The sequence below is a fragment of the Salvelinus alpinus genome, chromosome 32 (assembly GCF_045679555.1).
Source record: "Salvelinus alpinus chromosome 32, SLU_Salpinus.1, whole genome shotgun sequence".
NCBI classification, from domain to species: Eukaryota; Metazoa; Chordata; class Actinopteri; order Salmoniformes; family Salmonidae; genus Salvelinus; species Salvelinus alpinus.
The window spans coordinates 351,140-495,318 of record NC_092117.1 but is presented as its reverse complement, the minus strand read 5'-3'; the positions used below and the strand labels follow the sequence as shown (position 1 = coordinate 495,318).

The 144,179-nt window shown below is 41.7% G+C and overlaps 2 protein-coding genes across 11 annotated transcripts in view; both read left to right on the top strand.

The window, feature by feature from the left end:
* The window catches only part of LOC139562713 (NLR family CARD domain-containing protein 3-like), a 287,993-nt gene extending 281,594 nt beyond the window's left edge, over nt 1-6,399 (top strand). For all 8 annotated transcript variants that reach the window (XM_071380663.1, XM_071380666.1, XM_071380665.1 and 5 more), the window contains 5 exons: nt 45-218; nt 1,663-1,836; nt 3,326-3,499; nt 4,190-4,236; nt 4,973-6,399. In XM_071380663.1, coding sequence (XP_071236764.1) covers nt 45-218; nt 1,663-1,836; nt 3,326-3,499; nt 4,190-4,236; nt 4,973-5,502 — 1,099 coding nt within the window. In that variant the 3' untranslated portion in view covers nt 5,503-6,399. The remainder of the gene's footprint in view (nt 1-44; nt 219-1,662; nt 1,837-3,325; nt 3,500-4,189; nt 4,237-4,972) is intronic.
* A 29,806-nt stretch (nt 6,400-36,205) lies between these two features.
* smoc2 (SPARC related modular calcium binding 2) lies at nt 36,206-112,197 on the top strand. Of its 3 annotated transcripts, none has more exons than XM_071379718.1 (14): nt 36,207-36,889; nt 57,558-57,720; nt 62,510-62,616; nt 67,330-67,429; nt 68,399-68,443; nt 72,386-72,469; nt 73,068-73,142; nt 78,098-78,284; nt 78,431-78,487; nt 79,282-79,364; nt 109,218-109,317; nt 109,553-109,800; nt 110,021-110,058; nt 111,426-112,197. In XM_071379718.1, the coding sequence occupies exons 1-14, from the start codon at nt 36,815-36,817 to the stop codon at nt 111,447-111,449; spliced, it is 1,386 nt and encodes a 461-aa protein (XP_071235819.1). In that variant the 5' UTR covers nt 36,207-36,814; the 3' UTR covers nt 111,450-112,197. The 3 variants fall into 3 exon arrangements, with proteins under 3 accessions (XP_071235821.1, XP_071235819.1, XP_071235820.1); XM_071379719.1 differs by having other exon boundaries at nt 36,209-36,889; nt 72,419-72,469; XM_071379720.1 differs by lacking the exon at nt 78,431-78,487 and having other exon boundaries at nt 36,206-36,889.
* The last annotated feature ends 31,982 nt before the right edge of the window (nt 112,198-144,179 follow it).

Below are 144,179 nucleotides of genomic sequence, written 5' to 3'. Positions count from 1 at the left end.
CAAAGAATAGCAGTGTGATTTTATAATGATTTGACTCTTTGCAGGCTGTCAGGCTGTCGAGTCACAGAGGAAGTCTGTGCTTCTCTGGTCTCAGCTCTGAAGTCAAACCCCTCACTCCTGAGAGAGCTGGACCTGAGTAACAATGACCTGAAGGATTCAGGAGTGAAGCTGCTCTCTGCTGGACTGGAGAATCCCCACTGTAAACTGAAGACTATGAGGTCAGTATTCCTGTAGGTGGTCAACAAGTCATAACTGTTCACCAGATCCACATGTGTTTACCAGGAAAAAATAATCCACACCATATGGGTTTGTATTGTGAAGCTTACAGTTTTACATTTGGTGCTATGCTCCAGCATTTTGGATTTGAGATATAATGTTTCATATTAGGCAACAGTACAGAATGTCACCTTTTATTTGAGGGTATTTTCATACATAGCTGTATTACTGTTAAGAAAGGGAAGCACTTTATGTATGTAGTTCTCACATTTGAAAAAGTTGTAATTAATCGGACATATTCACTTATATCGCATTAAAATATTAATAAGTTTAGTATTTGGTCCCATATTCCATCCCTGCAGTGATTACATCAAGCTTGTGATTCTACTAACTTGTTGAATATATTTGCAGTTTGTCTTGGTTGTGTTTTGGATGTTTTTCCTTATAGAAACTGAATGGTGAATAATGTCCTGTCATTTTGGAGTCACTTCACTTGTATTGTCAGTAAGAATAGAAGATGTTTCTGAACACTTCTACATTACTGTCTATGCTACCATGATTATGAGTAATAATGAATGAATCGTGAATAATGATGATAAATGAGAAAGTTACAGAGGCACAAAGACCATACCTCCTCTGTTATTGGTAATTTGTGAGAGGTTAGCATGTTTTGTTGAGGACTCTGTAACTTTCTCATCATTAATATTCATGATTCATTCATAATTTTTCCTAATTATGGCATCATCAGGATTAATTTATTATTGTTTAGAAACATGTTATCTACTCTCTTAGACAGAAAATTACTCCAGTCATCATCCACCATTTTATTATTGGGCAAAACACAACTCAAAACACAACCAAAACAAACTGCAAATGCAACCAACGGGTTTACGGCCAAATACTAAACTTTTGACTACTTTAATACACTATGAATTAATTGGTCAGAATACTTATGACTTCTTGAAAAGTGGAGACTGGGAACATGAAGTGTTTACATTTTTAATCGTGAAACAGATATCTATTAAAATATCCTCAAATAAAAGGTAACACTATGTGCTGTCACCTCATATGACACATTTGATCTCAAATCAAAAATGTTGGCATGTAGAGCCACATTTAAAATGTTAGCTTCACTGTCAAAATAGATAAGGTGTGGACTGTATACTCAATACAATCTAAATCTGATACCTCACTGTCTGTCTTCTGACTGGTACTGCTTTATAAACTGGTCTGGTCAGTCTACTCAAATATTAGTTCAATACATGTTTCTATCTGCAGGCAATACATTGATCATTTGTCATTTTTTATGATGTTACATTAATTTATGAATAGATATGGAAGGTTTCAGAACACTGATATATCTGAATATGTTGAAAAAATATACTGCCACTATTTTCAACACCAAAGAATAGCAGTGCGATTTTATAATGATTTGACTCTTTGCAGGCTGTCAGGCTGTCTAGTCACAGAGGAAGGCTGTGATTCTCTGGTCTCAGCTCTGAAGTCAAATCCCTCACACCTGAGAGAGCTGGATCTGAGTTACAATGACCTGAAGGATTCAGGATTGAAGCTGCTCTCTGCTGGACTGGGGAATACCCACTGTAAACTGGAGACTCTGAGGTCAGTATTCCTGTAGTTGGTCAACAAGTCATAACTGTTCACCAGATCCACATGTGTTTACCAGAGACACATAGTCCACACCGTATGTGTTTGGACAGTGAAGCTTAAAGTTTTACTTATGGTGTTATGCTCCAGCATTTTGGATTTGAGATATAATGTTTCATATTAGGCAACAGTACAGAATGTCACCTTTCATTTGAGGGTATTTTCATACATATATTTGTTACTGTTAAGAAAGGAAAGCACTTTATGTATATAGTTCTCCCATTTGAAAAAGTTGTAATTAATCGGACATATTCACTTATAGAGTATTAAAATACTCATAAGTTTAGTATTTGGTCCCATATTCCATGCCTGCAGTGATTACATGAAGCTTGTGATTCTACTAACTTGTTGAATGCATTTGCAGTTTGTCTTGGTTGTGTTTAAGATGTTTTTCCTAATAGAAACTGAATGGTGAATAATATCCTGTCATTTTTGAGTCACTTCACTTGCATTGTCAGTAAGAATAGAAGATGTTTCTGGACGCTTCTACATTCATGTGGATGTTACCATGATTATGAATAATCATGAATGAATCGTGAATGATGATAAATGAGAAAGTTAGAGAGGCACAAATATCATACCCCCTCTGTTATTGGTAATTTGTGAGAGGTTAGCATGTTTTGTTGTAGCCTCTGTTATTGGTAATGGTGAAAGGTTAGCATGTTTTGTTGTGGCCTCTGTAACTTTCTCACTCATTATAATTCATGATTCATTCATGATTTTTCTTAATTAATCATGGCATAATCAGGATAAATTTAGTAATATTTAGAAACATGTTATCTACTTCCTTCGACATAATTATTCCAGTCATCATCCACCATTTTATTTTTGGGCAAAACACAACCCAAAACACAACCAAAGCAAACTGCAAATGCAACCAACGCGTTTACGACCTAATACTAAACTTTTGACTACTTTAATACACTATGAGTGAATTGGTCAGAATACTTATAACTTCTTCAAATAGGGGGACTAAATACATAAAGTGCTTTTTTTTCAAAAATTTGAAACAGATTTGTATGAAAATACCCTCAAATAAAAGGTGACATTATATACTGTCACCTCATATGAAGCATTTGATCTGAAATCCAAAATGTTGGAGTATAGAGCCACATTTAAAATGTTAGCTTCACTGTCAAAATAGATATGGTGTGGACTTTATACTCAATACAATCTAAATCTGATACCTCACTGTCTGTCTTTTGACTGATACTGCTTTTTAAACTGGTATGGTCAGTCTACTCAAATATTTGTGGAATACATGTTTCTATCTGCAGCAATACATTGATAATTTATAATTTGTTATGATGATACATTCATTTACGAAGAGATATGGATGGTTTCAGGACACTGATATCTCTGAATATGTTGAAAAAATACACTGCCACTATTTTCACCTCCAAAGAATAGCAGTGTGATTTAATAATGATTTGACTCTTTGCAGGCTGTCAGGCTGTCGAGTCACAGAGGAAGGCTATGCTTCTCTGGTCTCAGCTCTGAGGTCAAACCCCTCACTCCTGAGAGAGCTGGATCTGAGTAACAATGACCTGAAGGATTCAGGAGTGAAGCTGCTCTCTGCTGGACTGGAGGATCCACACTGCAGACTGGAGAAACTCAGGTATGTAGAGGGTTTGTGTCTATGTTCATATCAGACATGTTTGACTTATCAGGCTAGTGAATTCAAACATTCTTACCACCACTTGGACAAATGTTACTGTGTCTGTGTGTGTGTGTGTTCAGTGTGGGTGTCTGTCCAGTGTGTGTGTGTGTGTCCAGTGTGTGTATGTGTGTGTCCAGTGTGTGTGGACATAGACACACACACACACGCTGGACACACAAACACACACCGGAAAAACTGGACACACACACTCACACTGGACACACACACACTGGACACACACTGGACATACACACTGGACACACATACACTGGACACACAATGGACACACACACACAATGCACACACACACAATGCACACACACACACACACACACACACACACACACACACACACACACACACACACACACACACACACACACACACACACACACACACACACACACACACACACACACACACACACACACACACACACACACACACAATGAACACACACTGTACACACACACACTGGAGACACAGTTTCCAGTGTATGTGTGTAGAGTTCAGGTGTATCACTCCACCACCTGGACAAAGTTATATGCTGACTGTGTGTGTGTCCAGTGTGTGTGCGTGTGTGTGTGTGTGTGTGTGAGTTCCCGTGTATCACTCAATGACTGTCTGTTCTTCTGCTTACCGCTACAGTGTGGAACATGGTGGAGAGAACACAATGAAACCTGGGCTTAGAAAATGTGAGTGTTGACTGCTGTGAAGAATATGACTAAGATTAAGTCTTAACTCAAGTTAAGTCAAAGTCAAAGACCACCATCATTACTTACTTTGTCATATTAAATAGCAGCTGTAGTTCTACAGAAGCAGAAATCAGGGACACCAAAGTTTACAAAGAGTTGCTTTGACAATGTGTGTGTCTGTGTGTGTGTGTCTGTGTGTGTGTGTGGCGTGTTCGTGTTACATAAGAAATGTGTGTTTGTGTTCATGTATACAGGTGTGTGTGTGTGTGTCCAGTGTGTGTGTGTGTGTGTGTGTGTGTGTGTGTGTGTGTGTGTGGATGTATGTGTGTGTTTGTCCATGCTTGCGTACAGGTGAGTGTGTGTTTGTGTGTGTGTGCTACTTTAGAAGTGTTTGTTTGTGTTCATGATGTATACAGGTGTGTGTGTGTGTGTGTGTGTGTGTGTGTGTGTGTGTGTGTGTGTGTGTGTGTGTGTGTGTGTGTGTGTGTGTGTGTGTGTGTGTGTGTGTGTGTGTGTGTGTGTGTGTGTTTGTGTGTGTGTGTGTAATTAATGGGAATAAGTGTGTTTTATATTACCATACAGTATAACATATGATCATTCAACAAGTCTCAAGTTACCTTAACTTCTCCTTTTGATACCTAGAAACATCTACATTAAATTAATTAGTGAAAAGTGAGTTAACATTCTAATGTGAATGATGATGATTTCTAATATTGTGTCTGGTTTCATCCATCAGATGTCTGTGATCTGACAATGGACCTAAACACAGTAAACAGACTCCTCTCTCTGTCTGAGGAGAACAGAAAGGTGACATGTAGGAGAGAGGAGCAGCCATATCCTGACCACCCAGAGAGATTTGAGGGCTGTGAACAGGTGCTGTGTAGAGAGGGTCTGACTGGGCGCTGTTACTGGGAGGTAGAGTGGAGTGGGGGAGGGGCTGATATAGGAGTGACATATAAAGGAATCAACAGGAGAGGAGGGGGTAAGGACTGTTGTCTTGGATACAATGACAAGTCCTGGAGTCTGTTCTGCTCTGACAACTGTTACTCTGCCCGGCACAATAATAATCTCACTACCATAGACGTCCCCTCCTCCAGCTCCCACAGAGTAGGAGTGTATCTGGACTGGCCAGCCGGAACTCTGTCCTTCTATAGAGCCTCCTCTGACAAACTGACCCACCTGAACACATTCACCTCCACATTCACTGAGCCCCTCTATCCAGGGTTTAGGGTTTATGATGTTGACTCCTCAGTGTCCCTGAAATAATAACCTGACACACACACACACACACACACACACACTGGACTCACACACATTGACACAAACACTCACGAACACACTGACACACACACATTGGACTCACACACATTGACACAATCACGCACACACACACACACACACACTAGACACACACACACACTGGACACACATACACACTGGACTCACACACTGGACACACAAACACTGGACTCACACACATTGACACATACAGACACACACACACACACACACACACAGGACACACACTGGATACACACTGGATACACACACACACACACTGGACACACACACACACACACTGGACACACACACACACACACACTGGACACACACACACACTGGACTCACAAACACTGGACTCACACACATTGACACATACAGACACACACACACACACACACACACACACACACACACACACACCACACATATGCGTCTTCCTATAATAGTGAGGACCATCATTTCTGATTGGGAACAAACAGACACCTCATTCCAGCACTAAGTGGTCCCACAAACACAGAGGTGAAAATATTACAGGAATATTCTGCAAACGTTGATGAAGACGTCACTCAATACACCCAAAACAACATGCAGTCTTTCCACAAGACTCCCATGAAGGTATAGTGTGACGTTATGAGTTGACGTTAAAGTAACATTCTCAGAACATATTGCACTTGTTTTATATTGTTTTAGATGTATCCTCTGTTTAAACATTTAAACTCTTACAATAACACTGTTAAAATACCAATGTGATCATTTGTTTTATGTCTTTTAAATGGAAAACAAATTGTACAATTATATATGGACATATGCTCCATAGTTGTACAAGTGTACAAGGATGTATTGTAAATTCATAATAAAACATACTTGAAACAAGAAAAAGCATGTTAATTGTGAAAACAGTTTCATTATTGATTTTACATTGCCTCTGTCAGGTCTAACTTCCGTTCGCAGGTTGGCGTTTGTCATGAATCTTGCCCTGGAGGCAGAACTGCGCGATTTCCTCTAGATATGCCTGCTGCAATGTCAAAATTGGCTACATCATAAACTAATTTTGTTTTATGGTCTAAATTTTTAAATGTAAAATGTAAATTTTATGTTTATTTATTAACTAGACAAGTCAGTTAAGAACAAATTCTTATTTACAATGACGGCCTACCCTGGCCAAACCCAGACAACGCTTACAACGCTGGGCCAATTGTGCACCGCCCTATGGGACTTCCAATCACAGCCGGATGTGATACAGCCTGGATTCGATCCAGGGACTGTAGTGACACCTCTTGCACTGAGATGCAGTGTCTTAGACCACTAGCGCCACTTAAGGAAAGGATTAGCAGTGTGGTTGGGGTTAAGGTTTGAATTAAAATGGGATTTTATTACTTTGTGCCTGTGCCAGCTAGTGACCACTTTCCTGAACTGCCACCAGGGCAAGATTCATGACATTAAACGCCAACCTCAACCACATCAAATAAGCATCCAAGTCAAACTGAAATCTTATCAGAAACATGTTGGTCCTGTTACAACAAAGATTGGCCACTAGATTATTGCCAGTTTATATTCATAAATTAAACTTCACCTCATTTTAACATTCTGTCATAAAGAACACATTCAAAATGTTAACTAAAAGAAATACAAATATTTTCTTATCTCAAAAGGTTAAGTTAAAAAATAACCATATTAAATTCCAAATAAAGTAACGATTGACCGTAACAGGGATTCATATTAAATCATGCATAAATCCCTTGTGACAGGGGAAATGGAAGCTTGATGTGTGAAACAGGAAGTGGCAATTGAATTCAGGCTTCACCAAAACATTTAGTTGCTGAAACAGTTCTAGTCTTTTATCTCTGGGTAACAGGGTTCACATGTTATGCTGGAAACACTCAGTTTTCCACAAAAAAACTAAACAATTCAAAAACAGAGCAGAACCAGCTCACAAGCTCAACTAGGACCTGCATTTTGGAGCTAGGACCTGCATGTTGGAGCTAAGACCTGCATGTTGGAGCTAGGACCTGCATGTTGGAGCTAAGACCTGCATGTTGGAGCTATGTCCTGCATGTTGGAGCTATGTCCTGCATGTTGGAGCCAAGACCTGCATGTTGGAGCTCGTACTTGTGTTTTAGAGTTAGGACCTGCATGTTGGAGCTCGGACCTGCATGTTGGAGGTAGGACCTGCATTGTGGAGCTAGGACCTGCATGTTGGAGCTATGTCCTGCATGTTGGAGGTAGGACCTGCATGTTGGAGCTAGGACCTGCATGTTGGAGCTAGGACCTGCATGTTGGAGCTAGGACCTGCATTTTGGAGCTAGGACCTGCAGGTTGGAGCTAGGACCTGCATTTTGGAGCTAGGACCTGCATGTTGGAGCTCGTACCTGCATTTTAGAGCTAGAACCTGCATTTTGGAGCTAGGACCTGCATGTTGGAGCTATGTCCTGCATGTTGGAGCTAGGACCTGCATGTTGGAGCTAGGACCTGCTTTTTGGAGCTAGGACCTGCATGTTGGAGCTATGTCCTGCATGTTGGAGCTAGGACCTGCATGTTGGAGTTATGAACTGCATTTTGGAGCTAGGACCTTCATGTTGGAGCTAGGACCTGCATGTTGGAGCTAGGATCTGAATTTTGGAGCTAAGATCTGCATTGTGGAGCTAGGACCTGCATTCTGGAGCTAGGCCCTGCATGTTGAAGCTTTGTCCTGCATGATGGAGCGAGGACCTGCATGTTGGAGCTATGACCTGCATTTTGGAGCTAGGATCTGCATTTTGGAGCTAGGATCTGCATTGTGGAGCTCGGACCTGCATGTTGGAGCTAGGACCTGCATGTTGGAGCTAGGACCTTCATGTTGGAGCTAGGACCTGCATGTTGGAGCGAGGATCTGCATTGTGGAGCTAGGATCTGCATTGTGGAGCTAGGACCTGCATTCTGGAGCTAGGACCTGCATGTTGGAGCTATGTCCTGCATGTTGGAGCTAGGACCTGCATTTTGTAGCTAGGACCTGCATTGTGGAGCTAGGACCTGCATGTTGGAGCTAGGACCTGCATGTTGGAGCTAGGACCTTCATTTTGGAGCTAGGACCTGCATTTTGGAGCTAGGACCTGCATTTTGGAGCTTGAACCTGCATGTTGGAGCTAGGACCTGCATGTTGGAGCTATGATCTGCATGTTGGAGCTAGGACCTGCATGTTGGAGCTTTGATCTGCATGTTGGAGCTATGACCTGCATTTTGGCACTAGGACCTGCATGTTGGAGCTAGGACATGCATGTTGGAGCTAGGATCTGCATTTTGGAGCTAGGATCTGCATTGTGGAGCTAGGACCTGTAAGTTGGAGCTAGGATCTGCATTTTGGAGCTAAGATCTGCATTTTGGAGCTAGGACCTGCATTTTGGAACTAGGACCTGCTTTTTGGAGCTAGGACCTGCATGTTGTAGCTAGGACCTGCATTTTGGAGCTAGGACCTGCATGTTGGAGCTATGTCCTGCATGTTGGAGCTAGGACCTGCATGTTGGAGCTAGGACCGGCATTTTGGAGCTAGGACCTGCATGTTGGAGCTATGTCCTGCATGTTGGAGCTAGGACCTGCATGTTGGAGCTATGTCCTGCATGTTGGAGTTAGGACCTGCATGTTGGAGCTAGGATCTGCATGTTGGAGCTAGGACATGCATATTGGAGCTAGGACCTGCATGTTGGAGCTAGGATCTGCATTTTGGAGCTAGGATTTGCATTTTGGAGCTAGGACCAGCATTTTGGAACTAGGACCTGCATTTTGGAACTAGGACCTATCCATATTCCTGTAATACTTGGTCCATTTGGTGATCTTGTAAATTCATCATCTGGCAGAGCATTGCTATCTGTTTTCTAAGTTTAGTTGACCTGGGGTGAGGATATTCCACTCTGCAGACAGAGGCAAAGTGCCGTAGGGAGTCAGATCCCCTGATGGATGTGTAGGACCACAGTGCTGTAGACAGTCAGATACCCTGATGGGTGTGTTGGACCACAGTGCTGTAGACAGTCAGATACCCTGATGGGTGTGTTGGACCACAGTGCTGTATACAGTCAGATCCCCTGATGGGTGTGTTGGACCACAGTGCCGTAGACATTCAGATACCCTGATGGGTGTGTTGGACCACAGTGCTGTAGACAGTCAGATCCCTTGATGGGTGTGTTGGACCACAGTGCTGTAGACAGTCAGATACCCTGATGGGTGTGTTGGACCACAGTGCCGTAGACAGTCAGATAACCTGATGGGTGTGTTGGACCACAGTGCTGTAGACAGTCAGATCCCCTGATGGGTGTGTTGGACCACAGTGCCGTAGACATTCAGATACCCTGATGGGTGTGTTGGACCACAGTGCTGTAGACAGTCAGATCCCCTGATGGGTGTGTTGGACCACAGTGCTGTAGACAGTCAGATCCTGTGATGTTGGACCACAGTCTTGCAAAGACATAAGGGTTTTCTTTGGGAACTCCCACCTGACTCCTGTGTAGTATGAGGATGTAAATAGATGATACCATACAGTCTGTGAGAAGTACAGGAACTTTGTCCTCCTGTTTGCCTGGGATGTCCAGCGAGGTGAAGCTTTGGCTTAAGGACTGCTCTAGTTTAGACAGGCTAGTGTAGACGTCTGGGCTCTAGTTTAGACAGGCTAGCGTAGACGTCTGGGTGCACTGCTCTAGTTTAGACAGTCTAGCAAAGATGTCTGGACTCTAGTTTAGACAGGATAGCATAGACGTCTGGGTGCACTGCTCTAGTTTAGACAGGCTAGCGTAGATGTCTGGGTGTACTGCTCTAGTTTAGACAGGCTAGCGGCTGAGTGTGTGGGAGCTCTGTTGCCTTGATGCTTCTCCCTCCCTCCTCCCATTGAACAGCATAATGTCTGTGACCAGGCTATGATTCAGCCTTATCCAGCTTTAGGATTGTTTTGTTTATAGTTGTTGTATTGCATCATCTTCCACACCCCTGATATGAGTATGACGTGTCTTTACATCTTCTGTAAGGGGAATGAAGTCATGTTTGTTCCACGTAGTTCGTTTAAGAGTATTACGTGTTCCAGCTTGGTATAGAGTACAGTATATACATATGAGATGGGTAATGTAGGGTATGTAAACAATATAGCTGGTTTAACTTCTTATGGCTGCAGGGGCAGTATTGAGTAGCTTGGATGAAAGGTGCACAGAGGTGCCCAGAGTAAACGGCCTGCTCCTATGTCATAGTTGCTAATACATGCATATTATTAGTAGTATTGGATAGAAAACACTCTGAAGTTTCTAAAACTGTTTGAATTATGTCTGTGAGTATAACAGAACTCATATGGCAGGCAAAAACCTGAGAAGTTCCACTTCCTGTTTGGAATTTTTCTGGGGGTGCCAGATTTTCAACCAAGCTCTCATTGAAATTACAGCGAGATATTGATGAGTTTTCACTTCCTACGGCTTCCACTAGATGTCAACAGTCAATAGAACTTTGTCTGATGACTAATGTGAAGGGGGGCCGAAGGAGACAGGATTTAGTCACCACTGCCACGAGGTGATCATGCATTGAAGAGGCGCGTTCACGTGAGATAATGCTCCGTTCCATCGGTCAACTGAAGTCAATGTAATTCTCCGGTTGGAACGTTATTCAAGATGTATGTTAACAACATTCTAAAGATTGATTCAGTAATTCGTTTGACATGTTTCTACTGACTGTAACGGAACTTTTGGACATTTCGTCACGTTATAGTGGTCGCGCTTTGTGACTTTGGTTAGGGCTTTGGTAAACAATTCCAAAGTAGCTAATTGGACAGAAATAACGGACATTATCGAACAAATCAAGCATTTATTGTGGACCTGAGATTCCTAGGACTGCATTCTGATGAAGTTCATCAAAGGTAAGGAAACATTTATCATGTATTTTCTGGTTTCTGTTGAGTCCAACATGGCGGTGTCACGTTCCTGACCTGTTTTCCTTTATTTTGTCTTTGTTTAGTATGGTCAGGGCGTGAGTTGGGGTGGGCATTCTATGTTATGTGTTTCTATGTTTAGCTTCAATGTATTAGCCTGATATGGTTCTCAATTAGGCGCAGGTGTTTTACGTTTCCTCTGATTGAGAACCATATTAACCTTTCACGAGCCTCTACCCCGGGTCGGGATCACCCCCCACCCCCCCCACACACTGATTAGCATAGCTAGCATAGCTTCACAAGTAGATAGTAGCATCTAAATATCATTAAATCACAAGTCCAAGACACCAGATGAAAGATACAGATCTTGTGAATAAAGCCACCATTTCAGATTTTTAAAATGTTTTACAGGGAAGACACAATATGTAAATCTATTAGCTAAACACGTTAGCAAAATACACCACTTTTCTAACTCCATCAGTTTCTTACTCCTTCAGGTGCTATCACCAATTCGGCTAAACTAAGATATTGATAGCCAATAACCTATAAAAAACCTCTTCAGATGACAGTCTGATAACATATTTATGGTATAGGATAGGTGTTGTTAGAAAAAAGTGCATATTTCAGGTAGAAATCACAGTTTACAATTGCACCGACCATCACAAATCGACTAGAATTACTAGATAGAGCAACGTGTATGACCAATTTACTCATCATAAAACATTTCATAAAAATAGACAAAGCATAGCAATGGAAAGACCCAGTTCTTGTGATTTCAGACCATATTTCAGATTTTCTAAGCGTTTTTCAGCGAAAACACAATAAATCGATAAGTTAGCATACCACATGTGCAAACGTTACCAGAGCATCGATTCCAGCCAAAGAGCGCTATAACGTAATCACCGCCAAAATATATTAATTTTTTCACTAACCTTCTCAGAATTCTTCAGATGACACTCCTGTAACATCATTTTACAACATACATATACAGTTTGTTCGAAAAGGTGCATATTTAGCCATACAAAACCGTGGTTACACAATAAAAATACTAGGAAATCAAGCCTCAATATGTCTGACGTCATCTATCAGAGTGATCTAGTTTAATTGAAAGCTAATCATATACTTGACTAAAAAATACAGGGTTGACAGGAATCGAAAGACAAATTAGTTCTTAATGCAACCGCTGACTTACATTTTTAAAATTATCCTTACTTTTCAATACAGGGTTCGCCAAGTGACGCGATAACAAACAAAATGGCGAAATATGCGTTTAAAATATTTCGACAGAACAACGATTTATCATATTAAATATTGGTTACTTTGAGCTGTTCTTCCATCAGATTCTTGGGCAATGTATCCTTTCTATGTTATAAACGTCTTTTGGTCGATAGATGTCCTCTGTCCTTCGAAATGTCCACCACCAACGACCGACACCCCGAAACGTTTCCAAAGCTAAAAAGGGCACGACAAAGAAATTCCTCAAAATCGCACTAAACGGATATAAATTGCTATAAAACGGTTCAAATTAACTACATTATGATGTTTTTAACAACTATAACGACTGAAAACATGACCGGAGAAATCTAACTAGTTAAACAACGATTTGGAATGAGGCAGGTCCGATGCCCATCTTGCTTGTGGCGCGCGGAGAGAGAGAAAGGTAGTCCCACGTTTTGTGGTTTTATATGGGCTGGGATTGTGCAATAGACTCCATTCAAAACGTGATGACGTACAGACACCCAGAGGAAGACGTAGGCAGTGTCGGTTTCTTCATAGCATTCACTGTCGCCTTAAAAACAGACTCCAGATCAGGGGTAAAAAATTCTGAAATCTGACCCCTGTCATGAAAAGTGCTGTAGATATTGTTCTGTACCACTCAGAGACAAAATTCCAACTTCTATAGAAACTAGAAGGTGTTTTCTATCCAATAATAACAATAATATGCATATTGTACGATCAAGAATTTAGCACGAGGCAGTTTAATTTGGAGACCCAAATATGCTAATGCGGAACAGCACCCCCTATAGTTGCAAGAAGTTAAGGTAGGCTGTTCACACCGTTTGTTTGTGGGTGATTGTTCCTGTGTTAGTGTTTATGCCACACGGGACTGTTTCGTTTGTGAGTTTGTTCCTGTTCATGCGTTCTTCGTTGTCTGTAAGTTCTCATGTTCAGGTCTGTTTACGTCGTTTGTTGTTTTGTAGTTTATTAAGTGTTTTTCGTCTTCGTTATTATTATTTAAATAAATAAATCATTATGTCTTCATACCTCGCTGCATATTGGTCCGATCCTTCTCGCCTCTCCTCGTCTGAGGAGGACGACATAGACAAGCGTTACAGGCGGCTAATTTGGCTATTGTTCTGAGCTTCGTCTCAGACTATTGCATGGTTTATTTTTCCGTAAAGTTTTTTTTTAAATCTGACACAGCGGTTGCATTAAAGAAGAAGTTACAGGTCTGTGAGAGCCAGAAATCTTGCTTGTTTGTAGGTGACCAAATACTTATTTTCCACCATAATTTGCAAATAAATTCATTACAAATCCTACAATGTGATTTTCTGGAGAGAAAAAAATTCTCATTTTGTCTGTCATAGTTGAAGTGTACCTATGATGAAAATTACAGGCCTCTCTCATCTTTTTAAACTTGCACAATTGGTGGCTGACTAAATACTTTTTTGCCCCACTGTAGGTTTTGAGTTGGTATCTTTAATGGATAATTTGACAAAGATGAGGTTTTAAGCACTATTAAACTGTCTACAAAATCTGGGAAATTGAGCTTTAGAAACTGATTCAAGTGTGTCCACTTTTGGTTCTTACCCTAACGATGGAACTATAAAACGCTTATTGGATTATCTCCGTCTGGGTACAACATTTGAAATAAAACTGGTTAACTTTTAGTTGGTCTAAAATCCCGGATCCGGGAGCACCCCCCACAGTAAAAAAGCTGACTAGCATAGCCTAGCATAGCGTCACAAGTAAATACAAGCATCTAAATATCATTAAATCACAAGTCCAAGACACCAGATGAAAGATACAGATCTTGTGAATCCAGCCATCATTTCTGATTTTTAAAATGTTTTACAGGGAAGACACAATGTGTAAATCTATTAGCTAACCACGTTAGCAAAAGACACCACTTTTTTTACTCCACCAGTTTTTTACTCCATCAGTAGCTATCACTAATTCGACTAAATAAAGATATATATAGCCACTAACCAAGAAACAACTTCATAAGATGACAGTCTGATAACATATTTATGGTATAGGATATGTTTTTTTAGAAAAATGTGCATTTTTCAGGTATAAATCACAGTTCTACATTGCAGCTGCAATCTGAAATAGCGTTGGAAGCAGCCGGAATAATTACAGAGACCGACGTCAATTACCAAAATACTCATCCTAAAACATTTCTGAAAAATACACAGCCTACAGCAATTGAAAGACAAAGATCTTGTGAATCCAGACAATATTTCAGATTTTCTAAGTGTTTTACAGGGAAGACACAATGTGTAAATCTATTAGCTAACCACGTTAGCAAAAGACACCACTTTTTTTACTCCACCAGTTTTTACTCCATCAGTAGCTATCACTAATTCGACTAAATAAAGATATATATAGCCACTAACCAAGAAACAACTTCATAAGATGACAGTCTGATAACATATTTATGGTATAGGATATGTTTTTTTAGAAAAATGTGCATTTTTCAGGTATAAATCACAGTTCTACATTGCAGCTGCAATCTGAAATAGCGTTGGAAGCAGCCGGAATAATTACAGAGACCGACGTCAATTACCAAAATACTCATCCTAAAACATTTCTGAAAAATACACAGCCTACAGCAATCGAAAGACACAGATCTTGTGAATCCAGACAATATTTCAGATTTTCTAAGTGTTTTACAGCGAAAACACAATATATCGTTATATTAGCATACCACATGAGCTAACATCACACCAGCATTGAATCAAGGCAAAAGGGGCGTAACGTTATCGCCACCAAAATATATTACTTTTTTCACTAACCTTCTCAGAATTCTTCAGATGACAGTCCTGTAACATCATATTACACAATACATATAGAGTTTGTTCGAAAATGTGCATATTTAGCATCACAAATCGTGGTTATGCAATGTAATCTGTCAAAACATGGCATGCATTCTGGCCGGCGCCATCTTGGAAAGGCACCTAAGTTTACGATTATTTATCGATTAGATTGACTAAAAAAATACAGGTTGGACAGCTAATGAAAGATGCATTGGTTATTAATGCAACCGCTGATTTAGATTTTTAAAATTTACGTTACTAGACATACTTTGTGAGTTACAGCCAGACTAGTGCCGCAAAAAATGGCTGACAACTGCGTTTACATTTTTCCACATAAATACGGAATAAAATCATAAATAACTCTTACTTTTGGACGAGCTTCCATCAGTATCTTGGGCAATGTGTCCTTTGTCCAAAAGAATCGTTGCTTTGTTGTAAAACGACCTCCTCAACTTCGGAACTAGCAGCTAACGATAGCTACACGGCACACACATGCCCAAATCCTCAAACGCAATACTAAGGAAATTCCGAAAAATAGCAATATACTCGCATAAACTGATATAAATCGGTTTCAAATAACTTCGTTATGATGTTTCTAACACCTATATCAAATTAAATCACAGACGGATATATCTTTGATCAATAACGAGAGCTTTTGAGCATGCCTGTCACGTTCCTGACCTGTTTTCTGTTAGTTTTGTATGTGTTAGTTGGTCAGGACGTGAGTTTGGGTGGGCAGTCTATGTTTTCTGTTTCTATGTTGGTGAATGGGTACCTAATATGGTTCTCAATTAGAGGCAGGTGGTTTTCATCTCCTCTGATTGAGAATCATATTAACCTCTTGAGAATACAGGGGGTGCTATTTTCGCATTAGCATAATTTGCTCTACAGATTAAACTGCCTCTTATTCAATTATTGCTCTTACTATATGCATATGAATCATACCATTGGAAAGAAAACAATCCCTAGTTTCTAAATCCGTTTCAATTTTGTCTCTGAGTGATACAGAAGTCATTCAACAGCACTTTCCATGACCAAGAACATAAAATCAAGATGTTTATGCTGGCTTCAAAGCTCTGCCTATATATGGTCGTGCCTCCTATGACCCGAAACACAACTCACTGGCCTTCCTCTGGGTGTCTAGAGGACGTCAGAGGAAAAATTTCTTGTCTATCTGGGACTGACGTGAAATGAGAGCAAAATCTTTGGCATGACCGACAACTTCCGGTTCTCTGTTGCATGGAAATTGGAGCTACGTTTGTCTTCTGTTGTGCGGCCATTATTATCTCCGTGTCGAAGTTTGTTTGATACATGTGACCAGATCATCGTAATGTATGTTTTTTCAATATAGTTTAATCAGATTATTTGAATTTTTTAGGGAGTTTTTCGGTGTTCCGTTGTTAGATTTTAGTATCGTTTGAGAAACCCGTGCCACTCGACCGGTACCTGTGCTAAATGGAGTGGGAAAGGAACGACTCTGAACGGAACCAACAACTCATCTTGACAAAGGACACTTTGATCAACATTCTGATGAAAGATCAGCCATAGTAAGACCCAATTTACGATGTTATATCATATCTGTTGTGCATGTGATCTTGCCGTGGGCGCCCAGCCGAATCTGCCTGGTATAGCTATGCTAATTCAGCGCTACATTTTGTTTTCGTTATAAAACATTTAAGAAATCTGAAATATTGTTTGGATTCACCAGATGTTGGGCTTTCAATATCTGTACGCTGTGTATTTTTCTGAAATGTTTTAAAATGAGTAATTAGTTATATGACGTTGGTCTCTGTAATTGTTCTGGCTTGGTCGGCACCTTTTCAGATTGCAGCTGCAATGTAGAACTGTGATTTATACCTGAAAAATGCACATTTAAAAAAAAAAACTATGCTATACCATAAATATGTTATCAGACTGTCATCTTATGAATTTGTTTCTTGGTTAGTGGCTATATATATTTTTATTTAGTCGAATTAGTGATAGCTACTGACGCAGGGAAAAACTGTTGGGAGTGAAAAAATCCTCTCCTTTGCTAACGTGGTTAGCTAATAGATTTACATATTGTGTCTTCCCTGTAAAACATTTTAAAAATCTGAAATGGTGGCTTTATTCACAAGACCTGTATCTTTCATCTGGTGTCTTGGACTTGTGATTTAATGATATTTAGATGCTACAAGTTACTTGTGACGCTATGCTAGCTATGCTAATCAGTGGGGGGTGGGGGGGGGGTGCTACCGGATCAGGGTTGGTGACTCGTGAGAAGTTTAAAGGTAGGTAGTTTCACAGTGTTTGTTTGTGGGTGGTTGTCTCCTGTGTCTGTGTCTATGTTTGCACCATACGGGACTGTTTCGTTCGTTCGTCGTTTTGTTTGTAGTAAGTACTTGTTCGTTCGTTCTTCGTGTTTCATGTAAGTTCGTGGTCCAAGTCTGTCTACATTCGGTTTGTTATTTTGTTTAGTTGTCAAGTATAGTTCGTTTTGTCTTGTTCAATAAATTCATTATGTCTTATTCCAACGCTGCATTTTGGTTCAATCTATGCTCCTCCTCTTCGGATGAAGAGGAGGAGGAACGCCGTTACAGAACCACCCACCAATCCAGAACCAAGCAGCGCAAGTTTGAGCAGCGGCCAAGAAATCAGGACTCATGGACTTGGGAGGAAGTATTGGAGGGAAAAGGACACTGGGCTCACATTGGGGAATATCGCCGCGCTCGTGAGGAGATGGCGGCAGCGAGAGCCCAAGAGCGGTGGTATGAGGAGGCAGCAAGGAGACGTGGATGGAAGCCCGAGAAGAGACCCCAAAAATTTCTTGGGGGGGGCGGCTAAGAGGTAGTGGGCCAAGGGCAGGTAGGAGACCTGCGCCCACTTCCCAGGCTTACCGTGGAGAGCGGGAGTACGGGCAGACACCGTGTTACGCAGTAGAGCGCACGGTGTCTCCTGTACGTGTGCATAGCCCGGTGCGGGTTATTCCACCTCCTCGCACTGGTAGGGCTAGATTGGGCATTGAGCCAGGTGTCATGAGGCCGGCTCAACGCGTCTGGTCTCCAGTGCGTCTCCTCGGGCCGGCTTACATGGCACCAGCCTTACGCATGGTGTCCCCGGTTCGCCTACATAGCCCGGTGCGGGTTATTCCACCTCCCCGCACTGGGCGGGCGACGGGGAGCATTCAACCAGGTAAGGTTGGGCAGGCTCAATGCTCAAGGGAGCCAGTACGCTTGCACGGTCCGGTATTTCCGGCGCTACCTCCCCGCCCAAGCCCAGTACCACCAGTGCCTACACTACGCACCAGGTTTCCAGTGCGTCTCCAGAGCCCTGTTCCTCCTCCAAGCACTCTCCCTATGGTGCGTGTCTCCAGTCCAGTGCCTCCAGTTCCGGCACCACGCACTAAGCCACCTGTGCGTCTCCAGAGCCCTGTACACACTGTTCCTTCTCCCCGTACTCGTCCTGATGTGCGTGCACTCAGCCCGGTGCCACCAGTGCCGGTACCACGCACCAGGCCTATAGTGCGCTTCGAGAGGTCAGTGTGCCCTGTCCCTGCTCCCCGCACTAGGCTTGAAGTGCGTGTCTCCAGTCCGGTGCCTCCAGTTCCGGCACCACGTACCAGGCCTACAGTGCGTCTCAGCCGGCCAGAGTCTGCCGTCTGCCCAACGGCGCCTGAACTGTCCGTCTGCCAAGCGCCGCATGAACTGCCCGTCTGTATTGAGCCTTCAAAGCCGCCCGTCTGCCATGAGCCTGCAAAGCCGCCCGTCTGCCATGAGCCTACAGAGCCTTCCGCCAGACAGGAGCCGCTAGAGCCTTCCGCCAGACAGGAGCCGCTAGAGCTTTCCGCCAGACAGGAGCAGCCAAAGCCTTCCGCTAGACAGGATCAGTCTGAGCCATCCGTCTCCGCAGCGCCATCTGAGCCATCCGTCTCCTCTGAGCCATCCGTCTCCCCAGCGCCGTCAGAGCCATCCGTCTCCCCAGCGCCATCTGAGCCATCCGTCTCCATAGCGCCATCTGAGCCATCCGTCTCCCCAGCGCCATCTGAGCCATCCGTCTCCCCAGCGCCATCTGAGCCATCCGTCTCCCCAGCGCCATCTGAGCCATCCGTCTGCCCAGTGCCGTCTGAGCCATCCGTCTGTCCCGAGCCATTAGAGCCGCCCGTCTGTCCCGAGCCGTCAGAGCCGTTCGTCAGTCAGGAGCCGCTAGAGCCGTTCGTCAGTCAGGATCTGCCAGAGCCGCCAACCAGACAGGATCTGCCAGAGCCGCCAACCAGACAGGATCTGCCAGAGCCGCCAACCAGACAGGATCTGCCAGAGCCGCCAACCAGACAGGATCTGCCAGAGCCGCCAACCAGACAGGATCTGCCAGAGCCGCCAACCAGACAGGATCTGCCAGAGCCGCCAACCAGACAGGATCTGCCAGAGCCGCCAGCCAGACAGGATCTGCCAGAGCCGCCAGTGAGCCATGAGCGTCCAGAGCCGTTAGTGAGCCATGAGCAGCCAGAGCCGTCAGCGAGCCATGAGCAGCCAGAGCCGTCAGCGAGCCATGAGCGTCTAGAGCCGTCAGCCTGCCATGAGCGTCCAGAGCCGTCAGCCTGCCATGAGCGTCCAGAGCCGTCAGCCTGCCATGAGCGTCCAGAGCCGTCAGCCTGCCATGAGCGTCCGGAGCCGTCATTCATCCAGAACTGCCTCTCAGTCCAGAGCTGTCTCTCTGTCCGGAGCTGCCCTTCAGTCCGGAGTTGCCCCTCTATCCTGAGCTACCTCTCTATCCTGAGCTACCTCTCTATCCTGAGCTATCCCTCTGTCCTGAGCTACCTCTCTGTCCTGAGCTACCTTGTCCCGGAGCTGTCCTTTATCTTGGTGTTGCCCCTTAAATTGGGTGGGGGAAATAAGAGGGTGGTCATTCTAAGGGGGAGACGGAAGCTGGGATTGACTATGGTGGGGTGGGGACCTCGCCCAGAGCCTGAGCCACCACCGTGGTCAGATGCCCACCCAGACCCTCCCCTAGACTTTTGGTGGTGCGTTCGGAGTACGCACCTTGAGGGGGGGGTTATGTCACGTTCCTGACCTGTTTTCTGTTAGTTTTGTATGTGTTAGTTGGTCAGGACGTGAGTTTGGGTGGGCAGTCTATGTTTTCTGTTTCTATGTTGGTGAATGGGTACCTAATATGGTTCTCAATTAGAGGCAGGTGGTTTTCATCTCCTCTGATTGAGAATCATATTAAGGTAGGTAGTTTCACAGTGTTTGTTTGTGGGTGGTTGTCTCCTGTGTCTGTGTCTATGTTTGCACCATACGGGACTGTTTCGTTCGTTCGTCGTTTTGTTTGTAGTAAGTACTTGTTCGTTCGTTCTTCGTGTTTCATGTAAGTTCGTGGTCCAAGTCTGTCTACATTCGGTTTGTTATTTTGTTTAGTTGTCAAGTATAGTTTGTTTTGTCTTGTTCAATAAATTCATTATGTCTTATTCCAACGCTGCATTTTGGTTCAATCCATGCTCCTCCTCTTCGGATGAAGAGGAGGAGGAACGCCGTTACAATGCCATTCTGATGTCCTCCCTTGCGTCCTGGCGAGCGTCGAAAAGAAGGGACATCTCACTCCATTCCCTTTTATAAACTCTGAGAAACACGTAGAGACACCATTCCACTTCTCATTGGTTACTGACATCCAGGGGAAGGCGGGTGCAGTTCATATCAAGCCATAGGGCACACACAGAGTTTTAAACTGATCCGAGATCAGAGACTATTTTTCAGAGCTTCGCATGTCCTGTCATGAGTTTCGCTGTAGAAAGAGTTCTGGTTCACCCACAGACATAATTCAAACGGTTTTAGAAACTAGAGATTGTTTTCTATCCAATAGTAATAATAATATGCATATTGTACGAGCAAGAATTGAGTACGAGGCAGTTTAATTTGGAAATTTAAAAAAAAAAATAGTGCTAACAGCTCCCCCTATTGACAAAAGGTCTGAAAATGTTTTATTTTTTCTTCCCAGTATGAGAGGAGTTGCGGGATTTATTGAATAAACCGTTTTCCATAAATTAGAGCGAATTAAAATGGAATCTCAACGTAATTTATAATGTCGTACAAAGCCTAAGGTTTCCATCAAACTAATTATCATTGCGTGATTAATGTGATGTAGTAAAGTAATTGAAATACGTTGCATGAGTAAACATAATCTACTTTTATTAAAAGGTGCAAGATCTGTTTCCTAGTCTATAAATGTCGATTTTATTCTGCTGGGTCAGTCATGGCCAACAGGGGGCAGGCAAAAGGACAGGTCAAGGGCAGGCAGAGGTCAGAAAACCAGCTCAGATTCCATAAGGTACAGAATGGCAGGCAGTCTCAGGGTCAGGGCAGGCAGAGGTCAATAATCCATGTGACAAGGTACAGAACGGCAGGCAGGCTCAGGGTCAGGGCAGAATGGTTAAAACCGGGAAAACTAGAAACAGACAGGAGCAAGGTTGAAAACCGCTGGTAGGCTTAACAAACAAAACTAACTGCCAACAGACAAACAAAACACAGGCATTAATACATTGGGGATAATGCTGAAGATGGGCGACACCTGGAGGGGGGTGGAGACAAGCACAAAGACAGGTGAAACAGATCAGGGTGTGACAAAACTGCTCTGGTGACAAACTTTTCGGCCCTGTTTCCAATTGTTTCCAATATAAAAACAACGGTATAATTAGCTAACTAGCTGCAGTGCAAGCTAACTCATGAGCTGCTAACATAGCAAGATAGCTATCTAGCCAACTATACATACTGTATAGCTAGCTAACTAAGTGAATTAAATATCACCAGCTACCTAACTTTATATTAGCTAGCTATCTTGGCTAACAGCCATGGAGGTAGGTGAAAGGATAGCGGCCCCCAACTGTCAAAGTGAGAGAGTCTATCATCAGATATATAGGTCCCAATGAAGAGCAGTGGTTCTCAGTCCTGGTCCTGGGGACTTAAAAGGGTGCACATTTTGTTTTTTGCCTTAGTACACAGCTAATTCAAATGATCAACTCATCACCAAGTTTCAAGTGGTATTTATGTATTAATTTGGGATGCTATCCTAGATATGATCCTGCTGTTGTCACATGCTACACATGCACATGTGTGTGCACATGCATCTACTTATCCAATGTTATCATGATTTGTTATAAGATATATTATACTTCAGTAATCCACAATGACCTGATGAAATAAAAGTCTAATAATGACATTATCTTCCAAATTCCTACAGATACTTTGCATCTGGAGATTCCTTCAAAACGATTTCCTACAGTTACTGTGTCGGGCACTGCAAGGTTGGGTGACCAAGACCATCTGGGACTGCCTCCTGTGGTTATTCAGGTGTGTGAAGGCTACCTGTGTCCTACATAACTTCATCAGGATGGACACGAGGACCAGGAGGGAATCTGCAGCTCGCCGAGGTGTGCCAGAGGAGAGATCTGCTGCTCTGCAGGATATTTCAAGGATGGGGGCCAACAACGCTGCACGGGAGGTAATCCATGTGGGGGAGATCTTCAACTCCTACTTCTTCGAAGAGGGTGCTGTTCCCTGGCAACACCATGGACTACACTATGCACAACCAAAGGCTCTTTTAAGAGCCATCCACATTGCAATTAAGAGTATTCTTCCATTTACTTAGATATGTCAACTGCGGTTATTTAATTCCCAGTTTCTCTCCCTTCGATTTCTACTTCTCAGGTGAGGTGCTGTTAAGGTAAGGGTGATGTCTGTACAAAAACAAAACAGGCTCCTTTTAGTGTCACCCCATATTAAACACTCTATAACCCACACACTTGTGTATCAATCTGATTGATGGATTGTGTTGGGCAGTAAGCAGGCTCAGGTGTATTACTGTGGCTCCTTCCACCTTCAAAGAATAGGCAAGAGGACCAACCATGGAGAATAGTAAAACTCTTCATTATTTCTATAACTATGCTATATTGTTTGTCCTCGTGTGTCTGTACATGTTTTTCAGTATAAAGTACTCTGCAGCCACTTATTGTGCACACCAAGTGAATCTACACACACAGATTCCTGTTGAACACCGTCTCTTTAACTACCTTATTTTCTGATAAACAGTCTCCTTCACTTCTTCCCTCTCCCCCCTTCTCCCTAAATCCTCTAGGTTATATCAGCTGTGTTGGTGAACCCGTCCCGCATCAGAGTATTTACATGATAGATAGGAAGAGTAGTGTACTGTTGTTTTGTATTGAGTTTCTGTATATATTAATTACAAATCAGCCTTTAATCAAATCAAATCAAGGTTTATTTGTCACGTGTGCCGAATACAACAGGTAACACCTTACAGTGAAATGCTTACTTACAGGCTCTAACCAATAGTGGAAAAAAAGGTATTAGGTGAACAATAGGCAAGTGAAGAAATAAAACAACAGTAAAAAGACAGGCTATATACAGTAGTGAGGCTACATACAGACACCGGTTAGTCAGGCTGATTGAGGTAGTATGTACATGTAGATATGGCTAAAGTGACTATTCATATATGATGAACAGAGAGTAGCAGTAGCGTAAAAGAGGGGTTGGCGGGTGGTGGGTGGCGGATGGCGGGAAACAATGCAGATAGCCCGGTTAGCCAATGTGCGGGAGCACTGGTTGGTCGGCCCAATTGAGGTAGTATGTACATGAATGTATAGTTAAAATGACTATCATATATGAAAAAGAGAGTAGCAGCGGCTAGTTAGCTAGTTAAACCATGTTTCTTGTCTATTGCATAGTTACAATGTGTAACCATTGCTGTCCCAGGACCAGGATTGGTAAACACTGTGGGGTGTATAAATGCAATACATACTTGCTGACACAGCATCATTCAAAGTCTGGAGTTTGATACTCCTGGTATTGGATATGACTGAAAAAGAATGTCTCACTGACATTCATTCCTGAACCCCACCATTATTTGCCAAAGTAGAGTACATGATCAGTGAATATTTTCAATGTTCAGGCTACAATGTAGGGATCGCATGCCTGGTAATAACTACATGTATATACTACTTGCATCCTTTGCACAATAAAGTTATATTATATTCTACTTATTCCATAGGTTTCATTAATGCCATTCAGACTGTTTTGAAATCGATACAACAGGCTATGATAGCCTTTTATTGCTAGGGGTTCCGTTAGCGGAACGTTTCGACAACATCCGGTGAAATGGCAGAGCGCGAAATTCAAAAATATTATTACAAATATTTAACTTTCATACATTCACAAGTGCAATACACCAAATTAAAGCTGAACTTCTTGTTAATCTAGCCACCGTGTCAGATTTCAAAAAGGCTTTACGGCGAAAGCAAACCATGCTATTATCTGAGGACAGCACCCCATCAAACAAACACAGTCAATCATATTTCATCCCGCCAGGCGCGATACAAAACATAGAAATAAAGATTTAATTCATGCCTTACCTTTGAAGATCTTCATCTGTTGGCACTCCAATATGTCCCATAAACATCGTAAATGGTCCTTTTGTTCGATAAATTCTGTCGTTAACTTCTTGCAACTATAGGGGGTGCTGTTCTGCATTAGCATATTTGGGTCTCCAAATTAAACTGCCTCGTGCTAAATTCTTGATCGTACAATATGCATATTATTGTTATTATTGGATAGAAAACACCTTCTAGTTTCTATAGAAGTTGGAATTTTGTCTCTGAGTGGTACAGAACAATATCTACAGCACTTTTTATGACAGGGGTCAGTTTTCAGAAATTTTTACCCCTGATCTGGAGTCTGTTTTTAAGGCGACAGTGAATGCTATGAAGAAACCGACACTGCCTACGTCTTCCTCTGGGTGTCTGTACGTCATCACGTTTTGAATGGAGTCTATTGCACAATCCCAGCCCATATAAAACCACAAAACGTGGGAGCACCTCCCTCTCTTCTCAGCGCGCCACAAGCAAGATAGGCATCGGACCTGCCTCATTCCAAATCGTTGTTTAACTAGTTAGATTTCTCCGGTCATGTTTTCAGTCGTTATAGTTGTTAAAAACATCATAATGTAGTTAATTTGAACCGTTTTATAGCAATTTATATCCGTTTAGTGCGATTTTGAGGAATTTCTTTGTCGTGCCCTTTTTAGCTTTGGAAACGTTTCGGGGTGTCGGTCGTTGGTGGTGGACATTTCGAAGGACAGAGGACATCTATCGACCAAAAGACGTTTATAACATAGAAAGGATACATTGCCCAAGAATATGATGGAAGAACAGCTCAAAGTAAGCCATATTTAATATGATAAATTGTTGTTCTGTCGAAATATTTTAAACGCATATTTCGCCATTTTGTTTGTTATCGCGTCACTTGGCGAACCCTGTATTGAAAAGTAAGGATAATTTTAAAAATGTAAATCAGCGGTTGCATTAAGAACTAATTTGTCTTTCGATTCCTGTCAACCCTGTATTTTTTAGTCAAGTATATGATTAGCTTTCAATTAAACTAGATCACTCTGATAGATGACGTCAGACATATTGAGGCTTGATTTCCTAGTATTTTTATTGTGTAACCACGGTTTTGTATGGCTAAATATGCACCTTTTCGAACAAACTGTATATGTATGTTGTAAAATGATGTTACAGGAGTGTCATCTGAAGAATTCTGAGAAGGTTAGTGAAAAAATTAATATATTTTGGCGGTGATTACGTTATAGCGCTCTTTGGCTGGAATCGATGCTCTGGTAACGTTTGCACATGTGGTATGCTAACTTATCGATTTATTGTGTTTTCGCTGAAAAACGCTTAGAAAATCTGAAATATGGTCTGAAATCACAAGAACTGGGTCTTTCCATTGCTATGCTTTGTCTATTTTTATGAAATGTTTTATGATGAGTAAATTGGTCATACACGTTGCTCTATCTAGTAATTCTAGTCGATTTGTGATGGTCGGTGCAATTGTAAACTGTGATTTCTACCTGAAATATGCACTTTTTTCTAACAACACCTATCCTATACCATAAATATGTTATCAGACTGTCATCTGAAGAGGTTTTTTATAGGTTATTGGCTATCAATATCTTAGTTTAGCCGAATTGGTGATAGCACCTGAAGGAGTAAGAAACTGATGGAGTTAGAAAAGTGGTGTATTTTGCTAACGTGTTTAGCTAATAGATTTACATATTGTGTCTTCCCTGTAAAACATTTTAAAAATCTGAAATGGTGGCTTTATTCACAAGATCTGTATCTTTCATCTGGTGTCTTGGACTTGTGATTTAATGATATTTAGATGCTACTATCTACTTGTGAAGCTATGCTAGCTATGCTAATCAGTGTGTGGGGGGGGTGGGGGGTGATCCCGGACCCGGGGTAGAGGCTCGTGAAAGGTTAAATGTCCATTTATTTGGCGCGTTTGACTCAGAAAAACACCGGTTCCAACTCGCGCAACATGACTACAAAATATCTAATAAGTTACCTGTAATCTTGATCCAAACATTTCAAACAACTTTCCTAATACAACTTTAGGTATTTTTTTACATAAATAATCGATAAAATGTAAGACGGGATAAACTGTGTTCAATACAGGATGAAAACAACGTGGAGCGAGCTTTCAGATTGGGCGCCTCATCCACAACAGTACAGTACTCTCGTTCTGAACTGCTTTACTTATTCATTACTCAAAAGAAAAACAGCAACCAATTTCTGAAGACTGTTGACATCCAGTGGAAGCAATAGGAACTGCAAGCAAGTGCCTTATAAATCTAGATATACATAGAAAACACATTGAAAACAGTGTCACCTCAAAACAAAGATATCCTCATATGTGTATATGTGTGCCCTCTGTTTCGCATTGTCCTTGTTGATTATTGTTCCATGTCCATTGGTCTTGTGAGTACCTGTCCTCTGTTGTATCGCCTTGGGTGTTACCGTGTGTTATGGGATTTTTATGAATAATGACTAAATTATGTATACATTTAACTTAGAACTATAACTAAACAGAATACTACTATGTTACTGTATGGATGTATGAATCTTATTATAATCATAATACTGAATACAATGTGTGTAGTTTTAGTCAAGAATTAGAACAAGGACTTTCTGTTCCTTGTTAGAAACGAATGGAGCTATCGTCAGACCGGCTGGAATGCTGTGTTCCTTACAGGACATTCTGTCTCTACCCAGGGAGGGGAGAGACCTTGGGCTAGTAGTAGATTGGTGGCAGACAATGTGGGAAGGCTTGTGAACTATATTGCCATTGTATCCGAGAGGAGGAAGGACATTTTAAAACCTATGCATCATTTTTATTATATAACCTGATGTAAATTGTACTATGATCAGTACTCTCGAGACTAAACGCTATTGATGGATTGATTTTGAGACTGGTTTCTGTCCATTTTATGCAAATAAGTATCTTACAAATTCTTATGAATGGGCAGAATGTTAGGAGTGTCAGTTAGGATCACCACTTTATTTTAAGAATGGGAAATGTCACAATAATAGTAGAGAGAATGATTTATTTCAGTTTTTATCACATTCCCAGTGGGTCAGAAGTTTACAGGCACTCAATTAGTATTTGGAAGCATTGCCTTTAAATTGTTTAACTTGGGTAAAATGTTTCGGGTAGCCTTTCACAAGCTTCCCACAATAAGTTGGGTGAATTTTGGCCCATTCCTCCTGACAGAGCTGGTGTAACTGAGTCAGGTTTGTAGGCCTCCTTGCTCGCACACGCTTTTCAGTTCTGCCTACAAATGTTCTATAGGATTGAGGTCACGGCTTTGTGATGGCCACTCCAAAACGTTGACTTTGTTGTCCTTAAGCCATTTTGCCACAACTTTGGAAGTATGCTTGGGGTCATTGTCCAGTTGGAAGACCCATTTGCGACCAAGCTTTTACTTCCTGACTGACTTCCTTGCTTCAATATATCCACATAATTTTCCTCCCTCATGATGCCATCTACTTTGTGATGTGCACCAGTCCCTCCTGCAGCAAAGCACCCCCACAACATGATGCTGCCACCCCCGTGCTTCACGGTTGGGATGGTGATCTTCAGCTTGCAAGCCTCCCCCTTTTCCTCCAAACATAACGATGGTCATTATGTCCAAACAGTTCTATTTTTGTTTCATCAGACCAGAGGACATGTGCAGTTGCAAACCGTAGTCTGGCTTTTTTATGGTGGTTTTGGAGCAGTGGCTTCTTCCTTGCTGAGCGACCTTTCAGGTTATGTCGATATAGGACTCGTTTTACTGTGGATATAGATACTTTTGTACCTGTTTCCTCCAGCATCTTCACAAGGTCCTTTGCTGTTGTTCTGGGATTGATTTGCAATTTTCACACCAAAGTACAGTCATCTCTAGGAGACAGAACGTGTCTCCTTCCTGAGCGTTATGACGGCTGCGGCTTTTGGAAATTGCTCCCTAAGATGAACCAGACTTGTGAAGGTCTACATTTTTTTTGAGGTCTTGGCTGATTTCTTTTGATTTTCCCAAAGAGGCACTGAGTTTGAACGTAGGCCTTAAAATAGATCCACAGGTACACCTCCAAATGACTCAAATGATGTCAATTAACCTATAAGAAGCTTCTAAAGCCATGACATAATTTTCTGGAATTTTCCAAGCTGTTTAAAGGCACAGTCAACTTAGTGTATGTAAACTTTTGACCCACTGGAATTGTGATACAGTGAATTTTATAAGTGAAATAATCTGTCTGTAAACAATTCTTGGAAAAAGTTATTGTGTCATGCACAAAGTAGAAGTCCTAACTGACTTGCCAAAACTTTAGTTTGTTACAAGAAATTTGTGGAGTGGTTGAAAAACTAGTTTTAATGACTCCAACCTAAGTGTATGTAAATTTCTGACTTCAACTGTAAATAAGGAAGTGTCTTACTATTCTCAATGGTTGGTCCTCTTGCCTGTTCTTTGAAGGTGGAAGAAGCCACAGTTATACACCTGAGAATGTTTACTGCACAACGCAATCCATCAATCAATTTGATACACAAGTGTAGGTGTACGTTATAGGTTGACTAATTGTTTTTTTTTCATTATGGGTGACCCTTAAAAGTGCCTGTTTTGTTTTTGTACAGACATCACCTTTACCTAAACAACACCTCACCTGAGAAGTAGAAATGAAAGGCAAAGAAACTAAGAATTGAATAACTGCAGTTGACATAGCTAAGGAAATGGAAGAATACTTTCATGTGGATGGCTCTTAAAAGAGCCTTTGGTTGTGCATAGTGTAGTCTATGGTGTTGCCATAGAAGTGGTAGGTGAAGATCTCCTGCACAAAAAATTGCCTCCCGTGCTGCTTTGTTGGCCCCTATCCTTGAAACATCCTGCAGAGCAGCAGACCTCTCCTCTAGCATCCCGCGGCGAGCTGCAGATCCCCTCCTGGTCCTCGTTTCCATCCTGATGAAGTTATGCAGGACACAGGTAGCCTTCACACACCTGAATTCCCCCAGGAGGCAGTCCCAGATGGCCCTGGTCACCCAACCTTGCAGTGCCCTACACAGTAACTGTAGGCAATATAATTTCTCTTATAACAAATCATGATAACATTGGATAAATATATGCATGTGTAGCATGTAACAGCAACAGGATCACATCAAGGATAGCGTCCCAAATGAATACATATATACCATTTGAAGCTTGATGATGAGTTGATCATTTGAATCAGCTGTGCAGTACTAAGGCGAAAGCAAAAATGTTCACCCCTTTAAGTCTCGAGGAACAGGAATGAGAACCACCGCTTTTAATTGGGAACTATTCATCTGCAGAGCGACTTTCACAGCTCTCTTTATTTGACAACAGAAAACATCACAACAAACAGACTTCATTATACTCAAATTAAACAGCATTGAATATTATGTTACTATTTTGTCTGTCCTCACTTCTAGGGACTGGAACTACACAAAAGTGCCTGCCCTATCCAGAATAGCCTACTCTCTGACTTTGACATTTGGGGCTGCTATCCTTTCACCATCCTCAATGGCTGTTAGTTGGCTACCTACAAATGCATTTTGTTTTTTACAGTGATATACATCAAGATAGCTAGATAATATGAAGTTAGGTAGCTGGTGATATTTAATTAACTTAGTTTGCTAGCTATGCAGTATGTAAAGTTGGCTAGATAGCTAGCTAACTACGTTAGCAGCTCATTTGAGTTAGCCTGCTCTGTAGCTAGTTCGCTAATAATACACTATTTTTTGTAAATTTTTGTTAAATGTATTTACTTACTTGAAAGGTTCTCTCAACCATGTGGATGATTGGAAACAGATAAGCAAGGTTTATTTGTCACCAGAGCAGTTTAGAGCATATTACTATTTACATGTGAATAAATTAATGAAATGGAGAATGGATGAACTATTTACCCATTTAATAACCAGACCTTCATACAAACTTGCTATGCTGAATTCTTGACGCACAATTGAACCGCGCTGCTATATGCTGCCAGCACACCCACAAGCAAGCCACTTCTGGTGGCCGGAGCGGCACGTTGCAATTTACCACATACTAATGTACACGTACAGTAAGGATTTCAGGTCCCCTGCACCTCAGTAGTGCTGAGGCTGCGGCTGCCCCCCTTAAATAGCTACCCCCGCACTACTTCCACCCTGTGTCCTTTTTCGAGGTGCCGTAGATCACCGACAAAGACGATTGGAGTGATCCAATAGCTCACATAACCGTGGTTACATACGTAACCTTCATTATGTAGCACTATATTGGATCACTCCAATATGGTATCACAATACCAGATGAATTGGTGAACTAGGTAAGGGCCAGACAGAGAGTAAAGTCCCGTAGGACTGCGTTTAGGGCAGTCATAGTTGCTGTGTTCCTCCGTCCCGACTCAGGGAGGCGAAGGTAACACCCAGCACAGCCATCCTGACCTCATCGGCAGGGTCCCCATTTACTTGATAGTACCTAGAAAAGGTGCTAGACGATGCCCAACTGGCTGAGGCACACATTTCATTGAGGGGAATTCCCAGGGCCCATGATGTAGCAACTCCTCTAGTAGAATGCCTCACTACAGCAGACGGCAGAGGCCAATGTGAGAGTCTTTATATCGATAGGCTTGTCCTAGAACTCTCTCACCATAGCAAACGAATAGCTGATCAGACTGTCGTATTGCCTGTGTCTGTGTAATGTAAGTGTCCAAGGCCCTCATCAGGCACAGCACACTTGGGGAAAAACACCCAGCTCACCCTCATCCGCGGGAGGGGCATATACAGACAAATGTAAGGCCCGGTTCACATGTTTGTCAGACAGAACCATCGGCAAGAATTAGGGGTTAAGATGGAGGGTGACACTCCTCTTGTCTGGACCCATTGTGAAAAACATTGAGTGCTCACTGAAAAAGCATGAAGTTCACTCACACTCGTATTGGAGGTAATAGCCAACAGGAATGCCCAGCTTCATGGATAAGTGCTCCAAAGACATCAACTCTAGGGGCTTGAGAGCGGCTTAGCAAGAGCTGACAGCACCACGTCAAGGTTCCAACTTGGCACCGAGCGAGCCTTTGCTGGACACAGACATTGAACTCCCTTCATAAATTTGGAGAGCAATGGGTAGCCACCCATGGGTCCGTCTTGGCTGTTGTCATGGCATGCTGAGATAGCGTCTAAACTGTGAAAATGTAAAACTGTTTGCATATGTGACTCCAGTGGAGGCTGCTGAGGGGAGAACGGGTCATAATAATGGCTGGAACGAAACAAATGGATGTATTGATACCATTCCATTGATTCCATTCCAGTCATTACCACGAGCCCATTCTCCCCAATTAAGATGCCACCGACCTCCTGTGTATGACTCTCACACCAGGTACAGAATATGCCCCATCACATTTGATATGATGCATTGGTTGAAGATGCCATGGCGCTCCACAACGTGTTCACCACATTGTCCTGAAGGTCTAGATTGGTCCACTAGAGGCCAAGCCCGTAGCTGGAGGCGGTGCGGGTTCGGATGGCACAGTGTCCCCCAAGCATGAAAGAGCAGGTTGGGCCTCAGGGGCAGCTCCCATGGGGTCCCCGAGAGGAGGGACAACAGGACGCTGAACCATGGTGGTCTCAGCCAGCATGGAGCTATCATGAACAGCTGGTGGCCCATCAAGACAACCCTGTCTAGCGTAGCTGTGATCAGGGATATGGTGGGATCACGTAAAGTGTTGTTGCCGGCCAATCGTGAGCAAGGGAGTCCAGACCCAGAGGGCCTGTAGGGTCCAACATCGAGAACCATCTGGGGCAATGAGTGTTCTCCTGAGAGGCAAACAGATCCACCTGGGCTCTCCCGAACCTGTCCCAAAGCTGTAGCACCAAAGATCTATTCCCCCTCCGGTGGGCCGTCTCTCAAAAGCATGTCTACTGCATTGTTCAGGACCTCGGGGATATGTGCTGCTCGCAGCGATGCTAAGCTGTTCTAGGCCCACAGCAAGAGCTCCCGAAGCATTGGACCAGGAACTGTCCTACCAGGTAGGACTGGAACTGTTGGAGAGCTAGGCAAACCCCCGAGCTCCTGCACATTGACGTGTTGACCATTCCATGGGGGGCTCCAGCGGGCGCTGGCCGTCTGCCTCTTAACACGGCACCCCAACCCAGAGGCATCAGCTCACACAAGTTATCTGAGGTGGACTCTGATCAGGCTCACCCCCTTTAACAGGAAGGAGCTGGATAGCCATTTCGATAGGGTCTTCAAACATGCACTCATCACCAACAGTTGATGGTGTCTGTGTTGGTTTGGGTGCCGGCAGTGGGATTTGAACCATCGCTGGAGTGGCCTGATGGAGAATGCCCAGCGGAACCAACAGTGAAGCCACCATCAGTAGGCCGAAAAACTGTTGGCACTCTAACACCTACATGGCTCGTCCGAGCCGGAAACGGTTGAGCTAGGATATTATTTTGTTACTCTCACCTGAGGGAGACGTGCCCTCATGAGTGCCGAGTCTATGGACATCCCGAGGTAGATCAACTGCTGTGAGGAGGTCAGGTGACTCTTCTCCTTGTTTAGGGTGAGGCCCAGAACTCAAATGTGTTTCAAGAGGGTCTTCATGTCTGTTTTGGCCAGTTCCCTGAGGCCAAAATGTTGTCCCCTGAGGCCAGTGCTGGCAGCAAGTACTTCAGGATGACTGCCGAGTGCCACCTTTCATAGACACAGTCCGCTGCCTGTGGGCAGGGACACCTTGCATTTCTCATCGTGAAACGTCATACTGGAAATGGTTGTTTCTCTCTGTGGGAAGAAGAGAAGTGTAACAGCAAAATTTGGCAACACCGTAAGACCAGCAGTGTAATCTAGTTGTTATGTGAAAAAAAAACATTGAGCACCAACCCAGCTACGCACTGTTTGAAAAAAAGCAGTGCAATGCAGCTGTATTGTGAGTTTACAATGGAAACTAGTATAGTTAACGGCTGTACTGCAAAGTAGTGCAACATAACTATAGTAAACACAGATTCACACTGAATAGAGCTGAAACCCTCACTACAATGTGAGTTTCCAGGGGAAACTAGGATAGTTACGGTCTTAACTGTAAATACAACGGAAAACTAGTAACCCCAGCTACACACTGTGCAAGACCGTAGTGTAATAGCGGAAAGGTGATTTTCCAAGGGAAAACTAGGATAGTCACTGAAATCTGGTATGTAGCCTACCGTAGTAGTGCAACAGAAGAACTATAGTAAACCCAGCTACACACTGTGCAAAAACAAGGTAGTGTAATAGTGCTGTTAGTTTCCAATTAAGGGATAGTTAATGTCTGTACCTTAAAGTAGTGCAACATAAGATGAGATGAGATGTGAGTTTCCATGGGAAACTATGATAGTTACTGTCTGTACTGTAAAATTGTTTAACAGAAAACTGTCACAAACCAGCAACTGTGTGAAAAAACGACATTGTAATCTCACTATGGTGAACATGAACTCATTAAGAACTCATTAACAAAACATTAAGAACACCTGCTCTTTCAATGACAGACTGACCAGGTGAATCCAGATGAGAGCTAGGATCCCTTATTGATGTCACTTATTAAATCCACTTCAATCAGTGTAGATGAAGGGGAGGAGACAGGTTAAAGAGGGATTTTTAAGCCTTCAGACAATTGAGACATGGATTGTGTGTGTGCCATTCAGACGGTGAATGGGCAATGGGCGTATTCATCGTCTCTTCTCTGCCCAGATACTAGTTCAAGTGCACTACATTTGTATAGGCATTGATAGTATACATTCGTATTATTAGATATTATTTTTAAAATATATATGTACATTTGAACTCATGTTGCAATGGTCTGGAAGTCCTCTTTAAAATCAGGTTGTACAGTCAATTTAATTACTTAACTTGCCACCAGGTGGCATGATTGCTTTGGGTAACATTGGGGTAACATTGTTGACATTGTTGCACGGTGACTAGTAACCCTATATCTATGCAGACACATTACCTCTTTAGCCATAACCTCTTTTTTGTTATTATTTATTGTGAGTGGTGTAAATGTTTTAACTTGAATTTTGATTTGCATGACTCTTTCCTGTACTCTGACAGGCCTGTCCACCAGTGGAGGCTGGTGCGAGAAGCAATAGGAGGACGGGCTCATTGTAACGGCTGGAATGGAATAAATGGAACAGAGTGAAATGTGGTTTCCATATGTTTCATGTGTTTGATACCGTTCCTTTTATTCCATTCCAGCCATTACAATGGGCCCGTCCTCCTATAGCTCCTCCCACCAGCCTCCACTGCTGTCCACACAATTTAGGTGTAGGCCTATTTCTGGAGCGCTCCTGAGCCTCGGTCCTTTAATGGCATTAAATAAAAACAAACCCACAGTTTCATATTTTATGGACAATGTTTTATGTTTTTTTGTATTAGGCTATTAAATTACATTTTTGTTTAGCATAATTTTTAAAAGTTTGCCTCAAATGTCACGTAGGCCTGTTAGGCCGAGCCTATTGGCCGTAATCTTCCTTTCGAAATGATCGGTGTGCACTGTGCACTGAGTGTTAAAACTTCGCAAATGTGTCTTTTGCCGAATGCCAACACTATAGGTATGGGCCTACTCGACAGTACATTTTTTGACCACCATATGACATTTTTCTGCACGCCCTCGGACACTGGCCTTCTAAGTCCAGCTAGTGAGATTCCACACCCAATTTCGCAGCCCACTGGACCTTTTGCGGTTTGGGTATAATGTGAGTGAGCTTCCATCCATGGAATCTGGCATGATACTTCAATATTCCTCATACACGGCAGCCCAGCTTGGTCTCATAGACTAGACGTAACATAGTAAATGTAAACCCGAGACACTCAAATTATTAGCTAACCCTAACCCTTTAACCTAACTCCTAATCTAAACCATAACCTTCATACCCTAACCCCTAGCCTAGCTAACATTAGCTAGTATTCGTAACATATCATACGTTTTGCGAATTTGCAACATATTGTATACTTTGCAAATTCGTAACATTAACACAAATTGTAATTCGTAACATATACTAAATGGGTGTCTCGGATTTACATACAGAATAATAGAATTGCTCTGAGACCAGTCTGAGCAGCCTGACCATCTTTTATTTGAGGTGTCAGAGGGCTCATGATGCGGATGACCACGGAGCATTCAAAGGGGTTATGCATCCCTTTCGACATGTGGACCTATCCATATCCCTATCTTTTGCGTGTGCTTGAGCGAGAGAGGTAGAGAGAGAGAGAGAGAGAGAGAAGAGAGAGAGAGAGAGAGAGAGAGAGAGAGAGAGAGAGAGAGAGAGAGAGAGAGAGAGAGAGAGAGAGAGAGAGAGACTGTACACCAGCTCACTATTCGTTTCGGTCTTCTTTCATTACCTTACATACGCATGCGCTAGTCGCTACTCCCTACTCACTACGCCTTTACGCAGTCTGGTCCTCTCTTTACTGAGAGAGGCTCAGAACACAGCAGACGACAAAACAGAAAAGGATTCCCTGTTGTGGTTTAGGAAAAAAAAAAAAAAAAAAAAGAGGGGGAAAGAAAGAAAATAAAACGTTGTTTGCCTTAGCTACCAGCAGCAGAAAGATAACTTCAAAACGTATAGGCTACCTACCTACCGTCAAGGAACTGCCTGCATCCGATAAGGGATCTAGTCCACATACAAGGAGAGGGAGGGGGTGTGGAGAATAGTCGAGAGAGAGACAGAGTGTGTGTGTGTGTGAGAGAGAGAGAGAGCACTGAGGGAGGGAAAAAGGTCAGGACACAGGGGGCATTTCGCACTGTGAGAAATAAGGATAGTATCAGAAGGTTGCAGAAGTAACGGAATTGGCAGAGATAAAAACGTGTGATAAAATAAACGTCTGCCTCACAACTTCTTCACAAAGTCAATTGAAAGGAGTACCTTGTGAATTGAATTGGGCGCATTTTCCCAAGAAAATTATTTGGATACTTAGGACACTGTTGGTTTTGCTGAAGCAGAGACAGTAGGCTGGAGGCTTCACTTTGGATCGTGCGTAATTTTCATTGAGAGCCACCATCAGGATGCGCGTCTGCCTGCTTTTGGTCCTTCTCTGCCTCCTTTGCGCCGGGCACGCTCAGAAGTTCTCCGCTCTCACGGTAGGATACTATAGTATACATATTGCCAGAATACTCAGACTTTTTGCAGTCGAGCATTTGTCATGCTTTTCTATTGGTTTATTTTGGATATAGCCTTCTTACGCGAAGAATGCACGCTTGGAGCAATGGCTTTATGTGATGGCAATTAAGAAAATAAAGGTTTTTCACCAGTTTACGAGCCGCGAGGGATAACATATGGTTCGGATTCTCCACTTGCATCTTTTTGAACCCATAAACATAGCCTATTGATTGATTTAAGTGTTGATTTATCTGGGACAATATATTTTTTTCATTTTTGTATTTCTTTATTTAGGCCTGTTAATCTATCTATTTATTTATATTTAATATTTTTTTATATTTCTATTTCTTTCCTATTCATTTTTATTTTTTTTACTTAAAACTTAAATGATAGCACCATTCATGTAAGGTCCCTCTTTGATGTAAGGTCCCTCTTCATTACCGTGCCAAATCATGTCCAAATCATCCTAAAGTATGACAAAAATGATAGTGTAACTCAATGAAGTAACTTGTAGATGACTTGGACATTTTTTGGAAAATCTACTTTAGGTACTATTGACTTGCATTGGATTGATGAAATCAATCAACTTACCTTGTTTCGTTAGAGTCAGTTAGATAATGTAGAGGAGACAGATAACATGTTTAGTTGAGCAAGGGAGGAACAAACTACATTGTAAAAATTGTTATTTTTGATACGAAAGAAGATTAGCTGTGTGTCTGAATACGCTAAATACCGGAACATTGCATATTGTATATTAATTAAAACATAGTGTGGTGGCGGTTTTGATTATTATTTAATTTTTTACCAGAGCAGTGTTCTCAAGCGTTATGAATGTTAGGAGGTACACCATATATTGACTTGTCCACATGAGTCCATCATTCTAAAATCCGTTTTAGTGAAAAATATCTGGTTATGAGAGTCCATTGTGAAAGCTGGATGTACTGCTAACACCTATAGCTAATTTAATGTTATGACTTTCAAAGGTCTGAAATAATTTAGAGAATTATTCAGTTGAGCCTTATTGGATCTTTGGGGGAATTTTGTCTGTAACAATGGCATTTTTCGAAGCATTTTTTTGTGCAAACGCTGCTGCTTCGTGGAACTCCCTGTCAGCGAAGTCTTTCGTCCTTGCGCGCCTGTGCGCTCTCATTGCGAGTGTAAACACATTGGCTAGGGAATAGCTGGCTGGTTGCTTGGCGGGGAAACTCGTTTAAACCTGTTTGAAGGATGATATAAAGTATGTAGGCTAAAAACAGCATCATAGTCTTGTAGCCTTATTATAGTGATATTTCGCATGTGCTGCATTCGTTGCTTTCTAGCAAACTAATGAATAAAACAGGGTTGGGCAAATAAGTTGAAAAATGTCATCCATAAGCCTACTAATACATTCATTAATAAATAATTTAAAAAACATGCACATATTCAATATAAGAAACAGACAAACTGAAAGAAAAGTTATTTTAACCTTGTATTAATTCATTTTCTTTCAATATGCTCTATAGAATCTAATTATCAATATAATAAAACTAGGCCTATGATATTTTCTTGAAAATGAGGCCTCAAACATAATTGGCTTTATGGCGCTGTGCAAGGCGCTGTGCAGATTCATTCACATCCAGCACATTATGATTCGTTTTTTAGGACATTATGATTCGTTTTTTAGGATAGGCTAATTATTAGAGATTTTGTACCGCTTTTTATCAACAGCACACCAAATCTTTACATCTATTTGAGGAATATTAGGCTATAGTGATGTCACCAATAGCCTATGTAAAGTCTGTATCATTAGGCTACCAGTTGCATTTTTGAGATTTGAAAAGGAGACAGAAATGTGACTGACCTACACTGTACAGGTAGGAAAGTGTCCAGACAATTGTGAGCTGATTGACCATTAGGCTAGGTGTGAATGTTCTGAAGCTTAATTCTAATCCATCATGAATACAACAGAAACCCATCGATCCCTTATGAGCCATCAGCGGGACAAAAGTATTGCTCAGTCTACGAGATGGTTCGCTAAAAATGGCAGCACCATTTTATCAAATGTTCATGTTGAGATTTTACAGTTTTCATGAGCATACAAATCCAAAATGATGTATGCGATTGCAAAATCGAATGCTTCTAACCGAGAGTCACCAACTTGCGTGGTACTTCAATATGCACAATATGACTACTTGTTGGATGCTCATTTGGTATCCATGTGTTTAGTTAAGCCTAGTGATATTGTCAACCATCATCAGCTGATCCAGATTTTTTCTTCTTCTGAATGACAGTCAAGTGACAAACAGCTGTTGGGATATAGCACGGGGTGCAAAAACAGCCAAAGTGTGGCAAAACAGTGTTCGGAAGAATGTCCAGAATACTTAGGTGTCTAGTTCGCCGCGCCAATGAAGACTGTTGCGATCAAAGTTGGATCCAATCCAATACCCCTACATTTATGTTGATTATCTGCTATTGTCAGATTGATTTACAGCGGGGTCTAGAAGATTTAACAGAGAAAGCATCAAGGTCTAGGCTACACCCAATTGCGTAGGATGATCATAGAGGCTATTGTTACTTTGTGTCTCTAAAATCACAATGTTTCCATTTCTATTTTCATGTGACAAAGAGTCTTCTTTAAATTGAAACGACCTTAGCCCTGCCTTTTACCTGATCAAATATGAACTGTTTATTGTCATACATTTGGTGCCTATGCTACAAAATATAATATTCTGCCCATATGAACAAATGTATTTTTGGCCATAGCCTAAGGAATGAATAGTAACATGATTGAATGAATAGTAGCAAACAGACACAACATTGTTTCAAATTCTTTAATAAAAGACACATAAACAGCTTGCGTCACAGCTTGCTTCACAGTTTCCTCGCCACATAGGCCTACAAGGAAACTCAATGTATCTCGACGAGTTCCTGGGGGTCTGTACGCAGCATAGTACCTTCCACCAAAAGTTTTGCTCCCCAAAAAGACACGTAAGAGGAATTTCTGCGTGCATGTATTCCGTCTGGCTAAGTGGCTTGACAGAATCTCTGGGTGCATTCTGTCTGGCCTAGAAGTGGCATCTGGGCGCATGTACTCTGTCTGACCTGATATAATCTCTAGGTGCCATCTCCCTGGGTTTGTAGGGTCTGACAGCTCCAGATGGCAGGAGTGGAGTGATTATCTCTGCTAGCATGTCTCTGTGATGCTGATGTGCCTGTTAGCAGCCTGCTCATTGCTCCAGTGCCTGGTCTGCCCAGTGATCCTCTCCAGTTTTGTTGTGCTAGTCACCCAGACTAGCCAACCATGACTCTATCCAACATCCAACAGCACTGATGACAATGCACTCTTTGGGGATGGGCTCTATGCCTCTCTGCTTTGACTGCCTTACCAGCGCATTTACATTCACACAGCACTTGTCATTGTTACCACAGGCGAAGCACAGGCCAGTGTCATTTCATCCCCCTCTAGATCTGAGTAATGGTCTGAAGCACCATGCACACAAGGCTTCTGGTGAACTCTAAAAAAAACTTACTTACATGTTCATTGCATCATAACCCAGCAGGGTAAACCCAACAACACTTCTGTGCCCATTCCATATTACCCATCAGCCCTTGCATGCTTATGAGGAGAAGAGAGGCAAGAGCAAATTTTTGTGTGGATGGAGTTTCTTTTTACGACAGTAATCAAGTGTGCGCACAGTGCTCACTTCTGCTCAGGTAGGAATAATAGAAAGTTGTAGAGACTGGAGGCCGAAGTGGCTGCCGAGGAATGCGCAGTGTCAGAGCCTTGCCTCTGTGATTTAGAGGTTGATGTGGCAGCCGCCGCCCTTAGCGCCACTATTTATGGGCTGTGCGAGGATGCCTAAATATCCAATGGGAAACAAATGGCTATGGGTTGTTAACCTGGAGGTGAGGGGTCAGAGAAGCTCTCTCCTCTGCCTGCACATGGCATTTTGGAATGTGGGAGGAAGCATTGCATTGTGCAGATGCACCTCTCGCTCTGCATTCTCACACACACTGTGATATACAGTTGAAATCAGAAGTTTACATACACTTAGGTTGGAGTCATTAAAACGCGTTTTTCAACCACTCCACAAATTTCTTGTTAACAAACTATAGCTTTGGCAAGTTGGTTAGGATATATACTTTCTGCATGACACAAGTCATTTTTTCAACAATTGTTTACAGACAGATTATTTCACTTATAATTCACTGTATCACAATTCCAGTGGGTCAGAGGTTTACATACACTAAGATGGCTGTGTCTTTAAACAGCTTGGAAAATTCCAGAAAATGTTGTCATAGTTTAGAAGCTTCTGATAGGCTAATTGACATCATTTGAGTCATTTGGAGGTGTACCTGTGGATGTATTTCAAGGCCTACCTTCAAACTCCGTACCTCTTTGCTTGACATCATGGGAAAATCAAAGGAAATCAGCCAAGACCTACGAAAAAAATGGTGGACCTCCACAAGTTTAGTTAACCATTGGTAGCAATTTCCAAATACCTGAAGGTAATACAAAATTCAAAAGGCACTCGCACATCTGAGCAATCTTTTTTTGCAGGTGCATGTCAACAGTTGAACAAAATGAAGGAAAAAGGAAACCGTACACTGCTCTTGATAGTATCACTGATATTTAATAAGCTTACTTATCGGCCTCACGGCCTTCGTCAGAGCTTTTGTGAATTTAAAAAAAATGTGCACCCTTATGTAGACCTAGCCCCACCCACATCCGTTCCACACATCGAAAGGGGTTGGAGGCAAAGGAAAAACAAATAAGTGCTACCAAATATAAAAGCCTGAAGGTACCATGTTCATCTGGACAAACAATAGTACGCAAGTATAAACACCATGGGAGAACGCAGCCGTCATACTGCTCGGGAAAGAGACGTGTTTTGTCTCCTAGAGATGAACGTACTTTGGTGCGAAAAGTGCAAATCAATCCCAGAACAACAGTAAAGGACCTTGTGAAAATGCTGCAGGAAACAGGTACAAAGGTATCTATATAAACAGTAAAAGGAGTCCTATATTGACATAGCCTGAAAGGCCGCTCAGCAAGGAAGAAGCCACTGCTCCAAAATCGCCATAAAAAAAGCCAGACTACGGTTTGCAACTGCACATGGGGACAAAGATCGTACTTTTTGGAGAAATGTCCTCTGGTCTGATGAAACAAAAATAGAACTGTTTGGCCATAATGACCATTATGTTTGGAAGAAAAAGGGGGATGCTTGCAAGCCGAAGAACACCATCCCAACCGTGAAGCACGGGGGTGGCAGCATCATGTTGTGGGGGTGCTTTGCTGCAGGAGGGACTGGTGCACTTCACAAAACAGATGGAATCATGAGGTTGGAAAATTATCTGGATATATTGAAGCAACATCTCAAGACATCAATCAGGAAGTAAAAGCTTGGTCGCAAATGGGTCTTCCAAATGGACAATGACCCCAAGCATACTTCCAAAGTTTTGGCAAAATGGCTTAAGGACAACAAAGTCAAGGTATTGGTGTGGCCATCACAAAGCCCTGACCTCAATCCAATAGAAAATTTGTGGGCAGAACTGAAAAAGCGTGTGCGAGCAAGGAGGCCTACAAACCTGACTCAGTTACACCAGCTCTGTCAGGAGGGATATGCCAAAATTCACCCAACTTATTGGGGAAAGCTTGTGGAAGGCTACCCGAAACATTTGACCCAAGTTAAACATTTTAAAGGCAATTCTACCAAATACTAATTGAGTGTATGTAAACTTCTGTTCCACTGGGAATGTGATGAAAGAAATAATAGCTGAAATAAATCATTATGTCTCCTATTATTCTGACATTTCACATTCCTAAAACAAAGTGGTGATCCTAACTGACCTAATACAGGGAATTTTTACTAGGATTAAATGTCAGGAATTGTGAAAAACTGAGTTTAAATATATTTGGCTAAGGTGCATATAAACTTCCGACTTCAACTGTTCGCATAGACTAGCCGCGCACAAACACATACATTGATTAGTTACTTTCAGAGATCATATCTTATTATTTAACATTGTTTTAGGTTTTTGATTATTAGGCATTTTATCCCACTTTGACAGCCATTGTTGTGCACTGTGCTCAATCCACTAACAGTAGCCTAAGTGGAGGTAGAGCTGCAAGCATTGTAGGATGCTGCATTTGCCTTTGTCATTAAGGGTTGTGTGCATGACTTTGGCGATGGTGGGAATGAGTTGTCTCATCTTTGAACATCAATTTGCACAACAGTTTTGATAAACCAGATACCTGCTTTTTTGTGAGAATCATAGCTTCTTTTGGGTAATACTACTAAGCCTCTGAATATTTTTTTTTACAGTGTGTTAATTTAAGTCGCAATTTGCCACACTCGTAGTGTTAGGGACCCGACACTCTTGGGGTGTTCGTTTTTCAACACTTTGAAAAGTATTATTTTAAAAACCTTTCTGTCAGTTACATATACACACTAAGAAAGTGTTACAATTAACACTGTGGTTGTTAAAATTCTGATCTCAAATTTGCTGTGTGGGCACGGTGCAGGGGCATGCTCGGGATATGACTATAACAATGAGACAACTTCTACTATGTAGTAAACTATTGCAACACAAAACATTCCCTGGTATGCATATATAATCTACTGGACTCAAGTTGATGGCTGAGTCTCAGAATTACATTTTATTGGTGAACCGTCATAATAGGCCCCTTAGAAAACATAACTGATATTGTATTTAGGCTATATTTGGTCACACAAACAATAACTCATTCATTAAATTAAGCCTTCATAAACCCTTTATAAGGCCTACATAGATGCTTCACATGGTTAATACATGTAAGGAACTTTGTGAGACAAAAGATATAACATGGAATGTTGTGGTGTTAGTTTGTGGTCTGGTGAGACAGAGTGGCTTTAATGTTTTGCCTCAGGAGAAATTGATTAACCTGAAGACTTTTGGAGTTCATTTTAAGTTAGTCAACTTCGGTAAAATACTATGGGAGTCGCACACTCGCGACTTCAGTTGAAGTATCTACAATCACGCCCGACAAGAAGAAGGAAATCTGCACCTTGCTGGGAGCCCCGCCTTCCACAGCTGATAAGCTTGAGGCTCGGATTCATTCCTTCAATTATTCTGTTCTTCACCTCGGTGTGAAACAGAACGATTCACGCTACTAAACAAACAATTGTAACACAAAACTGTCTTACATTGTGTCAACTTAACTGTCCCTTAGTGGTAGAGCATGCCACTCCCTGGACTTTGTGTGCTGAATTTGGTATGGTTCTCATAAGTTTCCTAATCACAAACAATTAGTTATTCTTTGAATAGTTTGGCCTGGCTATAGCAGTAAGTAAGATGGCCTCCGGCGCCGAAAAGAGATGGCTGCCTCGCTTCGTGTTCCTTGGGAAATATGCAGTATTTTGTTTTTTTACGTGTTATTTCTTACATCGGTACCCCGGGTAATCTTAGGTTTCATTACATACAGTCGGGAGGAACTACTGAACATACGATTAACGTCAACTCATCATCGTTCCTACCAGGAATATGACTTTCCCGAAACGGATCCAGTGTTTTGCCTTCCACACAATACAATGGATCTGATCCCAGCCGGCGACCCTGTGCGACGCCGAAAAAGGGGAAAACGTGGCGGTCTCGTGGTCAGGCTTCGGAGACGGGCACATCGCGCTCCACTCCCTAGCATACTACTCGCCAATGTCCAGTCTCTTGACAATAAGGTTGATGAAATCCGAGCACGGGTAGCATTCCAGAGAGACATCAGGGATTGCAACGTGCTCTGCTTCACGGAAACATGGCTAACTCAAGGGACGCTAACGGAGTCGGTGCAGCCAGCTGGTTTCTTCATGCATCGCGCCGACAGAAACAAACATCTTTCCGGTAAGAAGAGGGGCGGGGGGGTATGCCTTATGATTAACGAGAAGTGGTGTGATCATCATAACAACACACAAGAACTCAAGTCGTTCTGTTCACCTGATCTAGAACTCCTCACAATCAAATGTCGACCGCATTATCTACCAAGGGAATTCTCGTCAATCATAATCACAGCCGTATACATTCCCCCCCAAGCAGACACATCGATGGCCCTGAACGAACTTTATCTGACTCTTTGTAAACTGGAAACCACACACCCTGAGGCTGCATTCATCGTAGCTGGGGATTTTAACAAGGCTAATCTAAAAACAAAACTCCCTAAATTCTATCAGCATATCGATTGTGCTACCAGGGCTGGAAAAACACTAGACCATTGTTATACTAATTTCCGCGACGCTTATAAGGCCCTCCCCCGCCCCCCTTTCGGAAAAGCTGACCACGACTCCATTTTGTTGATTCCAGCCTACAAACAAAAACTCAAACAACAAGCTCCCGCGCTCAGGTCTGTTCAACGCTGGTCCGACCAATCTGAATCCACGCTTCAAGACTGCTTCGATCACGCGGATTGGAATATGTTCCGCATCGCGTCCAACAACAATATTGACGAATATGCTGATTCGGTGAGCGAGTTCATTAGGAAGTGCATTGACAATGTCGTACCCACAGCAACGATAAAAACATTCCCAAACCAGAAACCGTGGATTGACGGCAGCATTCGCGTGAAACTGAAAGCGCGAACCACTGCTTTTAACCAGGGCAAGGTGACCGGAAGCATGACCGAATACAAACAGTGTAGCTATTCTCTCCGCAAGGCAATCAAACAGGCTAAGTCTCAGTACAGAGACAAAATCGAGTCGAAATTCAACAGCTCAGACACAAGAGGTATGTGGCAGGGTCTACAGTCAATCACGGATTTCAAAAAGAAAACCAGCCCCGTCGAGGACCAGGATGTCTTGCTCCCAGACAGGCTAAACAACTTTTTTGCCCGCTTTGAGGACAATACAGTGCCACTGACACGGCCCCCTACCAAAACCTGCGGGCTCTCCTTCACTGCAGCCGAGGTGAGTAAAACATTTAAACGTGTTAACCCTCGCAAGGCTGCAGGCCCAGACGGCATTCCCAGCCGCGTCCTCAGAGCATGCGCAGACCAGCTGGCTGGTGTGTTTACGGACATATTCAATCAATCCTTATCCCAGTCTGCTGTTCCCACATGCTTCAAGAGGGCCACCATTGTTCCTGTTCCCAAGAAAGCTAAGGTAACTGAGCTAAACGACTACCGCCCCGTAGCACTCACTTCCGTCATCATGAAGTGCTTTGAGAGACTAGTCAAGGACCATATCACCTCCACCCTACCGGACACCCTAGACCCACTCCAATTTGCTTACCGACCCAATAGGTCCACAGACGACGCAATCGCAACCACACTGCACACTGCCCTAACCCATCTGGACAAGAGGAATACCCATGTGAGAATGCTGTTCATCGATTACAGCTCAGCATTTAACACCATAGTACCCTCCAAACTCGTCATCAAGCTCGAGACCCTGGGTCTCGACCCCGCCCTGTGCAACTGGGTCCTGGACTTCCTGACGGGCCGCCCCCAGGTGGTGAGGGTAGGTAACAACATCTCCACCCCGCTGATCCTCAACACTGGGGCCCCACAAGGGTGCGTTCTGAGCCCTCTCCTGTACTCCCTGTTCACCCACGACTGCGTGGCCATCTTTATGTCCCTCCAACTCAATCATCAAGTTTGCGGATGACACTACAGTGGTAGGCTTGATCACCAACAACGACGAGACGGCCTACAGGGAGGAGGTGAGGGCCCTCGGAGTGTGGTGTCAGGAAAATAACCTCATACTCAACGTCAACAAAACAAAGGAGATGATTGTGGACTTCAGGAAACAGCAGAGGGAGCACCCCCCTATCCACATCGACGGGTCAGTAGTGGAGAAGGTGGAAAGTTTTAAGTTCCTCGGTGTACACATCACGGACAAACTGAACTGGTCCACCCACACAGACAGCGTTGTGAAGAAGGCGCAGCAGCGCCTCTTCAACCTCAGGAGGCTGAAGAAATTCGGCTTGTCACCAAAAGCACTCACAAACTTCTACAGATGCACAATCGAGAGCATCCTGTCGGGCTGTATCACCGCCTGGTACGGCAACTGCTCCGCCCACAACCGTAAGGCTCTCCAGAGGGTAGTGAGGTCTGCAGAACGCATCACCAGGGGCAAACTACCTGCCCTCCAGGACACCTACACCACCCGATGTCACAGGAAGGCCATAAAGATCATCAAGGACAACAACCACCCAAGCCACTGCCTGTTCACCCCGCTATCATCCAGAAGGCGAGGTCAGTACAGGTGCATCAAAGCAGGGACCGAGAGACTGAAAAACAGCTTCTATCTCAAGGCCATCAGACTGTTAAACAGCCACCACTAACATTTAGCGGCCGCTGCCAACATACTGACCCAACTCCAGCCACTTTAAAAATGGGAATTGATGGAAATTATGTAAAAATGTACCACTAGCCACTTTAAGCAATGCCACTTAATACAATGTTTACATACCCTACATTACCCATCTCATATGTATATATACTGTACTCTATATCATCTACTGCATCTTGCCATCTTTATGCAATACATGTACCACTAGCCACTTTAAACTATGCCACTTATGTTTACATACCCTACAGTACTCATCTCATATGTATATACCGTACTCTATACCATCTACTGCATCTGCCATGCCGTTCTGTACCACCACTCATTCATATATCTTTATGTACATATTCTTTATCCCTTTACACTTGTGTGTGTGTGTAAGGTAGTAGTGTGGAATTGTTAGGTTAGATTACTGTTGGTTATTACTGCATTGTCGGAACTAGAAGCACAAGCATTTCGCTACACTCGCATTAACATCTGCTAACCATGTGTATGTGACTAATAAAATTTGATTTGATTTGATTTGATTTTAACGCGTCCAAAACAACTAAGGCTAACAAGCCGGTTCGGGTTCGTGACCATGCACAAATTAATTAAAAGATAATCACGTTTGTTGTCTTGTATGTCTTGTCTCGATGCATGCTCAGGCTGCCCTCGCTCGAATCAGTTTGTACATGAGACTAGGGGACGGCTGGCACTGTTCCCCTACTTGTCCACAGCGCAGGTTCTCTTGACAATCGTGTGACATTATTTAGGGGGCTTTGGTGTTTCCGATAGCGACTTTTCCTTGGTCGGGTCGAATGTCTCCCGGCTCGCCGGTTATGGGAGGCTACTTGAAGAGAGAGGGCGACCAAGTTCTGCTGCTTGTGTCTGCCTTGGTTAAGAACCGCTTGCCTCTCTTCCTAGAAGGCTCAAGGTCCCACCTCAGTGATTCGGTCCTATGTAGATTTTTGAGATCAGGCTAGCTAACAATCGCTGCAAAGCAAGCTAGCCAGGTTAGCTAACTTGCAGAGGCGAGCTAGCTACTGTCAGCTATTCCGGCTTCCTAACGGTGGAATTGCTTGGGTAGCTCTCTTATTTAGTATACGTAGCTAGCGTTAAGTTTCTTGGTTATTCTAAACGGATTGTGCTGCGGTCCAAGAGGCTAGCTAAACTAGAAGCCTCATCATGGTTAAAGTCGGTTAGCATGCTAAACTTCTGTCAAATTAAGCTTACTAGCTTTCCCTCAGCATTTAGGCAATCACATTCCTATTTACAATTTTCCTGGAGTTGGAGGGAGTGGAGGAAGTGGGGCTTGCGGGCACCTCCGATGAGAAAGCAGCCTCCGAGCACTTGGCTCGGGTAACCCTCGGAGCAAGGGACCTTAGCACAGGTCTGAGTGACTGGTGAGCCCCCGCACAAAAACATTACTGTGACATCAGTGCCTCCACGTATGGTTACGGCCAAACAGGGTGCTACGTCAACCATTGCCGGAGCCCCTGTGTCCATAAGGGGCCGGGCTTCATCCAGGCTATACAGTCTCATGGAAACACAACTTAGTTTGGAAGCTTGTCCGTGTTTAAAGCCCCCTGATACTCCCCGTTCCATGGTGTTCACCTGGTTCAAAGGGTATATCAATCTCCCAGGGTGAGAGTAATAAATTGGGAGATTCGCTCTCTGTCCACAAGGGGGCACTCCTCCCCATAGGTGGCTCATTACTGAGATTAATAGCTGATTCGTGCCTGTAGCTCACTAGTCCCTATTAGGTGCTTAGTGATACAAGTAATGGGTTGTATAGGCGATTGGTTTCATTCCTGGGAATTAGAAAGAGGACAGACAGCTTTTTCAGAGCTGTATGTCCCTTTTCCAGCTGTGTTACAAGGTGATGTGACACTGGTACCTATGACTGGTGGGTATGATAACCTTCCTTTGACTGGTGGGTATGATAACCTTCAGCGCTGGGTGCCAGCCGGTTACCGGGACGCATCTTACCGCCTAAACCGAGGGGCACTGCCAGTCGGGGTACGTCACTGATTGCTGGTGCCCCAAAACCCAGAGTGGACTGGGCTTCAGGAAAACCTTAGTGCATAACACAGTTGTCAACCTAAAGTTCCACAGTGTTCACGGGTGACAAAAGTGTTGCAGCTGCAAGTCTCTTAGGGTATGTCTCTATAAGCTTGCCACATCGAGCCACTGGAATTTTTTGACATTCTTCAAGGTAAAACTGCTCCAGCTCCTTCAAGTTGGATGGGTTCTACTGGTGTACAGCAATCTTTAAGTCATACCACAGATTCTCAATTGGATTGAGGTCTGGGCTTTGACTAGGCCATTCCAAGACAATTAAATGTTTCCCCTTACACCACTCGAGTGTTGCTTTAGCAGTATGCTTAGGGTCATTGTCCTGCTGGAAGGTGAACCTCTGTCTCAGTCTCAAATCTCTGGAAGACTGAAACAGGTTTCCCTCAAGAATTTCCATGTATTTAGCACCATCCATCATTCCTTCAATTCTGACCGATGTCCCAGTCCCTGCCGATGAAAAACATCCTCACAGCATGATGCTGCCACCACCATGCTTCACTGTGGGGATGGTATTCTCGGGGTGATGGGGGGTGTTGGGTTTGCGCCAGACATAGCATTTTCCTTTATGGCCAAAAAGCTACATTTTAGTGTCATCTGACCAGAATACCTTCTTCCATATGTTTGGGGTGTCTCCAACATGCCTTTTGGCGAACACCAAATGTGTTTGCTTATTTTTTTCTTTAAGAATGACTTTTTGTTCTGGCCACTCTTCCGTAAAGGCCAGCTCTGTGGAGTGTACGGCTTAAAGTGGTCCTATGGACAGATACTCCAATCTCTGCTGTGGAGCTTTGCAGCTCCTTCAGGGTTATCTTTAGTCTCTTTGTTGCCTCTCTGATTAATGCCCTCCTTGCCTGGTCCGTGAGTTTTGGTGGGCGGCCCTCTCTTGGCAGGTTTGTTGTGGTGCCATATTCTTTCAATTTGTTATTAATGGATTGAATGGTGCTCTGTGAGATGTTCAAGTTTCAGATATGTTTATATACCTCAACCCTGATCTGTACTTCTCCAAAACTTTGTCCCTGGACTGTTTGGAGAGCTCCTTTGTCTTCATGGTGCCACTTGCTTGGTGGTGCCCCTTGCATAGTGGTGTTGCAGACTATGGGGCCATTCAGGACAGGTGTATATATACTGAGATCATGTGACACTTAAATAAAGTCCACCTGTGTGCAATCTAACTAATTATGTGACTTTTGAAGGTAATTGGATGCACCATGCACCATAGCAAAGGGGTGAATACATATGCAATCACCACTTTTCCATTTTGAATTTTGAATAATTTTTTGAAACAAGTTTTTTTTTTCATTTCACTTCACCAATTTGAACTATTTTGTGTATGTCCATTACATTAAATCCAAATAAAAAATCTAGTTAAATGACAGGTTGTAATGCAACAAAATAGGAAAAACACCAAGGGGGATGAATACTTTTGCATGGCACTGTATGCATCTAAGAAGTAGAAAACAAGAAACAAATGTCAGTTACATAAATCATGTTTCATAATTGGGTTATCAAATGTGTCAAAGCAATGAAGTGGGTTACCTTCTGTATTTGTACAAATGATGAGCCTTTGAAAGCTGTTGCCGCTGACAGGTGAAGGTTACTGGCTGGATACTTGCCAACATGTGGCTGACTGACATTTACTCCTGAGGTGCTGTCCTGTTGCACCCTCTACAACCACTGTGATTATTGTTATCTGACCATGCTGGTCATCTATGAACGTTTGAACATTTTGGCCATGTTCTGTTATAATCTCCACCCGGCACAGCCAGAAGAGGACTGACCACCCCTCAAAACATGGTTTCTCTCTAGGTTTCTTCCTAGGTTCTGGCCTTTCTAGGGAGATTTTCCTAGCCACCGTGCTTCTACATCTGCATTGCTGCTTGCTGTTTGGGGTTTTAGGCTGGTTTTCTGTACAGCACTTTGTGACATCGGCTGATGTAAAAAGGGCTTTATAAATACATTTGATTGATTGATTGACTGTTCAATTTATAGGAATTCTCACAGCGAGGGCATGTCTGCATGATGCTGATGAGGGCTCCCTTGCTGGTCTTTTCTATGCTGCATGTTTGGTTGCTAACTGGACATCTCTCGATCAACTGCAGCAGGCAATCTTATGAGGTGTTGTTGACTGTGACATGGTGATATATTAAACAGCCAAGTGGTAAATTGCATTTTGTTATAAAGAAAGGACAAAGCTTTTTGCTAATATACTTCAGAACCAAAATTACTGTACTAGTTGTATCTGCTTGGCTGGGTAATTGGCCTACTATTTTATCAAGCCGGTTATTTTTTAATACAACTTTTTATATAACACACCTATGCAATCACCACTTTTCCATTTTCAATTTTTTATAATTTTTTGAAACAAGTTCTTTTTTTCTTTTCACTTCACCAATTTGAACTATTTTGTGTATGTCCATTACATTAAATCCAAATAAAAATCTAGTTAAATGACATTTATATCATTATAAAAAATTAAAAATGGAAAATGTCATTGTTGATGAAGTCGCCTGTGTCATCAGGGTAGTAACTCAGCTCACTGTCAGAGGCCTCATGATGGCGTGTCCTTTTCATAGGAGTCAAGGGAGACTCTGGCAACAATGACAATCACATTGCCGGACATGCTATGATACCCACCTTTGCTCCTTCTGGTAGGTCCCGGCATCTATTCATGACCAGGGGATCCATCTGACACCCAACTGTGCACTTTGTCTAACAGGAAAACAGGGTCAACAATTGTCATCATCCCTCAGTTATAAACATAGCTTGAGAAATAACGTAATCTCATTTGGAAGCTAAATCTATGCTTTACAGATTAAGACTGACTGGCTCCAGATTGTATTAGATAAACACGTTACATTATGCAACCAACTGTGACATGTTTTGCTATGGCCCTGGGTTGGCTTGAGTTTGTTGCTGCTAGTTAGTACACTGTTATAGTCAGACATGAGTTAGCTAGTACTACCATAGCTGCATCCAATATTTATTTGTGCCCTAGAGACAAGGGTTGCACCTCGGATGCTAATGTGACTTTTTGTCTGAATTACACTAACTTAGAGTGCCATGGAAATACGATGACATTGCTAAAGTCGGCAAATAATTAGTAGGAAACCACTTTGCCAAATTGTGTTGTCGTCAAATTTACTTTAGAGAGATAGCAATGTTGCCATTTCTGTTACGAGAAAAGTTTGTCAAACATTGCAAGCAATGGTAATGTTAGCTAGCTAAAATACGGCGGTCCCCTCAATCTTAGTTAGCTTGCTAAAGTTATACTGCATCTAAAGTCAATCTGGCGACATCACAATCATGACAAAAGGTGTTCCTACTAATTATTTCCCTTCTTTTGAAATGTTATCATGTTTCCAAGCCGAATCCAAGTTGTTTTGAGGTAGGCTAACATTAGCTAGCAGCTAGCTAGCTGGCTAGCTAGAAAGTAATAGTTGAGAAAAAAGCAACTAAAAAGAGACGTGTTTTATTATCTTCTGATTAATTTGTTTCTCCTGTGCATGTAAAATGTCTATTTTGCGATCTACCAAGATAAATGTGATTTCTTTGAGGAGATGTTTAGTCAGTGAATCAGGCCGTACCCATGGTATCCAGACATATTTTCTGCTGGGCATGCCTTCAAACTACTGTAAAAATACTTAAGTATGCCACTTACCATAGGAAAATGTTTGAGGGGCTCTATGCAACACCCTTAAACAATTCCCTTAGGTAAGGTCAAATTATTCCTTAAGGGAAACCCTTAACCCTTATGTTTTATGCAACCGGGCCCAGGTCCTTACCTTTGGGCTATTTCCCATCTCGCCACCTCCTTTTGCTTCTGAAGAGCAACAGAGGTCACATGCCCATTGTTTAAAGGATTGACTGTAGGAGATATTTGTGCTGCGGCGAGTTGGGTATCACCACACATTTTTGTGAGGTTTTATTGCTTGGATGTCACTGCTCCCAGTGTAGCACACAGTGTCCTTAAGGCTTTGACAGGGGAAAGTCAATAAGCAGCGCACCTTGTGTGCAATAGCCAGACTGACGCATCTGGCTGGGTCAGGTCTGGGTGGTCTGCCAAGGGACGTTTCATTTATAGTATTCATTGGGGTCGGCCTGGGGCATGATTATATTTCCCCATAGTATGTTGTACCGAGTTGACTGACTGAAAGGGAACATAATGTTATGACTATAACTACTGTTACTTGAAGGAGGGAAACGAGGTACAACACCTGTTTGGCCCGGCGTCGCCCGTTCCTGGGCTCCTTGAAGAGCGGTATAAAACATTTAAAGAATGAATCCAAGCCTCACGCTTATCACCTGTGGAAGGTAGGGCCTCCAGTAAGGCACGGATATCATTGGCCTTGTCAGGCGTGATTGTAGATCCTTCAATCAAAGTCGCGAGAGTATGACACCTCATAGTATATTGTACCTCGTTTCCCTCCTTCAGGGAACACTAGTTATAGTCATAACGTTATGTTCTCTGCCTAAAACATTTGTCGATGCCCTCTTGATGTTATTAGGGAGCTGAACAATGTGTCACTTATGTTATTCTTGGGTAGGTTATGTTTTTGTCATTGTACTGTGAAAGGTGTTGGACCTGTCTAGAATTGTGTTTAAATCGGATAAGAACGTGTAGAACAATGCCTGCCTCTGGCACAAACCTATAAAAAGAAAAATAATGCTTTAACTTAACACATGGCCTCTATTGCCCCCTTGTCATTCATGAAACTTAGCACCTGCACACATTTCTTTACTTAAAAAAAAATAATCTCACAATAAAAACTACCAGCGGCCTTTCACAGATTTCTCTTTTCTTTTTTCCCCCCCTTCTTATTTTTTACATCTTTCACAGCAATTAAACGCCTTTGCCTTTGATTGAGTTAATAGCCTGGTTAAAAAGCTGTCACTTTCTTCCCTGTCCACCATTCTGGAAACTAATGATTTCCTTTGCATCCAAGCGGTGGTGCAGGAAACTCCCGCCAAGGCGATTTAACACGTTTGTGACGGCTCTCAGCTGGGGCCCCCATTGACTGTACGGGGCCGTGGTGTGAGGGGCCTCTCGGAGTAGTGGAAGAGGGGGCACCCCAGCCCAGAAGGCCCTCATTGGGCTACAATGTGCTCTCTGCTGGAGCTTTGCCTCTAGACCACTCCATTCAATCCCAAAAAGCTGCAGAGCCAGGGGAGGTAATAGGATTTGATTTGTATGCTGGTTGGTCTAGAAAAGAAAAATCCTCTCTCTCACACCCACTCCCTTTCTCAATCCCCCCTCTTTTTCTTCAAACCTCTTATTGCATTATTTTAGCAGATGCAAAAAGCATCTTCCAACAGAGATTAAGAAAATAGCATTAAAAAGGACACAGAGACTAGAAAGATAGAGAGAAATGGGCACATCAAAAGGGTACATGAAAAGGACTCAAGCCACAACAAGTGGTCTGTCTTGCATGAATTCTCTTCTTCTCCTTCTATGAAGAAGTCGTAAGTCACAGTAGAGCGGAGGGCAGAGACATGCACTTAGCTGTAGCAGACCCACTGGGCACACACTGGTTGAATCAACATTGTTCCCACATAATAAAAAAAATGTTAAACAACGTGGAATAGACATTGAATTGACATTTGTTCACAGTGGGGATGCAGTGGACAATCCATCACATTGTGGCCCAGGCCCTGTTATGGTGTGTGATGGTTGCCATGAGGTTGGAGTGAGATGTCAGGGGAGTGTCAGGCCCACTGGCTGTGGTTGATAATGATGGTCTGGTCTGGTTCTCTAGGTGGGCAGCAGTAGCACTCTGGGCTGTGGTGGGTCTCTGGGGCTGCTAGCCTGCTGTGGTGGGCTGGGTCTGGGTTGAAGTCTGGAGGACACACAGACTGATCATTGTCAGAGCTGATCCTGACCCGCTACGGCTGTGGTCTTGGAGAAAGCCATTTTCTGCCCAGTCTTTCTTGCCTCCTGCCCTTAATGTGACGGGGAGCTGTGAAAGAGAGCGGCCGGGTGCATGGAGGTCACAGCTGCAGGGGAAAGCCCTAATGGGAGATGTTGTTTCTGTACGATGGGAAGGGAAGACAGCGAGGGAGGAGGGGGGGAAGGAAGGAGGGAGGGGTGAGAGAGTTCTCTGACCCAAGACTGTGGGAGACTGTCAGTCAGAAGCAGTGGTGCAGACGATCCAAGAAACTGAGAGATGAGAGACATGGAGGAAGAGAAGGGGGGGTTAGGGATAGACCCCCAACACACAAAAAAATGGGCAACAAGCCCTCCTCTTTTCTTCTCGAGATGATATTCATAAATTGGATGAACATTCAGATGGATGTTTTGCATAGATCAGTCAAAGGAAACCAAGACAGAGGAAGTGGGCTTAAAAGATTCACTGACAATCGTTTATCTCCCAATCCAGAAGATAATATTCCAAGTGGGTGAGAGAGGGGAGAAGGAGGAGGGAAGAAAGGACGGCTGCAGAGACTCTGTAGTCGTGACTCAGACACAGGGTGTGTTTGTGAAAACAGACGTGGGGCCCCTGTAGCACGTGCAAACATTTTATTCCACCGTCTCATCTCCTCTACTCCCTTTAGCTTTCCAGATCAATGTTTTTTTGAAGAATGACAACACATCAGTTTAAAGGCAGCCGGGGAAGCAAGACAGACAGGGGCTTGTAAAAATATGTTTTATTTTTATTTAATCCAAGTCTTCCCTCGTGGCTCCTCTCGCTTTCTCAATGTGTTTCAACTGGCCTCTCTCTTCTGATTCCTCCCTGGGAGATTTATGATCAGAGATGACAGAGGGGGTTGTCTCCCCCGGCCATGGGCGATGCCGTGATCCAGGCTAGCGCTCTTCCAGGTGCAGTGCAGCCCCTCCAGCTTTCCTCTTCTGAGCACTGTTAGAGGCCCATCTGCTAACAACCCTAAACCCTCGGCACGTCAAGTCTCTCTTCATTTGTTACATGTCAGACAAAGCTAATTTATTTTATTAGTGATCATCCCGTCCACCTATATGGATGATGTTTCCTTTTTTCATCTCTCTAGGCCCGCTGCCCTGTCATTTGATCGCTAACAATGGATTTATATGGTGTGGGAAACTTGTAGATGTAGGTGTGTGTGTGTGTGTGGGTGTTGGAGGTTACGGCTGTTCAGGAGTGTGTATACTGCATGTGTATGTGTGCGTACCTACAATGACAACAAACAAAAAACTGTTCATGCTTTTTTTGAGTGGTCCAATATTTACATGACTTAAGATACAATAGAATTCAAGTGTCAGGAGAGGACAGTTAAGTCCACAGACAGGCATTTACTATTGGATTTAAATGAATGAAAACAACACCTGCGTGTGTTCTGGAGACAGCACAAAACAGTTTGTTTTCACCGTTCAATCCACCTGAATATCATACAGAACATGCAAGAATCAAGCCAACACCATGAATACCCACACATTTGTACTTTAAGTCACACAAAACCCTCAAGACTTCTAGTTTATTTAACCACTTTCTCATTCAGTGTCTTCCCATTCATTATAGCAGTCACAGCCTGTTGCCTGCTCCTTTGTGTGGACCAGCGAGGGGGTTTCAGCTTGCGGTGGGCAGACACAATGGTGGCATTGACACAGGTGATCCGATGCGTTCAGTCAGGAGGCTGCATCCTTGTTGCTCTCTTTTCACGCCTCAGTCAAACATCCATCGGGAATCAGGAGGGATTTCAGGTGAATTCCTGCGCAGGTGTTGGCACGAAAAAAAGGCAAGCAGGAAGCGTCACTCAAGTCTGATCCAGCTCCCCTCCCCCTCCACCCCCTCACCCCCGGGACAAGACAAGGCATGGCTACTCCTTGTGACTGACAGCTTCTCCTCAGTCCTGTGATAGAGACGGTTTCACCAGGGTGTCTGTGGGGTTGTATATCAATGAGAGGATGTTATGCTTGTTTTCTTTTTACCACCAATAACGACTAGAACAGACTGCTAAAAAGGAACTTTCAATTACTATATTTGGTTTAGGCAATGAATGGACAGCTGTACCTTGTTGGCATAAGAGTCTCACAATATGGTTCTGCAAGGCATATGCCCCTACACAGGCCCCAATCACACCCTGTATTTAGGCTACATACTATAAATCCCTTTGAAATCACACCTGCTGCTTGAGAAGATTAAACTGTTTTGGCAGAGAGGTCAATGAAATTATTCAGTGTAATGATTCTTCAGCATGTTTAACACTTCTCTCTTATTTCTGTCCCTTTCTCCACTCTATCTTGCTCTCTGTCTTTCTGTCTCCTTTCATCTTCCTTTCTGTCCATCTCTCCCTCTTGCCTCTCCCTCCCTCTCTTTCCTTTCTCTCTCAGTTTCTGCGGGTGGAGCAGGATAAGGAGTGTAACATGGAGTGTACTGGTGGTCCCAGGAAGCCCCTGTGCGCGTCGGACGGCAGGACCTTCTCATCGCGCTGCGAGTTCCTCCGTGCCAAGTGCCGAGACCCCCAGCTGGAGGTCATCCGAGGGCCATGCAAAGGTCAGGCCATGAGTCACCCTTCAGCCCCGCGGAGCCTCGCAAATGAGCCCCGGGTCACAGCAGAAACTTCATTTCAGCATAATTGATTCTTTGAGCACTGGGATGACAACTGGAGTTGACACAGGCAGGCCTATAGAGAGTATAATGTAAAGTGAAATCTGCTGGTTTGTTCTTATAGGTTTGTGTTGTAGCTACTAGTCATGCATTATACAGGACAAGTTCCCAACTCCCCATCAATGTTTTAAAAGTGTTATGTTCTTTGTGGTATAAGTCTAACTTGAGGGATGATGAGAGGATAATTGGAAGGTAAAAGTGTAGACAGTCGACGTGTAGAAGAATGAACACCATTCTAGTTTATTGCGTTGATTAAGTTCTTGAATGATTTGTACTAGATGTGTATATGTGTTGCAGGATGTGCATCTTGCAACATTGTTCCATCTTTGCTTTATGTTTCTTTTTACATTATTTCCTTTCCTTTCTATCCAATCACAATGTCAAACTATGGGGGAAGCATCCTCATCGATTAGAAACAGATTTTTTATCCTCCGTCTGATGGAACAGAATAAATTATGTGACAGGTGTCTGAATGAAATGCCTTGACAAGAGTTAATGGGGTCGCTTTCATTATATAGATTATATATGCATGCTAGCATGGACATATATGGGACCGATGGCAGATTTGGGCTGAAAAGCGTAATGCAATCGGAACCCAACAAGGTCAGGCAGCTCACAGACCCACTCATTGTGCGAGTGGTGGTAGGAAGACCCCATAGAATCCTAGCACCCCCTACTCCTCTGCTGCACTCACTAGAAAGTAACAGGGGAGGATTGCGGGCAGGGGCGGACTTGTACAATATTTCGGCCCTGGCATATTATCCACACCTGCCCACATCAATGCGTGGGCCGCCAACTCACCTTTGTTTGTGTCACGCCCTGACCTTAGAGAGCTTTTTATGTCTCTATTTTGATTTGGTCAGGTTGTGATTTGGGTGTGCATTCTATGTTAACTTTTCTATGTGTTGTATTTCTTTGTTTTGGCCGGGTATGGTTCTCAATCAGCGACAGCTGTCTATCGTTGTCTCTGATTGGGAACCATACTTAGGTAGCATTTTCCTACCTGTGTTTTGTGGGTAGTTATTTTCTGTTTAGTGTTTTCTGCACCTGACAGGACTGTTTCGGTTTCGTTTTGCACTTTGTTATTTTGTTCTAGTGTTCAGTTTAAATAGAAGTCATGAACACTTACAACGCTGCACTTTGGTCCGATTCTTCCTCTTCAGACGACGACACCCGTTACAGTTTGCCTCCCTGTCGTGCTCTCTATCTATCTTAGCATCTTCTATCCTGTCACATTGTGCCTCTTATTGTATGTCTGCTTAAGCCGTATACGTTATAAATGCCAAGCTAACGACTTAGGCTATATTGCAAATTAGTGCCCGGATATCTGTTCCCCTGAATCAACACCTACCTTAAGTTTTAATTACTATTACAGGGCTCCAGACTAATATTTTCCCCGGTTGCCACTATCTTCTACAGTTTGTGGCACCAGCCCATGAATTGGTCGGACCCAAGTCATGAGTAATCATCTTATAAAATAAGGAATAGTGCTTTATTAGGAAGTGTAATAAATGGACTACTAATGTATTCAAGACATAAGTTGTTCAATCTAACACATCCAAGCAGGAATGCATGATTTAATGTATTTTGATGTGCAACCTAATAAGATGATTGTCATGAATTTTGGGTTGACAGTTAGACTATATTTGCTATATTTTACTGTCAAAATAGGACTGCAGAATTTCAAGATTTATTTTATGTTCAATAGAGATGAATTACGTACATCTTTATGTACACTAACTAATATAAAGGATATTAACATTTGGGGTTCAACACCTGAGGAAGTGAAAACTCAAACGACGTTAAAGATGCACTCTGGGATCTTAAGCACAACAAATTCGTAACATATTGCACAAATTGGATTTGTAACATATCACACGAATTGCAAAATTCATGATCCACCAGTAAATGTAATGTCCAAAAAAAAAGAAACGCAATTGTAGACTATTACCCATGAGACCTATATATGCCTATGACCGCGCGCCACTCCAAATCTCAAAGCCATATCAAATATCTTGGTTGTAAAATAGATGCTATTGAGTTGAGAAATGTAAATGATTCCTACAGAAAGCGGAGACCCTCCTCTCTGACAGGGGCAAATCATCCAAAGCTTTGTTTTTCCTGCAATTTTGAAATGTTTTGAAATGTTACAAGGACCAGAACGGATTTTTCACTCGAGCTCATAGAGGGAGAGGAAAGTGGCTCGCTCATCACAGAAGCAGGCTCCTGCGAAACTAGCACAGTGGCAGGACAGGCACTTTCATTACAGGAATTATGAAGATAATGCACTTTACTGTTTGACCAATTCATGGTTTTAGCCGCCCAAAAAACAGGACGTTTTGAGTGAGTGGACAATGTATAATGTGCTCTTTCTGCATTCATAGGTACCTTTTAAAAATGTTTTATGATCCATGATCTTGGCTGTCTAATTGATGACAGAGTCGGAGCAGATCTCTTTGCTGATGCCGCGTTTGACTTTGAATGTGAGTTTGCGTGACCTCAGCTCAGTCAGAGAACCGAGCCGGCCGTTGCCCACTGAGCAGCCAAAGGCTCATTATAGATTAGTATAACAAAGAAATTATGCAAAAAAATCGTAATAAAAAATATATATTAACAGGCTTATGGGCCATGTCACCTTTTATATAAAAAATATATTTTAGGGGTGTCAATTCTGACAAACCTACCCCCAAAAATAATTGTCCAGCCCATCTGGCATTTGTCAGAATTGCCAGATGGCCAATCTGCCCGACTGCACACAAAAAAAACGTAACATGACAAAACAATTTTTTTCACATTTATGCTTGTGCTGGGTTGTCACGGCAACTGGTTTGAGCGGGACATCTGGATGTGGCCAACAAAGAAAGGGAGGAGAGAGAATGGAGGATTCCAGCTAGGAGGGCTGAAAGGAACAAGGGTCCATGAAAGTCCTATTGTATGAGTAAATAACATAGATGCTGGGGGAGTATAAAACCCCATCCATTCCTTGGGGCAAGACCCACAAAGTGACTTTTCCAGACTGAAGCCCAGGCCAGTCGGGACCAGAAATAACCCAGAGGTCAGCAGAGACTAGGCGGCATTGGAAGCACAAAGTTGTGTTTGTGCGTTCGGGATGGCGGGTAAGGCGAGACTGGCACCACATTTGTTTTCTATCACAAAGCAGAGCTCAGATGATTCAACTGTCCTGTCATTTTTTCCAGTCGTCGGGTATTTGGTTGGAGCCCCCTAGTGAAGGACGAGAGGTTTGTTTTTTTTCCACTGAAGCTAACTTTAGACAAGTCCCTGTTTCCCTCCCTCTGGAACATTGTCTTGCCTTGCCCCCTCTTCCACGCCTGTGACAGTGGTGCACACACACAAACACTCAGGCTGAAATAAACCAGCACACTTTCTCTCCTTCTCCCTCTAATGGACGAGCAACAAAGAGCCAGCGACAAAGAGCCTCACCAGACTGGAGACAACTTTTAAACGTTTTAGCATGCGTCATTGTTTTCACTTGATTCGAACCAGCCAGCCAGGTTTGCATTATGGGTAATGTGTCACACATAGTAATAGTCAGCTGTGGCATCAACACACCATCCACTATAGCTCCTGACAGGGCAATCTGATCTGAGGCCATTACCATAAGAGAAGAAAAATAGGACCCATTTTTACATCCAAGAACCCTTAAAGGCCAGGAGAGAAAAAAGAAGTGACCAGAATCTAAACTGTTTTGGAGTGTGGTTTAAAGAGAGAAGGGAAAGAGAATGAGAGAGATGGAGTGGGGTCTAGAGAATGGGGTTGAGAGAGAGAGAGAGAGAGGATGTTGTGGGGTTTAGAGTGTGAAGAGATGGAGTGGGGTTTAGAAAGAAAGGAAGAGGTGGACATCCCAATGTTCCAACCTTCCAGAAAATGTTTTCCGTGCATCAGCCCTTTTCTGAGCTAGGCCAAGACTGGAATGTACTCCAGGATAGAGAGGGAAAGTGATCTGTCCAGCCCCGTAATGGCTTTACCACTTGGCCATTGGACTGGCTGTTGCAGAGGCCTGTCTGCTACTAATAAGATGGCGATGTTGGTTCGATTCCCAGCCACACAAGCATCTGCCACTTCCGAAACAGATTGAATTATTTCCCCTCTGTCTTAGTCTTTCTTTCGCTTTCCTCTCTTCATAATATGAATATGTGATTCAACGTCTCCCTCTGTCTTTTAACCATATTTATTGTCTTGGCTTTTTAGTGAACGTCATAAAATTCACGAGTATTTCAACTAGTGGATTTTAACAGTATTTGAAGTCCACATGTAGATATGACTAGTTGGATTCTTGTTGAGTTCGAGTCTGTCCGCTCTTCCTGGACATGCAATTATTGTTACGATTTCTGTTGCCCAGACAGTAGTGCTGCGATTCAATTCATAGCGCAGTGCACTGAGCAGCCAACAATGATGCTTTTAAAGGCATTTAAAATGTTCGTGTATATCACATTCACGGTAAATGCTGCGAATGTTGGCTCAATCGGAAATTACCTTAAAACGTCAAGCATGGATTGGATTGAATCCCAGCCTAGTTTTTTTTTTATAAACAGTGTTTTCTAGACATATGATTGGTTGAAATATTATATTGTTTATTATATGATTTGGTTGGATTATTATTTAGTATATGATTGGTTGGATTATTGGACGTGTGATAATTATGTCTGTGCTGCAGATACATCCAGATGTGTGGCAGAGAAGAAGTACACGGAACAGCAGGCCAAGAAGCTCTTCCCTCAGGTGTTTGTACCTGTCTGCAACCCAGACGGAACGTACAGTGAGGTAAGAGTGCAATTATAGGAGCTAGATCAGCATTTCTCAATCCTCTCCTCGAGTACCCCCAGCCATTTCAAGTATTTTATACATTTTAACATTCACATTTTAGTCATTTAGCAGACACTCTTTTCCAGAGTGACTTACATGAGCAATTGGGGTTAAGTGCATTGCTCAAGGGAACATCAACAGATTTTTCCACCTAGGGATTTGAACTCAGGGATTTCCACTCAGGGATTTGAACCATCAACCTTTTGGTTACTGGTACAGCATGCTTACCTACTAGGCTATATATTCCAGAACTTTATCAGGTGTGTTAGTTCTGTTTATCAAATATGTAGAATCACTGGGGATACTCGAGGACAGGTTTGGGAAACACTGATACTGTAGATTGGATTTTAATTATTTGGTGTTTTTGACAAGGCACACTCCAAGTCGCCTTATGCACTTAAAGGCTTAAGAAATTAATTGACAATAAAACTTGAGTTATTGTGAAAAAAAACTATATAAAACAAAACAGATTAGCAGTTCAAAGGTTCTAAAAACAACCTCACATGTTTCAAGAACATACCTGTTTTACACTTTGGGTTGAGCAATTAACTATTTAGGTACACTTGGAGTGTGACCTGCCATGCAAATCTTAACCAATCTCATTTAACACACAACTGAAACAATTAACCAAACAATTACCTGCATGAGGTGATACTTATTGAAAGTTGTCTCATGTCAATCAAACAAGTCCCCAGGCTATGTGCGCTAATTCCTCAATTAGGTAGTTCTGCTGTCTGTAAAGAAATTGATAGGCTGTAGGTTGATTCTGCTGCTACAATTGGTAGTGTGCAACATGCGCCGATCATTTGTGCTGCAAGGCAGCTGTCCCGAGTTCGTGGGCATGATTGAACTCCAAACCCAACCCTCAAATATCCCAGGAAATCAGCAACGTCATTTTCACAAAATCTTTGTTTTGGAAAATACTTAATGACCAAATGTATCCCACTACTTACAGTTGTTAGTCAATTTTGGGACTAGAATTGATATTTATGACTACTACCAATGCCACAGTTCATTCATCTAGTCGTTTCTTTTATTGTTCAGCCGCTCTTTAAATATGGAAGGATTTGAATGAATCAATACAAAACACAAACACACTTACTCTTAAATAACTTGCATACTTTAAGAGTACAAGGGCTCTAGTGACAGAGCCTTTCCTTCACTTCTGAAATGTTTTGTTTTAAGAGCATCTTAAAGAGTATTGCTGTCATGAAAAGTGACACAAATTAAATCTTTACACAGGCAGCCCAATGCTGATATTTTGCCATTAATTGGTCTTTCGACCCATCAGATCAGAAAATTGGACAAATGATCAGAATTGGGCTGCCTATGTAAACACAGCTAGGGAGTCTGCTGCCAATACAGTTACGTTTTGAAGGCCTTGAAATCATCCAGCACACAGTCAAACACATATCTCTTTGCAGTTCCCCATATAGCCTCAAGAGGACAGCCCCCTGACTTTATCTAAGTCCTCCTGTAGTTCCCCTTTTGGTATATCGGCAACTGCGGGAGTGCCTCCACCGCACTCCCAGGACACTGCAGCCCACTGCAGCCTAGGCACTGAGGGCAGCAGGTAGCTTAAGAGTGGTGGGACAGTAATCGAAAGGTCACTGGTTTGAATCTCCAAGCCAACTAGGTGAAAAATCTGTCGATATGCCCTTTAGCAAGGCACTAAACCCGAATTGCGCCTGTAATTCGCTCTGGATAAGAGAGTCTGCTAAATGACTAAAATGTAAAATGGAACTGCTGTACTCCTCAGCAGGAGCAGAACCGCTTCCCCTTCTCAGGGGTCTTCCATGCTGGTCCTCCAGAGGATACACACCAGTTGCCACCCGCCCACATCCTTTTGAACCATGGCTTGGTGCTGGTAGACAATGGCTTTGACATTGCTTGCTCTTGCAAAAATGTCTCAATATAAAGCCTTCTACAAAAAAAGCCCCCAAAACCGCTAGGGCTAAATTTCCAACCACTGCCTCTATACATGACAAGGCTGGCCATCCCCTCAAAATAAACTGAGAATAAAACTTTTTTTTAAGTGTTTGAGCAAGCTAAAACAAACCAGATTGCCGGTTCCAAAAAAAAAATAACTCACTTTTCAGAACATACTGAATATACTCTAGTTTGAGCAAATAACTAATTAGGTACACCTAGAATGTGACCTGCCATGCAAAACTAGCCAATCTGCTCAGTTAACACACAATTGAAACAATTAACTGCATGAGGTGATACTGATAGAAAGAGGTTTTTGAATGACGAATGAATGAATCAATTCAAAATATACGAACGACCTGGGCCCGGTTTCCTGATAGCGATGGAATTTAGGCTTACAAGTGTTTTAACGATGCACCTTTCCTACAATGGCTGAAAATGTAACATGTGTTTCCCAAAACACCATGCAGAGAGAACGGCTGTTAAGCGGAGCATGTGTCGATACTGATAGGATCGAAAGAAAGACAGTGCTGCTCCGGGATCAGCGTTCTCCATTAAAATCTTACCTTAACATTAGAATTATTTCACAATACTGACGATGGATAAACTCCTAGAGAGATATTACCACCTACGTCTGCAAATATTGAGGAGGCTTATTCTAATGCTTACCCAATAAAAATACACTAAATCACCGATTTGGCAAATCATTGCGCACCTGTTATGATACACATCATGAGATTACAGACAGTAGCCTACAAGTAGCAAATTGGAACTCAATTGATTGAACATTAAATGTATTTCAATATTATTTCCTACTGTTTATATTTTAATGCAGTCCTCCCAGTTTCCACTTGAATCATCTATTTATACATTGCTTGTTTGTATCAATAAACGGTCATACGAAAATGGCTCACCTTTTAGCCAGGTACATTCTATGGCAATGACTCCTTCAGAACTAACCTGCTGCGGGGCAGGCTAACTCACAGCTAACTCCACTTACCCTGAATGAAATGACTGAACCACGAGTTGAGCACCAATGGATTGCCCATGGATTAGATTTTTCATCATTGTCTCAATGAAGAGTTCGGCGTTCGACTAGCCATGTGCGACATGCATGCATAGTTACAAGCCTCCTAGAGGCTTGTAACTATACGAGCAATATCCACTTTGGTAGTATGGATGAAGCCGGAGCTGGAATGTGAAGTTAACTGAAGCTGATTAGATTTAGAAAACCCTAAGTAGATCTAGATTGCTTCGTAGGATACCCCTATGAAGTTATCGGTGGTCACAGAGAGATGGGTAAACCATGTGATTCTATGTTTAGCGGAGATCTTCTTTGTATACATTTACGCCGCAAGGCAAAAATGTATCTAACGACGCACTTAGCTGTTCTACGAGCGGTCTGAGGCAGGCGTTAGATTACGAGAATTTAAGTGCAACGTTATTAACATTGGTCTTGGGAAACAGTTTGGAGATATAACGATGCTCCTACGAAGGTTCTAACGATGAACTTAGCCTTAAGATGCCTTTGGGAAACCAGCCCTGCTCTTAAAGCGATACTTCGGGATTTTGGCAATAAGGTCTCTGTGTCCAGTATGAAGGGAGTTAGAGGTAGTTTCGCAAGCCAATGCTAATTAGCGTTAGCGCAAACCATAGACTTCCAGTCATTGCACTAATATTAGTTGGCATTTGCGCTAGCACTAGTTAGCAACTTCCTTCAACTGACTGGGGAAGTAGATAAAGGGCCTCATTGCCAAAATCCCAAAGTATCCCTTTAAATAACTATACTTAGTTGATCCATGATCTCGCCATCACGGTTGACAACTCCATTGTGTCCTCCTCCCAGAGTGCTAAGAACCTTGGCGTGATCCTGGACAACACCCTGTCGTTCTCAACTAACATCAAGGCGGTGACCCGTTCCTGTAGGTTCATGCTCTACAACATTCGCAGAGTACGACCCTGCCTCACGCAGGAAGCGGCGCAGGTCCTAATCCAGGCACTTGTCATCTCCCGTCTGGATTACTGCAACTCGCTGTTGGCTGGGCTCCCTGCCTGTGCCATTAAACCCCTACAACTCATCCAGAACGCCGCAGCCCGTCTGGTGTTCAACTTTCCCAAGTTCTCTCACGTCACCCCGCTCCTCCGCTCTCTCCACTGGCTTCCAGTTGAAGCTCGCATCCGCTACAAGACCATGGTGCTTGCCTACGGAGCTGTGAGGGGAACGGCACCTCCGTACCTTCAGGCTCTGATCAGGCCCTACACCCAAACAAGGGCACTGCGTTCATCCACCTCTGGCCTGCTCGCCTCCCTACCTCTGAGGAAGTACAGTTCCCGCTCAGCCCAGTCAAAACTGTTCGCTGCTCTGGCACCCCAATGGTGGAACAAACTCCCTCACGACGCCAGGTCAGCGGAGTCAATCACCACCTTCCGGAGACACCTGAAACCCCACCTCTTTAAGGAATACCTAGGATAGGATAAAGTAATCCTTCTAACCCCCCCCCCTTAAAAGAGTTAGATGCACTATTGTAAAGTGGTTGTTCCACTGGATATCATAAGGTGAATGCACCAATTTGTAAGTCGCTCTGGATAAGAGCGTCTGCTAAATGACTTAAATGTAAATGTAAATGTATACTTTAAAATTCTCCAATGTCTCTAGTGAAGGAGCTTTTCCTTCAGCGTTATCTTGTCTATTTGACATGTTATCCTGTGCTGAGCTCTTATGCCATGCTGTGTTGGTTACAGGTGCAGTGTCATAGTTACACAGGCTACTGTTGGTGTGTCACGCCCAATGGCCGTCCTATCAGTGGCTCAGCCGTGGCCAATAAGAAGCCCCGATGCCAAGGTAGGTACACTCCTCCCAACCTGGGTCCTTTTAATATATATTTTTTTGTTAGAGACCATCTAGTTGTTACTGTAGCTGTATATTCTGTGTGTGCATGTCTGTGTATGTGTCTACTTGCACAATTGTGTATGTGTTCATTTTCTGGCACTTTTTGGTTACAATGTTGTCGCAATGTTGTTGTTGATTGATCAGTTGCTGACAGTGGAGAACCATATCCAAATATTACAGTAATGATGTGTATTGTAATTTAGCTTTAGCACCATGTGGCTGAGTAACAATGACAATGCTTGCTCAATCCACTTACGTAGGGAACCAACTTGACATTCTTTTGATTATGAGACATATTTGTGTGGACCACCATGTAATGCCCTTCCCTATGGGAAAGTCAGGATCCAGCAGACCTTGGGCTTTGAGGGTTAGGTGTGCATCCCAAATTTCACTCTTTTCCCTATGGAGCACAGTTATTTTGACCAGGGCCCATAAGGGCTATTCAGTATAAAGGGAATAATGTGCCATTTAGGACGCAACCTAGGAGTCCGAGGATGTTGCTCAATTCATGGGCTACATGGTGTAAATAGGCCCGGCAGAAAATCCTGCAGTGGAGTTGAGCAACAAAGTTAAACTGTACGGAATGTGAGCGTTCCTGGATAACAGAGTCTGCCAAACAATCAAATAACCAATGCCACATGTCCCTATATTTCCCTCTTTGGAGCTCAATTGGAAGTCAGTGTGATTTCAGTTGTGAGGCAACTACAGAGATCTCAGGGTGTGGGTTTGGGTTTGCAGTCCATGTTGGTGTCACAGTATGAGGCCAATGATTGAAAGCATGGCGGATATAGGAGCCACTGGTTGATGTACTAGGACTCTTGGATCATGTTCATTAGGCACAAAATGAAGAAAACTGACTGAAACAGAGAGTGACTACCTGGACCTGTCCAATAAGAAACACTGACTGCTTTCCATTTTCAGGGTCAAAACATGAGAGAGCTAGCACAAGAGAACCTGGAAAAGCAGGTAAGTACTTAGTACATTAGTACCTTGACAATAACATGATCAAACTGTTGTTTTTGGTATATTTTATGTGTGTCTATAGTGGTGTGCATTCATCGGTGGGTGTGCATTCATCCGTGCCTAAGGGAGTGTGTGAGTGCATGTGTGTGCTTGTGTGCATGCACCTGTGTGTTTGAATCTGTAATATATGTACATCATACGGGATGGTCACCTGTTATAGCTTGCCTTTCCAATATTTTGACAATTGAAAGAGTGCGAGAAAGCAGCCTCGGGGCTGGAATAAAAGACAGCTTGTTACACAGTAACTAGGCCAGAGAGAAGAGAGGCTGTGTTTGGCTTGTATAAAGTTTACTCCCAGCAGCTAGACTAAAGGGATTTTCACATTACTGAGCCAAACCAGGTCAAGCCAAACCAAACTGTACTGAGCTGGCCTGGTTACGCATCCACCATAGTTGCTGGAACCATAATGAAAAAGACAATGTGGAAATAAATATCAAGCCTGTAAAGTTTGATTCAGAGTCTGCACAATATTGTGAAAAGGGCATAAGACCCCATTGCCATTTCTGCTTGTCTTTAACAGAAACCAGACAGAGATATTGAAGGGCCCTCAGAGTGGCAGAACTCACCAACTTAACTCACCAACACAAATTATTTTCTTTCCTTTCAGCAGCAGTGTCCTCAGAAACAGCAGATACAAGAATCTTCTCAGTCCTCCCTAACATTTTACCTCTTTTATCCTCTGATTCTCTCTCTCTACCTCACAACTGAGTTTCATTTTAAGGGCATGCTGATTTGAAATCCTGTGAATCCTGTGAAGGATGTTGTTATTTGGGGGGAGGTTTCCGATTGATTCCAGAACCCGGTGTCGTGATATTCTTTGCTGTGTGAGCATGAAGGTTATTTGAGCCCAGCCAAGTCATTACGCATACTGTAGGTCAACTGTTATTAGAGTCAGAGAAAATGCAAATGCAGAGGCCAGAGAAGGAGAGTGCATCCTAAATGGCACCATTTTCTCTATGTAGTGCACTACTTTTGGTCAAAAGTAGTGTACTACATAAGGAATAGGGTGCCATTTAGGGCGTTAGTATAGTTCAGCTTGATTTGGTTGGATAAACAGGATGGTTGAAACCAGAATAAACCATAGATTTGTGGTATCCCGACACTGAAAATAGCTTTGATTGCGTCAATATTTTGATTCGGCAAGAGATCCATCGATTTCTACGCCTCCTTAGACAGCCTCATCAACTGTCTATTATTAGAAACAAACATCAAAGTGGGAACCATATATCTTCCATAATTAACACGGTCCACATTTATCATGGGACTTGAGGACTTAACTTAAAGGTCCAGTGCAGCTGTTTTTATCTCAAATAACATCTGGGTAACAATTAAGTACCTTACTGTGATTGTTTTAGATTAAAAAGGTAAGAAATAAACAGAAATAGCTTATTAACAAAGAGCGATATCTCAAGCAAGAACTTAGCTAGGACTGTCTGGCGGTGGGAAAGTGGAAAACGAGCAATTTGCAGAGAGGTTTGGATCTCTCTTTCTTATTGGTCTGTTAACTAGACTGAACAAAAATATAAATGCAAAAGGCAACAATTTCTAAGATTTTACTAAGTTACAGTTCATATAAGGAAATCAGTCAATTGAAATAAATTCATTAGGCCCTAATATATGTTGGTCACATATACCTTTAATAAAAGGTAGGGACATGGATTAGAAAACCAGTCAGTATCTGGTGTGACAACCATTGGTATCATGCAGCACGACACATCTCCTTCACACAGTGTTGATCAGGCTGTTGACTGTGGCCTGTGGAATGTTGTCCCACTCCTCTTCAATGGCTGTGCGATGTGGCTGGATATTGGCGGGAACTGGAACACGCTGTCATACGCGTCGATCCAGAGCATCCCAAACATGCTCAATGGGTGACATGTCTGGTGAGAGACTTGTTGCTGGGAGATTTTCAGCTTCCAGGAATTGTGTACAGATCCTTGCGACATGGGGTCGTGAATTATCATGCTGAAACTTGAGGTGATATGATGAATGGCACGACAACGGCCCTCAGGATCTCATCATGTTATCTCTGTGCATTCAAATTGCAATTGAAAAAATGCAATTGTGTTCAGCTTATGCCTACTCATACCATAAAGCCACCACCACCATGGGGCACTCTGTTCACAACGTTGACATCAGCAAACCGCTGACCCACACAACACCACACACGTGGTCTGTGGTTGTGAGGCCAGTTGGACAAATTCTCTAAAATGACGATGGAGGTGGCTTATGGTAGAGAAATTAATGTTAAATTATCTGGCAACAGCTTTGGTGGACATTCCTGCAGTCAGCATGCCAATTGCACTCTCCCTCCAAACTTGAGACATCCGTGGCATTGTGTTTTGTGACAAAATTGCACATTTTAGAGTGTCCTTTTCTGGTCCCCAGCACGAGGTGCACTTGTGTAATGATCCCGCTCTTTAATCAGCTTCTTGATATCCCACACCTGTCAGGTGGATGGATTATCTTGGCAAAGGAGAAATGCTCACTAACAGGGATGTAAACACATTTGTGCACAACGTGAGAGAAATACACTTTTTGGGCATATGGAAAATTACTAGGATCTTTTATTTCAGCTCATGAAACACTTTACATGTTGCGTTTATATTTTTGTTCAGTATAAAACACAGAAAAATCTAGTTTTTAACTGCATTCATACATATTTCATGCACATTCTGAAATAATTGGTCACTGAAGACTGACAGTAACTAATGCTGTGTAACAACAAATGGCATGTGATTTTCCTACTGCACACGAAAAAAGGAATTACAGCCATAAAAACCTTACAAAATAATGTTTATTAGAGGTTTATGTTAAATCCAAGTCATAAATATGACTTCCTTTTTAGAATCTCATTTCCTGGGTAGTGCTATGACTTCCTGTGCATTTCTGAATTCATTTTTAACTGAAGGCTGACAGGGTTCAAGTGAATTCAATCCCAAAAGCTTTATTGTCCATTGAATTAACATACGATGGAACATTCTTCAATCTCTCCAGTTCCCATAAGTCTGTGTCCCCATTCAGTCCCTACAGTGGTTGAGCCCTCCTTTGTGACCTGCTGTGAAGTTACCCACACCTGCGCTTTACACTAACGAGCCAGAACCCAACTAGCCCCCTTTCCCAGCCCTCCCTTCCCACCTCCCTTCCACCCCCCCTCAAAATCAAACAAACAAACAGAGCCTAAACGAACACCAATCCTAACCCTCTTGTTAATTGATTCATCTGGAACATGTGTGCGCCTGGATGTTGCATATTTCTCTGGTTGGGCCTTGCACGCCTTCTCCTCTCCTTTCTCCTCTCTTCAGCTGGCGGTACACACATGCACGTACGCACATGAACGTACACACGCATGCACGCACACAAACTCATGCATTCCCCACATGCAGATCCACAGAGGGATGGAGAAGTGTATACCGCAGAGTAGTGTCAGCCTTTAGCAACGTTCACATCCCTTCTCATTAACTTTGGGTTAGGTCCTAAATAAGTATACTGTATGTAGGGCTGCATCCTAGCTTGAGATGTACTATATACATATGTAACTTTCCCATACATTTTCCATTGATAAAAGGGGATGGTGTGGGTGTCTGAAGTTAGGTATTGGTATTATGTGTCTTTGAATAGCCACTAACTGGAGTTTTTTTTAAACACTTTTTAATGATGATGATGATGATTATGAAAGCTCTGCAATCTTGATGTCCAACTATGACCACTATATGTACTGTATATCCACTGACACCTTGAGTGCGCCTCTTCTCCTCTATCACCCCTCTCACTCTTTCAATCCTCTAGTCTCCCTCTCTCTCTACCTCTCTTGGCCGGGCAATGTGCAAATATGTAATGGTTGATTTAGTGTTGTAAAAATCTAGCGTACACTCTCAATTGTAGTTTCCTTGCAAATCTTTTCCATTCTAAACGCAGATGAGTCAGCCGGCCTAGTGGGGGAGCCGAATTCCCCGACAGACGAGGAAGGTGAGCTCTTCTTCTACCTTTCTGGGCTCTGTTCGATTAGTTCAGAAATGCATCCTTCCTTCCTTCCTTACCTTCAAGTAATCACAAATCTAAATTGGTTGGGCACTTCAAATAATGCCACTTTAATACTGTTTACGTATCTTACATTACTCATATCACATGTATATACTGTATTTTATACCATCTACTGCACCTTGCCTAGGTAGTTGTTGGGGAATTGTTAGATATTACTGCACTGTCAGAACTAGAAGCACAAGCGTTTCGTTAACTCGCGTTAACATCTGCTAACCATGTGTATGTGAACAATAAAATTTGATTTGATAAAAGTAATAAATTAGTAACCTTGTTTTCACCTCAACAATACAAGAAAGGACATTTCTTCAGTATTCGAAAAGGGTCAGGATAGTTTCTGCCTCACCAGTAAACTGGGAGCGGTGGTTAGAGCATTGGACTAGTAACTGAAAGGTTGCAAGATCAATTCCCTGAGCTGACAAGGTAAAGATCTGTAGTTCTGTCCTGACCAACAAAAAAAAACCTTGTGATGGATAATGTGTGTTTGATTGAATATTCTTTAATCAATTCTGTAATCTTCTTTCAGACATCATTTCTCAGTACCCCACCCTCTGGACAGAGCAGGTCCGCAGCCGGCAGAACAACAGGACCAGAACACAATGTGAGTTCAAGAGGCATTTCTACCTATCCAATGATTGTTTTTTGAGATTGCATTGTGAACTGAATTGATGAAGCTCTTGCTCTTTAGTTTATTTTAAAAATAGCAAGAGAGTTTTGTGAGAATATCTTAGTAGAAGAAAGACTTTCATTATGATGAAGTATTTTATGAGAGTAATGAATGGGATACAGCAATCTATATGATATTAGTATACGTGATGAGTATGCTGCATTCGCAATTGATGATGGTTTTGAGCTCTGTCTCTGTCTTTTTTCTTTTGCCATGTGCCTGTAATTGTCAGCACATTGCAGTATCCTCTCCATTCCCCTGGCTTAATCTATCCTCTAACACACAGATTGATCTCATTGCATGGATCAATGGCGTTTTATTTATTCCGACCTACTCATTTGGGGAAAATGACTGCTTTCTGTATGGAACAATGTTATTTTTGGTGTCTATGTCATGATACGTGTGTGTGTGCGCATGTGCATGCATGCATGTGTGTGTGAATCACTCAGTCTTGATTTTCGACCAATGAAAACGTTGCAAACGCAGTGTTGATGGTTTTGATTACCCAATGAACTCCCATGTGCTCCTTGTGGGGTATTGGATTTCTATCTATTAAAAAATTATCAAAAGAGAGACACACAGAGAGAAAAATAGTAAAGAGAGACAGAGGAAGAGAGAGTTAAGAGAGCAAAGGAGGTATTTAGGGTATTTTGTGTGGCTAAAGCTCTTGTAAAATGAAAACAAACAAAGACAAAGGGGATATGCATTATCCTGCTGTTGATTCCGAGCCCAGAGGGAAGCCACAAAGAAGAAGTAGAGGAAAGAAAGAAGTGTTGAAAGCCCCAATGGCCCAGAGGAGCTCTTTTAAAAAATGTGTTGGCATAGAAGTGTAATGCTTTAAAGCTTTGCTGGAGAGCTGTGTGGCATAGGGACAATTCGGCTACAGGGAGTGAACTGATTGATTTCTGGTGGGACTCCTGGAGAGATATCTTTCTTCGGTGGGGCCAAAGTAAGTCCCTACTACTGTGTTTGGGAATGTTTAAGGAAAAATAAGCAGACATAAAAGCTAGTTGCTTTAGATACAGTAGATGTCTCTCTGGGAAAGTGTGTGTGTGTGTGTGTGTGTAAATATTTACTTAACTTGAGCACAGGGACCTCTGTTCAGTCATTAGCCCTTTAATGCCGGTAAACAGTGCGGTGGGGGGCTGATAAAGCAGTCTGCACACACTGTCTCCGAACACTCCTCCTCCTCCGTTGCTTCTTTTCCTCTCTTTAAAATAAAAATCGAAATCAAATAAAATTGTATTGGTCACATACACATATTTTGCAGATGTTATCGCGGGTGTAGCAAAATGCTTGTGTTCCTAGCATTTTGAGTGCAGTAATACCTAACAATACAAAACAATACACGTAAATCACCAAAATTAAGAAATATTAGATGAGCAATGTCAGAGTCTGGAGAGCCTTTCGGTTCCGGATGCTGCAAGTGCAGTACCAGGTGGTGATACAGCCTGACAGGATGATGTCAATGTTGCATTTGTAGATGTTTGTGAGGGCTTAAGTTGGCAAGCCAAATTTCTTCAGCCTCCTGAGGTTGAAGTGGCTCTGTTGCGCCGTCTTCACCGCACTGTCTGTGTGGATGGACCATTTCAGGATGTCAGTGATGTGCACACCGAGGAACTTGAAGCTTTTCACCCCATCCACTGAGACCTTGTTGATGTGGATGGGGGTGTGCGCCCTCTGCTGTCTCCTGAAGTCCAGGTTCAGCTCCTTTGTTTTGTTGATGTTCAGGGAGAGGTTATTTTCTTGGCACCACTCTGACAGGGCCCTCACCTCCTCCCTTTAGGCTGTCTCATCCTTGTTGGTAATCAGGCTTACCACTGTTGTCGTCTGCAGACTTGATGATTGTGTTGGAGACATGCGTGGCCAAGCAGTCATGGGTGAACAGGCAGTACAGGAGGGGGCTGAGCACACACCCTTGTGGGGCCCCCGTGTTAAGGATCAGCATAGCGGAGGTGTTGTAGCCTCCCTTCACCACCTGGGGTCGACCTGTCAGGAAGTCCAGGACCCAGTAGCACAGGGTGGCGTTCCGACCTAGGGCCCCAAGGTTAGTGATGAGCTTGGAGGAAACTATGGTGTTGAAGGCTGCACTGTAGTCAATAAACAGAATACTTACATAGGTATTCCTCTTGTCCAGATGGGATAGGGCAGTGTACAGTACAATGGTGATTGCATCATCCGTGGATCTGTTGGGGCGTTTTGCTAATTGTAGTGGGTCTAGGTTGTTGGGTAAGGTGCAGGTGATATGATCCCTATCCTTAACTAGCCTCTCAAAGCTCTTCATGATGACAGAAGTGTGTGCTACGGGGCGATTAGTAATTTAGTTTAGTTACCTTTGCTTTCTTAGGTACAGGAACAATGTAGGGATGGGCATGAGTAATCAAGTACTCGAGTACTAGAACTGACCTCAAAACTCGATCTTTAACCAGAGATTTTTTTTTCTAATACTGTAAAACTATTTGTCTTGAAGACAACGTTAATTTGCTTTGATTCTAGTGTTCCATTTGTACATGTGCATTTCAGGGACACAACAAAACAATAACAATCACACAGTTCTGCTCACTACATTCCCTTTCCCCTCCATGTCTCACTACTCACTCAATTGTGTACCGACTGCTCCCTCTACACACACGTGCTGTGTATGCCTACAGAAATAAATGCCTATAAAAACGTATCTAACGGATGGGAAACACAAGCTATGTTCCTTGCCAAATGATGACAATTTTATCACAAATTCTAAATGGACTGGTTGACTGACTTATGGATATATGTGTTACCAACAATGCACTGTAGATTTGGAATATTTATCATTAGTCGTTTAGGGTACTGGTACTAGTCAAAATTTTCACAAAGTCAAAATTGTCTATATCGTAAAAATGCATGAAAACAAAAATGTGCTTTTTGGTCTTTATTTAAGGTTAGGCATAAGGCTAACAGTGTGGTTCAGGTCAGGGTTAGGTTTAAAATCTGATTTGAACCTCTCTGGTACAAGTGGGACGGTAGCGTCCCACCTCGACAACAGCCAGTGAAATTGAAGGGCGCCAAATTCAAAACAACAGAAATCCCATGATTAAAATTCCTCAAACATACAAGTATTATACACCATTTTAAAGATACACTTCTTGTAAATCCAACCACAGTGTCCGATTTCAAAAAGGCTTTACTGCGAAAGCACACCATATGATTATGTTAGGTCAATGCCTAGCCACAGAAAACCATAGAGCCATTTTCCTACCAAGGAGAGGTGTCACAAAAGTCAGAAATAGAGTTAAAATGAATCACTTACATTTGATGATCTTCATCTGATTGCACTCCCAGGTCTCCATGTTAGACAACAAATGTTTGTTTTGTTCGATAATGTCCATCATTTATGTCCAAATACCTCCTTTTTGTTCGCGCGTTTAGTCCATTAATCCAAAATACACAAGACACAAGACAAAGTCTAGACGAAAAGTCAAAAAAGTTATATTACAGTTTGTAGAAACATGTCAAACGATGTATAGAATCAATCTTTAGGATGTTTTTATCATAAATCTTCAATAATATTCCAACCGGACATTTCCTTTGTCTTTAGAAATGAATAGGAACGGAGCTCGTGCTCACGGCCGTGCACGTGACTAAACTCAAGGCTTTCTGCCTGACCACTGGTTCAAACAGCTCTTATTCGCTCCCCCTTCATAGTAGAAGCCTGAAACAAAGTTTTAAAGACTGTTGACATCTATTGGAAGCCGTAGGAAGTGTAATCTGACCCCATAGACACAGTATATTGGATAGGCAAAGACTTGAAAACCTACAAACCTCAGATTTCCCACTTCCTGGTTGGATTTTTCTTAGGTTTTTGCCTGCCATATGAATTCTGTTATACTCACAGACATCATTGAAACAGTTTCAGAAACCTCAGAGTGTTTTCTATCCAAATCTACTAATAATATGCATATCCTAGCTTCTGGGCCTGAGTGGCAGGCAGTTTAATTTGGGAACGCTTTTCATCCAAAATTCCGAATGCTGTCCCCTACCCTAGTGAAGTTAAGAAGCAAACTTGTAGAAACAGGCAGGGTTTATGACTTTGTGTTTGTGGTAACTAACGCTGGTGACGACATTACGAACTGCTAGTGGCATTTAGAATTGGTTAGCCTAAACTATTACCCCCCTAAACATAGACAGGTTCCACACTGAAAATATGGAAAAATATATTAGTTTGATGAAGACAAAGAGCGTATTTTCATAAGAATCCTTAAGCCTACTCCCCAAACAGATGTCTTGGCCATAATTCATCCCCATGCAGTGTTCAATGTAGAAACAACAGGCATAATAAACTCAATCGTCATATAAAAAAAGAAGACTTTCGTTTGATTTTGGTTTGTAACCCTTGCCAAATTGACTGTTCGAGACAAGAATGGCTTTGCACTATTCTGTTCTAGTTTATTTTTCATTTTTCAGAAAACAAGCCTGAGACAATGTCTAAAGACTGTTGACATCTAGTGGAAGCCATAGGAACTGCAATGTGGGTCCTAATCCATTAGATACTCTACATAAAAAAATCCCACTTCTTGGATGGCTTTTCCTCAGGTCTTCACCTGCTATATCAGTTCTGTTATACTCACAGACATTATTTTAACAGTTTTGGAAACTTTAGAGTGTTTTCTATCCAGATCTACCAATTATATGCATAGCCTAGCTTCTGGGCCTGAGTAACAGGCAGTTTACTTTGGTCACGCTTCTCATCCAGACGTCGAAATACTGCCCCCAAGCCATAAGAAGTTAAATGCATCTTCTCCAGGTGTACTGTGTGTGGGTGTCTATATACCAAGGTGGACCATCTTCACTGCGCTGACTTGAGATGTTCTGATCTGTTCTCGCTGCTCATCCTCTTACCCCTGACCCCTCAGCCTCGTCATGTGACCAGGAGCAGCAGTCGGCCCAGGAGGAAGCGCGGCAGCACAAGAACGAGGCGGTGTTCGTGCCCGACTGTGCCCAAGGGGGACTCTACAAGCCTGTCCAGTGTCACCCGTCCACCGGGTACTGCTGGTGCGTGCTGGTGGACACAGGGCGGCCCATTCCTGGCACCTCCACCAGGTGAGAGACTGGCGCTGCCCACCTTGACAGTACAGCTACAATACACCTGACAGGGGGCTGGAGCTGGAAGTTTTCAACCTGTATTACAGTAGGCTATCGATATATCGTCTTATTGGGTACCCTGCTTTGTGTCCTGCTTTGTATAGTGTACGTCCTGAAGCTTCCAAGTGTACAGATGCAACTACATACCAACGCACATGCAGGTACATACAGAATGCCCTCACATCCACATTTCCTATAGAGTCCAATCACACATTAAACTGAGTGCCAGTCACCAGTAGCTAAGCGGTCCATCATGGGCACTGCTGTGTGTGTGATTGAGCGGTTGGTGAGGCTGAGTGTGGGGTTCAGGGGTCGGCGAGGCTGGCAGAGAAGGGGCATGCGTGCGGGTACAGTTTTAATGAGCGGGGGGAATGATGCAGAGCTGGGTATCGGATTAACAAGGCCCCAGGCAGGGCGCCAGACAGCGCATTAGTCTGTTCTTGGCCAGGACGCATGGCACAGCAGTGGCAATCGGGGCTTCGCTGTCTCGCGTTTTCCAAGGGAGGGCATGAAAGACATCCCTGTGTCCCACGCTCTCTGTTTCTCTCTATCTCACACACAATTTCCTTTCTCTTTCACTCTTTTTCTCCCATCTCACTATCACTGTTCCTCTTTAACTCTCTCACTGCTCCTCTCTCACACTGCTCTCTCTCTCACACACTGCTCTCTCTCTCTCACACTGCTCTCTCACACTGCTCTCTCTCTCTCTCTCTCTCTCTCTCTCTCTCTCTCTCACACACACACACTATCCCTTTCTGTTTTGGGAACAGCTTCTCACCCTCTCTCCAAGTTGCAGAGAAAGTATTTAGCCACAGTAATATTTCTAGATTAAGTGGGACTTTAAACTGCTGACATTTGATTGCATGGGGAGATGGGGGATGAATTATAGCATTGTTAATTTAACCATAAGAGTGAACTGAACAACATTAATAGTTCTTTACATTGTGTATCACAGATATGAGCAACCAAAGTGTGATGGCAACGCCAGAGCCCATCCCACCAAACCGAAGGACCATTACAGAAGCAGACATCTTCAAGGTGGGTCTGGGTGGATGAAGTCTACATGGTCTCTTTCCTTTTTCCTATCCGGAACACATTGTGGAATCTTAATCCTAACCATTAAACTTGTCTCTGACCCTAACTATGCTATGTGACCTATAACTAATATATCACTATATAGTGATATTTTCTGTTGTGTTAGAAAATAAGATCAAAATGTATTTAATTGTAATTTTTTTGGTCAACAATCTACACAAAAAGACAAAGAGACAGTGGAAGAAGATTAATAGAAATTAAATAACTAAAATATAGTTGCATAAGTATTCAGTTCCCTGAGTCAATAGATGTTAGAAACAGCTTTGGCATTGATTACAGCTGTGAGTCTTCTTGGGTGTCTATAAGAGCTTTGAACAACTGGATTGTGTAATATTTGCCCATTATTCTTTTCAAAATTATTTAAGCTCTGTCAATATGTTGGGGATCATGGATAGACAGCAATTTTCAAGTCTTGACATAGATTTTCAAGCAGATTTAAGTCAAAACTGTAACTTGGCCACTCAGGAACATTCACTGTCTTCTTGGTAAGAAACTCCAGTGTAGATTTGGCCTTGTGTTGTAGTTTATTGTCCTACTGAAAGGTGAATTCCTCTCCCAGTCTCTGGTGTAAAGCAGACTGAAGCAGGTTTTTCTCTAGGATTTTGCCTGTGCTTAGGTTCATCCCGTTTATTTTGATCCTAAAAACTCCCCAGTAATTGCAGATAACAAGCATACCCATACCATGATGCAGGCACCACCATGCTTGAAAATAAGGAGGCAGTTACTCAGTGATGTGTTGTGTTGGATTTGTCCCAAACAAGGCTTTGCATTAAGCCAAAAAGTGTATTCCTTTGCTGTGTTTTTGTTTCTTCAGTATTACTTTAGTACCTGGTTGCATACAAGATGCATGTTTTGGAATATTGTTATTCTGTATATTTGTATTCTTCTTTTCACTCTGTCATTTAGGTCATTATTGTGGAGTAACTACAATAAATCAAATCAAATCATCAAATCAAGTTTATTTTATATAGCCCTTCGTACATCAGCTAATATCTCGAAGTGCTGTACAGAAACCCAGCCTAAAACCCCAAACAGCAAGCAATGCAGGTGTAGAAGCACGGTGGCTAGGAAAAACTCCCTAGAAAGGCCAAAACCTAGGAAGAAACCTAGAGAGGAACCAGGCTATGAGGGGTGGCCAGTCCTCTTCTGGCTGTGCCGGGTGGAGATTATAACAGAACTATGCCAAGATGTTCAAAATATTCATAAGTGACAAGCATGGTCAAATAATAATCATGAATAATTTTCAGTTGGCTTTTCATAGCCGATCATTAAGAGTTGAAAATAGCAGGTCTGGGACAGGTGGCGGTTCCATAACCGCAGGCAGAACAGTTGAAACTGGAATAGCAGCAAGGCCAGGTGGACTGGGGACAGCAAGGAGTCATCATGCCCGGTAGTCCTGACGTATGGTCCTAGGGCTCAGGTCCTCCGAGAGAGAGAAAGAAAGAGAGAATTAGAGAGAGCCAAGATTTTCAAAATGTTCATAAATGACAAGCATGGTCAAATAATAATCAGGAATAAATATCAGTTGGCTTTTCATAGCCGATCATTAAGAGTTGAAAACAGCAGGTCTGGGACAGGTAGGGGTTCCATAACCGCAGGCAGAACAGCTGAAACTGGAATAGCAGCAAGGCCAGGTGGACTGGGGACAGCAAGGAGTCATCATGCCCGGTTTGCCGTGACGTATGGTCCTAGGGCTCAGGTCCTCCGAGAGAGAGAAAGAAAGAGAGAAGGAGAGAATTAGAGAGAGCCAAGATTTTCAAAATGTTCATAAATGACAAGCATGGTCAAATAATAATCAGGAATAAATATCAGTTGGCTTTTCATAGCCTATCATTAAGAGTTGAAAACAGCAGGTCTGGGACAGGTAGGGGTTCCATAACCGCAGGCAGAACAGCTGAAACTGGAATAGCAGCAAGGCCAGGCGGACTGGGGACAGCAAGGAGTCATCATGCCCGGTTTGCCGTGACGTATGGTCCTAGGGCTCAGGTTCTCCGAGAGAGAGAAAGAAAGAGAGAACGAGAGAATATATTGTTGATCCATCCTCAGTTTTCTCCCATCACAGTCATTGAATGTTTTAAAATCACCAATTGCCTCATGGTAACATCCCCTAAGCAGTTTAATTCCTGTCCTGCAGCTCAGTTCAGAAGAACGACTGTATCTTTGATGTGTCTTGGTGATTTAACCCTTGTGTGGTGTTCATGTTTTTGTTATTCACCCAATGTTTGCGGGTCTGATGGACCCACAACATTACTGGGTTTTTAAAACATTACAGCCGTAACAATTTACGTAAAAATACTTAATACTTAGATGTTGGCTTATATCAATTACGAGCAATATAGACAAAATACATGGTTCATATTTGCTATTTACCTCATCTAGATCACATTTATAAATAAAAGTGCTAATAGTAAAAAAAATATCAAGACATGTGTGGATTAAATCATGTTTATCTTGAACAAATATAAATGAAACAAGGTTTTCATCACTATTAATGTTTATTGCTTTGAACTGAACAAATCGGAAGGACAAATTTTACATAAAGTATTTTATGGAAATGATAAATGAGCCCCATTGAACACAAATTAAGCTGGTCTACACACCACATGAAGGACAGAGTTTTACTGTGTGTGTGTTGCAAACTTGTTTCTTGCACTTGATGCATGTGTACTGTGTCTTCCTGTCCTTCATGGGTTCACACACTTCTTGTTGCTACCGGCTGCAATCCAGAATGATGAAAACACTTAGTTCAGGAATTTCATTAACATCTCACTCACTCACATGTATAGTTACAGCAGGCCAAGGTAGGAGAGTTAGACACACACACATGCAAAAACATCGCTCACACTTACTTCTGGTATTGAAGTTGTTGGTTCTGTGCGTCGGGCGGATGTGGCACCAGCATCCTCCTGCTGAATCCTCCTCACGATGGCTGCAAAAACTGGGGTCCTTGGGATATGTTGCCTCTGGATTTGAGGTCTTACCAATACCTTGCCCAGCTCCACTAGAAAGAGCTATCTCCTCTGGAACTTCCCTCTGTTCCAATCTGGGTTCAACGCCATCCAGATGACAAACGCATTGTATGCCGAGATGTCCAAGATGTTGAAGAATATCACAAGTGGCCAGCGTGGGGTTCTTATTTTGCAGCTGTTGCCAGTCACCAGCTTGTCTAAATTGTCCACCTCTCCTTTTGTGGCATTGTAATCCATTATGATTTCTGGTTTTTGATCTTCCTGGCTACAGATTCTCCCATCCCTATGCAACGTACTCATGAGTATCACATTTTTGCCTTTCTTTGGCACGTAGGACGCTAGGGACGTGTCAGCCATGAACACAAACTTAGCGGTATTCAACAGCTGAGGTGGGAGCTCTGGCTTGTTTTTTCGTACTGTTCCTGCCATCGTCAGCTTCCTCTTGAGGAGCTGCAGTCCCAGCTTGTGCGAAGTAAAAAAGTGTAATGTATTGTCATACAAATAATGTATTGTAATAACATTGTGCAGGTTCACACACTACAAAGGGTAAAGAGTGCGAGAAAAGCGGGAGATAGGCAGACAGGCAGGGAGACAGACAGGTTATTGGTGCTATGTTGAAACAGCAAGCCCAGAGAGGAGGAAGACAGACTGAAGGCACACAGCAAACCTTTTTGTTTAATTTTTACTTGTTTTCACCTACACACACACACTTTCCCACACTTTTATTACCCTCGGGACCAGTGGACCCGAACACGACATATGTAATGTAAATGTGTAGGGGGGTGCACAGTGTGCCCTCAATGAAAATGTGTTCTTTTACATGTTCTTCACAGAAAATGAGCCAAGGCCAATGAGTCTCAGGTTGAAAAAATTATGAATTGTATAATTGTTCTTTTAGTAAACATTGACAATAGGTCCCATAGACCCAAACAACCCACAGCAAAATTATTAACTTGGCCATGCTTAAAGAGATATTCTGTGTCTGATTTGCTATTGTTACCTATCTACCAATCACTGCCCTTCTTTATGAGGCTTCAGAATCTGTAGTTAAATCTGTGCTTGAAATTCAATACTTGACTGAGGGACCTTACAGATGTTCTATCTATGGGGGACAGAGGAAGGGTTAGTCATTCGAAAATCACATGTTCTTCTATTATTTCACACAGTGAGTCCAACTTATTATGTGATTCGTTAAGCCAAATTTTATTCTGGAACTAATTTAGGCTTGCCTAAACAAAGGGGCTGAATACTTATGCAACAACAACATTTTAGTAAAAAAAAATAAAAATCCACTTTGACCTATTTTGTGTTGATTGTTGACAAAAAATGGCAATTAAACCATTTAAATCTCGCTTTGAAACACAATAAAATGTGAAGAAATCCAAGAGGTCTGAATACTTTTGCAAGGCACTGTAAATAATATGTCACTAAGTAAAATATAATGAATATGTCACTATAAGGTATAAAGATGATCAGTAGCTAGGTTTCCATACAATTGGCGACAGCTTTTCATGCGAATGTTCTAAAGTCCATAAGAAATTATATGTGCTTTTGCCCACCAGAGGCATGTTTCCATCAAACAGACTTTTTGCTGATAAAAAGTTGTGTGATGACGTAGTGCACATGAAAGCACTTTTGCGCTTAAAGTTTCTGTGTACCGAATAAAAAACAGAAGTTCAATGTGTTTCCATCCCATTTTACTCTACCGATGGAATTTTGCATGAAGCTTATCACTGTGCACTTAACCACCATAAGTTATAAACTCATGAAATAAGTTATGAAGTTCATCATAACTTGTTTCATCTGCCTTTAAATGCTTTTCCACATTGTGGTTGTGGTAGAACGTAATATATCATCTCGTGACTCCAAGTTTAATTCGACATGATGCGCTTCAACCGCAATTATGACTATCTATTTCACCGACAAAAAAATTATCGTAACTTGCCTAGAGTATTTTGTTTTGTCGACATTTGGGAAATTTTACAGCCAAAATTGCTGTTTTTTTTTGCATTAGGTAATTAATCCGCATGAAATGGTTGGATGGAAACCTGGTTACTATAAGTAACATGTAAGTAATATGTCAGTTTAGGTGACATATTACTACGTAATGGTTAGATATGACTATTTTGACATTCTAATGAGACCATGTTGGTTTCACAGCAGTTTACCCTGTCTACTGATCCCAACACAAGGGGCAGAAACACAGTGCCTGTGTGTGTCTTTGTTGACATCATTAGTGTTTATCCATGAAATGCTTGACGCAGGCTGGCTTGATATTTCCCACAACCCCTCACATTGTGTGTGTGTTTGTGTGTGTTAGAGAGGAGACAGATGCTAATTAGTGAGGTATGTAATCAGGGACTGACAGGGAGAGATGTGAATAGGCCGGTGACAGGAATCGCCAGTTGAGGATGGAAGAGAAACCGCATGTGTGAGAGAGGGAAAGATAATGAAGGACAGGAAGTATGGGGGATACCATGGATAGTTAGTGAAAGATGGATGGACAACAGGGATAGATAGGTGTGGGCAGGGGAAATCCCAAGAGAGACTCCTAGTTTTGGGTGGCACTGGTTGGTTTTTAGGCCTTGGTTGTTTTTTTGTGTTTTTTTAGTACAGGAATGCTATTCAGTACAGATTATATTGAAGTTAAAGTATCTGCTGTGAAAATAGTCAGTGTTTCCCATATGAAATTGTTACCAAAAGTAAGATGAGTTGACTACAGGAAAATATTGTTGATACTTGACAGGAAATTACAAAAAAATGACATATTGGTTACCTTACTCTGTAAGTAGTCTTTGGACAAATCAATGTTTTGGTTTTGTCACCTTTAGTTTCCGTCACCTTCAGCATTTTAGTCTAAAAACCAAAGTTAGCATTTGATGAGAGCAGCCAGGTAAACAAAACCAAATCATGGATTGCTGTCTCTTCTTAAAGGGTAAGGAAAAACATATGAAATGTTTTGAATTTGGGTGAACTATCCCTTTAATTAATCTGTAAACCCAGCCCCTATTGGGATGACAGTCATTTTAATAGTGTGTAAGATTCAGACCAAGGGAGCTTGGTCAGTATTGTAAACAATGAAGCAGGAAAAATGGCATAATCTACTGATCTGGTTTAATAAGGCGCTTTTAGGAAAGCCGGTTGACACTGCTTTCACAACTGTGTTAAAAGACGTCTGCCTTGAAAACAGCTTTCATTCTTATTCACACTCCAGGCAGCACGCAGAAACAAATGAAAAAGAATAAATATAATATTCTCATCACCAGACAGAGGGGCCCTGTTTCACTCACTCAGATGCTTTCTGCTTTCTCAGGTGAGATAGTTTCAGCAGAGAGGTAGAGGTGAAGTGAGAGGGCTCACTCACACCAACATTTGTCCAGAATACGCCCAATGCCTTTCCACGGGCTTAATATGCAGCCCTAAGCTTGTCGCCTGCCTTCCCGCCTTTGGGACAACTACTCCCATTGTTAGGGCAGAGATATGAGCATTTCGGCATTACATACAGATTTCTGATTTCAGCCACTTGTGAATTGGAAAGGAAAGTTGGCGGGTGCACAGCACACTGTTCGGATGCTGGCTTGCCCTAAAGTAAATTGATGTTTTTCCAAAGTTATATAATTACTTCAGTCGAAATAAAATTATTCAAAATACTTCACCAGAGAGCATGACTTAGCCATAGAGAATCATTATTGCCTATTTGGGAAGCCGGCAATCGGCAATTTGACAGCACACATGGCAAAAGGCCTAGCTGAGTATTGAGTTGCGGCTGTCAGTGAAAAGCATCTAAAATATGTGTGCAGATAATGTGTCTTGAGTATGATTTAAAATGTTGAGACAAGAACGGGAGGGGTGTGTAGCTAAGATTTGGCAAATCTCTATCCAGAATGCATACACTCAGCTGTCCAGAATGCGCTCAGCTGTCTCCCTCCAATTCTTGCGCATCCATTGTGTGAATTATTTGCCCTTTGATTGTTTATTTTTTGTAAATTCCACATTACGTGTCACAAGTAGGCCTGGTAAATGTATCATTAATCCCCATCATTTAGTTACGTTTTTTCACATTTTATTTATTTCACCTTTATTTAACCAGGTAGGCCAGTTGAGAACACCTTCTCATTTACAACGGTGACCTGGCCAAGATAAAGCATAGCAGTGCGACACAAACAACAACACAGAGTTACACCTGGAATAAACAAACATACAGTCAATAACACAATAGCAAAGTATATTTACAGTGTGTGCAAATGAGGTAAGATAAGAGAGGTAAGGCAATAAATAGGCTATAGTGGCAAAATAATTACAATTTAGCAATTAAACACTGGAGTGATAGATGTGCAGAAGATGAATGTGCACGTAGAGATACTGGGGTGTAAAGGAGAAGAAGAAAAAAGTATGGGGATGAGGTAGTTTGATGGGCTATTTACAGATGAGCTATGTACAGGTGCAGTGATCTGTGAGCTGCTCTGACAGCTGGTGCTTAAAATTAGTGAGGGAGATATGAGTCTCCAGCTTCAGTGATTTTTACAATTCGTTCCAGTTATTGGCAGCAGAGAACTGGAAGGAAAGGCGGCCAAAGGAGGAATTGGCTTTGGGGGTGACCAGTGAAAAACACCTGCTGGATTGCGTGCCACGGGTGGGTGCTGCTATAGTGACCAGTGAGCTGAGATAAGGCAGGGCTTTACCTAGCAAAGACTTATAGATGACCTGGAGCCAGTGGGTTTGGCGATGAAAATGAAGTGAGGGCTAGCCAACGAGAGCATAGAGGTCGCAATGGTGGGTAGTATATGGGGCTTTGGTTAGCTGATGTTAATGCGAGTGTAGCGAAATGCTTGTGCTTCTAGTTCCAAAAGTGCAGTAATATCTAACACGTAATCTAGCAATTTCCCAACAACTACCTTATACACACAAATCAAACAAGTAATCTAACAATTCCCCAACAACTACCTAATTCACACAAGTCTAAAGGGGTGAATGAGAATATGTACATATAAGTATATGGATGAGCGATGGCCGAGCGGCATAGGCAACGTGCAGTAGATGGTATAAAATACAGTGTATACATGTGATATGAGTAATGTAAGATATATAAACATTATTAAAGTGGCATTATTTAAAGTGGCATTGTTTAACCTTTCACGAGCCTCTACCCCGGGTCCGGGATCACCCCCCACACACTGATTAGCATAGCTAGCATAGCTTCACAAGTAGATAGTAGCATCTAAATATCATTAAATCACAAGTCCAAGACACCAGATGAAAGATACAGATCTTGTGAATAAAGCCACCATTTCAGATTTTTCAAATGTTTTACAGGGAAGACACAATATGTAAATCTATTAGCTAAACACGTTAGCAAAATACACCACTTTTCTAACTCCATCAGTTTCTTACTCCTTCAGGTGCTATCACCAATTCGGCTAAACTAAGATATTGATAGCCAATAACCTATAAAAAACCTCTTCAGATGACAGTCTGATAACATATTTATGGTATAGGATAGGTGTTGTTAGAAAAAAGTGCATATTTCAGGTAGAAATCACAGTTTACAATTGCACCGACCATCACAAATCGACTAGAATTACTAGATAGAGCAACGTGTATGACCAATTTACTCATCATAAAACATTTCATAAAAATAGACAAAGCATAGCAATGGAAAGACCCAGTTCTTGTGATTTCAGACCATATTTCAGATTTTCTAAGCGTTTTTCAGCGAAAACACAATAAATCGATAAGTTAGCATACCACATGTGCAAACGTTACCAGAGCATCGATTCCAGCCAAAGAGCGCTATAACGTAATCACCGCCAAAATATATTAATTTTTTCACTAACCTTCTCAGAATTCTTCCGATGACACTCCTGTAACATCATTTTACAACATACATATACAGTTTGTTCGAAAAGGTGCATATTTAGCCATACAAAACCGTGGTTACACAATAAAAATACTAGGAAATCAAGCCTCAATATGTCTGACGTCATCTATCAGAGTGATCTAGTTTAATTGAAAGCTAATCATATACTTGACTAAAAAATACAGGGTTGACAGGAATCGAAAGACAAATTAGTTCTTAATGCAATCGCTGATTTACATTTTTTTAATTATCCTTACTTTTCAATACAGGTTGCGCCAAGCGAAGCTATAGCAAACAAGATGGCGACATAAACGTTTAACATTTATCGACAGAAACACGATTTATCATCATAAATTGTTCTTACTGTGAGCCGTTCTTCCATCAGAATCTTGGGCAAAGAATCCTTTCTTGGGTCTAATCGTCTTTTGGTCGAAAGCTGTCCTCTTGCCATGTGGAAATGCCCACTGCGTTCGGCATGAACTGGAAACGTGCCCAGCTGTTCAAAGTGCGTCAGAAATAAATGGGTCAAAATCGCACTAAACGGATATAAATTGCTATAAAACGGTTTAAATTAACTACCTTATGATGTTTTTAACACCTCTAACGAGTAAAAACATGACCGGAGAAATATTACTGGCTAAACAAACGCTTGGAAGGAGGCGAGTCCGACGTCCTCCGTGCGCAAGAGGCAGGCAGCAAAGGGATGCTACTTCCGGTATTTGCTCTTTTATGCAGCCCCTGATTGCGCAATCGATACCATTCAAAGCGTCATCACGTACTGACATCCAGGGGAAGACGTAAGCAGTGTCCGTATCCTCATAGCAATAACAGTGGCCTTTAAACTGACTCCAGATCAGGGGCCAAAATGTGTGAAATCTGACTCCATGTCAGGGAAATTGCTCTAGAATTTGTTCTGTTCCACTCAGAGACAAAATTCCAACGCCTATAGAAACTGGAGACTGTTTTCTATCCAATAATAGTAATAATATGCATATTGTACGAGCAAGAATTTAGTAGGAAGCCGTTTAATCTGTAATGCAATTATGCTAATGAGAAAACAGCACCCCCTGTAGTCGCAAGAAGTTAAAGTGACTAGTTATCCATGTATTAACCTGTCCAGTGATTGGGTCTCAATACAGTATATACATGTGATATGAGTAATGTAAGATCTGCAACATTATTAACGTTATCCATTTATTAAAGTGACCAGTGATTGGGTCTCAGTGTAGGCAGCAGCCTCACTGAGTTAGTGATGGCTATTTAACAGTCTGATGGCCTTGAGATAGAAGCTGTTTTTCAATCTCAGTCCCAGTTTTGATGCACCTGTACTGACCTCGCCTTCTGGATGATAGCAGTGTGAACAGGCAGTGGCTCGGGTGGTTGTTGTCCTTGATGATCTTTTTGGCCTTCCTGTGACCTCGGGTGCTGTAGGTGTCCTGGAGGGTAGGTAGTTTGACCTCAGTGATGCGTTGTGCAGACTGCACCACCCTCTGGAGAGCCTTGCGGTTGAGGGCGGTGCAGTTGCCATACCAGGCTTGTGATACAGCCCGACAGGATGCCCTCGATTGTGCATCTGTAAAAGTTTATCAGGGTTTTCGGTGACAGGCCAAATTTCTTCAGCCTCCTGAGGTTGAAGAGGCGCTGTTGCGCCTTCTTCACCACACTCTCTGTGTGGGTGGACCATTTCAGTTTGTCTGTGATGTGTATGCCCAGGAACTTAAAACTGTCCATCTTCTCTACTGCTGTCCCCTCGGTGTGGAGAGGGATGTGCTCCTTCTGCTGTTTCCTAAAGTCCACGATCATCTCCTTTGTTTTGTTGACGTTGAGTGAGAGGTTGTTTTCCTGACACCACACTTCGAGGGCCCTCACCTCCTTCTGGTAGGCTGTCTCATCCTTGTTGGTGATCAAGCCCAATACTATTGTGTCGTCTGAAAACTTGATGATTGAATTGGAGGCGTACATGGCCACGCAGTCATGGGTGAACAGGGGGTACAGGAGAGGGCTGAGCACACACCCTTGTGGGGCCCCAGTGTTGAGGTCAGTGAAGTGGAGATGTTGTTTCCTACCTTCACCACCTGGGGGCGGCCCGTCAGAAAGTCCAGCACCCAGTTGCACAGGGAGAAGTTGAGACCCAGGGCCTCCAGCTTGATGATGAGCTTGGTTAAATGCCATGGTTAAATGCGGCAGATCGCGCTTTCAGTTTTACGCGAATTCCACCATCAATCCACGGTTTCTGGTTAGGGTAGATTTTAATGGTCACAGTGGGTACGACGTCTCCAATGCACTTATTTATAAACGCACTCACCGAGTCAGCGCATAGGTCAATATTGTCCTCTGAGGCTGATCGTGGCTTCCGAATGGCTTCCAATTGGTCAGACCAGCGTTGAATGGTTCTCGTCACTGGTACATCCTGTTTGAGTTTCTGCCTATAAGCCGGGACGAGCAAGATGGCTTTGTGGTCAGATTTGCCGAAGGGAGGGCGGGGGAGGGCTTTGTATGCATCGTGGAAGAATTAGGGAGCATTGATCTCAAATTTGCTTTGTTAAAATCCCCAGCTACAATAAATGCAGCCTCCAGATATTTAGTTTCCAGTTTACATAGAGTCAATGTCCAGTCTTGAGGCTGTAATCGCTGCCAAAGGTGCTTCAACAAAGTACCGAGTAAAGGATCTGAATACTTATGTAAATGTAATAATTCAGTTTTTTATTTTTAATACATTTGCAAAAAAATTTACATTTTGCTTTGTCATTATGGGGTATTGTGTGTAGATTGATGAGGGAAAAAACTATTTAATCCATTAGAATAAGGCTGTAACCAGTGGTGGTAAAAGTACCCAATTGTCATACTTGAGTAAAAGTAAAGACACCTTAATAGAAAATTACTCAAGTAAAAGTGAAAGTCACCCAGTAAAATTCTACTTGAGTAAAAGTAATACAGTATTTGGTTTTAAATATACTAAAGTATGACAAGTAAATGTAATTGCTAAAATATACTGAAGTATCAAAATGAAAGTAAAAATAATTTCTAATTCCTTTTATTAATCAAACTAGACGGAGCAATCTACTTGTTTTTTTTTATTTACGGATAGCAAGGGGCACACTCCAACACTCAGACATAATTTACATAAATTGTGTTTAATGAGTCCGCCAGATCAGATGCAGTAGGGATGAGCAGGGGTTTTCTCTTTAAGTGCATGAATTATACAAGTTTCCTGTCCTGCTAAGCATTCAAAGGAACTTTTGGGTGTCAGGGAAAATGTGTGGAGTAAGAAGTACATTACTTTCTTCAGGAATGTCGTGAAGTACAAGTAAAAGTAAACAAAGATATAAATAGTAAAGGAAATTACAGATACCCCCAAAAACTACTTAAGTAGTACTTTATAGTATTTTTACTTAAGTACTTTACACCACTGGCTGTAATGTAAAAAAATGTGGAAAAGGTCAAGGGATCTGAATATTTTCTGAATGCACTGTATTCTCTGAACGTTCTGAGAATATTTCTGATGTCACACCAAATTCTAAATATGAAATTAAATAGAACCACTTGGGAACTTGTATAGTACGTTCTGCGAAAATACCGAAATTCCCCTAAAAGAACGCTGTTTCTTTACTTTCTTGGAAGCTTTTTAGAACCTCCCTAAAGTCACACAGTTTTTATGAACAATCCCCTATTTTTTTTTGCAAAAAGTCATGAACAGTTTCAATATTTCTCCATGCCCTGTTGCATTATTCAAGTGTATTAACTTCTGTGCAGCATGAGTGGGGAGCTATCAATGCAGCCCAGACAGCTCTGGAAATTAATGATTAAGTGGAGCAGGCACTTTGCTCTTCACACTATAAAGTGGCTCCGCTAATACAGACTTGATTCTCTTAATCACGTGAGACACATTTGACAGAAGTACCGAACGTAACCAAAATTCTAGTACCGAACCATATTTTTTTGTATTGAAAAAGTACAGAAGTTTCAGTATATCAAAGTGAGTATTGTTGTTGCTGATTGTCCTGTCGCCTTGACAGTCTTATATGTTGTTTATGTTACCCTAAAAGCACCAACGGTGACCACAAGTGATCAAAAATGTAATAATTTTGTAAAAAAAGGTTTTTATCCTTCTAGACTTTGACAAGCAATTACAGTGCCTTGCAAAAAGTATTAATCCCCCTTGGCGTTTTTCCTATTTTGTTGCATTACAACCTGTAATTTAAATTGATTTTTATTTGGATTTCATGTAATGGATATACACAAAATAGTCCAAATTGGTGAAGTGAAATTTAAAAAATTACTTGTTTCAAAAAATTCTAAACGGAAAAGTGGTGCGTTTATATGTATTCACCCCCTTTGCTATGAAGCCCCTGAATAAGATCTGCTGCAACCAATTACCTTCAGAAGTCACATAATTAGTTAAATAAAATCCACTTGTGTGCAATCTAAGTGCCACATGATATGTCACATTATCTCAGTGTATATACACCGGTTCTGAAAGGCCCAGAGTTTGCAACACCACTAAGCAAGGGGCACCACCAAGCAAGGGGCACCACCAAGCAAGCGGCACCATGAAGACCAAGGAGCTCTCCAAACAGTCAGGGACAAAGTTGTGGAGAAGTACAGATCAGGGTTGGGATTTAAAAAATATATCAGGAACTTAACATCCCATGGAGCACCATTAAATCCATTATAAAAAGGTGGAAAGACTATGGCACCACAACAAACTTGCCAAGAGAGGGCCACCCACCAAAACTCCCGGACCAGGCAAGGAGGGCATTAATCAGAGAGGCAACAAAGAGACTAAAGATAACCCTGAAGGAGCTGCAAAGCGGAGATTAGAGTATCTGTCCATAGGACCACTTTAAGCAGTACACTCCACAGATCTGGCCTTTACGGAAGAGTGGCCAGAAAAAAAAGCCATTGCTTAAAGAAAAAATTAAGCAAACACATTTGGTGTTAGCCAAAAGGCATGTGGGAGACTCTCCAAACATATGGAAGAAGGTATTCTGGTCAGATGAGACTAAATTTGAGCTTTTTGGCCATGAAGGAAAACACTATGTCTGGCACAAGCCCAACACCTCTCATCACCCCGAGAATACCATCTCCACAGTGAAGCATGGTGGTGGCAGCATCATGCTGTGGGGATGTTTTTCATCGTCAGGGACTGGAAATCTGGTCGGAATGATGGATAGCGCTAAATACAGGGAAATTCTTGAGGGAAACCTGTTTCAGTCTTCCAGAGATTTGAGACTGGGACAGAGGTTCACCTTCCAGCAGGACAATGACCCTAAGCATACTGCTAAAGCAACACTCGAGTGTTTTAAGGGGAAACATTTAAATGTCTTGGAATGGCCTAGTCAAAGCCCAGACCTCAATCCAATTAACAATCTGTGGTATGACTTAAAGATTGCTGAACACCAGTGGAACTCGTCCAACTTGAAGGAGCTGGAGCAGTTTAACCTTGAAGAATGGGCAAATATCCCACTGGTTAGACATGCCAATCTTATAGAGACATACCCCAAGAGACTTGCAGCTGTATTTGCTGCAAAAGGTGGCTCTACAAAGTATTGACTTTGGGGGGGTGAATAGTTATGCACGTTCAAGTTTTCAGTTTTTTTGTCTTATTTTTTGTTCTCCAATGTGGTAGGCATGTTGTGTAAATCAAATGATACAAATCCCCAAATAATCCGTTTTATTTCCAGCTTGTAAGGCAACAAAATAGGAAAAATGCCAAGGGGGTGAATACTTTCGCAAGCCAGAGTAGTTACCAACAAAAAAATTTAAACATTTACGATGATGTTTGTGTTAACATGAAGGAATTACAAATAATCTCTCTTTTGTATACTAGTGGTGCTGAAAATGTGGACTCAATAGTAAAACATTCAAACATTCGTGATAAAATTGGATTGCCAGTTTGATCTTGATGGATTTTTTACAACTTTCAATGATGTTGACTAGTTTAAACGCCCTCTTCTCCAGAACCGCTAGACCGATCGGCACTACATTTTTCAAGACTCTTGCTAATACAATATGGCGGCAATAAGCAAATGAGCTTGTGTGAATGTCTTCCTGTTCAACAGCGCCCCCATGTGGCCAAAGTGAACCATAGTTTACACATTAGCTAGACTCATATCCTTTAGCATGTGTGCCAAATTTAATCACTCTGAGTCAAATAGATCAAGAGATATAAACATGTGCCCGTTATAGCTCCACCGTGTCTTCGAGGTGAATACATTTGCATTTGTTGAGTCTTGACACTGTTTCGAACATGTTTACCAAGTTTGGTTACAATGAGAATATCTGTGTCTGATTTATATGCATGAATGTGCCAGACCACACCCACATGAATGTTTATTGGTCAATATTAGCCATGACGTTTGACATACTAGTCTGGAAAATATTGGGTTCAGAGACCTTGGCACATACACTGAGTGTACAAAACGTTAAGAACACCTGCTTTTTCCATGACATGGACTGCAAAGCTGAATCCAGGTGAAAGCAATGATCCCTTACTGATTTCACTTGTTAAATCCTCTTCAATCAGTGTAGATGAAGGGGAGGAGATGGGTTAAATATTTTTAAGCCTTGAGACAATTAAGACATGGATTGTGTATGAAATCAAATCAAACTTTATTTGTCACTTGTGCCGAATACAACAAGTGAAATGCCGTGAAATGCTTACTTACAAGCCCTTAACCAACAGTGCAGTTGAAGAAGAGTTAAGAAAATATTTACCAAATAAACTGAATTAAAAAATAATTAAAAAGTAACACAATAACATAACATTAACGAGGCTATATACAGGGGCTACCAGTACCGAGTCAGTGTGTGGGGTTAGAGGTCATTTGTACATGTAGGTGGCGTGAAGTGAGTATGCATAGATAATAAACAGCGAGTAACAGCAGCGTACAAAACAAATGGGGTGGGGGTCAATATAATAGTCCGGTGGCCATTTGATTCATTGCTCAGCAGTCTTATGGCTTGGGTGTAGAAGTTGTTAAGGAGCCATTTGGTCCTAGACTTGGCGCTCCGGTAACGCTTGCCGTGTGGTAGCAGAGACAAAAGTCTATGACTTGGGTGACTGGAGTCTCTGACAATTTTATGGGCTTTCTTCTGACACCGTCTATTATATAGGTCTTGAATTCTCAGAAAGCTTGGACCCAGTGATGTACTGGGCCGTACGCACGACCCTCTGTAGCGCCTTACGGTCAGATGCCGAGCAGTGGCCATACCAGGCAGTGATGCAACCGGTCAGGATGCTCTCGATGGTGCAGCTGTAGAAATGTTTGAGGATCTGGGGCCCCATTCCAAATCTTTTCAGTCTACTGAGGGGGAAAATGTGTTGTCGTGCCCTCTTCACGACTGTCTTGGTGTGTTTGGAACATGATACATCGTTGGTGATGTGGACAAAAAGGTACTTGAAACTCTCGACCCGCTCCACTACAGCCCCGTCGGTGTTAATGGGAGCCTGTTTGTCCTGCCTTTTCCTGTAGTCCACTATCAGATCCTTTGTCTTACTCACGCTGAGGGAGAGGTTGTTGTCCTGGCACCACACTGCCAGTTCTCTGACCTCCTCCCTCTCATCGTTGTCGGTGATCAGGCCTACTACTGTTGTGTCGTCAGCAAACTTAATGATGGTATTGGAGTTGTGTTTGGCCACACAGTCATGGGTGAACAGGGAGTACAGGAGGGGACTAAGTACACACCCCTGAGGGGCTCCAGTGTTGAGGATCAGCGTGGCAGACGTGTTGTTGCCTACCCTTACCACCTGGGGGCGGCCCGTCAGGAAGTCCGAGTTCCAATTGCAGAGAGAGGTGTTTAGTCCCAGGGTCCTTAGCATAGTGATGAGCTTCGTGGGCACTATGGTGTTGAACGCTGAGCTGTGGTCAATGAACAGCATTCTCACATAGGTGTTCCTTTTGTCCAGGTGGGAAAGGGCAGTGTGGAGTGTGATTGAGATTGCGTCATCTGTGGATCTGTTGGGGTGGTATGCGAATTGGAGTGGGTCTAGGGTATCCGGAAAGATACCCTGTGTGTCATTAAGAGGGTGCATGGGCAAGACAAAAGATAGAAGTGCCTTTGAACAGGTTATGGTTGTAGGTGACACAACTGTGGGAAGCATTGGAGTCAACATGGGCCAGCATCCCTGTGGAACGCTTTTGACACCTTGTTGAGTCCATTCCCCTGACAATTTGAGGCTGTTATGAGGGCAAAGTGGGTGCCACTCAATATTAGGACGATTTTCTTAATGTTTTGTAAACTCAGTGTAGATGCCATATGTCAAGGTTCATACAGATCGGCCCAGTGGTTCCGGAGGAGATTACTTTAAAAAAATATATATATACTAAATGTATATCAATCATGGCAGACCTTATGATAACATAAAAGTAGCCTAACTTTTCAAAACAAATTTCTACCACTGTTATTGTTGGAAAAGGTAGCTAGCGTTTATACATTTATCGAGAGCCCTGAAAAGTTAATCGTGACACTGTCACTGACTGACTGTGACGAGAAGCCAGTCAAACCACCTGGGGACAATTTGTACAAAGTGAGAATTCAGCGGAGAGAATGCATCTCTGATCAGTTTTACCAACCTACCAGCTTCCCCCCCTTATAGGCCTTAGCTAGGTGGCTAACACGTTAACCTTTTATGGCTGCAGGCCGGTGTCGGGCTCAACAGCCCGTCCAAGTGCAGGGCGCGAAATTCAAAATATTTTTTTTTGAAATATTTAACTTTCACACATTAACAAGTCCAATACAGCAAATGAAAGATAAACATCTTGTGAATCCAGCCAACATGTCCGATTTTTTAAAAGTTTTACAGCGAAAACACCACGTATATTTATGTTAGCTCACCACCAAATACAAAAAAGCACAGACATTTTTCACAGCACAGGTAGCATGCACAAAACCAACCAAACTAACCAAGAACCAACCAAACTAACCAAGAAACAACTTCATCAGATGACAGTCTTATAACATGTTATACAATAAATCTATGTTTTGTTCGAAAAATGTGCATATTTGAGGTATAAATCATAGTTTTACATTGCAGCTACAATCGGAAATAGCACCGAAGCAGCTAGAACAATTACAGAGACCAAATTGAAATACCTAAATACTCATCATAAAACATTTATGAAAAATACATGGTGTACAGCAAATGAAAGACAAACATCTTGTGAATCCAGCCAATATTTCCGATTCTTTAAGTGTTTTACAGCGAAAACACAATATAGCATTATATTAGCTTACTACAATAGCCAACCACACAGCTACATTGATTCAAGGCAACAGTAGCGATAGCGACAAAACCAGCAAAATATATTAATTATTTCACTAACCTTCATAAACTTCATCAGATGACAGTCCTATAACATCATATTACACAATACATATATGGTTTGTTCGAAAATGTGCATATTTAGAGCTGAAATCTGTGGTTATACATTGTGAAAACTTAGCATCTTTTTCCCAGAATGTTCGGATATATTTCTGACACTCACCTATTCTGACCAAATAACTATTCATAAACTTTACTAAAAAATACATGTTGTATAGGAAATGATAGATACACTAGTTCTTAATGCAATCACCGTGTTAGAATTCTAAACATAACTTCAGTACGACATGCAGCTTAAGTTATAGCGAGAGAGCGCCCAAAATCTGGGCGCAAACTAATAGTAAACATGTTTGACAGATATATGAAATAACATCATAAATGGGTCCTACTTTTGATGATCTTCCATCAGAATGTTGTACTAGGGGTCCTTTGTCCAGAACAATCGTTGTTTGGTTTTAGAATGGCCTTTTTCCCTCTCGAATTACCAAGCAAAGCTAGCCAAGTGACGCTAAGCAGTCCATCATCACCAAACGCAGAGAACGCAACACGCCTAAACTCCCCCAAAAAATTCAATAATCGGATAAAACTATATTAAAAAAACATACTTTACGATGATATTATCACATTTATCAAATAAAATCAAAGCTTTTCAGAAGCCAATACTGATGACCTTTATGCGCTTCCTGAACAAAGGAATTCGGGGGTCATGTCATTCCAAGCTCTCTCTTTTGACCATAGAAATACCTAGAAACCCCATTTCACCTCTCACAGCCTATTGACATCTAGTGGAAGGCGTATGAAGTAAATGTATACTAATAGATTTCAAGCACATTTATAGGCAGGCCCTGGAACAGAGCCTCGATTTCAGATTTTTCACTTTGTGACAGGAAGTTTGCTGCAAAATTAGTTATGTTTTACTCACAGATATAATTCAAACGGTTTTAGAAACTTGAGAGTGTTTTCTATCCAATAGTAATAATAATATGCATATTGTACGAGCAAGAATTGAGTACGAGGCCGTTTGAAATGGGCACCTTTTATCCAAGCTACTCAATACTGCCCCGGCAGCCATAAGAAGTTAACTACCTGCCAGTAGCTTTTTAGCTATCAGACATCATGATGCTGCCACAAATGAATGTTCATGTCTATTCTAGTATTCGAATAGAGACCAATAGTAATGGTGTCTTTTGTTGCCATCTTTTTGTAGGCACTAAATCCGCCATTGAGCAGCCTATGGGTTAATTTATGGAGTTTTTAAATGTTTTTGGATAAGCGCTGAAAATAAGGTCTGTGGTAAACACAGGCTTAAGAGATCTGATATGTTTTGTTCTATGAGATAACCTTCATCTGCTAACATCACCTTGTGAATTTTTTATATTTTATGTAATAAAAAACAACAGTGCACCAAAGGATTCATATTTCATAAAGGTCATGTTATCTGACTGATATTATTTCATAGAACAAAACGTATAAGATCTCATAAGCATATGTTAACCCTATTTTTTTCCACATAAATTTTCCCCATAGGAACGGCTGAATGAACCAGAGGTAACTCATTTCCGGGTTTTAGGGCAACAAGCTGGCGAGCTCTATTAATAATTCATTCTATGAAGAGCGTCTTTTTTCAACTGAACACAACATGAGTCACGTGGAGTGGCTAATGGCTAGATTGCTACTGAAATGTTGCACTGTCAAAGCTTCCGCCAGACAGGCTATTGAAATGTTGATAACGTTACTATCGAAGTCCGACACTATCCACTAACGACCCTCTCGATGATATAAAACTGCTTACAAAAACACCAATCAATCATTTGTTATTTTGTTACTAACTAACATTAGCTTGATATCCATCGCCTGTTCATTGTAGCTAGCTAGCTACATACCATCAGAGATAATACTGCTACAAATACCAACAAACCCATTTGATTGAAATCTTCACTTTGAACACAAACACGTTAACTGGCACAACTTTCACATGCTTACCTTGATACCCACTTTGCTCACGGACAACCAGGCAAAGGTCAGATTTTCGGTTGTCGGATTACTTTCACTGGGCAACATACTGTGCAGGCATCAGCGCTGCTTTTACTGTGACAGTGTTACAAACACACTTTCATTTGTTGAATGTGGCCGTTGAAGATGTTCACTAAATTATCTACAACAGCCACTTACAAATATAAATATATGTAACTTTTTCTTATTGTGATAACATCGGAGTGGATATAGGCAATTGCCAAACATATTTTAAGCATCTTAACATGCACAAGTGGCTCAAATAATTCCCATGGATCCAATAACATACTTTCTCTCTTTTGTGCTTTAGAAACCTCCTGCCTCATGTTAATGACCCTGTATAACTCAGTTTAACTGCATCCATTTATGTCACTCTGTAGCAGAAATATCCAATCAGGACAAGTTGCCACAATTAATACACAACCAGAAATTTAACGTAGGTTATTAGTTCATGTACATAATTTTTGCCATTTTTTGACCATTATAAAATCATTCACTAAATCTTAACCCCAGGATCAACAACTCTCCATCTTTCTTTTTCCTGAGCTCTTTAAACCTCCCTACTTTCAACCCGCTGTCTTGCCTTCCGATGACCATGTATATCTAATACCTTCTCCATCTTGCAATCTACAGTAATGAGTTGTAATAAAGCAAATCTTTATAACGCTTGTTGATTTAATGAATAAGTCAATTCAATTCCAGTGTGTGTGTGTGTATGTGTGTGTTTATGTTTATGAGTGACTGTGTGTGTCTGTGTGCCTACATCTGTATTTTTTACTATTTTTAATGATGTTGACTACTTTAAACGTCTTCTTCCTCAGAACCGCTGGACTGATCAGAACCAAATGTGGTATTTGCACAATTTTCCAAAACTCTAGCTGAAACAATATGTCCGCTATGAGCCAATAAGCTTGCATAAATATTTTTTCCTGACCAACAGAGCAACAACGTTGCCAAACTCAACCATATTTGACAGGTTATTGAGACTCATATCCTTGAGCATGTGTGCCAAATTTCATCACTCTGAGTCAAACAAATCAAGAGCTATAAACACGTGCCTGTTATAGCATCACCGTGTGGTCGATATGAATGTGCTTGCATATGTTGAGGCTTCACATTATTTGGAACATGTGTACCAAGTTTCGTTACAATACAAATATCCGTGACTGATTTATATGAATTTGTGACAGACCACTCCCACTTGAGTGTTTATTGGTCAGAAGCAGCCATGTTGTTTGAAATACAAGCCTGGATTATAGTGGCTCTACAGACCTTGGTCCATAGATGCCATATATCAGGTTTTGTGACGATCGGTCATTCTGTGCCAGAGGAGTAGCGTTTTAAGTGTTTTTCACAAAATTCAAAATGGTGGAAAATCCATCATGGCGGACTTTATGGATTTTGAGGCAAATTTGTTCCATATGAGGAACAGGACATATGGACTACATCTCATTGTCATACGGGGTGCGGGGGCTGACCTTTCAAAGTTTGCATTTTCAATCGCTTGTTATAGTGCCACCATATGGCCAATTGGCATGGTATTGCATGAGAGAGTGTGGCCCTTGGGCCTTTACCATATTCCTAAGTTGCACAGTCTTGAGCCTTTTGATCTGACAGGAATTTAAAAATTTTCACAAAAATGTCAGAAAAATTGACATAAAAATAATAACAATAATGAACTGGAACAAATACAATAGAGTTTCACCAGCTTTGCCGCTGAACCCATAAAAATAATAATAATAATAATCAACGGCAACTAATAGAATAGGGTTCCATCAGCTTCGCTGCTTGAACCCTTAATAATAATGAACACCAACAAATAAAATAGTGTTTCACCAGCTTCGCAGATGGAACCCCTAAATGTAGTTGCAAGCAGCAATGCCAGGGTTCAAGCTGTGGAACCATTGCGCCACCATCAGGACAAATTGGACACGTTTCTCTAGGAGGAGCTACTTCTCTACTCCTTACCACACGTGTCCAATATCACAACAAAAAATTTAACAGATCACATATTATGCACATTTTGGAAAACATTTTATGATGTTAACTACTTTAAAATCAAATCAAATGTATTTATATAGCCCTTCTTACATCAGCTAATATCTCAAAGTGCTGTACAGAAACTCAGCCTAAAACCCCAAACAGCAAGCAATGCAGGTGTAGAAATGTCTTCTTCTCCAGAACCACAAATACCACATTTGGTATATAACATCTATGGATGCACATCTTCAAGACTCTTGTTCAAACAATATGGCCGCAATAATCAAATGATCTTATATTAATGATTTTTCCTGTCCAAGAGCGAACTGAGCCATACAGATTAGCTCAACTCTTATCCCAGCTGCACTGCTGAACCCCTAATAATCCAGATCAAAAACAATCGGGTTTCACCAGCTTTGCTGCTGAACCCGTAATAATGAACGGCAACAAATACAGTAGGGTTTCACCAGCTTCGCTACTGAATCCCTAATGAATGCCAACAAATACAATATGGTTTCACCAGTTTAGCTGCTTGAACCCCTAATAATAATGAACCAGAAGAAATAGAATAGGGTTTCACCAGCTTTGCTGCTGAACCCATAATAATGAACGCCAACAAATACAGTAGGGTTTCACCAGCTTCGCTACTGAATCCCTAATGAATGCCAACAAATACAATATGGTTTCACCAGTTTAAGCTGCTTGAACCCCTAATAATAATGAACCAGAAGAAATAGAATAGGGTCTCACCAGCTTCGCTGCAGAACCCTTACTAATCAACGGCAACAAATACAATAGTGTTTCACCAGCTTCGCTGCTAAACTCCTAATGAATAATAGACAAATGTTCATAACAAGTGGCTATGGATGTAATTTATCAAAATATCTGTTCAAAAAACATTTTGAAACATCAAATGTGACCATAAATGTGTGAAAATGTGCTTATTTTACGGAAGTTAAACAATTTACTTGTGTTACTAAAGGTTAATAAAATTAAAAAGTTGTACTGTTTGACACAAAGTGTTTTTTTTTGCCAGAGAGAGAGAGAGAATATGTTGGTTAAATGTATACAACAGATCAGGAGGGGATGGGGGGGGTCAACATGTTAATAATCCAGGCCAAGCAGGAGTCAAGAACAGAGCTTCCACTGTTTCCAGACCGTTCCACTGCTGTTTATGTAACACCGTGCCCGGCCAGAGCTGTGTTAGCAGGTGGAGTTTACTGAACAGAACAGGTCCATTGTGGAGCAGCCCACGGTACCAAAACATTCAAAGGCCATTTTCTCAAAAGTGGGTTTACAAGTTTATCAACTTTCAAAGAATAATTACTTTCTCATTGTTCCTCAACTGCAGTTTATGACGACACACCATTTTCTAGCTTTGAGTCTCTACTTTAATCCACTGAGGCCTGACAGGGACAGGTGCAGGGTTAATATCATCACACACTGAAAACACTCTCTGCTATTGATGTAGCCTACTGTTTTTACTATTGCCGTACTGTTTCAACCTGACCTCTTGGTTGACTGAGCTGGTTAAAATGCAAAAATAATTGGCACTGCTAGAGCCTGTTGAGCATTTGTGAAATATTGGTTATTACAACCTGGAGAGAAACTAATGAAGTTATGTGTTGTTAACCAAGTGCTCTGTGCTTGAGTAGGTGACAATGGGGTGGGGAACAACTACAACCATCCCATGAGAGAGACCTCAACCACAGAACATGAGATCCTTCAGAAACAGTAGTAGAGTACTGTATAGCGAGGCTCGTTTGGAAAGACTCAGTGTGAGATTGCAGCCACACTCTCACACACAAACATGCATACAGCATCTATCATGGCACCCTGTTCTATATAACTCCCGTCTCGCATTGTAAAATGTGTCAGGACAGAGCGTCAAGAAAAAGCGGCATCTTGGTTTTTTTTATGAGCTATTGCTTCAGTGGCCGTAAACTCGGTTAGTGTATAAAACTGGGAAGGATAATTATAAATGTTGCCTTCACATTGCGGCAGCATATTTGCACTTGAACCACTGGTGTTGAAAGGTTTATGGGGCGAAAAGGGAGAAGGGGGAAACATGCGCTGAAAGGTGTGAGGGGATGGGGGTGTTTGACCAGTGTGAGGGACTGAGGGATGCCATGGGGGCTGATCCTGGGAGCTGCTGCACTGAGTGCTGACAGGGTTTTGCCCCATGGGGGTTTATGAATTAACTAGGCAGATCACTCAAGAGTGACTTCGAAATTGGACATCTATCCATGCCCTGAGGATGTCGGGAAATTCTCTTGAAACCGGCCTCTAGGGGCAGCAGTGACCGCTATTACCATCAAGTAGGCTTGGATTTTACAAGGGCGTTGTGGACAGGGGTGGTGGACGGGTATAATCCCATGACTCTGGATCAGAAGGTTGCGTGTTTGATGGTTCGAAATTTGCGTATTTCCATTACTCTGGATCACAAGGTTGCGTGTTTGATCACAGTGGTGGATACTTTACCCTTTACATTCTACATTTGACGTTTGGAGAAACGTGGATAGACGTCTAATTCTTGTTGGAATTACGTAATTATAATCATTAACTGATTCCGGCAGCAACCATTTACTGCTTCAGCCTGGGCCTGAATTGAAAATGTCCAAACTCAATTTCATTTGAATGACAGCAAGAACATTTGCGTCCTGCCCCTTAGCTAAATTGATTACTAGACAAGTGTTGAACGCCCCCACACACACACCGTCTGCTGCCAAGAGGGAGTGTCTAGCTGGATCTGGATCCTTACCGGAAGGTTTAACATTTGTATGAACTGGAGGGACATTTGAAATCCTGGAGGACTACAGAAATTCCATTTACAGTTGAAGTCGGAAGTTTACATACACTTAGGTTGGAGTCAATAAAACTAGTTTTTAAACCTCTCCACAAATCTCTTGTTAACAAACTATAGATTGGGCAAGTCAGTCAGGACATCTACTTTGTGCATGACACAAGTTATTTTTCCAACAATTGTTTACAGACAGATTATTTCACTTATTATTCACTGTATCACAATTCCAGTGGGTCAGAAGTTTACATACACTAAGTTGACTGTGCCTTTAAACAGCTTGGAAAAATCCAGAAAATTATGTCATGGCTTTAGAAGCTTCTGATTGACATAATTTGAGTCATTTGGAGGTGTACCTGTGGATGTATTTCAAGGCCTACCTTCAAACTCAGTGCCTCTTTGCTTGACACCATGGGAAAATCAAAAGACATCGGCCAAGACCTCAAAGAAAAATGTGGGGACCTTCACAAGTCTGGTTCATCCTAGGGAGCAATTTCCAAATGCCTGAAGGTACCACGTTCATCTGTACAAACAATAGTGCGCAAGTATAAACACCATGAGACCACGCAGCCGTCATACCACTCAGGAAGGAGGCGCATTCTGTTTCCTAGAGATTAACGTACTTTGGTGCGAGAAGTGCAAATCAATCCCAGAACAACAGCAACGGACCTTGTGAAGATGCTGGAGGAAGCAGGTACAAAGATGTCTATATCCACAGTGAAACGTGTCCTATATTGACATAACCTGAAAGGCCGCTCGGCAAGGAAGAAGCCACTGCTCCAAAACCGCCATAAAAAAGGCAGACTACGGTTTGCAACTGCACATGGGGACAAAGATTGTACTTTTTGGAGAAATTTCCTCTGATCTGATGAAACAAAAATAGAACTGTTTGGCCATAATGACCATCGTTATGTTTTGAGGAAAAGGGGAGGCTTGCAAGCTGAATAACACCATCCCAACCGTGAAACACGGGAGTGGCAGCATCATGTTGTGGGGGTGCTTTGCTGCAGGAGGGACTGGTGTGCTTCACAAAATGGATTGCAACATGAGGCAGAAAAATTATGTAGATATATTGAAGCAACATCTCAAGACATCAGTCAGGAAGTTAAAGCTTGGTCGCACCTGAGTCTTCCAAATGGACAATGACCCCAAGCATACTTCCAAGGTTGTGGCAAAATGGCTTAAGGACAACAAAGTCAAGGTATTGGAGTGGCCATCACAAAGCCCTGACCTCAATCCTATAGAAAATGTGTAGGCAGAACTAAAAAAGCGTGTCTGAGCAAGGAGGCCTGCAAACCTGACTCAGTTACACCAGCTCTGTGAGGAGGAATGGGCCAATATTCACCCAACTTATTGTGGGAAGTTGTGGAAGGCTACCCAAAACGTTTGACCCAAGTTAAACAACTTAAAGGCAATGCTACCAAATACTAATTGAGTGTATGTAAACTTCTGACCCACTGGGAATGTGATGAAAGAAATAAAAGCTGAAATAAATTCTCTCTACTATTATTCTGACATTTCCCATTCTTAAAATAAAGTGGTGATCCTAACTGACCTAAGACAGAGAATTTTTACTAGGATTAAATGTCCGGAATTGTGAAAATCTGAGTTTAAATGTATTTGGCGAAGGTGTATGTAAACATCAATTAGCCTAGTTTGTTAACAAGACATTTGTGGAATGGTTGAAAAACAAGTTTTAATGACTCCAACCTAAGTCAAATCAAATCAAATCAAATTTTATTTGTCACATACACATGGTTAGCAGATGTTAATGCGAGTGTAGCGAAATGCTTGTGCTTCTAGTTCCGACAATGCAGTAATAACCAACAAGTAATCTAACCTAACAATTCCACAACTACTACCTTATACACAAGTGTAAAGGGATAAAGAATATGTACATAAAGATATATGAATGAGTGATGGTACAGAACGGCATAGGCAAGATGCAGTAGATGGTATAGAGTACAGTATATACATATGAGATGAGTACTGTAGGGTATGTAAACATAAAGTGGCATAGTTTAAAGTGGCTAGTGATACATGTATTACATAAAGATGGCAAGATGCAGTAGATGATATAGAGTACAGTATATACATATACATATGAGTTGAGTAATGTAGGGTATGTAAACATTATATTAAGTGACATTGTTTAAAGTGGCTAGTGGTAAATTTTTACATAATTTCCATCAATTCCCATTATTAAAGTGGCTGGAGTTGAGTCAGTATGTTGGCAGCGGCCGCTAAATGTTAGTGGTGGCTGTTTAACAGTCTGATGGCCTTGAGATAGAAGCTGTTTTTCAGTCTCTCGGTCCCTGCTTTGATGCACCTGTACTGACCTCGCCTTCTGGATGATAGCGGGGTGAACAGGCAGTGGCTTGGGTGGTTGTTGTCCTTGATGATCTTTATGGCCTTCCTGTGACATGGGGTGGTGTAGGTGTCCTGGAGGGCAGGTAGTTTGCCCCCGGTGATGCGTTCTGCAGACCTCACTACCCTCTGGAGAGCCTTACGGTTGTGGGCGGAGCAGTTGCCGTACCAGGCGGTGATACAGCCCGACAGGATGCTCTCGATTGTGCATCTGTAGAAGTTTGTGAGTGCTTTTGGTGACAAGCCGAATTTCTTCAGCCTCCTGGGGTTGAAGAGGCGCTGCTGCGCCTTCTTCACAATGCTGTCTGTGTGGGTGGACCAGTTCAGTTTGTCTGTGATGTGTACACCGAGGAACTTAAAACTTTCCACCTTCTCCACTACTGACCCGTCGATGTGGATAGGGGGGTGCTCCCTCTGCTGTTTCCTGAAGTCCACAATCATCTCCTTTGTTTTGTTGACGTTAAGTGTGAGGTTATTTTCCTGACACCACACTCCGAGGGCCCTCACCTCCTCCCTGTAGGCCGTCTCGTCGTTGTTGGTGATCAAGCCTACCACTGTAGTGTCATCCGCAAACTTGATGATTGAGTTGGAGGCGTGCATGGCCACGCAGTCGTGGGGGAACAGGGAGTACAGGAGAGGGCTCAGAACGCACCCTTGTGGGGCCCCAGTGTTGAGGATCAGCGGGGTGGAGATGTTGTTACCTACCCTCACCACCTGGGGGGCGGCCCGTCAGGAAGTCCAGGACCCAGTTGCACAGGGCGGGGTCGAGACCCAGGGTCTCGAGCTTGATGACGAGTTTGGAGGGTACTATGGTGTTAAATGCTGAGCTGTAGTCGATGAACAGCATTCTCACATAGGTATTCCTCTTGTGTATGTAAACTTCCGACTTCATCTGTACATTCAGGAGTACAAATTTGCTTAACAAGTCACATAATAAGTTGCATGAACATAATTATTGAATGACTACCTCATCTCTCTACCCCACACATACAATTATATGTAAGGTCTCTCAGCCGAGCAGTGAATTTCAAACACAGATTAAACCACAAAGACCCGGGAGGTCTGCGCTTTGAGCATGGTAAAGTTATTAACTACGCTTTGGATGGTGTATCAATACACCCAGTCACTACAAAGATACAGGCGTCCTTTCTAACTCAGTTGCCGGAGAGGAAGGAAACCGCTCAGCGATTTCACAATGAAGCCAATGGTGACTATAAAACAATTTCAGAGTTTAATGGCTGTAATAGGAGAAAACTGGGGATGGATCAACAACATTGTAGTTACTCCACAATATTAACCTAATTGACCAAGTGACAAGAACAAAGCCTGTACAGAATAAGAAATTGGCAAATTCAAGCTGTAACACAACAAAATGTGAAAGAAGTTAAGGGGTGTAAATACTTTCTGAAGGCACTTTAGCTATCGGGAAGAGGCATCTAGAGTCTAGATATTTTATTGGGTCTGGGTCATTGAGGGCCTACTCATATGTAAATGCAAGTCTCAGAGCAGAAACAGCCAAGCCAGTCTAACAGTTAAGACGTTATTGGAGAGGTTCTTTCTCGACTGTTCTGCATGTGATGATTGGCTAAGGCTAAGTGGAGGTGTCTGTTGGATATAATTGTTTAACTTGTTTCAATGGTGGACGAAACTCCAATTTACACAGTGACACATATAGGGCACATACCGGCTATGTATATTTCTTTAATTATTTAATTTTTCAAAGTTCAAATACTCAGTCCATCAAACACATTTAAATTTTTTATTTTACCTTTTTTTAATTAACTAGGCAAGTCAGTTAAGAACAAATTCTTATTTTCAATGACGGCCTAGGAACAATGGGTTAACTGCCGTGTTCAGGGGCAGAACGACAGATTTTTACTTGTCAGCTCAGGGATTCGATTTTGCAACCTTTCGTTTACAAGTCCAACGCTCTAACCACTAGGCTACCTGCCGCCACACATAATGATTATATTATCAGATAATGTTGTAGAAATAGACCAAACGGATGGGAATATTAAGATTCTTATAGTCAATAATATCTACAGTTTGCCTATGAAATGGCACCAGGCGTTAGTTTGTCACGTCGGGGGATACGGGGCCAGGGCCCCTGGTCTGTAGCCCACAGTTGTGAAAACTGTGATAAGTTTGCTCTGGGAGCCTCGAGATACTTTTTCCTTCTCCATGATTGGGGAATTCTGACACTTATTGAAAGGGATTAAAAGAAAACTGTGTGAAAGTCTCATTGGGTTTTATTTTCCCCTCTGCCATCTTTATGTGCTACTCATGTTCAAACTACAGTCTCAGTTATTTTACTTCCCTTCCCAAAGGTTTATTGGGGTTTCATGGTGGCAACCGCCTTTGAAAAACTGAACGGTATGACATGGAATGGAGAGTCATTGTTCTGTCTCGTCACTCACCGATGTTGACGTTCTTTTGTAAATCAAACACATAATAGGTGCATATGTACCTTTGTTTTCCTTTCCAGGGTGTCCCGGGGCAAAGAAAACTGAATTTCTGACGAGTGTTCTCGATGCGCTGTCAACAGACATGGTGCATGCTGTCACAGATCCAGCATCTGCCGGCAGGTTAGAATGTCACTGATTGATTTATTCATTGTTTTTTTATTGATTTCAATGGTTTGGCCCACTCCTTAATTAGAAAAATAATCAAAATGGCAGCCAAGCCACTTTAAAGCTGAGTGATATTCTTTTGCTATGAAGCTGAGTGATATTCTTTAATTTCATGTAAATATCACAGAGTGGGCCTTTAACGGATTAATTCCCTGATTGATTGATTAATCGAACCAACATGGATCCACAGGATGTTGGAGCCAGACCCAAGTCACACACTAGAGGAGAGAGTGGTCCACTGGTACTTTAGTCAGCTAGATAAAAACTCCAGCAGTGACATCGGCAAGAAGGAGATCAAGCCTTTCAAACGTTTCCTGCGCAAGAAGTCCAAGCCCAAGAAGTGTGTGAAGAAGTTTGTGGAGTACTGTGACATCAGCAATGACAAGGCTCTGTCCCTGCAGGAGCTGATGGGATGCCTGGGCGTCACCAAGGAAGAAGGTGAGATACCAAATTCTCATTCCCAGAGAATTCCCAACCAGGAATACTGCCTGACACAAATGGGAATGGTACACCTCACGAATACTAATGTTGTAATAAGCTGCTAAACGATTAATCGGAAATTACTATGAAGTGCTTTTCTAAATGAAAACTGCTGGTAAAGTTTTACACTGCTCTCATCATGTAAGGCTGATTAGATTGTGACACTGTTTTTCTCCAGGGACCAAACCAGGTGAAGGTACATCCTCCAGTAAACTGGTAAGTAAAACCCTGGCAATTACTTGTGTGAGTGTTATATGCTGCACTTATAAGGAGTGACAATAAGGAGAGTTGAGGGCCGTCTGCCCTCTTTTAAGGTCCTTAATATCAAATAGTCTGCTACAGGTGCATTGTTTAAAACATATATATATATATTAATAGAAAGATAGATACTGCACTCCGTTGAGATTTTGGAATAATCCAAACCGGAGGCTCAAATGCAACAATATAAATAATTTATTAGGTTATCATGATGTCCTAAAAGTGCAAGGTGCATATTGAAATGCACACTTCAGGACACTGATGATGGTTTGAAATACCAAAACATTTGTCATTTTTAACCTTTTATTTCTGCATTTTTCTGCACCTTGCACTTTTTTGGGCAGTATGATGCCCTAATAAATTATAAATATTATAAACCTCCAACTTGGGGATCTTGCGAATTTCCCCGTAACATACAAGCAGCTAGTGGCAAGTAGGTTACTGTGAAAATCAGATCAAAGACACACAGTACAATAATGTAAAATGTATAGTATTATACTGTAAAAAGTATATTTTTTTACAGTATAATACTACTGTAATCGTAATAAATGAATGAATGAATGGATGAATTCATTAAATTAATTGATGGGAGATGGGGGTGGATTTTACAGTATTTTACTCGGATTGATGCAAGCAGGTTGGCTGCTAGGTAAAGTGTTTACGCATTACAGCATATCTATTAATATTTGTATTTTATATCACTTGCACTTTTAAAGGCCATAGTTAAGGCTTCGAACTGGCAGTGACTACAGATAAAAGCAGACCAAAAGAACATGCCAAAATGCTCAACCGTTAAAGGTTTAAGACTTGCTCCCACTCCAACCTGTATCCTATACATTTTAGATTGATAGGGCACTACTACCACACATCAGTTAAATTGGTACAGCAGTCTCACAAATGGGTGCAACAGAATTAATATAGGGACACGCAAAAATATGATAATGAGCCAGAAACAATAATACCATGCACCAATTGGTGGTAAAATAAAAAGATGTTGGCGCTCCAAAAATATGGCAGAATGATCTATTCTGTAGGTTGGAAATACAGCAATTATTTTACCTCTCACAACATTTTCCAACACTGCACCTTAATTTACAGTATTATGCAGTATAATGCTTCTACAGTATTTTACTGTTGATACATATATACATTTACCGTATAAATTACAGTTTTCTGTTACAGTGCAGTATGATCTCTTTTTTATAAGATCCTAGCAGTGCTAACACTGCCTTTGAAAAGCAGGTTACAATAACTTTGGAGAAAGATGTGTGAGATATGTATCACAGATATAGTTTGCTATAGTGCTTGGTTCTTCCTCTTCGCAGAATCCCTCAAAGAAGCAAGGCTAAGTCAACAACCGAGATTTCCCCTCCCCCTTTGGAGCTTCTGCCAATCGGCAATGGAAACCATAGTATTTGCACTTTGTACTTTAAGAAATGTAAATTCCCTTTGTAGAAATTAGGTATTTAAACAGACTGCTGAATCTGTGAATGACGTAGTTTTTTTTTAATGTCTTTACAAAAAAATATTTAACACATACAGTGTATGTGTCTTTTGTGTCTAAAGAAAGTATACTTTTCGGAGTTGTACAAGTTTTGTGATGTTGCATTTTGTGTCCGCTTTGAATTGTTACGTTTTACTGTTGTTGATGTTGACGCAGATGTATGTATAGTTTGTAACATGGCTAAAACAATAATTTAGGCCCCTCCTCATTTTTTATGTACTTACTGACCTAGCAGCCCTTCCTGAGCTCTGTACAGCAGTTTGTATTATTAAACATGGATCATCACACAATTAATTTTGTTCAAAATGTATACATGTTTATTAGAAATAAAGAACTTTTTTATGACCCATTTGGGTCCCGCTTTAACATGCTGCTTATAAAGGCTTCATAAAGGGCGGCAGGCAGCCTAGTGGTTTAGAGCGTTGGGCCAGTAACCGAAAGACTGCTAGATCGAATCCCGAGCTGACAAGGAAAAAAATCTGTCGTTCTGCCCCTGAACAAGGCAGTTAACCCACTGTTCCTAGGCCATCATTGTAAATAACAATTTGTTCTTAACTGACTTGCCTGGTTAAATAAAGCCTCCATATAGTGTTCATAAACACTACAAGTGTCATTTATAACCGTATGTCATGCTTTATAAAGTGTTTATACATGTGGCATAACTGTGTGACATAACCACCAATGTCTAATGTGACATAACCCACTATGTCTAATGTGACCCGATTCAGAAAACTAGGTGTATGTCAGAAGTCACGACTTCACAGGAGAACCGTTTGAACCTAAAAAATATTTTTTGATCAAAATGCATTTTTTGACAGAAATGCCTTCTCAAACATGTGAACTTTCATGTGCCTTTATAACAAACTTGTATGCCATCTGTAAATACAAATACAATTTCTAAATTGCCAGCCTTGTTGATTAAGCCACAGAAAAAGACAGCAACCTTCCCACTAGCCATGATTGGCTGAGATAATGAGTGAGCTGGACATGCCGAGAGAGGAGTTTGGATTGATCTGCCATATAGAAGGCTTCTGTCTATTTGAGCTGGTCAGTCTGTGTTGGTAATCCTATCGAACGCTGTTTAAAAAAAAAAAAATGTCTAGTGGAGCTGCATGGCTAAGTGTTGCTCTCCACTCTCTGGATTGGAAATTAGTGGAATTAGAGTATGATAGCTAAATAGATGGAGAAAGCACCTGTCTCCGGATTACATCTTCAAACTAAGGGCAACTGTGGCATGGCATCCATGATAGGGCGATGCGTCCAACATGCATGATGATGTATACAGGTAAGATTGTCTAGCATTAGCTAGCTACATTTTCAGATATTACACATCTCTAATTTTGATAGAAAGTGGTTTCATTTCAAGGTAAAGTGTACTGTTAGCTAGCTAGCTAACGTTAGCTGGCTGGCTTCCTAGCTGGCGTTATTATTTGTATCCCACAGCTGTTTGCTTCACTATTTCGAGCTAGCTAACATTGGACCTGGATAGTTACCTCCCAGCATAGTCATGCAGGGTAGTATCTACATGATTTGGCACTATGTTCATAGTTGTTTAACTAGCTAACATTAGCTGGCTGGCTCGTTAGCTAACGATACGAGATGTGTGTGATCTTACACATTGTTTACCAAGCTAGGTTCATTGTTTACCTAGCTAGCTGTATGTCTTAAGCTAAAGTGAACATCACGCGTTGAATATGGCCAGTGTCAGTAAATGTCTGCAAAGAAGCGTCATGAAATTGTTGCCAGCAGAGCTAGTTAGGCTGTTTTCATGTTATCAACAGGTAAAGTGTGTGCTCTGAACGCTCTGAACGCTCCGAGGGTGAAACAAGATGGGTAGGGCTAAAGCTTAAGAGAGTGTGAATGATGCTGAATGTATGTAAACAAAGAAGAGCTCTTCACTAGATACCAAAACATTTAAAGGCTGTTTTCTCAAAAGTGAGTTTACAAGTTTATCAACTTTCAAAACAGAATTACTCTCCCATTGTTCCTCAACAATGCAGTATGATATACACTTTTGTAGCTCTGAGTCTCTACTTTTATTCAATGCAAAAAACACAATTTAAAATGTTGCTACATAAGACCGAATCCAGGTGGTGAGTCACAAATATGACATAAACCTGTGCTTTATAAAGGATGGCGTAAGCACTGCTTAATAAAGGCCTTATACATCATATTAAATTGAGGCATCACAAAGCCTTTTTAACCCTGTCATGCATCTTGGTAGAGTATTGCAACCCCAGGATATTGGGTTCGATTCCCGGGACCTCCCATATGTAAAACTGTATTCACGCATGACTGTAAGTCGCATTGGATAAAAGTGTCTGGCAAATTGTATATATTATATTATATTTCACTAAAACATTTCTAGGATGTCAGAGCCCCATGAAACGACATCATATACAATATACATTCTACAGACCATACTGAGTATTCCCTACAATACTTTTACTGCGGCACCTAGAATAATTATTGCTCTAAGCTAACATGTATTACATATACAGTGATTCGCATTGGGGGCATTTATTTGACCTTGGAACATGTTCTCAAACCCACATTTATGCAAATGTCACTTAAACATCAAGAAATATGAATCATTGTTATTATTTAGACAATTATTTGTCATATATCATGAATGGTTATTGACACTTTTCTACTATTACGTGGGGGACTTTTATTTAAAAAAATGTTAGAAATGAAGTGACCCTAAAGTTATTTTTTTGTGTTGCTGACGAGACGCTGATCATGTGATGAGTTTGCAAATCAAAGGCACACTTATGCTACCACTGGACAGCGAAAAACAAGTAAGTTAACCTTTATTTATTGTCATTTAAATTAGTTTGTAGAAGTTAAGTGATGAGTTAGATTACATACCGTAGCTACCTCAATCGTTATTTCAAATAATTTTGCTAGCTAGCAGGCTCATGATACGGAACCCAAACCGGCTGTGCGCGTGCGCCATCGTGCGCTATCGTGCATACATTTATTTTGCTTTCCCACACCAAACGCGATCATGACACGCAGGTTAAAATATCAAAACAAACTCTGAACCAATGACATTAATTTGGGGACAGGTCAAAAAGCATTAAACATGTATGGCAGTTCAGCTAGCTAGCTTGCACTTGCTAGCTAGCGTTAATTTGTCCTATTTAGCTAGCTTGCTGTTGCGAGCTAATTTGTCCTGGAATATAAACATTGAGTTGTTTTACCTGAAATGCACAAGGACCTCTACTCCGACAATTAATCCACACATAAAACGGCCAACCGAATCGTTTCTAGTCATCTCTCCTCCTTCCAGGCTTTTTCATCTTTGAACTTATATGGTGATCGCATCTAAACTTTCATTGTATTACCACAACAACCGGCAACAAAGTTCGTCTTTCAATCACCCACGTGGGTATAACCAATGAGGAGATGGCACGTGGGTACCTGCTTCTATAAACCAATGAGGAGATGACTTTCAGCGCGATCTGCGTCAGAAATAGGAACGACTTCGATTTTAGCCCTTGGCGTCGCAGACACTCGTCGGCGCGCGAGCAGTGTATATGCAATAATTGAATAACATGGATTTCTAAATTTATTTTGCGACGGTCGCGCACGCGACGGTCGCGCACGCGACGTGTCCGGACTGGTCAGCATGTGAGATTTGTAAATTAAAGAGGAACATAACGATATGAATTGAATGGAGTTTACCATCTTCCCATTTAGAATATCTGGCGCAGCATAGAAATGCCCTTATCCAGATGGTGTGACAAAGGTCTTTCCTAACAGACCTGATAACTTTCTTTGTTGTTACTTTTAAGGTTGGCACCAACATGCAGTAATTCCAGCAGGAGGAGAGACCATTTCCTCTGCCAGTTTAGGGACAAGCTCCTGTTCAATGTAATTGCATTTCTGGACTTTTTGAATCTTCATGTATTCATATTAGTGATAATTCCCTAAGTGTTAATATATTTGTGTTTATATCATTAAGCCTTTATGTATGTGTTATAAATGACCAAATGTGCCTGATTTTATAGCAAGGCATTTATGTATGTGTTAACAATGAACAAAAGGGTCTGACTTTAAATGAAGTACGGCGTCATGCGATATTGTCTTTATGGATGTGTTATGAACGACTGAAGGTTTCTCACTTCGAGCTAAGTATTACAGAACACTACATAGTGTCAATAAATAGGTTATTAATGTTCTGCTGATTTATGTCATACTCTACCGAGAGTTTCAGAAAAATGGCCTTTGTTTCTGGCTATTTTGAGCCTGTAATCGAACCCACAAATGCTGATGCTCCAGATACTCAAATAGTCTAAAGAAGGCCAGTTTTAATCAGAACAACAGTTTGCAGCTGTGCGCATAATTGCAAAAGGATTTTCTAATCCAAGTTTATCATTTAAAAAGGCTAACACAACGTGCCAATGGAACACAGGAGTGATGGTTGCTGATAATGGGTCTCTGTACGCCTATGTAGATATTCCATTAAAAAATCTGCCGTTTCGAGCTACAATAGTCATTTACAACATTAACAATGTCCACACTGTATTTCTGATCAATTGTATGTTATTTTAATTGACAAAAAATTAGCTTTTCTTTAAAAAACAAGGACATTTCTAAGTGACCCCAAACTTTTGAACGGTACTGTATATTACTGCCTTATTTTTTGCTGGACTGCAGGAAGAGTAGCTGCTGCCTTTTCTGGTATTTTATTAGGCTCCCCATTAGCTGCAAAAGCAGCAGCTACTCTTCCTGCTGTCCACATAAATGACATAATGCATGACATAATAGGAGTAATGACATAATGCTCCCACATGACATAATGCAGGAGATTAATAAACAAGAACAGCTGAAGGACAAAACTACATAAATAAAAAGAAAGGCACATGTAGCCTACATATTAATACACACACACATAAACTATCTAGGTCAAAGAGGGGAGAGACGTTGTGTCGTGAGGTGTTGCTTTATTTGTTTTTTGAAACGACGTTTGCTGTTCATGTGAGTAATATGCAATAATGGCTCTATATAATAATGTGCACTTTCTTAAAAAAAAATCTGGATTTGGGGACTGTGAAAAGACCCCTGGTGGCATGTCTGGTGGGGTAAGTGTGTGTTTCAGAGCTGTGTGTAAGTTGACAATGGAAACTATTAAGGATTTTTTAAATGTGTCATATAAAAGAAGAAGCGATGCAGTCAGTTTCTCCACAACTCTTAGCCAAGAGAGCCTGGCATGCATAGTATTTATAGTATCTACTCATTCAAGGGTTTTTCTACATTGTAGAATAATAGTGAAGATATCAAAACTATGAAACAACACATATAGAATCATGTAGTAACCAAAAAAGTGTTAAACAAATAAAAATATATTTAATATTTTAGATTTTTCAAAGTAGCCACCCTTTGCCTTGATGACAGCTTTGCACACTCTTGGCATGTTTAACACGTTCTTGGTTACTACATGATTCCATTTGTGTTATTTCATAGTTTGATGTCTTCACTATTATTAAACAATGTAGAAAATAGTAAAAATAAAGAAAAACCCTAAAATGAGTAGGTGTGTCCAAACTTTTGACTGGTACTGTATATCAGCCCCCTGATTACATTGAAGAGCAAGACTTGGCAGCAGCTAATGGGGATCCATAATAAAAACAAATACAAACATATGGTCTCCAAACTGTTCCCATAACCTAATTAAATGTTTTGGGAATCTTAAAGAACAGGTAAAAACGGTTCTGTAAATATTCTTGCAACGTCAGAGGAATGTTTTCGGCACCCTACTATAAATATTGTATAATTATCAGCACAACTGGACAGATTTTGTGTTTTGGGAACCAATCCCTTGTAATGTCCCCACACTGTTCACAAATGCGGGACAATAGACAGTGCTGCATCTTGATTAAATTTGACTAAATGTGATTGGCTGGTGACATGTCTTTTTTTATGTTGCTGTGCACAGAATATCAGATAATACAAGGATTGGCAGCCACAAGAGCATTATTGAGGTCGGGCACTAATGTTGGGCGATTAGGCCTTGCTCGCAGTCGGCACTCGGCATTCCAAATCATCTCAAAGGTGTTCAATGGGGTTGAGGTCAGGGCTCTGGCAGGCCAGTCAAGTTCTTCCACACTGATCTCAACAAACCATTTCTGTATGGACCTCGCTTTGTACACTGGAGCATTGTCATGCTGAAACAGGAAAGGGTCTACCCCAAACTGTTGCCTTAAAGTTGGAAGCACAAAATCTTCAAGAATGTCATTGTATGCTGTAGTTTTTCCTCCACTGGATCTAAGGGGCCTACCCCGAATCATGAAAAACAGCCCAAGACCATTATTCCTCCTACATCAAACTTTACAGTTGGCATTATACATTGGGGCAGGTACGGTTCTCTTGGCATCCGCCAAACCCAGATTCATCCATCGGACTGCCAGATGGTGAAGCGTGATTCGTCACTCCAGAGAACGCTTTTCCACTGCTCCATAGTCCAATGTCGGCTAGCTTTACACCACTCCAGCCGACGCTTGGCATTGCGCATGGATATCTTAGGCTTGTGTGTGGCTACTCGGTCATGGAAACCCATTTCATGGAACTTCCGACAAACAGTTATTGAGCTGGCGTTGCTTACAGAGGCAGTTTGGAACTCGGTAGTGAGTGTTGCAACCAAGGACAGACTATTTTTACACGGTACGCGCTTCAGCTCTCTGTGAACTTGTGTGACCTACCACATCACGGCTGAGCTGTTGTTGCTCTTATACATTTACAGTTCACCGGAGCAGCTCTGGTAGGGCAGAAGTTTGATGAACTGACTTGCATCCTATGATGTTGCCGCAGTGATAGTCAATGAGCACTACAGTACGGGCCATTCCATTGCCAATGTTTGTCTAATGCAATTGCATGGCTGTGTGCTCGATTTGATATGCCGTTCAACAACGGGTGTGGCTGAAATAGCTGAAACCACTAATTTGAAGGGTCGAGACTATCCTACCAACGGGACATTAAAACTGTAATACCTTATGATTCACTGAGACGTGGCTGAACGACGACACAGATAATATAGAGCTGGCTGAGTTTTCAGTGCATCGGGAGGACAGAGCAGCTACATCTGGTAAGAAGAGGGGCGGGGTGTGTGTCTATTTGTCAATAACAGCTAGTGTGCGATGTCTAATATTAAATAAGACTCGAGGTATTGCTCGCCTGGGGTAGAGTACCTCATGATAAGCTGTAGACCACACTCTCTACCAAGAGAGTTATCATCGATTTTATTCGTAGCCGTCTATTTACCACCACAAACCGATGCTGGCACTAAGACCGTAATCAACGAGCTGTATAAGGCCAAAAGCAAACAAGAAAATGCTCATTCAGAAGCGGCGCTCCTAGTGACCGGGGACTTTAATACAGGCAATTTCTACCGGCATGTCACTTGTGCAACCAGAGGAAAAAAACTCTAGGCCACCTTTACTCCACACACAGAGACACATACAAAGCTCTCCCTCACCCTCCATTTGGCAAATCTGACCATAATTATATCCTCCATATTCCTGCTTACAAGCAAAAACTAAAGCAGGAAGTACCAGTGACTCGCTCAATACAGAAATGGTCAGATGACGAGGATGCTACGCTATAGAACTGTTTTGCTAGCACAGACTGGAGTATGTTCTGTTCATCCAATGATATTGAGGAGTTTACCACCTCAGTCACAGGCTTCATCAATAAGTGCATCGATGATGTCGGCCCCACAGTGACCGTACGTACATATCCCAACCAGAAGCCATGGATTACAGGCAACTTCCGCACCGAGCTAAAGCCTTGAGCTGCCGCTTTCAAGGAGCAGGACACTAATCTGGATGCTTACAAGAAATCCCGCTATGCCCTCAAACAAACCATCAAACAGGCAAGTGTCAGTACAGGACTAAGATTGAATCATACTACACCGGCTCTGATACTCGTCGGATGTGGCAGGGCTTGCAAACTATTACGGACTACAAAGGGAAACCCAGCCGTGAGCTTCCCAGTGAAGGGAGCCTACCAGCAGAGCTAAATGCCTTTTTTGCTCGCTTCGAGGCAAGCAACACTGAAGCATAAATGAGAGCACCAGCTGTTCCGGATGACTGTGTGATCACGTTATCCATAGCCGGTGTGAGCATTACCTTTAAAAAGGTCAACCTTCACAAGGCCGCGGAGCCAGACAGATTACCAGGGCGTGTAATCAGAGCATGCGCGGACCAACTGGCAAGTGACTTCACTGACATTTTTAACCTCTCCCTGACCAAGTCTGTAATACCTACATGTTTCAAGCAGATCACCACAGTCCCTGTACCCAAGAATGCAAAGGTAACCTTCCTAAATGACTACTGCCCCGTAGCACTCACGTCGGCAGCCATGAAGTGCTTTGAAAGGTTGGCTCAAATCAACAGCCTCATCCCGGAAACCCTAAACCCACTCCAATTCGCATACCACCCCAACAGATTCACAGATGATGCAATCTCAATTGCACTCCACACAGCCCTTTCCCACCTGGACAAAAGGAACACCTATGTAAGAATGCTGTTTATTTACTACAACTCAGCGTTCAACACCATAGTGCCCACAAAGCTCATCACTAAGCTAAGGACCCTGGGACTAAACATCTCCCTCTGCAACTGGATTCTGGACTTCCTGACAGGCCACACCCAGGTGGTAAGGGTAGGCAACAACACATCTGCCATGCTGATCCTCAACACCGGGGCCCCTCAGGGGTGTGTGCTTAGTCCCCTCCTGTACTCCCTGTTCACCCACGACTGCATGGCCAAGCATGACTCCAACACCATCATTAACTTCTAGTTAGTACTCATCCCGGATCCGGGAGCACCCTCATCAGAAAAAAAGCTGACTAGCATAGCCTAGCATAGCGCCACAAGTAAATACTAGCATTTAAATATCATGAAATCACAAGTCCAAGACACCAGATGAAAGATACACATCTTGTGAATCCAGCCATCATTTCTGATTTTTAAATTGTTTTACAGGGAAGACACAATATGTAAATCTATTAGCTAACCACGATAGCAAAAGACTCAACTTTTTTCTCTCCACCATTTTCTTACTGCATAGGTAGCGTTCACAAATTCGACCAAATAAAGATATAAATAGTCACTAACCAAGAAAAAAACTTCATCAGACGACAGTCTGATAACATATTTATTGTATAGCATATGTTTTGTTCGAAAAATTTGCATATTTCAGGTATAAATCACAGTTCTACATTGCAGCTGCAATCTGAAATAGCGTCGATGCAGGCAGAATAATTACAGAGACCAACGTCAAATACCTAATTACTCATCATAAAACATTTCTGAAAAATACACAGCGTACAGCAAATGAAAGCCCAACATCTTGTGAATCCAGCCAATATGTCAGATTTTTTAAGTGTTTTACAGCGAAAACACAATATAGCATTATATTAGCTTACCACAATAGCCAGAAACACAACCGCATTTACCAGCAGCAAATGTTTGCGATCGTGACAATCCAGCAAAAGATATATAATTTTTGACTAACCTTGATATACTTCATCAGATGACAGTCCTGTAACATCATATTACACAATGCATATAGGTTTTGTTAAAAAATGTGCATATTTAGCAGCACAAATCGTGGTTATACAATGTGATCAGTAGCAACATTTCATGCATTCTGGCCGGCGCCATCTTGGAGAGGCACCTAATCTAATCGATAAATAATCGTAAACTTGACAAAAAAATACAGGTTGGACAGCAAATGAAAGATGCATTAGTTATTAATGCAACCGCTGTGTTAGATTTTTAAAATGAACGTTACTAGACATACAGTGTGCGTTACAGCCAGACCAGTGCCGCAATAATGGCGGACAAATCCTTTTACATTTTTCCACATAAATACGGAATAACATCATAAATAGCTCTTACTTTTGGACGAGCTTCCATCAGAATCTTGGGCAAGTTGTCCTTTGTCCAAAAGAATCGTTGCTCGGTTGTAAAACGTCCTCTTCAACTTTGGAATTAGCAGCTAACAATAGCTATGTGGCGCAGACATGCCCAAATCTTCAAAACGCAATACTAAGGAAATTCCGAAAATAGCAATATACTCGCATAAACTGATATAACTCGGTTTAAAATAACTTCGTTATGATGTTTCTAACACCTATATCGAATTAAATCACAGACGGATATATCTAGGGCCTATAACTTGAGCTTTTGAGCATGCCATCCTGAGGTCCTCCTTTGCGTCTTGACGAACGTCGAAAAGAGCGGACCCCCCATGCCATGGCCTTTTATAAGGTCTGAGATCTACTATTGGTTACTGACATCCAGGGGAAGGCGCGTTCAGTTCATGTCGACCCATAGGATACATACAGAGCTTTAAACTGATCTGAGAACAGAGCCTCGTTTTCAGTCCTTCGCAGTTCCTGTCATGAATTTCGCTGCAGAATGAGTTCTGTTCCACCCACAGACATAATTCAAACGGTTTTAGAAACTACAGATTGTTTTCTATCCAATAGTAATAATAATATGCATATTGTACGAGCAAGAATTGAGTACGAGGCAGTTTAATTTGGGAACGATAAATGTCCAAGTTGAAACAGCACCCCCTGTAGTGTCAAGAGGGTTTGCTTATGACACAACAGTGGTAGCCCTGATCACCGACCACTATGAGACAGCCTATCGGGAGGAGGTCAGAGACCTGGCAGTGTGGTGCCAGGACAAAAACTCTCCCTCAATGTAAGCAAGACAAATGACATCATCGTGGACTACAGGAAAAAGAGGGCTGAACAGGCCCCCATTACCATCGTCAGGGCTGTAGTGGAGCGGGTCGAGAGTTTCAAGTTCCTTGGTGTCCACATCACCAACAAACTATCATGGTCCAGACACACCAAGACAGTCGTGAAGAGGGCACAACAACACATTTTCCCCATCAGGAGACTGAAAAGATTTGGCATCGGTCCCCAGATCCTCAAAAAGTTCTACATCTGCACCAGAGCATCCTGACTGGTGGCATCACCACAAGGTATGGCAACTGCTCGGCCTCCGACCGTAAGGCTCTCCAGAGGGTAGTGCATACGGCGCAATACATCACTGGGGCCAAGCTTCCTGCCGTCCAGGACCCATATGTGTGTTAAAGTGTTAAAGACTCCATTCTCCCATGTCATAGACTGTTTTCTCTGCAACCGCACGGCAAACGGTACCGGAGCGCCATGTCTAGGTCCAATTGGCTCCTCAACAGCTTCTACACCCAAGCTATAAGACTGCTGAACAACTAATCAAATGGCCATCCGGACTATTTACATTGACCCCCTCCCCCCTTTGTTTTACACTGCTTCTATTCGCTGTTTATTATCTATGCATATTGACTTTACTCCTACCTACATGTACAAAATACCTCGCCTAACCCGTACCCCCGCACGTTGACTCGGTACTGGTACTCCCTGTATATAGCCTTGTGATAGTTATGTAATCTTATTGTGTTATTATTTTTTTAAATTTTTTTTTATTTGGTAAATATGTTCTTAACTCAATTTCTTCAACTGCATTGTTGGTTAAGGGCGTGTAAGTAAGCATTTCACGGTAACCTGTTGTATTCGGCGTATGTCACAAATTTAATTTGATTTGTTACTATTATTCTTTGGAACTAGCTAGAAACACCATGCAAACTTTAAAACATACAGACCGGTCTGGAATAATGTGCTTACCTTGCTTTCCACAAATGTGCTTTTCCACAAACTTTTGTATATCTTTTAAACTTTTTAAACTATTAAGCTTTTTGTCCTCATAGGATTTCCTCAACATTCTAAAGGCCCCATTGTGACATCATCGCTCCCAACATTCAATTCTATTCACTGTAAACAATGTAACTTTGACACAAATCTCCTACTTTGACCACTTTCCCAACAAGTTAGACAAAAAGAGTGTATGAAATCTTCCTCTACCTTCTCTGCTATTCAAATTTGAAATTGGAACAAAATATCTCATACCTATGAAACGATACAGCTGTTTTACTGACCGTGTCAATTACATTTCCTCTACCTTTTTATAAACAACTGACATTTTGACCACTTTCTAAACAAGTTCGACAAAAAGTTAGAATGTCTGAAATCTTCCACTACTTCTTTGCTATTCAAATCTGGAATCGTAACAAATATATCAGCTACCAATCGAACGGTACAGCTGTTTTAGTAACCGCATTAATGATTTCTCACAAAACATTTTACAAACAACTAACGTTTTGACCACTCCGAACAAGTTAGACAAAAACGTAGAGGGAATGACATCATGGTTTACTTTTCTGTCATTCAAATCTGGAATCAGAACAGAAGTATCTACTACCAATTAAAAGATACAGCTGTCTGAGTTTATATTTGCGAAAAGTAGCTAGCTAATGTCAGCTATCAGCTCTTTCATGTCTCGTCATTGAGCAGCCCAAACTGAGCCATTGCTATGGATACCAATGCATTTCAATGGCAAAAAACGGACATAGACTCGAAAGGTTTAGATTCTCCTCTTTCACTGTTTAAACTATTAACTCCATGTTCACTGACCCTACTTAGATTGCTTGTCAAAATATTTTTTTATACTATATATACTTTTTTCACAATAACTATAAGAAAATTGCATAAATTAACATTGGTTTGAATGAGAACTATAGGAATACAGAGGTAGCCAATTAAGCTACAAGACAAATTTGATCTGATTGGATATCTTAGTTTTACTACCTTTGGTTTGTTCTGTAGATTGTTCAACAATTTATTTTGAATAGAAACAAGTCAGATCTGGTATAAATGGAATCAAGGTCTGTTGTTCTCTCTCTTATCCTATACATTCTGATTTCCTATTTGTTATACATTTGCAAAAATGTTTAAGCACCTGTTATGGGGTATTGTTTGTAGATTGATGAGAATTTGTATTTATTTAATCCATTTTAGAATAATGCTGTAATGTAACAAAATGTGGAAAAAGTCAAGGGGTCTGAATTCTTTCCAAATGCACTGTAAGTATTCAACCCCCTGAGTCAATACTTTTGACAGCTATTAAAGCTGTGAGCCTTTCTGGGTAAGTCTTTAAGAGCATTTTTTTTTATTGTTCAAGCTCTGTCAAGTTGGTTGTTGATCATTACTAGACAGCCATTTTTAAGTCTTGCCATAGATTTTCAAGACATTTTAAGTCGAATGAAAAAGAAAACCGCACACTGCTCTTGATAGTATCACTGATCTTTAATAAACTCCCTTAAGCTTATTAAAGATCAGTGATACTATCAAGAGCAGTGTGCGGTTTCCTTTTTCATTCATCTTGTTCAACTGTTGCCATGCACCTGCAAAAAAAAGTTTGCTCAGATGTGCGAGTGCCTTTTGAAGCCAATTTAAATCAAAACTGTAACTAGGCCACTCAGGAATATTCAATGTCGTCTCGGTAAGCAACTCCATTGTATATTTGGCCTTGTGTTTTAGGTTTTTATCTGCTGAAAGGTGAATTTGTCTCCCAGTGTCTGTTGGAAAGCAGACTGAACCAGGTTTTCCTCTAGGAATTTGCCTGTGGTTAAATCTATTTAGTTTATTTTTATCCCCAAAAACTCCACAGTCCTTGGTGATGACAAGCATACCCATAACATGATGCAGCCACCAACATGCTTGAAAATATGAAGAGTGGTACTCAGGGATGCGTTGTGTTCGATTTGCCACAATCATAACACTTTGTATTCAGGACGTAAAGTTAATATCTTTGTCACATTTTTTGCTGTTTTACTTTAGTGCCTTATTGCTAACAGGATGCATGTTTTAAAATATTTGTATTCTGTACAGGCTTCCTTCTTTTCACTCTGTCATTTAGGTTAGTATCGTGGAGTAACTACAATGTTGTTGATCCATCCTCAGTTTTCTCCTATCACAGCCATTACATCCTGTAACTGTTTTAAAGTCACCATTGGCCTCATGGTGAAATCCCTGAGTGATTTCCTTCCTCTCTGGCAACTGAGTTAGGACGGACACCTGTATCTTTGTAGTGACTGGGTTTATTGATACACCATCCAGGGTGTAATTAATAATGTCACCATGCTCAAAAGGATATTCAATGTCAGCTTTATTTTTTTAATCTACCAATAGGTGCCCTTCTTTGTGAGGCATTGGAAAATCTCCCTGGTCTCTGTGGTTGGATCTCTGTTTGATGTTCACTGCTCGACTGAGGGACCTTATAGATCATTGTATATGTGGGGTACAGAGATGAGGTAGTTCTTCAAAAATCATGTTAAACTCTATTGTTGCACACAGAGTGAGTCCATGGAACTTATCATGTGACTTCTTAATAACCTCTACCGCTTCTCTCTCCCGGATCCGGGATCCTCCTCATCAAAAAAGCTGACTTGCATAGCCTAGCCTAACGGGACAGGGATATCATGTAATATAATTTTCATGAAATCACAAGTCCAATACAGCAAATGAAAGATAAACATCTTGTGAATCCAGCCATCATTTCCGATTTTTAAAATGGTTTACAGCGAAAACACAATATGTATTTCTATTAGCTAACCACAATAGCAAAAGACTCAACCGCATATTTTCACCATTTTTCTACCGCATAGGTAGCTATCACAAAACCGACCAAATAGAGATATAATTAGTCACTAACCAAGAAACAACTTCATCAGATGACAGTCTTATAACATGTTATACAATACATTTATTTTTTGTTCGAAAATGTGCATATTTGAGGTATAAATCATAGTTTTACATTGCAGCTACCATCAAAAATATCACCAAAGCAGCCAGAATAATTACAGAGAGCAACGTGAAATACCTAAATACTCATCATAAAACATTTATGAAAAATACATGGTGTACAGCAAATGAAAGATAAACATCTTGTGAATCCAGACAATATTTCCGATTTTTTAAGTGTTTTACAGCGGAAACACAATATAGCATTATATTAGCTTACCACAATAGCCAAACACACAAATGCATTTATTAGCAGCAAAAGGTAGCGATCGCAAAAACCAGCAAAACATATAAAATTAATCACTAACCTTGACCAACTTCATCAGATGACAGTCTTATAACATCAGGTTATACAATACACTTATGTTTTGTTCGAAAATGTGCATATTTAGAGCTGCAAACCGTGGTTATACATTGTGAATATGTAGCATCGATTCACCAGAATGTCCGGAGCTAGTTTGTACACTCACCTAATCTGACCAAAGAACTCATCATAAACTTTACTAAAAAATACATGTTGGACAGCAAATGAAAGATACACTGGTTCTTAATGCAACCGTCGTGTTAGATTTTTAAAAATAACTTTACCATAACAAACAGCTTACGTTATAGCGAGACAGCGCCCGCCAAAACGTTGGATAATAGGACTCAACATTTTACACAGAATTACGAAATAACATCATAAAGTGTTCTTACTTTTGCTGAGCTTCCATCAGAATCTTGTACAAGGAGTCCTTGGTCAAGAATAAATCGTTGTTTGGTTTTAGAATGTCATTTTCTCCTGTCGAATTCGCTCCACAAGGCTAGCCAATGTTGATGACGTTCCCAATTTCTCTCCACGCAAAGAACGCAAAAGTCCCATTAAACGTTGAATAAACTGATGAAACTCGGTTGAAAAAACCTACTTTATGATGTTTTTCTAATATCTATCAAATAAAAACAGAGCCGGAGATATTAGCCGTGTATAGCGAACGCTTATCATAAGACAATATGGAGGTGCTTCCCGCGCCTAGGTAGAGAAAGGAAATTCTGGACACGTCATTCCAAGAGCTCTTGTTCGACCTCAGATCAAGCTAGACACCCCATTCCACCTTCCACTGCCTGTTGACATCTAGTGGAAGGCGTATGAAGTGCATGCATATCGATAAATATTAGGCAATTGAATAGACAGGCCCTGGAACAGAGCATCGTTTTCAGATTTTTCACTTATTGTCTGGAAGTTTGCTGGAAAATTAGTTCTGTTTTACTCACAGATATAATTCAAACAGTTTTAGAAACTTGAGAGTGTTTTTTATCCAATAGTAATAATACTATGCATATTGTACGATCTAGAATAGAGTACGAGGCAGTTTAATTTGGGCACGATTTTTTCCAAAGTGGAAACAGCGCCCCCGTATTGACGAGAAGTTTTTAACTTCTTCTGAATAGGGGGGCGCTGTTTTCACTTTTGAAAAAATCGTGCCCAAATTAAACGGCCTCGTACTCTGTTCTAGATCATACAATATGCATATTATTATTACTATTGGATAGAAAACACTCTGAAGTTTCTAAAACTGTTTGAATTATATCTGTGAGTAAAACAGAACTCATTTGGCAGCAAACTTCCATATAGGAAGTGAAAAATCTGAAAACGAGGCTCTGTGTCAGGGCTTGCCTATTCAATTGGCTTTTATTTATCAATATGTATGCACTTCATATGCCTTCCACTAGATGTCAACAGGGAGTGGAAGGTTGAATGGGGTGTCTAGCTTGATCTGAGGGCGAATAAGAGCTTTTGGAGTGGCAGGTCCGGTATTTTGTTTGTTTTCGACGGCGCGCGGGGAAACTCGACATTGTCTTCTGAAAAGCGTTAGGTATACACGGCGAATTGCTCCGGCTCTGATTTGATTTGATACATATGAGAAAAACATCATAAAGTAGGATTTTTCAACCGAGTTTGATCAGTTTATTCAAAGTTTATTGGGAATTTTGGAATTTTTCGTTCCATGCGTCAAGAGATGATGGGCATGATCGCGCCACATGGCTAGCCAAAGTTGCTAATTCGACAGAAGAAATGGACATTCTAAAACCAAACAACGATTTATTCTGGACCTATGACTCCTTGCACAACATTCTGATGGAAGAACAGAAAAAGTAAGACAACATCTATGATGTTATTTCGTATTTCTGTGTAATATGTTGACTCCAACACCGCGGAGAATAGGTGAGCGCTGTCTCACAATAACGCATGCTGTATGTTGTGGTAGTTATTTTTAAAAATCTAACACAGCGGTTGCATTAAGAACCAATGTATCTTTCATTTGCTGTACAACATGTCTTTTTTAGTAAAGTTTATGATGAGTTCTTTGATTAGATTAGGTGACTGTCCAAAATATCTACGGAGATTTTGGTGAATTGTTGCTACGTATTCACAATGTATAACCACGGTTTGCAGCTCTAAATATGCAAATTTTCGAACAAAACATAAATGTATTGTATAACATGATGTTATAAGACTGTCATCTGATGAAGTTGTCCAAAGGTTAGTGATTAATTTTATCTCTATTTCTGGGTTTTGTGAAAGCTACCTATGCGGTGGAAACATGGTGAAAATATGCCGTTGTGTGTTTGGCTATTGTGGTTAGCTAATATAAATACATATTGTGTTTTCGCTGTAAACCATTTTAAAAATCGGAAATGATGGCTGGATTCACAAGATGTTTATCTTTCATTTGCCTTATTGGACTTGTGATTTCATGAAATTATATTATATGATATCCCTGTCCCGTTAGGCTAGGCTATGCTAGTCAGCTTTTTTGATGAGGAGGATCCCGGATCCGGGAAAGAGAAGCGGTAGAGTTTAAGCACATTTTTACTCCGGAACTGATTAAGGCTTGCCTTAACAAAGCGGTTGAATACTTATTGGCTAAAGGCATTTCAGCTTTTCATTTGTAATTAATTTGTTAACATTTCGAAAAACATAATTACACTTTGACATTATGGGGTATGGTGTTTAGGCCAGTGACACAAAATGTAAATTTAATCCACTATAAATTCAGGCTGTAACACAACAAAAGGTGTAAAAAGTCAAGGGGTTTGAATACTTTCTGAAGGCACTGTATATGATAAATATTACCACACTACAGTAAATGGCGACCTCCGACTTGCTGTATCTTACGGATAATGTTGAGTTCTATTAGTAACTTAAAGTCCGGTCTGGTTCGGGTGAGTTAATAGAGGATTCCCATATCCTTCAGTGTGCACCTGTGGGTCTGTATGAAGTTTTGATTATTTATTCCAGATTAAATCCCCAATATATAACGTACACGTAGCCTGGAAAAGGTGTGAGCTGCAGATGTTTTTAAGTTAAGGGAATCTCTTATTCAAGATTTGGCTCAAAACCTGATCAAGACAGATAAAAATCGTGTTAACATTAATTCGACAAGCGATGAAATACTTGATTACTGGCAAACAATTGGCATGCATAAAAAGCAGGTGGAGAAAAAACTAATTCTAGAGGTTAGTGTGCATTTGCTTAGCAAACACCAAAACAGGCAATTGAAAGGAAATATATGTATTTTGGAACTCTTATATGTATTTTGGAACGAGATGCGTTCCAAAAACATTTAATGGGAAAATAAATATGAGCAAAATGTAGAAAGCAGTAATGTAAAGTGCTGGAAAATCAGTGTCAAGATGCTGGAACACCGGGCCCACAGCTCTGCTTTGAGGTTGACAATTCAGGCACTGGTGATGCTTCAGACACCGATGGTGGTGTTGGCTTTTCAGGCGACTGTGGAGAGCGCAGCCGCACTACAAGACACTTGTTCGGTCGCCCCCATTTTCGAACTCCAAGCCACTGTCGCACTCCTTATAGATTAGTGAGTCCATTTAGGGCAGTAGTAACTCATGTTTCAGTCTTTAACCTTTTGTCAATAGGGGGAGCTGTTAGCACTATTTTTTTCTTGACGTTTCCAAATTAAACTGCCTCGTACTCAATTCTTGCTCGTACAATATGCATATTATTATTACTATTGGATAGAAAACACTCTCTAGTTTCTAAAACCGTTTGAATTATGTCTCTGAGTGAAACAGAACTCCTTCTGCAGCACATTTCCTGCCAGGGAGTGAGATTTCAGAAATCTCACTCCCTGTTCTGAGGTCAGTTTATAAGTCCCTGTGTACGCTGTGGGGCTACAAACACTGCATACGCCTTCCTCTAGATGTCAGTAAGTGGTGACAATTTGAATGGAGTCGATTGCGCAATCTGGGACCTTATATTTATCCTTTCACGAGTCACAAACCCGGATCCGGGATCCCCCCCATCACAAAAGCTGACTAGCATAGCCTAGCCTAAAGTTACAGGGATATCATAAAATAAAATGTTCATGAAATATCAAGTCCAAGACACCAAATGAAAGATACAGATCTTGTGATTCAAGCCATCATCTCTGATTTTTTAAATGTTTTACAGGGAAGACACAATATGTAAATCTATTAGCTAACCACGTTAGCAAAAGACACCACTTTTTTTAATCCACCATTTTTTTTACTGCATCAGTAGCTATCACAAATTCGACCAAATAAAGATATAAATAGCCACTAACCAAGAAACAATTCTCATCAGATGACAGTCTGATAACATATTTATTGTATAGCATAGGTTTTGTTAGAAAAATGTGCATATTTCAGGTATAAATCATAGTTTACAATTGCAGCCCCCATTACAACTATCACTAAAATGACTAGAATAACTACAGAGACCATCGTGTATTAGCTAATTACTCATCATAAAACATTTCTTAAAAATACACAGCGTACAGCAGATGAAAGACGCAGATCATGTGAATATAGCCAATATGTCAGATTTTCTAAGTGTTTTACAGCGAAAACACAATATAGCGTTATCTTAGCTTACTACAAGTCAGTCACACAGTAACATTGATTCATGCCAAAAATAGCAATAACGTTATAAACCACCAAACGCTATTCATTTTTTCACTAACCTTCTCAGAATTCTTCAGATGACAGTCCTGTAACATCATATTACACAATGCATATAGTTTGTTCGAAAATGTGCATATTTAGCCGCACAATTCGTGGTTACACAACGTGTTTAGTGGGCAAAAAATCAAGCAATCTGTCCGGCGCCATTTTGGAAAGGCACCTAATCTTATCAAAAACTATTCATAAACTTGACTAAAAAAATACAGGTTGGACAGCATTTGAAAGAGAAATTAGTTCTTAATGCAATCGCTGAATTACATTTTAAAAATTAACCTTACCCAATACTGGGTACAATACAGGGTGCGATAGCGCAACGCTACATGGAAAATAATGGCGTCTAATACATTTTTCTTTTTCAACAGAACAACGTTTTATCAGCATAAATAGTACCTACTATTAGCTGAACTCCCATCAGAATCTTGTGGAAGGTGTCCGTTGGCCAAAAGAATCGTTGCTGGGTTGGAGAATGTTTCCCTCGACGTTGCAATTAGCAGTACAGAATGGCATTCGAGAGAGAGACACCCACGTTTCTACAGCGCCATGGAAATAAATACCTGAAAATCGCAATATACTGACCTAAACTGGTATAATTCGGTTCAAAAGAACAAGATTATGATGTCTTTAAAGCCTATAGCGAATAAAAACAGAGCCGGATACTTCTAGGAGCTAAAACCAGACGTTCTAAAAAGACATGCCAAGACCCTCTTTGCGTCAGCGCGAAGTCCCGAAAGGTCGGACACCTCGGTTCCAATCAATTTAAAAACTTTGGGAAATACGTAGCCACGTCATTTCAACTCTCCCTATTCGCTAACAGCCAGGGGAAGGCATATGCAGTGCATCTCAACCAATAGAAGACAGGCAAAGTTAAAGACAGGTCTCAAAGCAGATGATAACATTTCCCATTCTCACACAGACATAGGAAAAGTGCTCTAAGTCGAGTTCTGTTCCACTTACAGACATAATTCCAACGGTTTTAGAAACTAAAGAGAGTTTTCTATCCAATAGTAAGAATAATATGCATATTGTACGAGCAAGAATTGAGTAGGAGACCGTTTACATTGGATACACATTTGTGCTATGTCGAAATAGCACCCCCCTAGTGGCAAGAAGATAAGACCTTGGGGCGGAAGTACCTTTCTTTTCGACCGTGCGCCTGACGCAGGATGGACGTCGGACTGGCCTCCTTCCAAGCTTTGGTTTAGCCAGTTCTATATCTCCGGTCATGTTTTTATTCGTTATAGTTGTTAAAGACATCATAAGGTAGTTAATTTAAACCGACTTATAGCAATTTATATCAGTTTATTGCGATTTTCTGGCATTCCTTTGTGACGCGCTCTCAAGATTTGGACACCTTTCCGGTACATGCCGAACGTTAGCAGCGATTTCGACAGGACAAGAGTACATCTTTCGACCAAAAGACGATGGTTCTGGACAAAAGACACCTTTCCCAAGATTCTGATGCGAGTTCATCTAAAAGTAAGAACTATTTATGCTGATAAATCGTTGTTCTGTTGAAAAATGTTAAATGCATAAGCTGCCATTAATTTCAGTGTAGCCTTGCTTCAGCGCACGCTGTATTGCGCAGTAAAGTTAATTTTAAAAATGTAATTCAGCGATTGCATTAAGAACTAATTTACATTTACATTTAAGAGACGCTCTTATCCAGAGCGACTTACAAATTGGAAAGTTCATACATATTCATCCTGGTCCCCCCGTGGGGAATGAACCCACAACCCTGGCGTTGCAAGCGCCATGCTCTACCAACTGAGCCACACGGGACCAGTTTGTCTTTCAATTGCTGTCCAACCTGTATTTTTTTAGTCAAGTTTATGAATAGTTTTATATAAAAATAGGAGTCTTTCCAAGATGGCGACAGACCAATTGCTTGAGTAGTTGGACACTATTTTCATTGTATAAGTACGATTTGTGCCGCTAAATATGCACATTTTCGAACAAACTCTATATGCATTGTGTAATATGATGTTACAGGACTGTCATCTGAAGAATTCTGAGAAGGTTAGTGAAAAAATTTATATATTTTGGTGGTGATAACGTTATCGCGCTTTTTGCCTTGAATCAATGCTGGGGTGATGTTAGCTCATGTGGTATGCTAATATAACGATATATTGTGTTTTCGCTGTAAAACACTTAGAAAATCTGAAATATTGTCTGGATTCACAAGATCTGTGTATTTCAATTGCTGTACGCTGTGTATTTTTAAGAAATGTTTTATGATGATTAATTAGGTAATACACGTTGCTCTCTGTAGTTATTCTAGTCGCTCTAGTTTTGTGATAGTGGCTGCAATGGTAAACTATGATTTATACCTGAAAAATGCACATTTTTCTAAAAAAAACATATGCTATACCATAAATATGTTATCAGACTGTCATCTTATGAAGTTGTTTCTTGGTTAGTGGCTATATATATCTTTATTTAGTCGAATTAGTGATAGCTACTGATGGAGTAAAAAACTGGTGGAGTAAAAAAAGTGGTGTCTTTTGCTAACGTGGTTAGCTAATAGATTTACATATTGTGTCTTCCCTGTAAAACATTTTAAAAATCAGAAATGATGGCTGGATTCACAAGATGTTGGTCTTTCATTTGCTGTATGCTGTGTATTTTTCAGAAATGTTTTAGGATGAGTATTTTGGTAATTGACGTCAGTCTCTGTAATTATTCCGGCTGCTTCCAACGCTATTTCAGATTGCAGCTGCAATGTAGAACTATGATTTATACCTGAAATATGCACATTTTTCTAAAAAAACATATGCTATACCATAAATATGTTATCAGACTGTCATCTTATGAAGTTGTTTCTTGGTTAGTGGCTATATATATCTTTATTTAGTCGAAGCTGCCCATGCAGAAAAAAAATGGTGGAGAAAAATAAGTTGTGTCTTTTGCTATCGTGGTTAGCTAATAGATTTACATATTGTGTCTTCCCTGTAAAACATTTTAAAAATCAGAAATGATGGCTGGATTCACAAGATCTGTATCTTTCATCTGGTGTCTTGGACTTGTGATTTAATGATATTTAGATGCTAGTATTTACTTGTGACGCTATGCTAGGCTATGCTAGTCAGCTTTTTTACTGTGGGGGGTGCTCCCGGATCCGGGATGAGTACCAAGTAAAAGTTAAAAACATTGACAAAATACACAGGCGGAGTCTGTCATTTCGTGCCAATTTACATGCAATGAACCCACCACTCATTAAATAATATTGGACTATTCCCTGTGAAATCTCCAATCCCACCGTGGCGGGAACAGGTGAAGACCCAGTACAATGCACATGGTCTAGAAATGCGAGATGCATGGCAAGTACTTTTGATCTCAAATCCAAGTGAAATTGCTGTGATTTTAAGGATGGCACAATTGTCAACCAGCTGTTTGACAATGAAAGCATTGCAGAAATGTTCAAAGCAAACTTGCTCACTCTTCGGGATCCATCTCATGCAGACTGGACTAGGGTCATGGATTGTAAGCAGGGCACAAAATAACAGTTTGAACAGTACGCAGAGCAACTGGGGGAACTTTTCTATTAATATTCTGGCCATGAAATCCCATCACATGACAATGAAATGTTACTAACAATGCTCACACAACAATCAGGCACCCACCTGAGTAAAGCATTAGGTTTCGGGGGTCCTGCAGATAACACATTCCAAGGAATTGTTACATGGGCCACTAATATTGAATCTAGGAGAGAATATTCTAACCATACATGTTTCATTGCTTCTAACTATGTTATCCCTAAACAGCACACTAAACAGTGCAAACGAATTCGACATGTAGTAAAAACTTGTTGGGACTTGGGGAGGGGCTGTGCACCCAGCCATTTCAGCCAAGGAGTAGACTCTTACACTCCCAGGATGGGTCATCTAGCATTGAAGTGTTGGAACCTTAAGCCCCCGGACGTAGCTATTCTGTCCTGCCAACGCACGGAAAAACCAGCCAACTGGTGTCATCGTTCAGCCACGACTCTGTGAAACATAAGATATTACAGTTTTTAATGTCCCGTTGGTAGGATAGTCTCGAACGGAGCTCATCCAGTTTATTCTCCAGTGATTGCACGTTGGCTAATAGAACTGATGATAGAGTCGGGTTACCCACTCGCCAACAAATTCTCCCCAGGCACCCTGATCTCCGGCCCCTCTATTTCCTTATTTTCTTGAAGCAAATGACGGGGATTTGGGCCTTGTCTGGGAGCAACATTATATCGTTCGTGTCGGACTCACTAAATAAAAACTATTTGCTGTAATTGCTGTTCTGATACCCAGAAGCTTTTTCGGTCATAAGAGACGGTAGCATCAAAATTATGTACAAAATAAGTTACAAACAATGCGAGAAAACACACAAAATATCACATTTGGTTAGGAGCCCGTAAAACGGCAGCCATCCCCTCCGGCGCAATTCTTACAAGCAGGGATTGACCCCTGGTGTTACCTCTGCACAAGAAGGCTCTGCACAGGAAATACTGATATTAATGGTTGATGGCAGTGGGAAACCAAACCATAGATTGCAGTCTCCTTGTCCATAGACTGTTTTCAAGGTAAGGACACAAACATTTTGTAATTTGGGTGAACTATCATTTTAAAATATAGCTGTAAGAAAATCCTGCTTGCTCTCCAGGAGGGTTGGCCATCCCTGGTCTATATTTCCCAAGTGCTGGGTATTTGAAAATGTTATTGTTATAACAATGAATTTCAAAATTGTTCACCCTAATGTATATCAATATTTTATTTATTTATTTAATCTTTATTTAACCAGGTAGGCCAGTTGAGAACACGTTCTCATTTACACCGGCGACCTGGCCAAGATAAAGCAAAGCAGTGCGACACAAACAACCACACAGAGTTACACATGGGATAAACAAACATACAGCCAATAACACAATAGAAAAGTCTATATACAGTGTGTGCAAATGAGGTAAGATAAGGCAGGTAAGCTACCTTGTCGCAACACAACTCCATTTCTCCATTCTGCTCCTCTTCCTTTTCCTCTCCTTCTCCTCCTCCGTCACTTCCTCTTGAATTTGCAGACGTGTTGCTAGGCGTTTTGTTGCCAACCTTACTTTGCTAGCTGACAACTTTACGTTTTTTTTTTCTTTTTAATTACCGTTTATATTTTTTGTTTTTCCATCACAACTTTTTTCCCTCATTCAACTTTTTCACTCCGGACCCTTTATCTGGACATGGTTCGTCAGCACTTTCAACAGCCGAAGCTAAGTAGTAACATTAACATGATGTCTTCTAATTGCAGTCGCTGTACTCATAATATACAGGAGAACGATCGCCTTATGGCGAGGATAGCTGTGCTGCAAGCCCAGCTTCAGACGCAATCATTAGGCAAGGGTAATTTCAGTGTAGGAAAGGATGAAACAGCGTCTGTGCCACCAGTAAGTACAGTTAGTAACGTTAGTATAAATCCCCCCGCACAGTCCCCACAGCCGGACAACTTTCTCATGGCTTCTGGAGGGAAATGCTGTAGGAATGCTCAACTGGTGTCGCTCATTCAGCCGACAGAAACTTTCAACCGGTTTTCCCCATTAAGTAGCGAGTCGGAGTCTGAGGCCGAGTCTTCTCTTGTCTCTACTCCTCCCGTTACGGGGTCTGAGACGCCGAAGGCTCCCACCATTAGCTCTGACAAATTGAAAACCCTAGTCATTGGCGACTCCATTACCCGCAGTATTAGACTTAAAACGAATCACCCCAGCGATCATACACTGTTTACCAGGGGGCAGGGCTACCAACGTTAAGGCTAATCTGAAGATGGTGCTGGCTAAAGCTAAAACTGGCGAGTGTAGAGAGTATAGAGATATAGTTATCCACGTCGGCACCAACGATGTTAGGATGAAACAGTCAGAGGTCACCAAGCACAACATAGCTTCAGCGTGTAAATCAGCTAGAAAGATGTGTCGGCATCGAGTAATTGTCTCTGGCCGCCTCCCAGTTAGGGGGAGTGACGAGCTCTACAGCAGAGTCTCACAACTCAATCGCTGGTTGAAAACTGTTTTCTGCCCCTCCCAAAAGATAGAATTTGTAGATAATTGGCCCTCTTTTTGGGACTCACCCACAAACAGGACCAAGCCTGACCTGCTGAGGAGTGACGGACTCCATCCTAGCTGGAGGGGTGCTCTCATCTTATCTACCAACATAGACAGGGCTCTAACTCCTCTAGCTCCACAATGAAATAGGGTGCAGGCCAGGCAGCAGGCTGTTAGCCAACCTGCCAGCTTAGTGGAGTCTGCCACTAGCATAGTCAGTGTAGTCAGCTCAGCCATCCCCATTGAGACTGTGTCTGTGCCTCGACCTAGGTTGGGCAAAACTAAACATGGCGGTGTTCGCCTTAGCAATCTCATTAGGATAAAGACCTCCTCCATTCCTGCCATTATTGAAAGAGATCGTGATACCTCACACCTCAAAATAGGGTTACTTAATGTTAGATCCCTCACTTCAAAGGCAGTTATAGTCAATGAACTAATCACTGATCATAATCTTGATGTGATTGGCCTGACTGAAACATGGCTTAAGCCTGATGAATTTACTGTGTTAAATGAGGCCTCATTTGGTTACACTAGTGACCATATCCCCCGTGCATCCCGCAAAGGCGGAGGTGTTGCTAACATTTACGATAGCAAATTTCAATTTACAAAAAAAAATGACGTTTTCGTCTTTTGAGCTTCTAGTCATGAAATCTATGCAGCCTACTCAATCACTTTTTATAGCTACTGTTTACAGGCCTCCTGGGTCATATACAGCGTTCCTCTCTGAGTTCCCTGAATTCCTATCGGACCTTGTAGTCATAGCAGATCATATTCTAATTTTTGGTGATTTTAATATTCATATGGAGAAGTCCACAGACCCACTCCAAAAGGCTTTCGGAGCCTGCCTACCCAAGGACGTCAGAGGACAAAAATCAGTTAACCACCTAACTGAGGAACTCAATTTAACCTTGCGCAATACCCTAGATGCAGTTGCACCCCTAAAAACGAATAACATTTGTCATAAGAAACTAGCTCCCTGGTATACAGAAAATATCCGAGCTCTGAAGCAAGCTTCCAGAAAATTGGAACGGAAATGGCGCCACACCAAACTGGAAGTCTTCCGACTAGCTTGGAAAGACAGTACCGTGCAGTATCGAAGAGCCCTCACTGCTGCTCGATCATCCTACTTTTCCAACTTAATTGAGGAAAATAAGAACAATCCAAAATTTATTTTTGATACTGTTGCAAAGCTAACTAAAAAGCAGCATTCCCCAAGAGAGTGGCTTTCACTTCAGCAGTAATAAATTAATGAAATTCATGAAAAGATCATGATCATTAGAAAGCAAATTACGGACTCCTCTTTAAATCTGCGTATTCCTCCAGGGCATAGCTGTCCTGGATCTGCACAGCTCTGCCAGGGCCTGGGATCGGGAGAGACACTTAAGTGTTTTAGTACTATATCTCTTGACACAATGATGAAAATAATCATGGCCTCTAAACCTTCAAGCTGCATACTGGATCCTATTCCAACTAAACTACTGAAAGAGCTGCTTCATGTGCTTGGCCCTCCTATGTTGAACATAATAAACGGCTCTCTATCCACCGGATGTGTACCAAACTCACTAAAAATGGCAGTAATAAAGCCTCTCTTGAAAAAGCCAAACCTTGACCCGGAAAATATAAAAAACTATCGACCTATATCAAATCTTCCATTCCTCTCAAAAAAAATTGAAAAAGCTGTTGCGCAGCAACTCACTGCCTTCCTGAAGACAAACAATGTATACGAAATGCTTCAGTCTGGTTTTAGACCCCATCATAGCACTGAGAATGCACTTGTGAAGGTGGTAAATTACCTTTTAATGGCGTCAGACCGAGGCTCTGCATCTGTCCTCGTGCTACTAGACCTTAGTGCTGCTTTTGATACCATCGATCACCACATTCTTTTGGAGAGACTGGAAACCCAAATTGGTCTACACGGACAAGTTCTGGCCTGGTTTAGATCTTATCTGTCGGAAAGATATCAGTTTGTCTCTGTGAATGGTTTGTCCTCTGACAAATCAACTGTACATTTCGGTGTTCCTCAAGGTTCCGTTTTAGGACCACTATTGTTTTCACTATATATTTTACCTCTTGGGGATGTTATTCGAAAACATAATGTTAACTTTCACTGCTATGCGGATGACACAGCTGTACATTTCAATGAAACATGGTGAAGCCCCAAAATTGCCCTCGCTAGAAGCCTGTGTTTCAGACATAAGGAAGTGGATGGCTGAAAACTTTCTACTTTTAAACTCGGACAAAACAGAGATGCTTGTTCTAGGTCCCAAGAAACAAAGAGATCTTCTGTTAAATCTGACAATTAATCTTGATGGTTGTAAAGTCGTCTCAAATAAAACTGTGAAGTACCTCGGCGTTACTCTTGACCCTGATCTCTCTTTTGACGAACATATCAAGACTGTTTCAAGGACAGCTTTTTTCCATCTACGTAACATTGCAAAAAATCTGAAATTTTCTGTCCAAAAATGATGCAGAAAAATTAATCCATGCATTTGTTACTTCTAGGTTAGACTACTGCAATGCTCTACTTTCCGGCTACCCGGATAAAGCACTAAATAAGCTTCAGTTAGTGCTAAATACGGCTGCTAGAATCCTGACTAGAACCAAGAGGTTTGATCATATTACTCCAGTGCTGGCTTCCTGTTAAGGCAAGGGCTGATTTCAAGGTTTTCCTGTTAACCTATAAAGCGTTACATGGGCTTGCTCCTACCTATCTTTCCGAGTTGGTCCTGCCGTACATACCTACACGTACGCTACGGTCACAAGACGCAGGCCTCCTAATTGTCCCTAGAATTTCTAAGCAAACAGCTGGAGGCAGGGCTTTCTCCTATAGATCACCATTTTTATGGAACGGTCTGCCTACCCCATGTGAGAGACGCAGACTCGGTCTCAACCTTTAAGTCTTTACTGAAGACTTATCTCTTCAGTAGGTCATATGATTGAGTGTAGTCTGGCCCAGGAGTGTGAAGGTGAACGGAAAGGCTCTGGAGCAACGAACCGCCCTTGCTGTCTCTGCCTGGCCGGTTCCCCTCTCTCCACTGGGATTCTCTGCCTCTAACCCTATTACAGGCGCTGAGTCACTGGCTTACTGGTGCTCTTTCATGCCGTCCCTAGGAGGGGTGCGTCACTTGAGTGGGTTGAGTTACTGACGTGATCTACCTGTCTGGGTTGGCGCCCTCCCTTGGTTTGTGCTGTGGTGGAGATCTTTATGGGCTATACTCGGCCTTGTCTCAGGATTGTAAGTTGGTGGTTGAAGATATCCCTCTAGTGGTGCGGGGGCTGTGCTTTGGCAAAGTGGGTGGGGTTATATCCTTCCTGTTTGGCCCTGTCCGGGGGTATCATCGGATGGGGCCACAGTGTCTCCTGACCCCTCCTGTCTCAGCCTCCAATATTTATGCTGCAGTAGTTTATGTGTCGGGGCGCTAGGGTCAGTTGGTTATATCTGGAGTACTTCTCCTGTCTTATCCAGTGTCCTGTGTGAATTGAAGTATGCTCTCTCTAATTCTCTCCTTCTCTCTTTCTTTCTCTCTATCGGAGAACCTGAGCCCTAGGACCATACGTCAGTACTACCGGGCATGATGACTCCTTGCTGTCCCCAGTCCACCTGGCCTTGCTGCTGTTCCAGTTTCAACTCTTCTGCCTGCGGTTATGGAACCCCTACCTGTCCCAGACCTGCTGCTTTCAACTCTTAATGATCGGCTATGAAAAGCCAACTGACATTTATTCCTGATTATTATTTGACCATGCTTGTCATTTATGAACATTTTGAAAATCTTGGCTCTCTCTAATTCTCTCCTTCTCTCTTTCTTTCTCTCTCTCGGAGGACCTGAGCCCTAGGACCATACGTCAGGACTACCGGGCATGATGACTCCTTGCTGTCCCCAGTCCACCTGGCCTTGCTGCTATTCCAGTTTCAACTGTTCTGCCTGCGGTTATGGAACCCCTACCTGTCCCAGACCTGCTGTTTTCAACTCTTAATGATCGGCTATAAAAAGCCAACTGACATTTATTCCTGATTATTATTTGACCATGCTTGTCACTTATGAACATTTTGAACATCTTGGCCATGTTCTGTTATAATCTCCACCCGGCACAGCCAGAAGAGGACTGGCCACCCCTCATAGCCTGGTTCCTCTCTAGGTTTCTTCCTAGGTTTTGGCCTTTCTAGGGAGTTTTTCCTAGCCACCGTGCTTCTACACCTGCATTGCTTACTGTTTGGGGTTTTAGGCTGGGTTTCTGTACAGCACTTCGAGATATTAGCTGATGTACGAAGGGCTATATAAAAATAAACTTGAGGTAAGGCAATAAAAAGGCCATAGTGGCAAAATAATTACAATTTAGCAATTAAACACTGGAGTGATAGATGTGCCGAAGATGAACGTGCAAGTAGAGATACTAGGGTGCAAAGGATCAAAAAAATATATAGTATGGGGATGAGGTAGTTGGATGGGCTATTTACTGATGGGCTATATACAGGTGCAGTAATCTTTGAGCTGCTCTGACAGCTGGTGCTTAAAGCTAGTAAGGGAGGTAAGAGTCTCCAGCTTCAGTGATTTTTTGCAATTCGTTCCAGTCATTGGCAGCAGAGAACTGGAAGGAAAGGCGGCCAAAGGAGGAATTGTCTTTGGGGATGACCAGTGAAATATACCTGCTGGAGCGCGTGCTACGGGTGGGTGCTGCTATGGTGACCAACCAGTGAGCTGAGATAAGGTGGGGCTTTACCTAGAAAAGACTTATAGATGACCTGGAGCCAGTGGGTTTGGCGACGAATATGAAGCAAGTGCCAGCCAACGAGAGCATACATGTCGCAGTGGTGGGTAGTATATGGGGCTCTGGTGACAAAACGGATGGGACTGTGATAGACTGCATCCAATTTGCTGACTAGAGCGTTGGAAGCTATTTTGGAAATGACATCGCTGAAGTCAAGGATCGGTAGGATAGTAAGTTTTACGAGGGTATGTATGGCAGCATGAGTGAAGGAGGCTTTATTGTGAAATAGGAAGCCGATTCTAGATTTAACTTTGGATTGGAGATGCTTAATGTGAGTCTTGAAGGAGAGTTTACAGTCTAGCCAGACACCTAGGTATTTATAGTTGTCCACATATTCTAAGTCAGAACCGTCCAGAGTATTCGAGTGCGGGCAGCGATCGATGAGAGCATGCATTTCGTTTTACTAGTATTTAAGGGCAGTTGGAGGCCACGGAAGGAGTGTTGTATGGCGTTAAAGCTCGTTTGGAGGTTTGTTAACACAGTGTCCAAAGAAGAGCCAGATGTATACAGAATGGTGTCATCTGCGTAGAGTTGGAGCAAAGAAACACCCGCAGCAAGAGTGAGATCATTGATATATACAGAGAAAATAGGTTGTTTATGCCTACTACTTGAAGATTAGTAGATTAGTAGATTGAATATGACTTGTTTATTTAGGTTGATTATGCCTACTACTTGAACATCCTTCCATCATCTTACTCCATATAGACAACATATGATGTGTTTCTGAGTTGTGAGTCCCCCTACCATTTCTGCCTAGCATTTGCAAAATACTATCATTTTATATTTGATGCCTGGAGAATTTAATAACCAATGCTTATTTCTATGACAAAACTGTCCATGAATGGCTGCAAAAATACATATCCTCATATAATTAATTTTCAAAGACACAAGAAGGCATAAACGATTTCAAATATGTGATGGCACAGGCAAAATTGGGAAGAATCGGAATAATAAAATGTGTGTTAAGTAGTGTTCTTGATGACAAGCACAGAAATGACCATATATTTTAGCCCATTGTTAAGAATGAGAATTGTTCCAATGACTAAATAAAGTACATTGAAAATAAACTCTCCTGAAAATAAGATGACATAAATCTTCCCCTACACCCTAACCTAATCATTTTTCTATATACAGTTCAAGTCGGAAGTTTACATACACTTAGGTTGGAGTCATTAAAACTCATTTTTTCAACCACTCCACAAATTTCTTGTTAAAACAAACTATAGTTTTGGGAAGTCGGTTAGGACATCTACTTTGTGCGTGATGCAAGTACTTTTTCCAACAATTGTTTACAGACAGATTATTTAACTTATCACAATTCCAGTGGGTCAGAAGTATACATACACTAAATTGAATGTGTCTTTAAACAGCTTGGAAAATTCCAGAAAATTGTGTCATGGCTTTAGAAAATTCTGATAGGCTAATTGACATCATTTGAGTCAATTGGAGGTGTACCTGTGGATATAATTCAAGGCCTACCTTCAAACTCAGTGCCTCTTTGCTTGACATCATAGGAAAATCTAAAGAAATCAGCCAAGACCAAGAAAAAATTGTAGACCTCCACAAGCCTGGTTCATCCTTGGGAGCAATTTCCAAATGCCTGAAGTTACCACGTTCATCTGTACAAACAATAGCATGTGACCATGCAGCCATCATCCTGCTCAGGAAGGAGATGCGTTCTGTCTCCTAGAGATGAATGTACTTTGATGCAAAAAGTGCAAATCAATCCAAGAACAACAGCAAAGGACCCTGTGAAAATTCTGGAGGAAACAGGTACAAAAGTATCTATATCCATAGTAAAACGAGTCCTATATCGACATAACCTGAAAGGCCGCTCAGCAAGGAAGAAGCCAATGCTCCAAAACTACCATAAAAAAGCCAGACTACGGTTTTCAACTGAACATGGGAACAAAGATTGTACTTTTTGGAGAAATTTCCTCTGGTCTGATGAAACAAAAATAGAACTGTTTGGCCATAATGACCATCGTCATGTTTGGAGGAAAAAGGGGGAGGCTTACAAGCCGAAGAACACCATCCCAACCATGAAGCACGGGGATGGCGGCATCATATTG

Bases quoted from the DNA above. Each gene is read 5' to 3' on its own strand.
- smoc2 (XM_071379718.1), top strand. From the start codon at position 36,815: ATGCGCGTCTGCCTGCTTTTGGTCCTTCTCTGCCTCCTTTGCGCCGGG. The intron at 67,430-68,398 runs GTAGGTACACTC...TTCCATTTTCAG, and splicing joins TAAGAAGCCCCGATGCCAAG to GGTCAAAACATGAGAGAGCT. The intron at 79,365-109,217 runs GTGGGTCTGGGT...TTTCCTTTCCAG, and splicing joins CAGAAGCAGACATCTTCAAG to GGTGTCCCGGGGCAAAGAAA.